Source organism: Opisthocomus hoazin, chromosome 1 (genome assembly GCF_030867145.1).
Source record: "Opisthocomus hoazin isolate bOpiHoa1 chromosome 1, bOpiHoa1.hap1, whole genome shotgun sequence".
Classification (NCBI taxonomy): domain Eukaryota; kingdom Metazoa; phylum Chordata; class Aves; order Opisthocomiformes; family Opisthocomidae; genus Opisthocomus; species Opisthocomus hoazin.
Genome location: NC_134414.1, coordinates 127,346,873 through 127,491,051, shown reverse-complemented (window position 1 = coordinate 127,491,051; position 144,179 = coordinate 127,346,873). Strand labels below are relative to the sequence as shown.

The 144,179-nt window shown below is 40.8% G+C and overlaps 1 protein-coding gene across 2 annotated transcripts; it reads left to right on the top strand.

Moving 5' to 3' along the window:
• Positions 1-44,543: 44,543 nt before the first annotated feature.
• NECTIN3 (nectin cell adhesion molecule 3) lies at positions 44,544-115,477 on the top strand. Of its 2 annotated transcripts, XM_075435203.1 has the most exons (9): positions 44,544-44,828; positions 69,835-70,173; positions 77,080-77,376; positions 79,193-79,310; positions 80,938-81,089; positions 94,810-94,948; positions 96,318-96,399; positions 111,855-111,917; positions 112,459-115,477. In XM_075435203.1, exons 1-9 carry the CDS (start codon positions 44,630-44,632, stop codon positions 112,633-112,635), a joined length of 1,566 nt encoding a protein of 521 aa, XP_075291318.1. In that variant the 5' UTR covers positions 44,544-44,629; the 3' UTR covers positions 112,636-115,477. The 2 variants fall into 2 exon arrangements, with proteins under 2 accessions (XP_075291318.1, XP_075291312.1); XM_075435197.1 differs by lacking the exons at positions 94,810-94,948; positions 96,318-96,399; positions 111,855-111,917; positions 112,459-115,477 and adding an exon at positions 89,815-90,511.
• Positions 115,478-144,179: the final 28,702 nt, after the last annotated feature.

Genomic DNA, 144,179 nt, shown 5'->3' with positions numbered 1-144,179 from the left:
ACACATCATGCAGTATACCACCTGACACTGACAAGTAGAAAATATCAAGGGAAAGAATATAATAAAACGTCTGATATAGTACAATACTATCTCTGTTTGTAGCCTCCTAGATTCAGTCTCTAACCAGAAAACTGCAGTCAGCTATGGTCCCCCAGTGCTCAGCTGTGCAATTTGTTCATCTCAAGGCCTGACTTTCTGTCCAGCAGTTATCCTTCATGACTCTGGCTGTCCTTCTGAGCTCACTTAGATGTACTTTTTTGTCTACAGTATCCTCTACAAATGACTTACATACACCAGTTTTACTATGCCACAAAGTCCTCCCTTTGGACTGCTTTTTAAATGCACTGCCTGATGATTTAAATAGATGGCCTGTAGTACTTGTATTTAACAAATAAATAAGCATCAATTCCCTATTCTTTTTCTCCACTATATCTGTAATTTACAAGGCTGAACTTCCATAGAGATAGGACAGAGACAACTGGTGGAGAACTGCAGAGGAAGAAATCCTTCTTGTGAAGTATAGATGTGTTAGTAAATCACAGTAGTTCTAAAGTTACGTTGATTATGTCCTGCAGCACCAAATTAAACACAGAAATGTAAAATATATCAAATGCTAGTCACTTACAAAAACGATTTTTTTCCGCAGTACAGCTACTGGAAAGATTTGTTTGTCCTTTTCTTGTACGGCAGGTTTTAGACCACTAACCTGATAGCCTTCGTGTGAAAACTAGTTTTTGACATGTACTGGAGAGTAAGATGTCCTCAAAAGAGAGAATGTGTAATTATCTACACTGCCAGGTGACAAAAAAAAAAAAAAAAGAGAACCATTTCAATTTTGGCTTCCCCGAGAAAACAAGTTGCAACAATTGTCTCTAAGCTCATTTATGAAGATGCACTACTGGATTTATTAGTATTTGCTTTTCCTCACAGTGGTATTATCTACTTACAGTCAGACATTTTTCCTTTTTCAAAGTTGCTGATATGGTAGTTGTTAAAATGAAGAGTCACTCCTTTCTTGAAGCCATTGGTTTGGCTCAGGTGCTTGCCACGCAATACATTCCTCGTGTTTAACTTCCTTTACTACTAACAGAAAGTAGTGTGCTCTGTCTGAGTTTTCAGCTCTCAAGGACAAGCTGGCATTTAAGGGCTGGTGACTCCTTTGCATGCTTCTTTGTGCCAGCCCTAGAAAGGCCTGTGAGCAAAGGAAAGCTAAACTGCTACCTAACCAATGATCCTTTAACTTATAGTAAAAGTGTCTTTCATCACATCCAGGAGGACGTCTGTAACTCGTCATAATTTAGTAGGTCCAGCATTTTAATCTGAATATATGAAAGTAATTCAAGGCACTGTTTTATGTTAAGATGCAGTGTAATGTACGGTTCTCTATGCTTGTTTTATTGTGTGGATTTGAACAGATCTTAGGCAGCCACTATCTCTGTCCCCTTTTGTGCCTCAGGGTTTATTAATTGTGAACAATGGGTCACTGTCTCTGAGAATGAAGAGAGGCTAATGCTTCCTAAGTACATTATTGCCTATTCATTTGCCCCTAAAATCATCTGGCTGAATTTCATCTGTTCTTCCATCTGTGAAATCATCATTTAGCTGAATGGTTATTATGCAGAGCTGCTTTTCGGTTCTTCATTACTGTTTAATAGCTGTACTGTCTTTAAAGGATTGGCTTATTTATACTATAGTTCAAATGCTTGAATCAACTGTGGCATCATTTATGATGAACCCTCTCCTTTTCCCATCACTGAGTTGCACTGGTAGGAGCTCTAGAGTAGCTCTAATACTGGAAAGCACTGGAGGTTCTTTTGTCTCTCTGTTTTCTGGCCTGAAACGGGCAAGCGGAATCTTGTCTCTACACCAAAGCTGCCACCACTGTGGGTGTTGAACTGTAAGTGAATCTGAACTAGGGCTGAGCAGGGTTGTACGTGACAACAAGTAAATTTTATGTAATTTCCATGTAATTTACCCTTCATCCTATTTTTTCTTAATCACAGTGACCTTCTCTGGCCATAGAAAGCCTTAGATAAAATGAAATGAACATGAACGTCTATCTAGTACTATGTTTTAATGCTTGCAGAAGTACCAAGACCACACTGAAGTTTATGTCTTTACTACCCATATTAAAACCTCATCTGCACAGAACATTTTATTGTTTTCATACTTGAGATGTATCATCAGATTGCCATGATTTTGTCTTCTGTTGAAGCTAGTTTAAATTTGTATTTTGTATTTTTTTTGCTGAAGCTAGACTTCTGGCAAAGAAATACATTCCTCTATTAATAAAACAAATCTATCTTGCAGTTGATTGCCTAGAAAGAATAAAACTTAAAAACCAAGCAAATGCTTTATTGCCCTGCTAGTCCTAGAAAAGGCAGTGTCAGGTTATTAAGCTGTTAACCATGACCAGCTTATAACAGGTACGTCGCATTCCTAAGCCACAGCCCAACCTGAGCCAATAATCCCTCCCTTATATTTGATCATCATTTGTCTCATGGCTTATTTCCATCAGTAGCTTCAGGGTACCCTTTCTGCATGGACAAAGATGAGTACTGCCTTCTAAATCTCACTGGCCACTGGCAGGCAGATCTCTATTTTCCAGGTATATGTTATTAATAAGTAACAAAAAAGTCAGAAAAGTTTAAGTAAAACTTGTATATATTTTACATTTTACCTTACTACAACTTAACTCTCACGTTTGAGAAGTATGACAAGAAACCAACTGCTTTCAATGTCTTTCAAACAAACGAGCCACAGTCTTCAACTGTGCAAAGAAAAAAAACTGTCTCCATTCAGGGAGGAAGTAAGAATCACTTTATTCCCCACCACAGGCTTTCCTACACAAATGGAATTTAGGTCTACACAGCAAAATCAAACAAAATCTGACTGTAGAAAAGTTAGGCAGATTTTATGCAGCATCGGCTGATGTCGTACGTCAGGCTTATAACTCACCGAGGATCCTGGGAACCTGCTCTGGGAACAGGCTCTGGTGCTCGTATTTCACAGTGAAATTACCATCGAGCTGGCACGGCCAGGTATATATATGACCACAGTCCCTCTTTCTGCTGTTTAGGGAGATTGTTAGGGTTTTTTTTCAAGAATGTATAAATACAGGCATGAACTTAACTAAGGTTTTGCTCAGAGTGGGTATAATCTTAGAGTAAAAAAAAATTAAATTCTTCTTGAATTTTATAGTTGGAAGATTATTAAGCTTTTGGTAGAGAATAATGAGACCTTCTCCTTCAGGTCACCAGTAAACTATCCCAAAATAGTTTTATGATGTTATATTAATGTAGCTATTCATAAACCAATCTTGAGCTAAGCTATGTTTTGAAATTTGTTCTTGAATTTCAGACAGTCATGTCAATGGTCAACTGCATTTAAAAATATTTACATATATCTTATACGACAAACCTGAAAAGGGAATTTTTTTTTTTTTCTTTTTCCACAGTCCTTTGTATGCCTGGGCAAATTAGTTTCTTTTTTAAATGCAAACAGTCATATTTATGGGAATGATGCCTGACTACTGATATATGAGACAGAATTAATTTTAGGGAATTATTAAGGCATGTTACAAGCTTACTAATGAAAGTACATTTGTGTTGCTTACTGATCGTACTCCTAGGATGCATACAGATAAATGCAATATGCCCTTTAGCTTGTAGCGGTATGAGCTTATATTTTCTTGTGTGCAGACATTACAATACTGACTTCCATTTGGCTCTGACCAAGCCAGGTCTCTAAGTAGTCTGTCTTGGTGACTCAACAGCAAAAGGCTAAACAGGTTAAGAATACATTTTATCTTGATCAGCTGCTAGGAGAATTAACATCCAGTTTTACTTTATGGAACCAAAACTTCTGCCCACAGAGAGGGTAAGGAAAAACTGTGGTAAAACTGCATATCTATTAGTCAGTCACAGCAAGAGTCAGTCATTACCAGTGATACCACAGGAGTCCTCTTCATATTTCCAGTGCTAACTGGGTGTAATCAAAGTGTAACCTTAGCTGTTTTCTCTGTAACACATCCTTCCCTTCCACTACCTCCAACAAATGAAATGATAAAGCTTCTCTTGATGATATAAATCTATTTATCTTTACAGAGGTAAAGTTCTATGTTGAAGTTCAAGTTTCCTTAAATTAGCAGGCAGAGGTCCCTGTCTTTTGTGAAGGTTTGTCTCTTCATGAGACCAGGGAACGTAGTGGCACTGTGAACAATCCTACAGGTTCTGTTTTGGTTTTCCATTCAGCTTGGCTTCATCTGTACTACTCTTGGCTAACACCCAAGGTGTTTCTGCTAGCCAGACTTTAATCAAAACTAGCTATCAACATTTTGTATGCTCCAGCTCAGAAATGTGAGCTGAAAGTGACCATTAAAGACATCCATACAAATGTAATTATCTTTGTGTCAAGTATCACTGGGCTAGTTGCTAACTAGGCATGTCACCAGTCTTGTGAAAAGAATGCAGGCAATGATAGTTCAGGTCCCACCACTGAGAAACAAGCTTCCCACCTGCTTCGAAAGAAGAAATGGGGACTTTAAGGAACTTTTTAGGAAGGCGTGTTTACTAATAGTGGAATTTCTTTTGTAGTGGGCTGCAAGATTGTTATAAAGTGTATTCATTCTGCAGTTTGTGTCATATTGCTGCTCAGCAGAAATAGTGATTGGTAAAGTAATTGTTTAGCAAGATCTTTCTTCCAGCCACTGAAAATCAGCCTCTATTTAACCATCAAAACAAGTTTACCAGGGCTCCTTGTCCTTCTGAGAGAGACATAAAATGCTGTTTTGTCCTTCTGACATCTTGCTTAAAACTGCAGCAGGTTGGAAACCACCTGGTTACCCATGTTGTTTCAGAAAGGGTTTGGCAGGCTGTAGTCACCTTCTTTCTGCAGATGCGTTTTTGTCAATTTTTGTCAGTTTATCTGCAGTGCTGTCATCTGTTATCCCATGGGTGAATCAAAGGGATGCATTAGCTAACAGGGACATGGCTTCAATAGTCTTCCAGGTAAGCAGTGCCAGCTGGCATATCCTAATGCCCAGTACCTGCCTGACCACTTTACCTCTATTTTATCTCTTTTGGGGCTTATTCATGACTACGTCTCATACCACTCATTAGCGAGAGCTTGAAAGTATTTAACTCTCATGCTTTGGACAAAACCACTCTTTTCCATTATAGAAGGGAACTATGTTATTTTAGAGTTATCAAGATAATCAAGGACTGGAAAAATACCTGGGTTTGTAAAAGTCATGTGTGTAATATGTGACACTGTGGAGCACTGTGGTACAGATTGGGGAATTTCAAAGAATTCATGTTACCGGAAGTGTGAAAGGGAATCTATTACTAAGAACATTTTTTTTCTAGGATTTGTTAACCTGGAAATTTGTAAATGTCTTCTCATAGTTCACACTTCTCATCAATAATCAAGCAAACAATATCTATTATTGAATACTTATATATTATCAAAAATCTATAGTACATTTTACTTGTAGAAGGCATAAGGACAGGGAGTTTCAAGTAATAATCTCTAGTGTTCAGTGAAATGTCATCTATTACACCAAGTAGTCAACTTTCAAACAAACTAGCATTTTATCAATAATAGTATTGCGATATTTATTTCCAGTCACTTCATGAAAAAGTATTGACATTTGAGGTATTATATCAGCACTTTTAAAACAATGAGCAATTAAATGGCAACAGATAATTCCCTGTCAAAGCCTGAAAAAAATAAACACACAAAATACATGCCTTCCTTTTTCTTTTTTTTCTTTTTCTTTTTCTTTTTTCTTTTTCTTTTTCTTTTTCTTTTTCTTTTTCTTTTTCTTTTTCTTTTTCTTTTTCTTTTTCTTTTTCTTTTTCTTTTTCTTTTTCTTTTTCTTTTTCTTCTTTTTTTTCTTGTTCTTTTTCTTTCTCTTTCTTTTTCTTTCTCTTTCTCTTGTTCTTTTTCTTGTTCTTTTTCTTTTTCTTTTTCTTTTTCTTTTTCTTTTTCTTTTTCTTTTTCTTTTCCTTTTTCTTTTTTCTTTTCTTTTTCTTTTTCTTTTTCTTTTTCTTTTTCTTTTTCTTTTTCTTTTTCTTTTTTTTCTTTTTCTTTTTCTTTTTTCTTTTTCTTTTTCTTTTTCTTTTTCTTCTTTTTTTTCTTGTTCTTTTTCTTTTTCTTTTTCTTGTTTTTTTTCTTGTTCTTTTTCTTTCTCTTTCTTTTTCTTTCTCTTTCTTTTTCTTTCTCTTTCTCTTTCTCTTGTTCTTTTTCTTTTTCTTTTTCTTTTTCTTTTTCTTTTTCTTTTTCTTTTTCTTTTTCTTTTTCTTTTTCTTTTTCTTTTTCTTTTTCTTTTTCTTTTTCTTTTTCTTCTTTTTTTTCTTGTTCTTTTTCTTTCTCTTTCTCTTGTTCTTTTTCTTGTTCTTTTTCTTTCTCTTTTTTCTTTTTCTTTTTCTTTTTCTTTTTCTTTTTCTTTTTCTTTTTCTTTTTCTTTTTCTTTTTCTTTTTCTTTTTTTCCTGTTTCTCTTGCAAACTCATTTTTTGTTCTTATCCCCTCACCTCTGCACAAAATGCACAGCTAACTCTGTAGGTCTGACTCCATACCCCTCTAGCCTTTTCATGGCATGGTGGAACACGAATGACACCAGCTATTGAAGTATAATATACATAGTGGCATTTTACAGTGAAAGTGGGCATCATTTTCCCTTTAGCCCAATGAAGCTGTGTTACTAGCAAAGTATTTGTACAGACAATGTCAGCATGCGTAAGTTATCAGATGAACTCAAGCTGTAAGCTCATTCCTGAGGAACTGCTTGAAGACGTTTGAAAGCTGATAGGACCGGAGTTGCCACACCCTTTCTGTTATCTCAGCAGAGTTCTGAGGCGCACTAGATATGTCTACACATCAGACTCACATTAAGCACCTAATCCCTTATCCCAAAAGAACGACTGCATGCTTTTACATTTTATTAGCATTTGCTTACATGTAGCAATAAAAATGAGCAGAGAAACTATTTCTTCTTTTTCTCACAGAAGCATTTTCACTTCATTCTTTGCGCTATACTGTTAGCGTATGAATAAGAATCTTTGGCTTGCACATCACCCCAGAAAAAGAGAAGATGAAAGAAAAGCACTTTCCATGAAAGGAAAATAAATCACTATCTTTTCATTAGCGAGGCCTGCCACCATGGTCTAACTTTGTAAAATTTACGAGGGTGAAAAATTAAGATTTTGGTGGCCAGGTTACCAAACTTAATGCATCTCATTTTTTTCTGGAGGGAAAATGATAAGAAAAGTAAATGAGCTGTCTTAAATCTTAAGGTCTAGAAAAAAGGAAAAAAAAAAGGATGCAAACCCTGCCAGAGATAGAATAATCCTATCCCAAATCTCTTCACCACAGCTTTAGTTTCAACTTGTAGGCAAGGGGAAAGAAAGAAACAAGTTATTTTTATTAATTTTAAGGAAAGAACAAGAAGTCCTCAGTGTATTTCTGCTGAGCTATATCCAAACAAGCTTTCTGCACCTGTCCTTACTGAAAAAGAGGTGTTCTTTTTGTGTCTGATTTTTAATGATACCAGTTTCCCAGAGTGCATCCTGGGATCTACTTTGTAACTCTAATGTCAGCTGACTTCTAATGAGAATTAGGCAATATTTTCAGAATGAAAAAGCATGCATGCTTTCTGATTCCAGTGGAGGATAATGCTCTTTTTCTTGTTAACTTCTATGTTTGAGCAAACAGCCATCGCACCAGAAGCTTTGTTGTTCTTACAGGAAAATTTACAGAGCATAAGAAAATGTTTTAAACATATTAGAAGGAAATCAATTAAAATGTCTTTGTGACAGTCTTTGAAATACACACACACGCACACACCCAAACACATGCTCAACTTGGGGCAAAAACCTACATATGTTTCTGATTCTTGTAACATTACTGTCTGTTTGAAGGATACATTTCCCAAACTAGCACATACCTTCCAAACAAACTCGGACTGCAAACATAGGTTCTCACCACAAAAATTCAAAATATTTACATCTTGGAAGCCAAACTATGGAGCCAACTAATTCACCTCCAGTTTATGTTACATGCCTGTATATCTAATAGGTGAAGTCAGAAAACTGAGTTACATTCCTGATTAACGCAGCAATTAAAAATAATTCTGCAAATACAGCATCACTGAATTCTCTGCCAGTCATTTATGTTTTAGGTGATTTTTTTTTTTAGCTGGTTTTCTAGAGAAAGCTGAGATTTTGTGTCTGCTCTCTCCCTCACGCGCCTCAGATGTATCAGTTGCTCGCCTGGGCTCAGCCTGGCTGGGTACCCTGTGTGGGGTGCCGTGCTGTAGCACCTCAGGGAGCGTCCCAGCATCGGGTGCCAGTGGGGATGGCAGGCAGCCTGCCTGCCCCAGCCACGGCAGTGTGTGCTTATCGCTGCTGCCCGCACCATTAGCTGGCCAGCTCGGTCCCAAACTCCAGGGGTCTTGATGATACACAGGGGTGTACCTGGCACTTCTGATGCCCTGAATTTTCTGTTTGCTTGTAAAAATGAAATGGTGACTTAAACTTTAGCTGAAATACCTTATAGAGGCATTTTTAATACAGAAAACAGAAATTTATTGGAAATTTTTATAAGTCAGCATCTTAATGATGTACTTTTTGGTACAAATATATCAAAGTGATTCCCAGGAGAAGATAAACCTCTTTATCCCCAGTTACAGGTGGGAAAACTGCACACCAAAACCAACATGGGGTTCCGTGTTTTGCACAGTGAACTAGTAGCATTATGCCAGTGATCTTCAGCTGTGGAAGAAAAAGTCATACACAGTTACCTCTCAAAAGCTAGTATATCCAATAATCAGTAATAAAATACTTCACATATCAAATGTGCTGTACCTTTAATTTTGTTGGACTTAAACACGTGCAACTAGAGGAGAAAGTCACCTGAGCACAAGTATAATAGGCAATATGTCCTTTCAAGGGAATGGGAGAAAAACACAGATCCTTTCAACCAGTGCACACACTACATTCTTTGACAAGACTGAAGGAAAAAAATACAAATATTAAGAAACTGAAAGAGGACTATTCCACCACAAAATAATTCAGAATGGGAGGAGGATACCTTATTCAAACAAAATTGATAACTTTCCTGGAGAATGAGATGAAAGGGTAGTTTAAAACAAGATCTAGAACAGTGGGCAAAACCTCAGTATCTAAAAATTGACCTTATATGTGGGACATTATTTCTAAGCAAGAAAAGTCTTCTGGCTCCCTTTGTAATATTTGGGAGCATAGCATTGTTTTATTTTGCTGTCAGGAAGGACCTTGCCCTACCCTCATGCAAAGCACATGCAGGTTTGCTTTCCCATGTAGTGAGATGTGGCAAGTCCACGTTGCATTACTGAACCCAGTCATATGGTGCGTTTCAGCAAGGCTTAGCTCAAACCACTGGAGAGACTAGGAGAAGGCTCATGCCTGGATGCCCGCATTATGAGCAGAAGAAGGCTGAACCTGTATGCATGGAAATACGGGCTACTTGCACACATATTTAGAGACATATACGTGTATCAAAATCCCCTGTTATGTCTGTGGTAAACCTTTGACTCTGCAGTGAAATTATTCAACACATCTAAAAAGTTATCTTTGCCAAAGCATGGACAGTTTTCCTTTACATTTACAGTGTTTTTCACACATGTGATCCAAAATGACACGTTTGTGCAGAGTAATTTTCCCTTGGGAGTATGAGGCAGTCCTTGGGAAGGAGGAGCTGCACGGTGGCCAGGGGTGGTGGGCAGAGTGGGGAAGGAGACCCAGGCTTGGAGCTGAGAGGCTGAGCAGCTGCTCTGGGGACAGCTACAGCGTGCGGGGTGGGAGGTGAAGGAGAGCGCGGCTTTTCCCGTGGTGTAGCCTTGGAAGCTACCCGAAGGTAGCAAAGCTGCATGGGTGGACCTGCTCCTCAGTAATGTGGTGGGCCCAGGACATCTGTCTCTTTCTTTTCTTTCCATACTGTTTTGCCTCCTCACTTTGGGGTTTTCTGTTTTTCAAATGACATACAGTTTTCTCATTCACGCTCTTGTCTGAGTTCACAAGCCATCCTGGCTCTTCCATGGTGCTAGGAGAAGAAGTATGAGGGAGAGTCCTGTTAAAGCTTTGGTCAGTTTGGCAGGGTGGAAATGGAATTGAGTATCACTGGAAATAACAGGCTTCAGTGTGGCTAACTCTGGCAGCCACCACTGTCAATGCTGCTGGTCTGTTTTCCCTTGTCAAACTGGAGAAATGGGCTTAATCTGAATGAGGAGGAATGTTATTCAACTCCATCCTGAACTGGCTGCAAGCTTTCATCTATGCACAGGTCGTATCATGTTCTTTGTCTGAATACACACCATGTAGAAATCTCCCAGGCAGATTAACAGCCATGTTCTAATGTCCCGGATTGACAACACAAAACGCAAATGTTACACGAATCTCTCTCCCAAATTAGCAGAAGCAGAGCTCCCCAAATTCACAAGACTTACATAGACCAAGTAAGCAACACAAATCAGAAAAAAAGTTTTAATGTCATTTAAGCTGTCAGCAATGTCCGATTCCACTTTGCAAAGATATTGATATATTAAATGGGTCTGTCAGAATGCATTGACAGATGAAAATCTCATGTAATTGAATATCTCCGTGTGGACTGGAGCTCTGTTTGCTCTTATCAGGACTGATATATCAGTTCACATCAGAGAAATCTCCAGTACTCTTGGAATAATGCGTTGTCTTTTATTGTCTGCGTGAGCACATATAGTATCTCACAAAACCCAAGACAAGAAAAGTATTTTACTACTGTATATCACCAATGATCCATCTGTTTGCAGCAAGAGTGTGGCAAAGAGAATACTCCACAAAACCAACTTTTCTAAGTAGACTTCATTTGAAATTTTGTTTAATGAAAAGAACAACCAAACAACGTGTAGAACAGGAAAATGCTTAACATAGTGGTCAGCATCATCACCTGCCACTCAGTGATGAGGTTTATTGACAGAGCATGATACTTTTCTCTGAAGGGGATAAAGACAAGAACTGCTTGTAGGATTACTCACAAGCTCTAGGAAGATTTTTCTTTGTTTCCAGGGGAACATGAAAAGAAAACGTCGGTGCTGGCAGAGCCTCCATTACTGTTTGCTTCCTTCTTCAGACCTCCTCGAGGTGATCCCCAGAGCCAGTGTGAATCTTTATGATTTTTTAGATTTTTTCTGTCTTATGGACTTTTTCTGTCTTATGGACTTCTTATGTCTTATGTCACTTATGAATATTTAGAGCCACTTTATTTAATGATGACTGTGAGAACTTTGGAAAGCCTAACATCACCAGTTTGAGAGCCCTTCAGGTATGCACAGGTTGAAATTTCAAGGAGACCAAAGAACTGCTAAATGATGGAAGGAAAAGCTTCATATAATAAAAAGTAAAAATTAAGCTAAAAAATCAGGAACAACTTCCTGGTCCTTCAGCCAAGTGCAGTTGAGAAATAGATAGTCAAGGGAAACAATGGAAACTCCATTGACTAGAAAAACCTAAAAACAAGCCAAAGAGAACATTGAGTCAATTAAATCCATTCGATGATTATGTTCGTACCCTACATGCATATTTCCTACAGCACTTTAGATCAAGCTAGGTCTACATTCAGAACGTTCTGCTGATACCCTCAGATCAATGTGGAAACCATACATCTTCTGGTAGATGTCATGATGCTAGCAAAACCATTACTGTGGTCAGCTGTTCCAGAAGAAAAGATCTTTATATAACTCAGGGAGCTGCCAGAGAAACTTGGCCAACAGTAAGCATCTCTTATCTGCCTGATCTGGGTCTACATAAAATGCTCTGTCAGAGGAGCTACATGAGCATCTGCAGATCAGGCTTCAGTAGTCAGCCCTTAGGGGTAGCTGAGCTCACAGGCAGTAATGCTGAGCCATGAATAAAACTTGTGAGACTGTAGATCGACTTGCTAGCATGGTACAGTTATTCGTGCACTAAGTTTCTTTTTATTTGTTAACACAATGAAAAAAGTATGCCTTTTTTTATGCAGTCCTGTAATTCATCTTGAGCAGAACTACAGCTTTGCTTTTGCACATGAACGAATGCCAAGCCCTGGCATTTTAACATAATCATTTCTATCTAGTTGTGATTCCAACAAGACGGGTAAATGTGTACACATTTTACACATAAGCAATGAAACACTGGCAAGAGCTTATGAACACAGTGATGAATTTATAATCTAAAGCCAAGCTACGGTGTACTAGTATAACAAGAGTTCATAATTCTTTCTGCAGGCTAAGGAGTGTCAATAGGCTGCTTCATAAAATAATGAATGTGTGTAGTAATAATTTCATGAGTTGACTGCAATTTAATAGCCTTTATTTCCAATATAAGTTCATCAAGGATATCAGTGGTAAACAGGTTCTTATGAAATATGTTCTGTCAGAATTACTATTCAGCTGTTGTTGGTGTGTTTGTTGCAGTTTTTACATGCTGTTATTGTTCATCTGATGAGCCATTTTCATAAAACTTTATGCTCCAATTAAAAGCTGGACATTTGCAGTGGCTTTACTGAATATTCTTATCGATCATTTAGGAGCTGGCATGACTCTGGGTTGCATCAGTTTTATGCTTGTCCAATACAAATTACTTCTGAGTGGCTTTTGATTTACACAGTGCTAATCTATAGACACTTTGCTTTCTTTCCCTCCATCTGCCTGTGTGAATTTGTGGTGTCAGAAGGTGTCACATTCACTACCCAAGGGATTAATTTCCTAGTTATTCAACAGGGACAAAGCAAGCACCAGCATCCTACACACAGACCTGCCAATGTGTTCAGCCTTGACCCGCCTCTAGGGCAGAGCGGGTAATGCATTTCCTCTGCTGTTGCCTCTTTAATAAGAGCACTGAGAAGAGTGAAAATCCATGCTATTAGCACTCTTCCACTAAGAAATGGACCTCAGATCTTTTTCTTGTGATTTGAACTAGTGACCTAAAGATAAAGGCTTTGCATATTTTTATTGAACCTTTGAGACATCCGGGTTCAGCATTTAAAATACATACTTATTTTATATTCAGTATGCCTAGGACACAGCAAATTTGGTGATATATTCATGGATTTTTTTCAGTAGCAAAGCTGGCCAGGGCAGTTCTTATTGCCCATTGCCACTTCGTCCCTACATCCCACTCTCTCCATTGTTTATCAACAACTGTTTGTGCAGTGAACCAGATCTGATAATACAATGACATGAAAAAATTACACAGGAGACCAAAGTGAGAGCTAGGTAAGCCAGCGCTGATGCCAGAAGAAAAATATGTGCTACCATTTCTTTATTCATCCTCTACTAGTTCTGATGAAGGTGGCCCTAAGTATTTACAGATTAACTATACTGGATAGTACAGAAATTATTTTTACATCCCAAAACTTGCAGAATAAATCTATATAATGAAGTAATAAATCACTCGGCAACTGCCGTAAACTTATCCGCTGTAAGCAAACAACAAAAACCAAACAATAAACTATTAAATTGGTAGTGAGGAGGATGCAGCAATGTGTGACAACAACAGCAGGAGACTGACTCAAATTCTGACTCAGCTCTGTGCAAGACATTTACAAGTTCTTCAATTTTTCCTTTAAAATGTAAGTAAAGAAAAAAAATCGCCTTTCACTGTTAAGAAGCTCTGAGCTCTGGAGGAGATGAAAGGAGTTATTTAAGTGCAAATTACTGTGCTTACTAATTTATATTAAGAAAACATCAGTTTTTCATTAAATGTTTTGCTTTGTTCAGAAGAATGAGATCCATATCTTGGATATGAACCATATCAGCCCATTCAAATGACCAGAATGTGTGATTCATTCGCTGTGTGCAGCAGCATTAAGCTTTGCAATAGCTTTGTCTGTGCCCCATAGTGAGATGAGCTGTGATCTCAAAGTCTGGCAGCCTAGGGCATGATCCAAGCTTGGATGGGAGATCTTTACGAATGCACGTTATACACTCTTTTTGCTTCAGCAGGTGTCATATTTCCTGGAGTCAGTATTGAATTGAGACCTTAATTTGGCATTAGGAAGCAGTGTGCTTTTGGAGGTGTCCTCTACCCAATAATAAAGTAATGCCAGGAACGCAGACACATGCGCAGACTTCTTTTTCTGCAGTTGTGTTTTATCAGGGATACATGTAGAGTTCATAACTCTTATTAGCTGCAAAGCAACATCACTTACTTGTTTTCTTTTAGAGAAACACCAGATCTTACAAGGCTTATCTTAACTACTTTATCTTATCTTAATCCCCTCGGGAAAAAATATACAGGGTTTCTACACCCCGTGGCTATACGACCAGCCAGCCTGCTAGTTCTTACACAGTGTGCCTGGGCAGCCTGTTGCTCAGTGTTTCAGAGGTTTTCGCTCGTGTTCTATTCCATTTTTATTGCTGTCTCTCATCTCCATTCCTATCGGCAAACCTTAGATTTGTTCCTCCCTAATCCACTTTGATGTAACACCATCCACTAACTGACTCACCAATCAGCAACCACTGTCAGATAAGGTCCTGTTTTCAGGGCAGCTGTTTCCAGCTGACTGAAGTAGGATTATCTGTAGGGCCAGTCCAGAAGCAGTTATGGACTGTGCATTCCAAGCAGTTGCACGTTACCTACACGTACATATTTTAGTTTACTATTCAGCATCCTCTAACATGTTGAACAGTAATATTGCCAACAGTAAAAATGAGCTGTACTCACTGGCATGGAGTCAAGAGGTTGAAAAATTTCACAGAGAACTCCTCCATGCCAGTTGCAAAGTTCTATATACGGTACAGCAGGAAGGGGAAGATAGTCTCAACCTGCTTGAAGTAGGTTTGAACCTACTTTGTGACCTGCCCCATCCAGATGCTGCTCTTGACCCTGGTACATCAGAATAGCCTCAGACCTGCTGATGTCAGCCGCTTACAGCTGAGAGGAGTGAATCCATCCTCACTGGTGACATCCTGCTGACTAGGCTGGCAACAGAAAACCAGGCTTGAATCAGGGTGGTAGCTCTGGATCGCATAAAGATCCAGCAGTGGAGGGAGATGCTCTGAGGGGACAGACACACCACATATGGGAGTCATGAGTAGAGAGTTGTAAAGCAGTCTGTATCTGGCCTATAAATCTCTAACGCAACAAGTGTTTCAGAAAAAACCTGTATAAATGTACTGTATTGTCAAGTTTCGTGTAGTGTTCCTTATTTTCTCATTTTTGTTATTTATGTTGTAAAAGGCAGTAGATGTGCTCAGTATGCTAAAGAGAGTAATTAATGCCTAATTGTCATTTCCAGTGACTTGCTGTACTTGCATCCAAAAGCACATCCTGTTCCATGAGTTCTAGCAAGTGTATACGTTACCAAAGACTTCCCTATAGAAAGCTTGTTTATCAGGACAACTAACGCTTAGCTGCTTAACTCTTGCTGTGCAAGCTGTTGAGCTCACTAGTTCTTTCAAACCAAGATCAAGAGAGATCTAAAATCCAACCTAACAAGGGCCAAACATCTGCAAAATGTTCGGTGTCTGTTAAACCAGTGATGTTGATGTAGCTTCCTCTGGATACACTAATGAGGCTTTTGCAAAGACGTCAGAAGGATGGGGCTCATTTTCCTTCCTCAGGCTTGCGATGTATTCATATGCTTATGGCCAATGGCTTCCTTGAGGTGGTCAGATGAAAATTAACAAAACCATCCATGACAGGATTTTCTAAATCTTGCATGACTGTACATCTCACTTCTGAGGTTGGAGAGGGGATTTATACTTGAGTTTTGAACGCAATTATGGGGAATTATGTTTGGCTGTGTCAGTGATGATGTATATCAGTGTCATCACAAAGGATTTTGAACATGAATTACATCAGCAGTAGATGTAAACTAATCTTTCAAAAGGATAAATGGAGACAAATATACAAAGGAATATTGCCATGCACCTTAGTTGCATGGAGATCCAAGTCTGGAGTTATAAATGAAGTTGTCTATCAGTTGCCATCTAAAGTGGACTCTGATCTGAGAGAAGGTTTCATCTTGTTCTTTTCCACATCTGCTTTTGTGTCTGAAATTTTGCAAAGTCAGAAAGCAGGCCTCAGCATCACTGAACCCAAGGCTATGTCATGAATGGGCTTCAGACTCGGACTCCTTACCCCAGAACAGCAGAGCTGTGAATGCTGACTCCGTGTGCCAGAAATACCACCAGGCTTTGGAGCAAAGTGGGATTGCTTCTGTCAGCTGTGGGGCTCATTTATGGCAGTTTAAACTGATCATGAAATTACAGCATTTTTCAAAATTTAGTCTTGAGTAGCTGTAAAGTGAAATAATTGTATTGCATGAGTCAGGTAAATGGCTTGGTAATGCTGTAAATAGCTGAGCTTCGGATCAAGACTGTAAGGTTTGTTAAGAAATGGAGTTAGCAAGTTTCAGTTCAGCAGAGCAGAACAGGTATGAATGAAAATACCCAAATGAGATCTAGCAACAGCTCTGTCCCAGAGCAGGAGCTGTAAGTTTTCACAGGTCAAGTGACCCACCAAGCAAGGAGTCTGAAAATCTCCTGTCCATGACTGAAACTGCTGAATACGCTGACAGTTGTTAAGCACAGTTGCAAGTTGTGTAGCTATTAACTCGATGGCCTCTGCCTAACCTTTTGGACACATTCTGGGCTAGAAAAATAGTCATCCTGAGAAGAGAAGCCTGAGGCCATCTGATGTGGTTAAAACATGGTTTGTAAGCACATGCACATGCCACTTTGCTGACTTCTCTTTCATTCTTACTGCCAGCAGCAACTTGTCAAATCAGTATCATTCAAACGTATCAGCCCATAGACTTCTGGGTTTTATATTTTTATTAGGAATACACATGTGTGCTCTTTTGTCGTCTCCTTAGCTTATTTTTTTGACAGTAGGATTCCCCTCAGCGTATTTGGCATGGAGGCGCATTAGCAGAGTACCACCTCCAGTGAGCACCTAGGCCTTCCAACGTGAAGCTGATGAATCGACAGCATAGGGAAAAAAAAATGTGAGAGGGAAAACTTAGTTCTGCTTCATCGTGCTGCTCACATTGAGGATCATTTTCCAGGCAGCTGTTTCCAAGAGTCTGCTTGCCCCATCTCCCCCACCACTGTAGCACCAAGCTGGCTCTGCAGCTCCTGCAGCATGCATCTCCCAACAGGGCACCACGGCAAGCTGCGACAGCAGCCTGGAGCAGTCAGGGGGACAGGGCTGATTACTCATTAGCAGTAAGGGAAATGTCCACGGAGAGACTGCTTTGCAGCAGTTCTTTGCCTTGGGGATGTCCTGTAGCAGCCACTAATTTATTGCCGCCCTTAGGATAAGTATTACTGCCACAGGAATGATGTTTGCTCCCCACAGGTCCCAAGAGAAAACAGAGAAGACAGGCAGCAGCTTCATCTTTAGTCAGTTCTTTCATGTGTCACCACACTCAGTGTGTGTTTCTCTGCCAAAACAGTCCTTGCGCACTTCCGAAAATTCCAGTCAGTCACTCCCCCATGCTTTGCTGGGTCTTTTTGTTTGCAGCCTGGTATTGCCACTTCATTTTTTGTATTGTTTTCCGTGGTGAGTGCAAAAGGCGTGTTAACCGGCAAGCTAAAGGTGGTGCAGGCTGTTCTCAACAGCTTCGCTTTAACATAAACCTATATAGATAGAGGTGTTGTTTTCTTTTGAGCTGCGGGTAACTTTTCTTGTTTTGCTGCTTCTGCTGCTACGAAGCATGTAGCGCTCTGAAATGGCTGTCTGCCTGCTAGAAGCTTCCTTTCTGGAGATGCGAACTGGCATTTAGCATTCATTCCAGTACAAGACTTTAATGGAAAAGGTGCTTTTTACACTCATTTTCACATACAGCTTTTTCCTTGTCCTCCCAGAGTGAATAAAAGGTTAAAATTAGACCACTGCAAGGCAAACATGCCACTTCACTTGCATGAATGCTGTGTTATGCTTCCATCACTTACAACTGACATTGTTCTGTTGACCACCCCACATGAAGACCTACTAGAAAATAAATGACTGGCTTTTTTTTTTGTTTGAAATTGTTGTCTTTTTTTGGTTTTGCTTGTGTTTTTCCCTTAGTAGTGAAAGGAGGATAGAAAGAGGGAAATAAAAATGAGTCAGAAAATGATGAATGCCTGGGAAAGTTAGAAAGTTCCAAAAATAAGGTCACTGAATTAGGATCACATGCGTTAAGAAGTAAGCGTAATAGAAGTAAAGCAAGACGCAGATTAGAAGTTCACATTTCAGGAGTATAACACAAAGGAAATGATAAGTGAAACAGAGATTTGAGGAGGCAGCAATGTACATTAAAGTTAACACAGGTTGAAGAGAATGAAAATGAACAGAAAGCCTGAGTTTGTTTGGACTGAGGTGAAGAAAGAAAGTGGTTTCTGATTATGGCATGCTTTCCACAGGAATGCAGACAATTGAGGATCTGAAAAAGCTGCTACACTGATGACAAGGCTGGAGGATTAAAAAAAATTTGCTGTGTTCTACTTGCGTGTTGTTGCCATTGAGTGCTTAAGATCTGGCTGATGCCTTGACGGCACAGCTTCAACGCTGCTGTGAAAGGTGCAGGAGGAAAACAGGCTTGAGTCTGACAGTGCATGAACTGCTCAGGAGCACATGCAAAACAATGAATCAGATCTTTTTAAGTAAGAAAAAGCAACATTGGTCAGGGCAGGGAATGACTTTCATTTATTCCGTTGCTGGTTGACAGTTCTGTGTAATCTATGGTTAACGCAAAACCTTTAGACAATATTTTCTAATCTGAGGTGCTTAAAAGAAGGCTTTTAAGTCTGTTTTCAGCACAGAAATGAAGGAGGCCTGGTTCTCAAAGGCGATGACTTCAGTGAGGTTTATTGGTGCTCTGTCAGTTCCCAGCTATTTACCAAAATATGGATTTAGGAGCCCAGCTGCAGTCAGCCAAGTACGAAAAGTCTGGCTGCAAAATCTAGTGTTGGAGTCCGGGTAGGTGCCTTTAGAGTTTAGAGTAAAACTTTGGAGAAAAACATGATGCAACAACTTTTTGTTTGCTGTTGAATGGCCTGGGCTGATGTAGATGGTTATTTTATGCGTGTATTACACCACTGTATCAGTACATGGGTGTGTAGCAAAACCTGGACCAAAAACCAAAGCTTTAGACCAGTGCTCCCCAGCACAGGGCTCCAACCCCAACCCAGCCTGCTTCTCACACAGCTCTCATTGCCCAGTCCCCACGTAAAGCCTGTCGCAGTGTGTCAGCAGGAAAGAGATAAAGTCACTTCTAAAATGTAATGTGCTTTCTCCCCTCTCAGATGGTCAAAATACTTCTTCACTGCCCTTGCTCTGTGTGGTGTCTAGCACAGGCAGATATGTTGGGGGGGGGGGGGGCAGGAGAAGGGATCAGGTGAAGCAAAGGGATCTGTGAAGTTTTCACCTGTTTGAAGCTTGTGTCCCAGGGAACAAAATGTGTGACAAATCCTAGAATTGCTTACATTGCTTCTTTTAATACTTTCCCTTAAATATTCCTTTGTTTGTCTATACATAAGTGAGGCACAAACAGCTCAGGGATTAAATTAAATGGTTATTGAATTTCATTGTATTTGCACAGCTCTCTGGAGAATAAAAATTCCTGTAGGCGTCCCTTCCAATCAGAAGGCAAAAGTCTTGTACAATGTTGAATCATTGACAAATTAAGTGAAAATATTTAAAAAAACCCCAAACAGAATAGAGGAAGTATCATTTAGTTCTTCTGAGACAACCACCATTAATTTATTCTATTCCATTAAACTTTGACTTGCTAAAAACCTAGGATGCATTTATTTGTGAGAAAAATTAGATTATCACTCCTTGTTGACTTATGACTTCTTCACATCATTGGCATAAACCCTTCGCTGAAAAAAAAAAGAATCTTTTTTAATAGGTTTTTCTAAGGTTTATCTGAAAGCGGTGTCCAGTTCAACACATTTTAATATTAATCAGTCTGAAAATTATCAAGGAACATTTAGCCAGTTAAAGTCAACAGGAGGTATGTTGAGGGACCAAAGCAAGAAAAGAGAATTTGGCCCTTGGTAGACAAGAAGTGTTGTACGCACTGTTATTCTCTGGCAAATTATGAGATGATACCTTATTTACAGGTTCCTAGCAACACTATAAAGGACCTCATGGGAGGTATGAAGCCAGCTGCAGAACTGCCTTATTGAGCATGATGTATTTGATCAATAAAAAGCCAGCAGTCTTCATACTACAGATTACACTGGTGTTGCTGCATCTGGGCACGTCTTCCACGGTCCTTTAACGGTCCAGATTAGCGTATTGCTTTTACATGTCAGCATTTGAACACATCTTCATGAAAGGGGCTGGAGAAAGTGAAGAGCACCAGAATAACAATAACAAAGAAGTCCATTGAGCAGATATAGTTGTCCTGTAAATAGCTGATACAGGCTTTTGATAGAGACATTGTCCACACAAGTGCATTAAAATCCGCACTAAATATCCTCCAGTGTAACTAGCTGCAGGATGAATCTAAGCACCAGTTGAATAGACGGTTAGCCAGGACGTGATATCCATGTTCGAATCCCTGGATTAGTCCTGCAGTATACATGAAGCAATCTCTGAGGGCCACTTTGCAACTGTTTCTCATCATCCAAGGATATCCTTTGGATTTATTAAAAGATTAATGCCTGGAAATCCTGTGAATCTCCTTTCAGCAGCATAAGGAAGCAGTGAAGTTATTTGCCCAATTAAGCATCTTTGTTTGACTTTCCACCCTTATTTTAAAAGTGGTGATTTGGCAACACGGACAAATGAATAGTAATGACAGTTGTCCACCCTTCCTTGGCTTATCTGTGCTTCAGCCTCAGCTGCTGCTGTTATGATGATTTGGGATTTTGTTTGTACTTAAACTTATGCAAATGGAGGTGCAAATTGGACACCGTGTATCAGTTCCTGACATGCAGCCTATAAAACGCTCAGACCAGAGATGCTTCTTGTTAAAGGCACAAATGTAAACAACTTTCTTTTCACCAAGTCCTCCCTAGACAGCGCACTACTGCTCTCCTTCACAAATTTCTATCAGAGGATCTTTGAAACAGCTGACCGATTTAAAATCCTGCTATTGTCCCTACCTGCTACAAAGAGCTTAGCCAACTCTGAATCAAAACCAGAGTCTTTTCACTGGATTATGCATTGCAAAAGGCTTTGGATTATTTTGTATGACTGGACCCCTTATTTATAACAAGAAGATTATGGTATTAAATAATAAAGAATTTTTGGACTCATGAGGGTTCAGATCTTTTAATTAATTTGCTAAAAACTTCAGCATAAAAGGCTCTTGATAATCTTCTAGTGCAATTGATACCATAGTAATTGGTACATTTCTGAACACTTTAAAAAATACTGCACGCAGCCTGTCTGATACTCTAGGTGGCAAAACAAGCCCCACTCACTTATGCTGTGTACATGCTAACTGCAGCAGTGAGGGTTGCTAACTTGGCTACTAGTTTAAAAAAACATTTGACAACTGATACTTTTTAGCACCAGTTATTATTCTATTGTTATCAGCATTTACATACGGCTGACTGTCTCATAATCTTTCTGCTTATTCATGGTTTTTTACCCATGGGACGGGCAAATCAGGTGACAGTCACAGTGGTAGAAGAGGGTCACCAGTGAGAAATCCATCGTATGGGAGGTTCCACAAGCGCCAGACTGATGAAGCTTCGTTTTCTGTGAAGTGTTGTCTCATGGTTGACTGCCTTTGGCTTTTTCTTTATGAGCTCAAGGTGAAATTTCTGCCATGAAGAGACATTTGCCACACTTTCTGATGTGTGTATTCTCATGTTCATAATTAGATAGGAGCTTAAAATGTAGTATTTAGCATAAAAAGGCACAAAAGGACCTTGTTCTTTGACCACTTATTTTCTTAAAATCTGTAGGAATTGAGCTATCTTTTAAACCTGTATCTCTCTATCAAAAATTATTGAAATTGGTCAACTAGTTCAAGTCTGTTCAATGGAGGCAAAAATGCAGTGGGATATTATCCTGTTCCCATAGGAAACAGAGCTAAAAATTAAGTGGCCTATTTCAGACCACAGACGAAGTATGTTCCAGGACCATGACCCTGATGAGTTGAGGAATAGAAAGTCCTGGAGTCAGACCTGGTGTGAATGAGGGGAGAGGAGGAAACCTGCCACCCCTGCCGACAGCCCGTGCAGCCAGGCGTGCGCCCGCCCGCGTGGCTGGGGATGTGTACAGGGCTCTGAGGCTCAGGTGATCTTTGTGAGCCAACGTTTCTCTCTCTCTTTGCCGCAGCACAAACTGTCAGAAGAGGTGTTAGAGGAAGAATTAACTGAGATCAAACAGGCACATGAGGAATTGTTTGGGAGCGAATGCAGTCAAGTGCTGCTTATACAAAATGTGATGAAACTGGTACCCACAAAGGGAGAAGTACTTGAGTAGTGGCAGGAAAGGATTTTTTCACCAGGGATAAGACAGAATAAGTGCAGATGCCCTCCAAGTAAGACATCTACTTTATTTACACCACCACTGAACTCAGCTCATGACCGCTTGCCCCACAGGAGTTTTGGTCCAGCCTTTACTTTAATGAATTTGGCCCACACAGGACAGTAACTTGGAGAAATGTCTATTTACTTGTAGTAACTTGCTTCTGCACCGTGCAATCTGCATTGACTCATAATGTCTTCTACTGTAATAGCCAGCAACCTTGGAGTGACTTGAACTGTAAATAACTTCTGGACCTTATCAGACAAGGAACAGTGTGGACAATAATAAAACTGTTACTGTACTTGATACTCTGAGAACTCCAGGTTAGGCAACTACCTTCTCATGAAAAACAACAGCAGATCCCTTCCCTGAGACAAGGATCCATGCTTTGAGAACAGATAGTGCTACTTTTTATGCCAAGCATTCTGCACTTCCCTATTTACTAAAATGGCCAGAGAAGACCATAAGATCAGCTGTCAAATAATACACGTGAGCTGTGATGTGTGAAGTGCTCACGCTGAATCCCTGTTTACTCTGAGGACCTTTTATGCTGTTAAGGAGTTGAACATGCATATGACTGGAAATCAGGTCCTCTGTGATTTCTCCTCCAGCTGATTTGTTTTTAACTCTGTTTCGATTTTATCCCTTCATTGCTTTTTATTTAAATAATTTCTAGAAGATCACAACAATTATTTTATTATGCCCCCAGTACAGATGGTGTCGGTGCCTAAAGCTGGTGGAAGGAAACCACAGTTGCTTTGATTTAGTGTCTTTCTGGCACCCGCTTTGCATCCCTCCTGTGACTTGGGTACATATTTCTCCATGATTGGTCTACTTCCTCCTAAAATAAAGTACCAGAACTCCTGTGTCTTCAACACTAGCATGCCCGTAGCTCCCAACAGAATACAAAGCAAACCCTCTAGTTTTCCCTTGACTCCTCTCCCCAATAGTGACCCAATACGCCAGGACACCCCACAAGGGAAACTGATATTTTCTGTTCTTGAGGGAGAAATTGCGATGTTTATATGCTCGGTATTTCTTAGGATTCATCCTAATTGCTACCATATTAATCCTTTCAGTTTCAGCCACCTTGCCAGCACTGTAATATACCACAGTATTATGATCCACAGAGAAAAGGAGGCCAAACTGAGCTAATCTCTGTGAAGCTGCAGTTTCTGGAAAGAACAATTCCTGTTATTGATTTTGGCTATTTGATATTTTTGTGTTTCAGAGATTGCTCTGAAAGGAAAGTACCACCCTGAAACAGAAGTTTAAAGCACTTCACAACAGCCTCAAGTACTTGACAAATGCAGTTATGCATAACCTGTAATCACCGTCTACAGGGGTGCGTACTCTGCCCTCAGCTGTGAACAATCACACACCATGCTTTTTTATGAATGCCTCCAATCACAGTGGCAAGGCTCCTGAGAGAGGCAATATGAACCACAGGCGCTGGAGCTCCGGCCTGTGCCAAAAGATGGAAGTTGTTTAACAGAGCCTATGCCCTCTGACCATTTTCGCGTTCACTGCCTAGGCTTCTCTTCTTCTTTCTTTTTTTCTTTAAATAAAAAAACAATTCTGCCTTGTGTTGCATTAAATACCATGTTTGGGTTTTCAGTTTGAAGGCTGAAAATGGATCTCGCCACAAATAGACATATGTTTCTGGACAACTTAGCTCCTTGTGTAAAGGGATCCCAAGTCTACAAATATCAAAGTGGCTAAGAAAACATTAAGCCGGGGAAGCTGTGTAGTGGCCAAAGTCCTAGATTCACAAGCCAGCAGACACTGCGTAATCAAATCAGCTCTCTTACAGTTGGTTCCAAAGTCACATCGGCAGGCAGGTTGGAGGACCTGCAGGACGGGTTTATTGAAACCCCACCACCTCTGGAAACGCATGCAGCAGTGGGAAGGGAGGGAGAAGGCAACCAGATGAACTAGCAGGGAAGCACTGTAGGAGCTCTGACTTGAGACCATTCATTTTTCTTCCTGTGCATCTTGAAGTCATGCTTATTTCAGATTCGTTAGTCCGTACTAGCCAGAAGACTTCAGGAAATCAGTTCTTTTCTTCTTGATTCAGACCCTGACTAATGTACAGTCAGAGCATTGGACAGTGGGCTTGTACTGGGCTCTTGGCATGGGGTTGGGCTTGCATGGGGAATCAAATCTTCCAAACAGAACAATCAGACACTGCCCCATGGCCATGGGGGTGTCTCTTGCACAGGTCCTTGCAACAGCATCTTCAGCTGGATCAGTAGAGACCCCTGAAACCACTGTTTTGCTCAGTTCTTATAATCCAGTAGGCTGCAGTTCTAGCATACCTGTTATTTCCTCTACTTTGGGAAAAAAACGAATTGAGAGCATGATCCAGACTTCCATTAGGCTGCTTTAATTAAAAATACATTGAATCTTTCAATTCTCAGCAAGGCTGAAAGAAAACTCAAATTCAATCTGATCATTTTTCTACTGGAACTACAATTTATTAGGATGAAGTTAACTTCTTCATACTTGAGAATTACAGTATCCTATATAGTCTATTACTTTTGATACTCGTATTTCATAATGAGTACATTTCTAAAAAGAGCCATCCAGAAAATGGTCTGAAGAGAGGAGGAGAGTGGGGAGGAGAAGGAGAGGGAGAGGGGAGAGGGAGAGGGAGAGGGAGAGGGAGAGGGAGGAGTGAGAGAAGGGAGGGGAGGGAGAAAGGAGGGGAGAGGAGGGGAAAGGAGTGCAGAAGGTATTTTAAGGCTATTTCAATGTAAATTCCAGCAAAATTATGCTGTTTTACAGTGAATGAGAACCTAAATTGACGTGACTAAATCAGTACCTAAACCCCTGACCCAAAAAGCAAAGCACCCACTGATCCCAGCACTTTATCTTTTTATATGCGTGTATATAAAACAATTTCTCAAGGTTTTTATTGTAGTGCATTTACTTCTTCCTCTCCAAATAACGACACTTCCATGGTAATCTTTCTTATCATCAAAGCTTTTATCATAGCTTTACAGGATTTGTACTGTACTACAGCAGTGTTCACCAAAAGCTATCAGCAATGCTTTAACTCATCTGTAGATATTCCAGCAAATATTCTTTCGGACAGCCACCTTCTAACATGAGAGGAAACATGTAGTGAGTGGGAAAATAATATGAACCTCCTCCCTTGGATCTGGATTCTGCAAACACTTAAACACCCTCAGTACTGACCAATTGACACAGGAAGTTACACTATTTGGTTCCCTGGTGGAAATGATCTGCTGCTTGCAGAATCAGATACCTAGTTTTAGTATTAAAGTGGCTCAAGTAATACAGATATAGCCAAATAACATTCCCTATTTCCAAATTATATCATTGTTTTTTATCAAAACAACATCAAATGTTTACTTACAAAGTTTTAACCATAGATACTCAGTCAGCTTTGTCTTTTTACATGAACATTCACTAGAATGTCCAATAGCTTTCCTGAAGATTAGTGGTATTTTACTCTATGGTTAACTAATACAGTATTATAATGAATTGCTGGACTCAAAATAAAAGCAAGAATTATCTAGGGGAACACACTTCAGTGACAAGCATGTCATTTGACTGGATGAAAAGATTGCTGATGCGGTTCTTGGGGAATAACTCCATTTCATTCCTTCTTCCTGCAGCCATCCCCTTCCGTGCAGTACACCAGTCTGTACACTGTGTTACGTTACGATTTCCCAGATCATGACCTCAGCTTCTTGTTTTTACTTATTTGCAACACCAGATGATGGGATCCATGCATTCACTGAAAACACAGTGGAAGTGATTCTTCTCTCAACCATCAGCAGCATAGTCATACAAGAAGAAATCAGTTCAAGCTATATACCTCACCTTCTAAACACATCTGTGTTTGTCCAGCTATGAATTTATTATACTCAGAAATTTATTAAATCACTTCAGGTAACAAGATGAAGTTTGCTGGCATGAAGAAACATGATATCAGTAAAACATAGCAGACTTTAATGTGTATCTGAAAAGACACTTTTAATTATTTTAATGTTTGCATTCTATGAATAAACTTTTTCTTATTTTATGGTTTGTACTCAAGATTGGTATAAGTGAAAGAAATAAGAGTCCTAGCTAGCTAGTTGTCTTAACTAACATTCCTTCACCAAGCTTTTAGTTTCTGCTTTTCTATCCTTGTTACAACAAGCATCTTCACATTTGAAGTAACAAAATACCATGCATTCCCATGGACAAAACCAGAGCTTAAAAAAAGCTCAGAAAAGATTTTGCACAGTTCGCATGTCAGAGAAACTTGTCCAGGCTCAAATTGCAACAGAAGACAAAGATCAGAAATTCCTTGAGGTCTGTACATATGCATTCACTGAAGTTGTCTGTGATTCTTGAGTAATATTGGTACAATGTTGTACAAGCACAGAGGAAACAATGAGCAGTTCATAAAAATCTGCTTTCCTAGGAGTCTGAGAAGACAAAAGCGAGCAAAGACAATGAGAAGCCTGCATGCAGATTCCAAAGCTGTTTCAGTCATGGGGATGCAAACATGGGTCAGTCTTGTTTTTCAGTAAGATGTAATGAAATTACTCATAATACAGAGACCAAGTACAAATTAGCATGGTATTACAATGACATGGATACCGAAAACGTGAGAATTATATACAAAATGTTACTAGGTGAAAGAAATCAGAAACCACCTCAACATTATCCACATAAATAAATGTATGTGCATCGTACGCAGCCTCCTTCCTCCTGACTTCTAGCACAGAAAAGCTTAAACATAATTTATTTTTTCTTATACTCTTTTACTTATACTTTTTCTTCTACTGGGTCACTTTGTGCCCCCCCCCCCCCGATTCCCATAGAAAGGTGGAAAAGGAAGGTCCATCAAGAAAATCCAGTCACATTCAATTAAATGGTGAACAGGAGTGATTTTCATCTAGCAAAGAATTTACCTAAGAGATTTACTTTCTGTAGGCAGCAGTTCTGCAACAAACAACATTCAGATGATAACCTGTATTGGGGGGAGGGGGGGGGGATACTGTGTTGTTGTCTGTGACTATATTAAGTTGTAGGGGTGCTTCAGAAATACAGTTCGTTGTAGGGCTGAAGCCCTAGATCTCCACGCTTTGCTTGGTTCCCAGATTTACAGCTCTTAGGTGAGTGTCCAAGGATGGAGTCTAAAGCTTTGTCTCTGTTCTGGCCCCTGGGTGTCAGCCACCCCCTCCTGCTCGCCAGCACGGCTAGGGGAGGTGACCTGACACAATCTCCCATGCTTCAATGCCAAGGAAATACTGTAAATATTATTGCTGCTGCACGCTGCATGAGCTGCTTTGTACATCTCCTGGGTCTCTGCGAATGGCAAGACAATAAAGTATTTTTCTATAGAGTGGTTGAGTGTTCACTTATATTTCCCACACTTATTCTGAAGTCTTGGACAGAACTGTGGTATAATTGATGGTGACGGCAGTGTAAATTACAGTCTGGATAGAACTTAAAATATCCAAGATAAAGGCTATGTTTATTACTGATATGGCTTCAAAATTATATCCATGTGGTTTCAGAAGTAGGATAAATATCAAGACTCACACTGAAACTCTAATGCCTGCAATGGCTTTTGAAGTCTGGGTTCTTAGCACAAGGACTGCAAAAGGAACATCAACTGAATTCTTGAACCGCACTTCTTTCTCTCACGCGTATGGGCATTAAGCTGTCCTAGGCACTGAATTTTATTTCAAACTGGTTATTTTGTAATTTGGCCACATACTACACCATCATGAGGAACATAAATTAGACTCACAGTTTTGACACAGTTCACCATAATACTTATGATCAAAACACTTTCTTATGTGTTAACATTTACCATCGCTGTGTGGAACTTCACAATTGTGTACAGTCAGTACTTTGAACAGTAAGAAGCCATTTTAATTTTTATTTTTTTAATATCACTTAAATAACGAAGAATTTAGGTGCTATGCATGAGAAGTAATGACCCAAACTGCAATAACAAAAACAAGCATCTGGGGTGATGCACAAAACAGAATGATTTTAATGCACCTCGTCACAATACGGATTTAGCATAAATTCTAGCAGGAATATGGCATCTATTTAAACGTCAGCATTCTTTTTTTTTTTTTCTTTTTCTTTCTAGGCCTGCCTTTTAGGTTCCAGAGTAAGCAGAGACCGTAAGTAGTAATTGGATAAAAAATCTTAGAGTATACTTAAGTAGCTATAAGGAATTCAACCAGGATATCTTTCTGAGCCTAAATTTGATTAATTGTTAATCATGGCAACAGGAGATCTTTTCTGCTTAAGTTGCCGTGCTCTCCAGACAAACTTGTCCGAAGAACTCAAGCTTCTGGTCAACAATGATCACAAAAGTACCTAATAAATTAATTACAAGCATAAATCTCAATATTCTTGTCAAATACTATTTTAGAAAAAAATCGTTTCCATTAAGACTTCTCAAATTTTCTATCAAGTTTTAATATTCACTACTTCTTTTAAAATATCTCAGCCATGAAACCCTTTCCAAAACTGTAGTCTTACCTCTGCTAAGTTGATCTCATAACTTAGAAGACTGCTGAGGTACTAGACATCTGTGAAATGTCACCATGTTTGATTGTACTTTGGCAAGTTTTTTAAATATTATTTTGCTTTCTGCTATTTTCTTTGGTAGTTGGTTCTTCTTCAACAGAAAATGGCTGAACTCTATCAAAATGTCAAGACATAACATTATGCATCTCAATGTAAAACTTAATTGTGGTAAAATGAGGAAAATGTTCCCGTTCGGCAAATCCAGAAAAGATGTTAAAACAGTCAGCGAAATCAGTTGATACTGAATCACTGCTGTTTGATATGGATACAAAATTTTCATAATAACCTGACAAGCATTACATGGCTCAGGTTCAGGAACTACAACTCAAGTGTCATGCCAGAAGTTTCTGTGTATGGCATAAGCTGGAAAAGAAATCACTAGGAGGTCAATAAAAAATTACTGTGATTGTCAGCGTGCATAGGTCTCCAAAATACTAATCTCTTGTGAACTTCATATCCTCTGGTGGAACTAAAGGGTTTGTCATGTGGATTAAAAATGTAGGAGTATGTTTTGTAAATTACTTCCCTAGTGGGGTGCCAGAAAACAGAGGAAACACCATCCAGATTTCACATTTGAGATGGATGCCTCTGAAGGGAGAAAGAGTGGAAAATGGATTTGTAGCACCATTTTATAATCAGTTAAGCGCAAATCTCAGGAAAGAGTGATTTTAGACATGAACTCATGTCAACGTATATACTTATGTCCTCATACACAGGGAGAGAATAGTAACAGCACACACCATTATACCAATATCCAAATAAGCCTGTGTGTCCTTTAGAGCCTGACACCCCCGGTTTCGGCTGGTATAATTTTCCTCTGAATAGCTCCTGTGTTTTGGATTTAGTACAAGAAGAATGTTGACATCACTGATGTTTTCAGTTGTTGCTATAAATCAAGGACTTTTTCCAATCTCCCATATTCAGCTACTGAGCAGGTGAGCTGGAGCTGGGAGGGAGCACAGCCAGGCAGCTAGTTCAAGCCAGCCGATGGAATTATTCCATACCATGGACATCATGCTCAGTTCATAAATGGGGATGGGCTGCGGGGCTGGAGGCTATCTGCTCTTCTCTTTTCCTTGAGTTCAAATCCTCTCTTGTTCAGGAGTTCGAACTTTTTCAGGAATTTCACGAAATTTCTGATTTCAGGGTTCTGTGATCGCTCCTTACTGTGAATCAGTCATCAGGTGGTGAGGAAAATTGTATTGTGTACAGTTTGTTTTGCATATTCATTATTAACATTCTTTTTATAATTATTAGTGTTAGTACTAGGCTATCCTTTGTGGCCTTATTAACTTGTCTTTATCTCCGCCCATGAAATTCCCCTTTTGTTCATGTCTCCTCCCCATCGTGCTGTGGAGGAAAGGGGAGAGGTGAGCAAGCAGCTGTCTGGCGCTTGGTTGCCGGCTGCTGGGTTTAACTGCAACAGTGTGTCATTTTAAAAGATGTATATACAAAAGCTGCATATACACAGTTATGTCTGGGATTCATGTCGGAGGAAACCTTGGCATGGTTGACAGTTATTAGAGCTTCCAAGGTTTCAGCACCAGGCTGTCAGTCACTTCTTGTGTAGTCCATGAAACTGTTGGTCTCAGTCGCTTCCCAGATACCAGTGATGTTTATGCTCTAGCAGGAGAGCAAAATAAGAAAAAAAACCTGACAGGAATCTAACTTCAGTTAAGTGGAAACAAGTAAGCAAATTCAGAGCTTCCAAAAGGCAGAGCTACTGTATTGCTTGTGCATCAGAAAAAAAGGAGTCCCTTCTGGCAATTGGTCACCAAAGAGGGTTGTAACACAGTCAAAGTGTGTGCAATATCTCCTCCCTTTGCCTGGTAAGCTATTGCGCTAGTTTTCAGTTAAAGTATGCTCAAACAGTTTTCGGTTTCCTTTCCACGCCTGTACAGAGGGCACTAAGCTTGTCCCCAGTCACATAAAGTTTGCTCAGGTGCCTATGTTGCTCATTAGAAAAAGATGTAAATTTCACATGTAAATAACTTGCATAAATCATGATGAGTCTTAGTCCAAAATATACTCATCAGGACTGGTTTTCCCTTTCCCTAATTTACATGCCTACAATGCAAACGCCTACAGCTAAGCTAGTTAGTTCAGGCATTCTAATTGTTTAAAGCGAGAAGCAGACACTTTTAAGCGTATGTTCATCTACCCTATTCTAGTTGTCCACTTTAGCATGAGATGAACTGCCCCACAGAAATGCCTTTTCCTCTCTGCCATCTATGAAAAAAATCCAGACTGGTGATAATAATTTTCATCAGATTAATCCCCCTATGCTTTTAAAGCCCAAGAACATCTTGTACAAGACACTTTCTCTAGGTGTCCACGGTGTCACCCCGAGCCTTGGAGTCTTTATGTAGAATCCGTGTGACAATTTAGTGGCCTTAGTTGGGTTTTTCTTATCCTGTTGTGAATTTTTTTTTCCTGAAGGGTTATGCTGGGGGGGCATTCCTTGTTAAATTGCTAAACATTTTAAGAAATTATCACCTGTTACATGACTTCGATGAAGCCACAGAATACACTTCCAAGGGAGGCTGTCATAACCTTCCGAGACGAGGTTAGCCAGAAGCTGCATCCACACTGCCAAGCACCTTTGCAAGGTTTCCTAGTGGCAGCTGGATGTGCAGTAGGGATGCAATCCATAGGTGGGCAAGTGCAGTTTCTCCAGGTCTGTGCTCTGCTTCGCCCCAGGAGGAAGGAGCTGCCTTAGCCATTCAAAGGCTGAAACCAGATCTGTTGTGTTGCTGGGGCTCCATCCATTAATTACCCCGAGGATTATGTCTAAGGCCTTCCAGCTGACTTTGGAAATAGTCTGTAGGCAAAAGCAGGAAAGAGGCATGAAGCTCTTTCATTTGCAAAAGTCTGAAGCTAGTCAGTAGAAGGTGCTACACTTTACAACACACAAATCTGTCATCCTCACCTACAGCTGCAAATTCTGTGAATTACAGTAACCCTACATGGAAGTGAACAGTGCAAAAATCATTGGTTTATGTTATTTTAATTAGTCCAGTGAATTTTACTCACATAAAATATCAGAAAGTTATACACTGGTAACTACAAGGGTATTTTAATATCATTAGTTATCTACTCTGAATGAATCTGATTAACTACCAACTGAATTTTATATGGAAAGCAACAAAGAAGTTCTTTTTGCTAGCAGGAAAGCTGCTTTTGAACGTTCTTACTCTTGTTTGGAGTGATCTATGGGTAGTCTGGAATCCTGCAACAGAAAGGATTTTGTAGAAAATAGCTGGCTGCCTTTTAGAGTCAAAAAGTAGCTGCTGCAGCAGTAAATCTCTGCCACGGCTTTGCATAAAGGCATCTCTAAATGGGGAAACTGAGCATTATATTTTAGAAACACATATGAGAAATGAAAGCGTCACAAGTGACAAAAAGTGGCTATTTCACCTGGGAAGGGATACATATACAATCAAAGTGTGCCACGAAATTGGATTCTGTGATACATTTCAAACTGGGGAAAAACCCAGTAGATTAATGTTGTTTGCATACTTTCGGCAGTCCTGCAGTCACCTTGTACTTTGCATTGGGCATGAAATGATGGCAGAATCAAACTTGGTAAATATTTATTTAGCTCTAAGGTATTAAGACTAATCCCTTCAGTTTTCCCCTCTGTTTTCCTTTCACACAAATGTGAAAAAGTTGGCACGTGCAAACTTTAATTCACTACTGATAACCCAAGAGGATATAAAGCCATTTCAATTTATAGAGGTGCTTGCAAATGCAGTTACAAAATAATTACATTTTTGCTGTACAATAGGAGAAAATGTTTAAACGTTGCAGTGTAGTGGCTCTTAACTGACTGGTGGAGCACAGATCTTCTGTACAAAAGCCTGAGCTCCATCATTTCACAGGAAAAATTTTGTACTGATTTCTGTGCTGCAACCAGGAGCCACCAGATGCTTGGTGGGGTTTCACTGGATCAGCTTTACATCAGTTCAGAAAAAAATAAGCGAAAGAACATGGTCCAAACCCCATTTTCCTTTTACATCAGAACGGCTTCTTTAATAGTTAACACGTGAGCACCCTGGATTTGTGCCATGCATTTTAACTCTTGTTTGCCCAATTTATGAGATATGTGTGTCACTCTTCCAAGCCAGAGCTCTGAAGTGGGGCTCTGGTGTGTTTTAAACATGTCTTCCAGATACTCATTTCGGAGTGCAACAAGCTTTCCGCTCCCATAACTTTTCCATTCTGCTTCTTCAGCAGATCTCCAAGACTTGAGGAAATAAAGCAGGTCCATGCCTTCCCTTATATCTATCCATACAGGATGGCCTTCAGCCAGTCTTTGAATGAACTCTGTGGGCTCTTAATGAGGCCCTTATCATGACAGGATTTTTCCTACAAGCTGCCTCATCATACCCTGTACATCTTTCAAAGGACGGAGTGAATTCAGCCAGGCCTCTTCAGAGCTCTGGCCTCATTTCTTGCTCTAATACACTTCAGTTCTCAGGACCTAGTTAGGCTAATGATGTAGTCACCTTTACTTCATCGTGATACCTGTGAACACTGAAAACCACATTAATTGCATTGTCGCATAGTTATGGTTTTCTTTTTTTCCTTCCAAAATGTAACTGGATCTAAATTGATATGCGTACACTGGGTTATTGACACCTATATTCATTACTATTACAGCAGAGCAAATTATGATTCTTTTTAGTTAAATAATTACAATAAAAAATAAGGGGAAAAAATCTTCTGCTACACTGAAATCAAAATGGACCTTTTGTGTGTATTTTTCATTCAAATGCTGTATTTTGTTCTCAAATTATGTACCTCTAATTATTTTGTCTTTAAAAAATATAGACCACTCGCCAATGAAAAATGTTGTTTGAAAGGAAAAGCCAAAATGATTCATTAAAAAAATGTCAAAATAAGCAGTTGGTGCTTCTGAAATGAAACATTTCAGGTCTTTTTATACTGCTTCCATATTTTTTTAGTTGTAATTATTTGCCAAATTACAATCATTGGTGTGAACGATTTTGGTCACTTTAGAACCGTACTTTTCCAGTAATTGAAAAAAAATTATCTATCCCTGCTGTTATAACAATAAAGGATGCAAAAATATTCACTGTAAAATGGAGCAGGAACAATAGACACATCATAACAGCCAAATAAGAAACAGTATTTCTGTTTCATGAAAGTAATCCAGTAGGCATTTTCCAAGCTGTCTACACTTAACAGTCACGAGTGGTCTATAGCTATATCTAAAAGAAAGCCTTCTAGCACCTCACATAAAACATTCCTTCATCTCCCATTGAAGTTCCTCTCTTGACTGAATTAGATTCTGCATTTGGGTCTCCAATAGCATATCCCTGCATCAGTACTTTAGTGACTTCTTTCTTTATCATTGCTCATGCCGTCTTCTCTGTCTACTGATGATGCCCAATGTAGTAAACATAATTCAGTAAATAGGGTTTTACATGTTTCAGCTAACATTTAATCTTGGAGATTCTCACTTGTGTCAGAAATTCCAGCCATTTTAAAAATGGTCTCTTGTGAGAAAGTCTGATTTAAATTCACCTACATTTTCTGATTAAAAAATAGTTTTGATGAAAGTTCCTAACTCATTGTAATCAAGTCAGATCAGAGCTTCTATACTGCTAAGGTTAGCACACAGACTCAATTCTACATACGTCAGCGACACTGTTTTGGTCACACCAGCCATATAAAATAAAGCATATGCATAAGTCTTTGCAGGATCAGGTCACTCATAAGACAAGTTGCATCCAATATACATATTTAGATAAGTATAGCCATACATAGGTGGATAAATGCTACATATTAGAACAATGACTGAGTTGCAACCATAATTCTATTTTGCTTAGGACACAAGAAATGTTCCTCTAGTAACATATAACTAGAAAACCGTAAATTACTACCTGTCTTCTACCTCTATGCCCTTAACTCTTAAAAGACATACTTATGTATTACTGGTCAGGAATATATAAATATTTAATGGCATAAATCTCTGCTCATAATACACCGAAATTAAGGGCTATAGCATTTTTCCTCCTGGAAAAGAGTTGCACAGTACATAATTTATACTATTTTCCACACATATGAGAAAGAGTGCAATGTCTTCTGTTTATTGACCAAACAGGCAGAGACAGTACTAAAATCACCTTTTCTTCACATACAACCTGCCAGAATACCAATATTCCAGTTCTTACGCAGGGTTCCTATCATTACAACTGAAGTTATTTATTATTGTCTCATGTAAGTCGGTTTCCTTCCTCCTTTCTAAGATTATTAATAAGAATATTATCAATTTTGGAGAAGCTTTTCTACTCATCTGTCTTCCCAAGAGCTTATGACCCTGATGAAGGCTTCTCATGGAAAACTGAAGTGATACAAGCAATAAACGATGTAGCTAAAAAAGGCTGTTAGGGTTTGGACTGACTCTTTTAGATCAGTCTCAGCCAAGGATGCATGGAAAATATCATTACAATTGGTTATACATTTTGTGCTATCGAAGTGTGAATTAGTTCTGTCCTGGTGAAATTGTGCTTGCTTTCTCATTGAAATTCTACATGTTTTGGGGGGCTATTTCTTATGCTGGCATTTATTCTTGAACACGCCCTCTCCCCAACAAGATCTGTTAGAATAACTAAGCTACTCATATAACCACTACTATTTATGCAGTTTATTTAAACCCCATGCTAGTAAAACCTTCCTAAAGCATTGCACTATTCTTCAGCTCGTGGAAAGTCATCAGTTTCTGCAGCGCTCAAAAGAGTCAGACTTCGGGTGGCAGGGGTTAAGGATGATTGGGACTATCTGTTACTTCTCTGTACTTCCTATTTTATTTATTCTGAGTTTCATTCAATTGACTGCAAGCAGAGGAAGAACATAACTGATAAAATTAAAGAAGTTCTAAAACTAACTTAAAATGGCCATTTCAGCTTGAATCGATTAAGATAAATAGCCAGCCCACTCAAGGCTAATGGCAGAAGTCTATAGTGGGAATGTGGAGTCTTCTCTGAAAATGTAGCTCATGAACTGGATGCTGCCCTTCGTGAACCACGTGAAGACATTTATACAACCAAATTGTAAATATTAACAAATTTTTGTGTTCATATAAATATAAACAGGTAACAAATGAAGAGACTAACACAAAAATCATGCAGCTCCACAAACTGGCTTCTAGCCCTGCAGAACGACGAGATAGGCTCTCAGTACCACAAAAGTGCATAGAGCCACTGTTGTGGTGCTTCACAACAGGGTAACTCCAGGAAAAAAATCTGAAAAACAGGATTTGTCAAGTTGGCATTGTTCTTCACGCTCATCAAGTTGTTTAGAGAGCCTAGCTGAAGCAAAAAGTGAAACAGGATAGCAGCTGGTGCAAAAAGATCCTTAAACAACATTTGATAGACAACGTACGTGAGAGAAAGCATGGCTCTTTGTTGAGAGAGGGAGAATTGCAAGAAAGACCACAATTTATTTTTGCCATTCTACCTATTATACCTAGAATTACTGCAGAAAACAAAGAAAAAATGGTGTTGTCCCTTTCAAGTGCAAAGTGTGACTGACTGTGTTTGACTGTGTTTCATTCTGCTCTATTCCTTCCTCAGATTAAAGCCCAAGAGTTATGACTATGTTTTCACACCAAAATATAGATACATGAATAAATCAGTACATAAAAATGATCATCTCCTGCAGGGCAGATGTTAACAAAGTACTTGTGGTACAGAACTGAAATTGATATCAAAAACATTTGCAAACAACTTTAGGACTGGCAATCATCAAAAGCCACGAGATTCATATTTGATGCTGGTACTTTTCTCTAATTCAGATGTATTAAAAAAAGAGACACCATATGCTCAGGGGTGGGAACGGGGTGGATATACCAGAGTAACATTATATAGAATCTATAATAAAATCACTGTTGAAGAATTGATCCCAGATGACATCCTGTTGAATGTACTTGGATGTAAATGTGCTGACAAAAAATAGATAATTAAATATATAATTAGGCCTTGGAACTTGCCATTGAACGATAGTATTGAGGATGCAATTAGTTTAATGAGGCATTAGCAGGCGTGAGTTTGTGGGCAGGAGAAATAGTTTTACAGCTTTTGTTTCTCAAGCTATTTCCACGTACATGCAACTTAGAGCAAGTTTTCTTCCTTTTATTTGTGTTCTTCTCACGCTTAAAGTTACACGTGTGTGTGTTTTACCAGTTAAGCCTACATTCTTCCTTGATTGTGTCTGCTAAAGGATGACATTAGAAGAACATCAGATGTTTCAGTATTGTACACCTCACATAAAATATTCCTTTAAACGGATTTATTTTGTGTAAGCTGAAAAGAGGACTTTTGTATTTCTGTTGCAGGGTGGCCTGTTTTGGATTACATAATCCTTTCTGAGTGGATTACTATAAATTCAGGGAAAAAAATTCTCAGGCCTTGTGAGCTCTTAAACAAGGTGTAGCTGTACCCTTGCTTCCCGCCCCCCCCCTTCACCCGAAAAAAAACAATATTACCCCAAACCGCATTTTTGCAGAGTCTGAAAACACTTGTGAATCTGGGACAGTTTCCAGCAAATGGCAGAATGTCTCATCCTGGAGGACTGAAACAACAAAACAATAAATATTTCCAAAATGAAACATTGATACTTCACATTTAAATGATGCTTTTGTTTAGAAACTGACCTAATTTGAAGGGGTCAGAAATGGTTATAAAAGCCAAAACATTGAGCAATATTTTTTTTGGCACAACTGAAATTACATTTTTCCCATATTTTGGCTGGATGACCAAAGAAAAAATATCCACTATTCACATGCCGTTAATCTACACAGATTTTCTCTTTGTTATGTAACAATTTTGATCATGAGGTGATTGCTAGGTAAAACAGTTACATAATTGCAATTTAAGTGCAGTTATTATCAATAAAGGCATTCTTTTTCCTTACAAGAATAAGGGAATTCACCTCTTTACAAATGCAGTTTTCTCTTGTATATGAGAATAGTTGAAGTGTTGCAAGATATTTATGTAGATGAAGTCATCCACCTCAGTAACACCATCGATGTGCACCTGGGCACTTCTCTTCGTGTAAAGACACACCTTGGGACAGACCAATGAGTGCCCAGGTTAGAGCAGAGCTTTAGAGTTTTTCTGTACGCTTGTAACAGCTTCTACTAAAAAGTTGTGTAGAAATGAAGCACTCTTTGTGCACAGAGACTTGTTTTTAAAGTTTAATAAGGTTCCTTCAGTTTACATTTTTTTTTTCCAAAGATCAAAAGCGTGTAGGTGCATTTTGGGCTACTCTTCTCAGATTGAAAGTAGAAGGGTAAATTCTGAATTCAATTATACATGTAAAGGCTTAAAAATAGCTGTCTAAAATTAATATGCACTCCTCTGCCACCCAAAGTTTTAGAAGACTTGATCTGCAAGTGACTTAAAATGTGCTCAAAAAATCATTCAGAGACTGAAGCCTTCATTTAGGTTCAGGCTGACAGTAAGTTTTGTAGATATTCAAAAATGGTATAATATAAACTGCAATGAACACAGGCTTCATACAGCAGAAACTTACAGGTATCATAAGGTGACTTTTTCTTCGTAAACCACGGCATGTTTCGATCTTACACTGGCTTTTGAATTTGCAGAAGCTAATATGGTTGCAAGTACAAAATGTGGGTGTAAGCAGCAGGAATACAGCATGTTACTGCAGTTACCTTGTGACGGTACCTTGATGCATCTTTTGTATATTACATATCCAAGCTGTATCCCTTGGACACAGGCAGGCACAACCTTTGGTTTTCTGTACTCCACTCATCATACTGTGGAAAACCCGCTGTATTTAACAATCAATCCACAGAGGAAAAGACAGTAGAAAAGAAGAAAAGCAAAGCAGTAAGATTACACCATTTGGAGTAGTTCATATCTCACCAAGATGTGCTCATTTCTAAGAATAAGAATAAGCACTCTCAAGGAAAATGAAAAGACGAAGGGAGGTGCAGTTGAGAAGATGAAGAGAGTAAGTCTAAAAAGAAAAAACAGTAAGTTCCTCCAGGGAATTCTAACCCTGCTTCTTCTCCCATAATTAAGTGAAGCTGGTGTAACAGTGCAGATACTAAAAATGAATAAAGGTTCCCATTAAAATGAATGTTAAAACTCCCTTTTCCTTGAATCAAGAACTAACCTCCTGCTGGGGCTGGGATCATGTCAGTGAATCGGGACAATGAAAATCTCACTGTGAAATGTAGGTATGCAATATAAAATTGTGACCTCATTAGGATATACATTTTTTTTCCAAGAACTCGTATTTGTTCTTTTTGACCCTGTAGAAAAGAAAATTCATTTTGGCTTTCTTTAGTCACGAGAGAAACATCTATGGGGACAGCAAGAATCCTCTCACAGGGCTGAACCAGGACTGTTTTCAGTCATCCTCCCTTCTCCACCACTACACCATGCAGGGGAGGGACCAAACTCAGCCCCACAGAGGCAGGTCAGTGGCTCTCTCTTGTGTAGGGAAATCAGTCAGATCACGGAGGGGTCTTTGTGGCTGCTGGAGAGACCACTGCCGAGGGTAGGGAAGCGGGACTGCAGTGAAGAGATGTCCAACTGGCACCCAAGTGGATGGGCACTCTCCTATCTACCCATTCCCTCCATGATTCTCTCTCTCTCGCCTTCCTGCGCTCTCTTTTTGCTCATCTTAACTATCTAACGCTTGTGCCTCGAAAGAAATGCAGTTTCAGAACAAAATACACAAACCGTGCATTTGTTCACACAGATACACACGAACCAAGGGTCTTTTGTATTTAATAGTATATAATATCACAATTCTGTATCAGTATAGCTAAATAGTTAAAAGAGGAAGAGAGAAAGGCAAGAAAACAGGCATACAGAGGGAGAGCAAGAGACTGCAGTAAAGGGAAGCAGAGCAGAAAGAAAACAGAGGAAGCATTGTCTGACATGCAAATACTCTTCCAAGAGGGATCCTTAAGATCTCTGTCCTCTTTTCCAATGAGTTAAGTGGTAATCAGAGAGATGTAACTGGAAATTGTACCATTTCCTCGCTTACTATTTTTTCTCTGTCAGAAATGCATAAGGAATTTACTTAGTTGGCTGGGAGTCTTAAACCTCTTGGCCGAGACAACAGGAATCTCAGCTGCATTGTAGAGTGGATGGTATATACTCCTGACCATGCGTATGAAATATGATATTGATGGTGATTATTGTCGGTAACTGCATTACTATTTTGTGGAGAAAAAGCCTGACCTTTGGGACTTTACTGAGACACATAAATGTTCTTGCACAAACATGTGAGAGCAGGGTCACTCCGTGTGCAAGAGAACCACGGTTTTCTAACCATAATTTGCAAGAAAGAGGGAGTCAGTCACTCAGATTTCTCCTTAAAGGGATAGTCTTTGATAGAAACAAGAGTTAAGTATGTCATCTTTAATAAGCAAAGTAACGGGCAACTGGATTTTAAAAATATTATATACCATGCAACTGTATGTACGTTATTCTTGGATAAGCTTGCTTAAGATGTACATCAAAATATTATGATAGATTTTTCTGAGAGATGACAGCCCAGACCATTTTGCACTATACTGTATGCAAAGAGCTGGGAAACATGAGAATAATCCAACTTTAAAATATATTCTTAATCTTAGTCATATCTTAGTAACCGTGATGGCTATAGAGCATCCTTCTACCCCAAATTCGTAAGTGTATCCAACACCACGAAAAACATAATGCACCAGCGATAAGCACAACTGTGTGCCTTCTGGGGAGCTGTCTGAGTCTTTCCCAAACATGATCACGGACGATCAGTCCACCGCTGGGTCAGGAGACACACGCACATAAATATGCAGCCCACGTTCTCTGGTCCTGCTGGAACCACTGTCAATCACGCCTGCAGCACAGCCTGCAGAGATGCTTTTCCATGCCTTTCTAGACAACGAATTGGACAGGCACTTTTCTCCATACGGCACCTAACACAGTAACTCCGGCTGCAGTTTTGCTGAGGCATGGCCAGAGGCACAACTATTCCGACTTCAGCTGGAGGAATAATGTAGAAACACAACCACCTGTTAGCAAATCGCAGAAACTCTGTGTAACAACAGGCTAAATATTTCATCCAGCTGGAAGAGCATGGAAAAAAAGGCAGGTTTTGTTTGGGGTTGGTTTGGTGTGTTTTTTTACTTTGAAGGGTCATAACGGGTGGTGGTGCGCAAAGCATCGCTAGTGAGGCCCCATCCCATCCATTCGAATGGAAGCGAGAGTTTTCAGAAAAGCACATTGTTCTGCTACAAATCCATTTGCCGATTCTCACTGAAGTGAATAGCCCTTCATTGCAGCGGGAATTTGTGCCGTCACTTCAAATGTTATGCATATAAGTTAATTTCACACTGAGTCAGGACTTTGTTTTCAAATGACCAACAGGGTTAAGAACTGAGAAGTAAACGCTTGCCAAACACCCCGGTCTATATTAAGGGTAAGGGCTTTTTTTCTTTGGGAGGGGGGAGGTGGGGAAGGGCAGGTGAGTGGACAATGGCCAGAAAGAGAGGGAAATAGCGACTGGAAACCAAGCACAGTCTTTTGTATTGTTACAGCTCATAGATGCTTTTGAACAGGACTGCTGCCAAATGTGGAAAACCATCTTTTTATGGAAAAAGTATGCCAATAAGAACAGATTTACAAGAATTCAGCCAGTGTGTCCTATACACATTTATTCAATATTATGCAAGATTAATTATTTGGAGCATCATGCCTTCAGGATGGTTCTAAGCATTGGGGAGCCAAGTTTAGCCTTGATATCATGAAGTCAAATTTCCTTTTGTGTCACAAAGTCCCCAGGATGCCTGACTACAACAGTGCTGAATCTGGCACTGGAAGATGTTACCTACAGACTGGGCACAGTTCTGTTAAAATATGACAAATTGCATTTGCTTCCTTAGCCTGCATGAATCAATGTACGTATTTTGGTGCTAGACCTTCAAAACATTCTATTTTAAACAGACTTAATGCCTCTGTTGTTTTGGAATGAGAGGAAATGAAAATATTACAGCAGACAACAATTTGATTATAGTTGTCACAAATAGGTTTTTAAGGGTTGCACTCTCAATTACACTATGGCCCCATTATATTTCCTGTCCATCCTACGAATGCTTTAAACTTGGTGTAAATGTAATTATGAGATGTAATTTGCTTTGCCTATAACTATAAAAGGGGATTTATCTATACAGGAGTCATCTATAAAGGGAAATGGAATAATTACTCCCAATTAAAACATCTACCTGGAATGTTACATCAGCAAAGCCATACCAGTATAAATTATTCTGCTAGAATGATTCTCATCAATTTTCCCATGTAAAAAGGCTCTTAAGCATAAAGAAAAGTTGGACTCTAATGATTAATTCAGTATTGTATTTACCCAGGTATATAGGCGTGGTGGAACACACTGGTTTCCATGGAATCAAAATGGCAAAGAATCTAAGAACAGAACAAAAGAACCAAGCTTCAAAAGTATCAGCAGAGTGGGAAAACCTCTTTTTTTTCCTTTAAACAAACTGTCTTACAAATCTGTTTACGCATTTTTGGACGCCATCCTGCGCACCACCTGAGCAATGCTGAGTCTCAGTCAGAGAGCGAATTGGCATGAGAACGGTTTCGTACTAGCTGAGGATCAGACTTAGGGAATTACATTGATTTCGCAAAACTTTTGAGAGTCCTCTCAGTTATGTTGGTTTGCGTAGCAAAATGTTGATGAACATCGAACACCCATCATGGCTAGCAGTTTGCCTCTAGTAATTCTTTGCCCGAATCCTGGTTTGTTTCAGTTACAAATTAATGAGGCCAGTTAATTGGCAAACATTCAGTGCAGCTGAAGACTGGATGAACATACTGTTGTGAGCATCTGACAAACTTAGCCATGCGTAGCTTTGAGAGGAATTGCTGTTCATGCCCACCACTGAAGGAAATTACCGAATATTACACAGCATTGCCAAAAATGTCGGGCTTATACGGAACCTGCTCCCAGCAGATCTCTCGGCAGCAGGTACGGTATATAAAGCTATTCAACATTTTCCTTGAAGTTTTGCAAGGATAGTGCATCTGAAATGAAAAAGCACACTCAGATCGTAAAGCAGCAAAACTCTCAAGCCCATTCATTCGAGCTTCTGCCTTTTGCTGTCGAAAATCTCATTTGGGGATCCGTCCACTGACGCTGCGCCCACAACACCGCTGTTCAGACCAGCGATTCAGAGATGCAGCGAAGAAACCGCGTTCCTTGGAAAAGTCACCTTTAATTTCGTGGCCTGGATACAGCCTGCTCTAATTCCGAGACAGCCCTCAGCTGGACTCCCGGGACCCCGGGCAGAGGCGTGAGCCCCCCCCCACCGACCGCACCGGTCTCTGCCCGCGGCCGGGGGCATCACCGCTCCCCCGGGGCGGCTCTGCCCTCACCCCGCAGCGAAGCCATGTGCCCCGCCGCCTCCCGGGCCCCTCCCGGCGGGCCGCGCAGGGCCGTATTTGGTATTCCTCGGTGGGTCCAGCGCCGGGCTCGCCCCGCTCCCGGTGGCTCCAGACCCCCCCGCCCCGCCGGAGCCCGCAGCCACCTCTGGCGGGCTCAGGACGGGGCCCGCACCTCCTCGGACCCGTGCGCCCGCCGCTCCCCGCACCGACCCCCGCTCCAGCCGGTGCTGGGCGGCCCTGCCCGGCGCCGGGGCGGCGATCGGCCGGCACCCACCCGCCTCGCACCAGGGGTCCGCCGACGGCGGAGTAAGCGGCGATGGGACCCCGGCGGAGAAGCTTCCCGTCGGTAAAACCACGGGGCTGAAGCCGAGCGCCCGCTGCCCAGCCCGGGGAGCCCGGCGGCGGCCCGGGAACGCCCGCGACGGCGCTCAGCGGAGCGGGCTGCAACGACCCCCCGCCGTCCCTCGGGGGGGGACAGGCTGCGCGCTGCCGACCGGTCCCCGGGCAGTCGCCACGGCCCGGCCGGGCCGCGCGGGATCCCTCGGCCCCGCGGCTCCCCCGCTGCCTCGGCGGGGCCGGCGTGCGCCGGACAGCGGCCGGGAGGACGCGTGGCGGAGCCTCCCTCGCCCGCAGGGGCGCAGCGGCCCGTGAGTGGCGGCGGAGGCAGGGCAGGCTGCCGGGGGCCGCGGCGCCCCCGACCACGCTCGGGGCGGGGGCGGGCGGGGCGGGACGTACCAACACCCTCCCGGGGGGAGGACACTGTGGCACACCCTCCCACCAGCAGCCCGCGTTGCCAAGGGGACACCCCCCCCCGCCCCCGGTGCGCGGGCGCGCCTGCGAGTCCACAGAGTGGGCCGGGAGAGGCGGGGGGCGAGGCGACTTACCCCGGGGGGAGGGGGGAGAAGGCGGGCGGAGGCGGTGGTCGAGGTACACGCCTTCCTCTCCCCCCATCCCCGCGGCGGGGTGGTGCGGCCCGTTCTGAAGAGGGTGGGGAGCGGTGCGCAGCGCCTCCCTCCTCAGTGACGTACGCACCCGGCGCGGGGAGGCGGCAGTTGGCTGGGGAGCGGGACCGGGACCAGTCGGGTGTCGTAGCGGCGGCGGTGACTGAGAGCCGAACCCGGAGCATGGCAGGGGCCGAAGGCGCCGCGGAGGCTGCCGCTGGTTTCCCCTCTTCGTCGGCTCCTCCCGCCCGCCGAGAACTTTTTCCAGCGGCTGGCGACGGTGCCTCCCCCCGGTGGTGGCGGCGGCGGCGGCTCCGCTCGGCGGTGCCTCCCGGGCCGGGGCTGGGGCTGCTCGGGCTGGTTTTCTCTCTCTTCTGCTGCAGTAAGTGAAACTTTTTCCCGTTGGCGGCTGGGGCAGGGCGAGGGGGCGTGCGGAGGAGGAGAGAAACCCGAGCCCCGGCAGCGCCGGGGGACTCGGCCGAGTTGGGGAAAACTTTGCGTGCGGGCCCGGCCGGGCGGGGTGGCGATCGGGGGGAGGCGGGTGGGACGCGGCCGGGATCGCGGCAGCTTCCCCCGGGAGCGGCTGGGGAGGAGGGGGGGATCGGAGCTGGAGCCTGCGCCGCGCCGGGGGTACGTTTACCTCCCCGTTCTCCCCGAGAACCACCCCCCCCCCCCCCCCGCCCCGGGCGGCGCCGACCCCTCGGTAGGAGCGGGTCCCGGGAGGCCGCGGGGGGGCGGGCAGGGCCGTTGTGTTCGGTTGCCGCGGCGGGGACCGTTACTCGCGCGAGCGGCCCGCGGGGGGGCGGGGGCGGCGGCCGCCCCGCCGCGCGCCTCCGCCACAAGTTTGTTGGTCGGCCGCAGCCCGGGCAGCCGGTCCGTCCGCCGGCGGCGGGGCTGGGGCTTCCCAGCCCTCCTTCCCGCCCCAAATTCCGCTTGTTTGCGGAAACGGGGGGCCGCTCCCCCCTGCCCCAGCCGGCGGGAAGGGCGGAAGGGTGGGTCTTGGTGCCCCCTCGGGGCGGGGAGAGTGCGCTCTCTGCTTCTGGTGCCGTGCGCTCGCGTCGTTACCCCCTCGTCGTCAGGGTGAAACCGGCGCCGGTTGCTGCGGGTTTGCGGCTTTAGGTCGCTTGTCTCTGCTTGGGAGAGTGGGTTTGTGTACTTCGCGTCGCCCGCATCTGGAGCAGCCGCTGCCGGGGGCCCTGCGGTGCGGGGACCCGGTGTGTCTTGGCGTGACCACTCGTAGGAAAATAGCAGCGCTACCCACCCCCCCCCACCCCGGTGCTTTTTCCTGTGGAAAACAACCAAGCAATGCAGCAGTTGGAAACTAAATCAGAGCAGGATTTTTTTTTTTTTAACTGCATGTAATTTAGTGTGTGTAGTGTCACTTTTACAGCAGTGGAAGATGAGGGGGGAAAAAAAGTGGACTTGGGCATGAGCACATCGAAAACCATCATCCTGCTGTTGTATTCCCAATGCAGTAATAAGTAGTTGGCAAGGGTGTTTTATTATAGGATACACGGTGTCCTTTCCCTCTTGAAGGAATGAGGAACAAGTTCGAGGAGGTAGTCTCTGGAGGTTGCTGTGATAAAAATACCAAAGAACTTGCAAGCCATGCCACCATAAAGCAGTTGTATAGTATCTGAGAAATGCTTTCTCAGGGAGGGATTTGAGGCACTGCTGCTGTAAGATTGAGCTCTTGCATGTAATAGTCTCCCCCCTCTGGCAATGATGTAGCTTTCAGATGAGATGATTATTACTAATTTGAGCTTAAACACGGGCATTTGCTGAAAGAGAAGCCTGTTAAATTGTGTATGTTCTGTATGTGCTTAGAGAAGGGCAGCTATGGGAAAGACAGAAGGGTGGGCCTTCGTGTACATAGGGTTTATTTTGGAGGAGGAAGGGTGGATCACTGTCCTTCCTTGCTCTGATGCTGAACCTGTTACTGTTTCAATTTACTGAGAGCTGATGTGCTCACATAAATTTTGTTGAGAGGACAGATTTGGTCCTAGTCGAGCTGAATAACAGCTGCAGTGGTTGTCACAGCACAAGAGTTCTGCAGGACTAGGTGGCTGTATAAAGAGTACTAGGGTGCTTCTTTAAAGAAGATTAACTGTATGTTAGAGAAGTGATCTAAAAGTTGAATTGCTTATGCAGAAGTTTTTCTGTGTTGCATAGAGTATGTCCTGAGTAAAGGATTAAGTCTCTAAATTGATGGGGTTTTTTTAATAGATCATCCGATGTTAAACTAAGTTGTTATTGAAATAACTGAAACAAGATCTATTGTCTTCTTGTATGTTCTCTAGAGCTGCTTGGCTTAATAATAAGACCTATTTTTCTTCCTCTTTAAAATGCATCCAACAATTTCCCACGCATAAAACTTTGGAGCTCTTAGTTGATGCCAAATACTGTCTAATAAGTGTTTGTTTTTATTTGTGGTAAATCTACTTTTTCAATATTACGAAGGTGCCACATTTCAAAACGTGAAGGCTTGAAGACTTGGTTTTCATATGGTTGGCAAACTTCTTCCACTAGCAGGTGTTTTTCCCCCCTTCTTTTTTCAGGGTGGCTTCTGCTCTTGTGCAATTAAAAAGATGGAGTTGCAGACTTGACGTAACCTTGCTGAGCTATTTTTACGTGTAAATGTGAAGATAATAGTAACAATGAAGTTAAGAGCATCCGTGTGCCCTGTCATGCTGTGGCTTACTATTTTAGTCTTGATGAGTGTAATTCAGATGTCAGTCTTCTCAGGTTCGTTTTGGCTATGTGAACTTGACTGATAATGCTTCAGAACATCTGCCAAAAGTGGGAATGTTGTGTTGAAATAAGGGGTTTTTTAAAGCACAAAGTTTTGAAGTATAATCTATGGATAAAAGGGAAAACTTAATAAGCTACTAGTGACTTTCGGACTGTGAGGTAAGAAGGTGAAGATGTTTTTTTTGTCAATATCTCATTTTTTAGATTACTTTTTTTTGCCCCTGAAATTTCCTGCAATTGTTTTCCTTATCTATGTAACTGTCACAGGTGTGTGTGAAGGAAAAAATAATGTAATGTTTATAGCTTTTAGGAGTGCTTGTAAATACATTTTGAACATGATTAAGTGGTGACAGAACCCGAAACTGCTGACTGCTTTTGGTCACCAGTCTTCCTACTAGTCGGTCAATTCTGGTAATGCTGACAAAAGAAAGGATAGAAAATGGCGCCACAGAAAAAAACCCACAGTAGTAGAAAAACTTCAATTTAAAATCAAATCAGTTTTTATGCAATCATTTTGCCTGGCAGCTAGAAAAGGCAATTTATTTGATCTAGTAATTCCTCAGAGAAATATTACCCCAAAAAACCCCAGCACTCCAGTGAAAAAAATGAAGGGGGAAAGAAGAGAGAAAAACGTGTGTGGTATCTGAAATAAGTGCAACTTTTGGATTGTTGTATAAAAACAAACCTGTGTTAATAATAGTCTTGCTTTCCTAGAAAAAGCAGTATTTATTATAGCAGGTTTATCGGGTTCGGTTTATATGTACAAGTAATGCTTCCACTTCTCAGTTGGCCAATGTGTCGTGTAATGAAGTACATACTAAACTTATATGATCAAATGTAGTGTAGCTTTGAACTAGGGGAGATGTATGGCATCCATAAGAAACATTATCATAACCTTTAATCTATAAAACAGTTTAGTGTACATAGTGGTAAATATTATTCAGCTGTGCTGTGTATGAGGACCTGTGTGCTACTAAATAATTAATTCCTTGTAATTTCAACTCCTCGTTAGTTTGTACACAGGGATAAGTTTTTTGCAAAGTTTTTTGGAGTGTAAGCAGAGTTAAAAACTAAAGCAAAATTGTAGAGAGGTGATAGAAAGGAAAAATGTACAAATGCATTTTTCAGGGACATCACTGAGGCAATGTATTTTTTTCAGTTTGAATTGTTGATTCTGTTAAGCTTCTCGTGAGGCTAGAAACAGGTGTTTGTGGGGCATGTCTCTTAATTCACGTTGATTTTTTTTTTTTTCTTAAAGCAGTCTGGACTACAGAACTCTAGACTGTAGTGGAGCTGGAAGGGTTGGATTATAAAGATTTGGATAAATACAAGTATACAGTGAACCATATACAAAAATGCAGTTGCAAATAAAAAACCAGAGGAATTTCTGAAGTAACTATTGACCAGAATGGTCTATTTGATTAGAAACTTTTTGGATGATTTTTCAGCTTAAGTCATGACAAAAATATGAGGTCAAGCAAACCAGGTTACTACCTTGGAAATGGGAGAGTGTGGTAGAGTGTTCAAAAAGACAACAGATTCTGTTTTCCCCCTCGTTATATATAAAAGGCAATGATGACGGTTTAGAAATTCATGTCTGAATATGCATTTATTTTTTGACAATGTTGTGGAGAGAAATGCACTTTTAAGAAGGTATTAAGTGAACCAATATGACAATAGTAAGAGGAGGAGTGGGAATACTGTAGAGGGTATTTGAGAAGTTCAAGAGAGTGTGTTGATGAGCTATGTAGTAGGTAGGGCAGCGTATGAAACTGCTCTGTGAAGAAACAGAGCAACTACACCAGCAGAAATAACAGAGTAATTTCATATAAGAGAGAGAGTTAAAGCTAGATTGTTTGGTAATTAGCAAAACAAAGCCAGAAGTTTGTCAAGCCCTGTGCTTCAGGTAACTCCATATAATATGTGGTGTGCTGTTCTGGAACAGCTCTTAGCTTCCATTATGGTGAGTCTGTCATGTTCAAGATCACTGTTAAATCGTGGTGCTGAAGTGAAATAAATACAAAATAATAAGATGTAGATGCTAGCTAGCATTTTTAATAACATATTGTATAGGCTTACAATTCTTAAATTCTATTTAAATATTAGACAAGACAGTTTCAATTTATCTGTATCATTGCATGGAAATAGTACAAGTTGGAGCTGCTCTGAAAGAAGTGGTTATAGAACTTGCATGGACAGGGTGCAAGCAGGTTACAGTAATCATAAATTTTAGGGTGAATGAAAAGCAAGGATGCCAACTAACATTTAGGCTTCTGGTTTGCAAGAACTCCCATGTATATGGAAGTGAAATGTAATGTTATTTGTTAAGATCTGAACGCTTTGAGTATTGCAAAAGAATTGTGATGATGTTTTACCCACTGGTGTTGCATAAAGGTTGAACAGTCTCTTGATTTAAACAATGTTTTTCTCTCTTGCCTCCTTAAATAACTTAATCTGATGTCATTGAATATGAAGATTTGTTGGTATTGAACAAAAGAAGGCTCTAGCAGGACTAACTTGACTCCGTAGACTTACAAGAAGTATCCTGTTTAGAAATGTGGTCAAGTCCAGATTGTTCTCTTTCCCACCCCCTTTATGGAGTATTGCTTCCAGGATGATATTGGGAAACAGAGACTGTTCTGTAGCAGGAGAAGCAAAAATATGTTGCCTTTACAGAGCATCTATACCTGCTAATTACCCTTCAGGTGCTGGTGGTAGAGCTTTTAAGGTATACTGTGTCACAGGTGTAAATGCATCTGCTGTAAAAGGGGAAAAGTAATTGGGGGTGTGTTGCTTCAGTCAGCAGTGTGTGGAGCTAGTGGGTAGCATTTGTGGAGCTCAAAGAAAAATTATTCCTTCTTTTTTACTTGCAGTACCACCCATGCTGCATATGATTAAGCTGAAAACTAATTATTGATGGGACAAGCAAGCTTAAGAACAGCCTGTTGGATTAAGGGATGCTGGAGGTAGAATGTGAAAAAGTTGAGGTTATCTTCCAAGTGGGGTAACTAGCTTGACTTCATTTCTTTTCAGTGTACATAATCTGGTACAACAGTAGTCAGTTTAGTCAAGCATGAGTTAAATTACATCAAATGCAAGGAACTTCTCTATAATGACAGAGTAAAAGAGGGGCCAAACCTTTTGACCTGTATTAACTTTGGGTATTTTTTTTCTCCAAAATCCTTCTTTTATTTCTCCTACATCATCTGTTGGCACTTGCCACAATAAAAGTATGCATAGTCAGCTCTGCTAAAGATTATTACTAGAGGTCGGAGAAACAAAGATGAAGAACTGTTAAGCTTAATTCCGTTTTTGAACATATATGTAAAGATTCGTAGTATTTGCATTATAAAAAGCCACTGCTTGGCCCTTTACCAGTGATGCTACTTCTGTGCTTTGAGCACTTTGATGCACTTTTGACTTCAAAAAGTAAACTTTCTTGAAACAGAAGTAATGTTGTTATGGCTTCATTAGGGTACTTTAGATTTATAGTGCCTCTTTAAATGTTAAAGAAATCAGCCATAAGAATTTGCTGGTTGTGACCATACCATTAATCACTTCTTAGGAGATTTAAATGCATCCTGTTGAAAGTTTACAATGTGTTGTTGGTAGCTGAGGTAGCATAAAATAGTCTACCTCTAGTAACTAACAAGTGCAATATACCCATTTATCCAGGATATCCTGTATAGGAAGAAGTATACCAAGTTCTGCGTAGCTGTGTTTCAGAAGTTTTTGGTATTGGAGGTAGTTCAAGCTGCTGCACATTGCTTATATGGCCAGACATTGGATCTAGATGATATTTAAGGTCACTTTCACCCTCAACCATTCTATGACTCTGTAGGTATAAGACAACTGTTAATTTATAAGATGACTGGTAAGTTCAATGGCTGTAAAATAGTAAGGCTTTTGACTGTGACCACAGTAATTATCACAGTTGCTGCAAGAGTGTTTTCACGTGAACATTTAGTAACTTATGTTACCTGCTGACAAATCAGAATGTAAGCTGTTGTTGAGAAATAGTTTTGTGTAAGCTTTATGTAGGAGCTTCTAAAGATTCTGCTGTGAGTGTTCTGCCTTACAGAAGCAGGTGAGGACTATGGGACTCTATGGAACTGTTAGTGAAAATCTCCCTTGGTGATGTATTTTGAGAGCTACTCTACAGCTGTGTTTTCCAAGACTGAAGAGGCATGGCTTAGGTGTGATAAATTGATGTGGCTGCAAATAAGGTGAAAAGTGAAGTGAGGGAAAGGAGTTGTGGTGTCTCCACAGTGTGAGACTGCTCTGCAAGGAGGTCCTGAATTGATTGCTCTAAGTACATAGTGCAGGGCAGTGGACGAGGGAAGAACAGTGAGTGTTATTTACCTCAGGAGGCTTTTAGCAAGGTTTTGTAGAATGTCCTTGTAGCCCAGTTGGTGAGATTTGGTTTAAGTGGATTGTTAAGTGGTTGAAAAATTGCCTGTACTGCTGGACTCAGAAGGTTCTGATAGCTGTATGAAGAATACCTGGAGGCTTGTTACTGGTGGTGTGCCTTTAAGGATCAGTGCCAGGAGAGTTTGTCTCCATTTCAGCCCCTCCTCCAGGTCAGTAATACAAGTTTTCATTTCAGCAAGTTCGTGGATGCTACCAGATTGTGAAGGGACAATTGATGTGCTGGAGACTAGGGCTGATTGAGTTGGGACATCTGCGGGCTGGAGGAATAGCTGGCAGAAATCTCATGAAAGCAAATGCCAAGTCTTTCTGGGGCAGAACAGCCCCATGCAGCAGCATAGATGTGGTGCTCGTTGGTGAACAGCAGCTTTACAGGAAAGAACATAGAGGTCCTTGTGGGGTTGATATGCGCCTTTGTGGTATGAAAGGCGAAGAGCATACTGGGCATGGTCAGCCAGTTGAAGCAAGCAATTGTTTTCTGTTATTTGGAGTTTGTGAGACTGCATCTGGAGTGCTGTGCCCAGTTTTGAGCTCCCAAGTACGAGGCAGGTGCTGAGGTGTCTGTGGAAGGCCACTAAGATAAGGAGTCAGCAGTATGTGATGTATGAAGAGGGGCTGAGAAGTGAGTTTGTTCAGCTTTCAGAGAAGTAAAGTCTGAAGCGGGGATCCTAATTGCTGGCTGTGACTATTTAATAGGAGGTGAGAGAGAAAATGAAGACAGGCTCTCTTTAGGTATGCACAGGGAAAGGTTGAGAGGCAAGTCACAAGCTACAGCAAGGGAAATTCTGATAAAGCATTAGCAATATGTTTCCTCATACTGAAAATGAAGCACTGAAACAGGTTGTGGAATTTCTGTCCTTGAAAATATTCAGAACCTAGCTATAGTATGACCCTGAGCAACCTGATCCAACTTCAAAGTTCAATTGGGAATCAGCTTGGATAACCTCCAGGAGTCCCTTTCAGTCTGCATGAGCCTCATTTTGTGCATGGGTAGGCAGGAGCTAGCATACTATAGAAGAAAAGTAGGAGGGGTCGAAAGTCGCTTTCTCTTAAGATTAAAATGCCCAAGAAAAGCCTGAAACAAGGTTTTCCTATAAAAGAATTTGACGCCTAAAAGCTTACTTTAAAACTGGATCCCGTTGTTAACTCCTAATGTAAGTAATAACTTTTAGAGAATCTCTTAAAGAAAGACTTGTCTGGGTGTCTTCTGTTACTTGAAAAAGTAGCCAGTAAAACCAGCCCTTTACAGCACAGAGCTGAGTGGTAGTGTGACAAATACTGAAAATGTAGTTTGGCAGTAGGTAGAGCAGCTATTATACAGCTTTAATATGCTTGGCTATTGGTAACCTAGGCTTACTGTCCTGATGCAGTTCCTGGACTAAAAGGGTTAACTTGCTGGAATAGCTTGCAGTGGGGGCTGGCCTTCAGAGCTAAAAAAAAATCAGACAGTGTCAGCAATGCAGGGGGCAGCAGGCATCTGCATAACTTTGTAATGTAACTGGTAACTCATCAGATCTTGTCATGGACAGCTGTGATTTAAGCGTTGTATTTTATGACATGCTGCTTCTGACAAAATAGGTCTTTTTGTATTTCATAATAGGGCTGCAGTTGTTAAACGTTGGCAGATAACATTCTAATGTTACAAGTGATTGAAAAAGTAAAGCTAATGTTTAGCTGTCTTCCTGAACTTTATGAGACTTCGCTACTTTATGTGGTGCCAAGTATGACCTCCCTTCTCCTGCAGACCTCAGTTTTTCCTAGAATAGGTGGTATGTGGGAAGACAACACATAAAAAGTAGAGGAGTGCCCTGCTTCAGGGAATAGGGGTTTTCCTAGGGATTGAAGATCTTGTTCCTTCCTCTAGGACATGATGTGTGTTGGTGTTCCCGACCAGCTTTTAATGGTTTACTAATTCCGGTGTCCACGGTGCCGTTGTGGGGGCAGGGCATGCCGAATGCTTACAACTGTTGCTGTGTGCTTAGCAGAATTTCAGGTCATTCCTTAAAATTAATTTCACAAAAAACAAACCCCAAACCCCTCAAAATCCTGATACCTGTCTTATTTTAAGAAATTCAGAGTTTGTTTTTATACGTATTTTTTTGCTAGCTTATTCTTAGCTTTCTGTAAGGACTGTGTACATTTAAAACACCACATGCAGCGGGCAGTCTCTGAGTGTGCCATGTTCCTTCCTGCATTTAAAGTTGGAGCAATGTCTATTTCTGCTTGACTTAAATATTTGTTTTAATCTTCCTATGTGAAAGTAATATCCTATTAAAGACAATTAAACATGTTACATTAACAATATTTTTCCATTTATCTTGTTCTACACCCCACCCCCAAGGGCTGAAGTGCGTTACGTAGGTGTTTTTTTTTAATTGGACTGAGTCAGGAGATGTTATTTGTGCTTACTAATTCATTCTTAGTTAATTTTAATGAGGATTTCATAGACACTGTTTTTGAATATGACACATGGCCATTAGTTCATCTTGTCAATACTAGCCAGCATTTCTGGTAGTGTCTGTTGAAAGTTGTTGGGGTTTTTGTTTGTTGAGTTGTTAAACTATCTTGTATTTGTACTGAATGAACTTACTTGTCTAAGACAAAGGAGAGCGATCTGTATGCTCTTCACTTTGACTTTATTGGTCAGTATTGACTGAACAGTTCAGAAATCCTTCTCCTTCCTACCCCCCTACTTTTGAGTAGATAAAATACAGCTTAGTTCTAGGAAATTTTGTTCAAACAGAAGGTTTAATAAAAAGCGATCATGTTTGACATAGTCAAACAGTAATTGCGAAATCCAGAAATTGGTGGTTAATTGTTTCTCAGAGTCCACTAAGATTAAGGCAAAATTAAGCTATTGTTAATAAGGTATCAAGAAGTGGAGTCTGAGAAGTGCAGTGTAGCATGGGAAGGACAGAAAGTACATGGTGTCGAAAATTAAGTTACTGTATAACAAAATCATTAAGTACTGCTGTAGTACTGCTGATGCTTATAAATATAGGCATGGAAATATACTAATTCTTGATTTGGATCTTGATTGCTTCTCATAGCCAGCTGAGTTGGCTGTCATTCCAACAAGTGTGCTCTGCGTTCTTAGAGCTAATATGTAGATTTTGCCTGACTACTGCAGCTTGCTTGTGCTGGCTGATTTAAATACTGGGAAATGCCTGAAGGATCAGGTTCATGATCATGGAGACATCAGCAGTTATAGCCAAGCTCAGTTACTTTAATACTATGTTACTGGGTTGAAGATACCTGCTGTAGGATTCCCTGAGTTGCAGTGTAGGGTTATGACTTTGCTAGGCACTGAAACCTTTGCTACTTTAAAGGAAACTGAGAAAGAAAACAATTTTTTTTAAATTCTAGACCTATATGTAATATTATAATTGAACTAATGACAGAAGGATTTGCTTATGAAGATGCCTCAGTCAGCTCTTGCTTTTAGTAACATGCAGGATCAAATGTTGGTTTGCTAATTCCATAGGTCATGCATTCAGCAGTATCTGCTAAGCCTATCAGCATTGGTGGTACCTTGACTGCCTTTCAAAAAGGTGTCAACTGAGAGATGTTGTGACAGAGCTTTTTTCAATATAAGAAAGCTTATTGACTTACTGGCTACTAGCTGGTATTTGTATTTCTGGGGGAGTACCTAAAATTGTAGACTTAGTCTTAGCACTTTTAATTATCAGATGGAGGATATTAATACTACTGAGTGGTTTCATCATATGTTTGCACCTAGTTCTGTGCATTTTAGTGGTCTCCTGTTTTGTGTGAAGGACGTAGTATTGTTGGAAAGGAGGGTGATAGTTATCAGAGAGAGTTTCCTATAAGGTTTGGAGGCACCCCATCTGCTGACCTGATTTGATGTCTTGAGATCTTCCCCCTTTCAGGGCGGTTGGATCCAGGGTGTTGAGGAGACACTAAGTCTCGTCTTTTGACTGCAGTGTTTTGCATATATCCGTGTGGTCACTAATGATTCTGACCAGGGTAACCCTGAGCGTTAGCAAGAGTGACTAAAGAATTCTGAGGGCAAAGGGGAAGGACGTGGGTGCTAGCCCACAACCTGGGTGCCTATTCTGGTGAGGAAGAAAGACTTGGATAGGAGTGAATGCATCTGGCATTGGAGTTAAGACTTTGACTTCTCTGACCACTGAGCTGTCCTTGAACAACAAGAACTGCTGAGCCAGAGTCAGGCTCTATCTGACAAAGAAAGATGTGAGTTTCTTTTCCAATAACATTGTTGACTTGTGAGGAGGTCTTTAAAGTAGGGGTGTTTGGATGTCCCCAGATTTTCCTCTCTTCTGAAGAGAAGACATGAGGAACAGTGAAGAAGTGTCTGAGGGGGATATGAGAGAGTTTTTTTTCCCCTCCCATTGTGAAGGCAGCACAAATGAGGACTGTGCACAACTGCAGACTTAGGACCTCATTGGGATTCTGGCAATGTGGTGGGATGGCTTGCATGACTGGAGTAGTGCAATTAGCTGGGAAGGAAAGGCAGACTGGGAAGGTGAGAAATGTAGTGCTCCACAGAAGAATGGATAGAATACATGGAGCTTTGCCCTTGAGCGTGTGACAAGCAGCTAAAAGCTTATGGGTAATGTTTTATGGGTAATGTTAAGAGGACAGACCAAAACAAGTGACATCGTTAAGTGTCTGCTACTGCTAGTCTGATCAAAAAGTACATTAAGCCTTTAGGCACCTGGAGGAAGCCTAATGATTGTAGGCTGTGGTGTTTATGGGAGATTTCAGCCCTATTGCTGATGCCAGGGTGTCTGGACACAAACCATCCAGGAGGTCTCTGGGGTATGGTAAAGACAATTTGTTGATGCAGGTGATTGTAGGCTGACTAGGGAAGATTCTCTACTCAATCTGTTACGCACAAAGAAGAGTTGGTTGAAGATATAACAGTCAGTGGCACTGTTGGCTGAAGTAACTTTGAGACTGGAGTTTGAAATACTGAGAAGAGTGATCAGGCTGATAGTAAAATCATAACCCCGGACTGTAGAAGAAAAGATTTCACCTTATGCAGGGATCTGTTTGTAATGTTCTCAAGGGAAAATGTTCTGGTGGGTAAATGAGCTGACTACAGCTGACTACTGATCTTCAAGAGAAACCTCTTCAAACTGCAATAAATGTCCCCTGCGATATGCAGAGAGTCCAACAGGTCTGGCAGAAAGTCAACATGTAAGAACAGGGAATTCCTCACTGAGCCTCAAATGGCGAAGGAAATCCACAGAAGGTTGAAGCAGGAGTAACATGGAGGTGGTAAGTGAGAGTGTAGGTAAAGAGCTGTGAAAGCTTCAAGCTCAGGTTCATGTTTATTTTGTAGTCAAATATCAATCTTATGATGCCTTCTTCTCATCTATACAGTCAATTGTATAGTCAATCCTGCTCAAGTCAGGTGTGTCTCTGACTTAAGTGTTGCTCTCACCTGGAGGAAAATCCTCCAGTAAACCTTGCCTCCACTGGGTTTTGCTTCACTGGCACAGCTGAGCATCTCACACACGGTTCTGAATGTGGTAGAATGATGATGTTTTATAGTGGCTTGAATGTCTCATGCTGATCTCTGAAGTTTGGATGGTGGACTGGAAGCTGTGTTCTCTTCTCAGTTTTACACTCTTAAGAGGAAAGATAACTGTCTTTGCTAGAGGTTTTGCAGTGCATACAAGGTGTGAACTAGGTAGTTGTATTGTTTTGAAGCATGAAGAATCCTGTGTCATATTATGTTGGCATCTGCTTTGAACTTAAAGCATAATAATGCCAATTTTGGAACTTTTAGACTTGGCTGTGAAGAGTATGCTAGAATTGAAGCCTTTTAAAAATGAACTGATGTCCAGGAAGTGGCAATTTTTGTGTAATGTGTGTAATTTTCTTTGTATTGTGAAAGGCAGTTGGTAGTAGGTGATGGGGCTGACTTAAAGGCAAATGAAGTTCTTTGTACTTGATTTATAGAAGGTGGAAAAGCTGAAGCACTAGCTGACTAAAACTTAAGTGATTAGGTGTTACTCTGTCTCCAAAGTGGAATTTCTGTCATCACCTTGAATTCACAGCCTTGCAAAGAAATTAAGAAATGGAGCTTTTAAAATAATTTTTAAGCAAGCAACACTACACTCACATCTAAACATCAGGTTATAATGTAACTTATTAATGCACTTATTCAGGAGTTACTTTTTTTCAAAGCTGAAGGTTGTCTGTTGTTTCTCCAAATTTTATTTGTTGTTGAGAATGAGAAAACTAGTTTTTAAGGAGTGATTTGAGTATATCACAGTGACTCAGTTGAGGTCAGACTGGTGCTAAGACAGTTTTTGTGTGGATTCATATACACAGCTTTGAAGAGTTAAAAGCTTTTAAAAAAAACATGACAAAAGTTGAATATCTGCTTGTGGGTCAGAATACAATAAAGTAATAGAGAAGACTGATTACCTGCTCTGAGCTGGCTGTCCCTCTGAAGAAGAAAACTTTTATTGAAAAGAGTAGCTGGAAAGGATACAAGTAGAAGCAGCAAATGAGCAGAAACATTTGGTGAGAAAAAAGCTATCTAATTGAACAGGTTGAATATTACATTCAAGTTAAACCCCAAATGCAGTAGACCTGAGGGTGAAAAAAGTAGTTGAAAGTGCTCTGTCTTCATAAGTATAGAATCACAGAATCATTAAGGTTGGAGAAGACCTCTAAGATCATCAAGTCCAACCGTCAACTCAACACCACCAAGCCTACTAAACCAGATCCCGAAGTACAGTATCTACACGTTTTTTTAACACCTCCAGGGATGGTGACTCCACCACCTCCCTGGGAAGCCTATTCCAATGCCTGACCACTCCTTCAGTAAAGAAATTCTTCCTAATATCCAATCTAAACCTCCCCTGATGCAACTTGAGGCCATTGCCTCTTGTCCTATCTAGATGTGCTAGCTAAAAGCATTGGTGCTCTTGAATACAGAACTTTTGGTTTGATAATTTTTTTTAAGTGCTGCTAACTGAATGTTAAAAATGAAGTGAATTTGCCATCCTAGATGTCTTCTGAGTTAATGTCTTCTTTCTGTTTTTGATAATTCTTTCATGTATAACTGTTAGTTCCTTGATTTGCAAAGCAAGTGAGGACAGTCTTAAAACACAGGTAGAAGAAATGTGAATCAGCAGGTTGCTGGTGAGAGGACTGGGAATGAGAAGACTTCTAAAATCAGTGTAGTCTGAAATCTTCTCAGAGCAGTGAGATCTGGGTGAACCAAATGGCTACGAGGGAGCAAGAGGTATAAGCGTATGGAATGGATTGTTGCAAATACGGTCCTGAAAGGAGATCTTGTAACTGAGTCCATCAGCATGTGTGTCATATCAGCTAACAAGAATTAGAAGGAAGACCAGATTATTAATTTACTAAAAATGTCTGTGAATCTTACGGTAATTAGACTGTCAAAATCTTTGAACAACATATCATGTCTCTACCTCAGTGCAGGATCAGGTTAGGTTAGTTTGGGTGTTTGGAGTTTTTTATAGCTAAACATCAAATATTTCTAAAGGTTGTGGAGGTTTACTGTCTAGGCTAGGGTGTTCATTTGAGGAATCTGCTTTCTGTAGCATGAAAGGTTTTCTTGATTTCAGCAGGTTTTGTGGTTGCTTGTTGTTGTGGTGGGGTTTTTTTCTTGGTTATCTCTTTCCTAACCTCCCACAGGCATACTTAGCAGTCCGGACATACTCTTTTTTGCAGTGTGGGTACTTCAGGACCTTGATCAATTTTCCTGCTTCTTCGTTGTAGGTCATGTTTGGAGGCCTTTGAGCACAGTTTGTTTGGTTTCAGATTCTCCAGATGCTTAATGTCTGAAGTATGATGTTCAGGTTGCATCTGGAGCCTCACTGATGTTGGCTAGAGCAGAGCGTTTACTTCTATATTAGCATATTCTAGAGTGGCACTTGCAATTCTTGAAATGTCATCATCTTATACTTACGCTTGCTGTAACTTTCGGAACAGTCTTTGGTCTCTAACCACTTACTTGATACCCTGTATCTGTTACTTAAGACTTGTTCCTGATGACTACTATTCTAATTTGGACCCGTTAGAACTTAAAGCTTTTTTCAGGCTGACTGGGAGAGATTTGTTATGTAGAATTTCACCTGTGATTTTCTGTATGTAATACAGTTAGTTGGCAGCCTCACCAAGATACAGAAGTGTGATGCTCCTTTTGACCTCCCACTATATCTGTTAGATATTTTGGTTATATGTTTCAACTGAATGCCACATAGGGGGACTTTAACCTTTTCCTCCAGGTTGATCTGTTAAAACTATTGACTCACCTTTTGTCTTTCAAAAGATTTTGAAGATTGTGTGGAATTTTTTAACTTTCCAATCAAAGGTTTAAGTTACATGAGTAACTGTTTGTTTGATCTTTTGCTTTTCTTTTAGTGTATTTATACCTATTGCTCTTGTATTTGGGGATCTAAATTTATTTAAATGTGAATGTGAAACACTTTGTGGTGTTTAGGGAGAGGATGTGGTGTATATTTCTGTGTCCTGGGTTTGGCCAGGACAGGGTTAATTTTCACCGGACTCCAGGAAGGGGCACAGCCGGGGGGTGGGGGCTGACCCCACCTGGCCAAACAGAGCCCGGTATTCCATACCATGTGCCGTCACGCTGGGTTCCGGGGGGGTGGGGGGGGGGATGCGGCGCGGCGGGAACGCTCTCGCGGCTCGGGAGCGTGGGGCTCCGGTGCGGTCCGAGAGAGCGGGTCTGTTTTTGTCGTGTTTTTCTCCTTATCTGTATCGTTGTTGTTCCTGTTTCCCTCTGTTTGCTGTTCTGTTAAACTGCCCTTATCCCGACCCACCAGTTTCTGCCTGTTTTCTTTCCATTCTCCTCCGCACCGCGGCAGGGGGAGGGGCGGCCGCGTGGCGCTTTTGTTGCCGGCGGCAGCCGAAACCAAAACACTATGGAAATTTTTTGAACTGCTTATTTACTTTTACTTTTTTTTTTGAGGGAGTGGGACTTAGGATGAGATGTTGTCGTCCAGTCCTGCTTTTGAGATGGACCCACTTGTTGGAAAAGAGAGTACCTCATTGTCTTTCTTGTTTCCTTTTAAAGGGGATGGGATTGGGAGGTTTGTCTGATTAAACAGAGATTGGAATGTTCATTGCAGAAGACCTTCCGGCTGCCTCATAGCTTGCCTCACTTAATAGTTCAACATGTCTTGTAAACATCTGAATGCTTAGTATCAGGATAAACACAAATGTCTTAATTTGCTATGTGTTAACATACATAGAAGATCATAATGTAAGAGTGTGCAAAAGGGATGCTGATGCTAATATATATAGTTTAAGTTGGAATTCCAAAGAAAGTTTTAAAGTCCATGGGGCTTTGTAAACATTCTTGGTGAGTAGTTAGATTTAAAGCTTTAACCTTATGAAATTCCCTTTCTAAGAGTGTCCTTCACAGCTCAATTCGAATCATGAGTCTAACCTTTTTTAAACTTCCCTCTAGTGTCTTAAATTGTATTTAGTTTCCTGCTGCTGGATGCTAAAGGTCTGTGCAGTGTGGTAGGAAGCAGAGTATGCAGTGGCACAGTCTCTGCCCTGTGTGGAGGTACTGAAACTGGAACAGAAGCACCAGTTAATGTGATGAAAACAACATTGTCAAATAAGAATAGTGGGTCACAGCCATGCCTGACTTCAAGTGCAGAGATGTGGAGCTTTTTTGAAGCTCTGATTCATGACTATGAGTTGGGCTCAAGCTATGTTTATGTTAAACTCTTTTCTTTGACTTTGTGTTGCATTGGAGTAAAAATCTTTGTTTCCTTGCTTTGTGATGAAAACATCAATCTTGCTCATAATAAGCGTTTATTGTGGCACCATAGAGGTTTGTGTACTTTATCATCTTGAGTCATTTGTGTTAGGATGAGAGTGTTTTGTCCAGTATTGCATTATCTGGCCTTTTAACAGGCAGTATGAATCTTCTCTGTGTGGGCTCTGGATGCTATCTTGTGAGCGGTAGCTGTAGCCTTCCCCACAAATATCAATATTCCTTACTATGTATATATAGAGGTAGATATACATGTTGATATTAGCAACTAGAGGAAGATAAATTGATTGTTCCATCAGCTGTGGGGAATGAAGGAATTGAGTAACACCAGCCTCTTGGTAGAACGGTGAGATAAGTTGTCAGTGCTACCCTTAGGAGCAGCAGGTGGAGGTTCAAAGTACTTAAATTCTGCAAAACAGCCTATGTTAACACTTAACTGAGAATTTGGTGGTCTTGAGCTTGATGTTTTGAATTAAACCCCTACTTCAGCAACAGTTAACTTCTGATTGAGAAAATACGGAAATTGAGACTGACCTTTTAATACATTCTTAAGCTCAAACAGTTCTTGTGGCTAGTGTCTTCGACTTCTAGATTGCTTGAAAAATTTTGCCTTTGTGCAACGTTTTTTACAATTCTCAACTAGAAATTATATTCCCCTTGTTACAGCGTTTGTAAGCATGTAGGCTGCAGTCACCTAAAGCAGAGCTGCTTACGAGTTAGACTGGAACTTAGTTTTGGTCCATTTGTAGGTATAAAGAGTTAACATTCAGAAGTTAATAGATGCATTTCCAAGTGATAAGTGTGCCTGAGCCACAGTAGTGATATATCAATGGCATGGTAATCTAGGAATATGTCATTATTTAAACAATTGTTGTCATAATATTCCTGGTTTACTTTTGGTATCAGGTAAAGCTGACCTCTGGATTCAAAAGATTGAGTCCCTTGAACATTAATAAAATGAAAAAGCAGCCTGAGATAGCTGAAATGCAGAGAAAGGCGAAAAGGTTTTCAGTAGCCTTGGCTTCAGACTATTAATTGCTATGCCTCAGTTCCCCAAATGTGTTTCCCCTCTGGTAGGCTTTTGTATGCCTGTTATACTGTTGTGGTAAACACTGAAAAAGATTTTTAAGAATTGCTCTTCTAAGATGGAAATAATGCTGGCTCCTGCACTTGAGTCACAACAACCCCATGCAATGCTACAGGCTTGGGGAAGAGTGGCTGGAAGGCTGCCTGGCGGAGAAAGATCTTGGGGTTCTGGCTGACAGCTGGCTGAATGTGAGCTGGCAGTGTGCCCAGGTGGCCAAGAAGGCCAAGGGGCATCTTGGCTTGTATCAGGAATAGTCTGGCCAGCAGGAGCAGGGAGGTGATCCCACTGGTGAGGCCGCACCTGGAGTACTGTGTTCAGTTTTGGGCCGCTCACTACCAGGACGACATTGAGGTGCTGGAGCGTGTCCAGAGAAGGGCAGCGCGAGGCTGGTGAAGGGTCTGGAGAACAAGTCTGATGGTGTGTGGCTGAGGGAGCTGGGGCTGTTTAGTCTGGAGAGAAGGAGGCTGAGGGGGGACCTTATTGCTCTCTACAACTGCAAAGAGAGGAGGTAAAAAGGAGGTTGCAGTGAGGCAGGTGTTGGTCTCTTCTCCCAACTCACTAGCAATTGGACAAGAGGCAATGGCCTCAAGTTGCGTCAGGGGAGGTTTAGATTGGATATTAGGAAAAATTTCTTAGCTGAAAGAGTGGTCAGACATGGGAACAGGCTTCCCAGGGAGGCGGTGGAGCCCCCATCCCTGGAGGCGTTCAAAAACGTGTAGATGTGGCACTTCAGGTTATGGTTAAGTATGCATGGTGGTATTGGGTGGATGGTTGGACTTGATGATCTTAGAGGTCTTTTCCAACCTGTGATTGATTCTGTGATTCTATGCATCTAGTAAATGTAATGCTTATGGAAGCCAACCTCATGCCCCGTTTCTGCTCCCAGCCCACTTCCCCCAAAAAATTTCATTGACAAACTTGCACTTCAAGCAAGGACTGTGGTAAAGCAGATCTTTAGGCATTAGGTTATAATACTATCTCTTTGATGCAAGTGCAGGTTTTTTCCTAAGCACTTGCTTAACACTTCTAATTGGAAGTTAGTGTTGAAGCATCATGTACTCCTTAGTCTTGAATCTCTTCCATTCCTTGGTTCTGATGTTTTTTTTGATGCAGTAATTTGATCATGCTCTGGTACTCAAAAGATGCACACTTACTTCTTCCCAGTAATTTAAGCATATATTTTTATAAAGCCTCAAGTTGAGGTTTCAGGATTGTTTTCTGCAGTGTCCTTAAGTGATATGATTCTCTAGCTAAATAAATCTTAAAATGCCACTAGAATGTGCGGCTGTGCAGTTGTTGCTTCTGTTTCATTGCCACTTGTGATTGACTGAGCATGGAGAGAGCCACTTCAGAAGGCTAAATTGGGAAGAAAACAAGTGAGTTTTTATATGTTGGGCTCTGCTGGGTACCTGATGAGTGCTGATACAAGAGAGGGAGGGCTGAGAGAACGAGTCTGAGGTTTATGATATCAGCTAAAATTAAACTGACCTAACAATAATGCTTAGCCTGACCTTAAGAGTGTTTCATGGGAAGTTCTGCTGACATAGTAACTTGCTGTAACCTAAATGGGATGTTCTTCTTGTTCTGCTCTGCTCTTGATGGGAACTCCTCTTGGTTCACTGTGCACTGTGTGCTAAGGCCGGATACACCAATGAGCTGAATAACTTGCCGATGTAGGGAAAAACTTCATTTCTTCTGCAGTTTGGCCTTATTGTCTTGTGGAAACAGATGACAGCTAGTGCAAAAGAAGTAGCTATGAAGTGTTGGTGTGGTGTCTCTGTCTTGCCAGTAGTGTGCTGTTGAGCAGGCTGTGGTTCTATAGAGGGTAATAAAATGGATTGGTTTTGTAATTAGACATGTGCATGGCTGTTCCATATAGAAAATGTCTAAATGTGCTGTTTATTACAACAAATAACAAGAGTGGATGTGCGGAGACTACTCTCCTTTTGTTGCGTGAGGACTTTGTTGTGTTGAGAAGGTCATTATATTTTCAAGGCCTTGTATTTCCTCGGTATCTTTTTTCAGTTAGTGAGACAAGCTTGACTATGAATTACTAGTGAACAGCTTTTGTTATCGTGGTCAATATTTGATAGCTTCTAGTTCTGTGGTTTTTAATGCTAGAAGTGAGTTTTGGGGATTTTTTTGTTCTGTTTACTCTTCAAACTGTTTTTTGACAAATTAAGTGAGGAATGGTAAGTGCCTTGCTGTTTTGAGTAAGATTCTTGCAATGGTCTGAAACTGGAGAGCGAGTGAACACAATGTAAATCTGGTAAAAACTTTGTTTGAAAAAATTATCAAATCTAGTGTTTATCTGAAATAAAATAATAACTTGTACAATTTGGACGGAGACACATTTGCAGTGCTGGGCTTTGAAATTTGGTCTGTGTAGTGATGTGAAGAATGGGTGGGAAGATGAAGAGATACTGCAGCTCATTTTGGGGAGGGAGTAGAGGGTGTCAGAACTCTAAGGGCCAAAACCATGTTCCTCTCAAAGGTGTTCTACCAAAAATACTAGAACAACAAATTTATGCTTTCCCTCCCTACGCTCTCAACTGAGATAATGCATTGTTCAGCTTTGAAATTTATTTTATTTTAAGACTTTTAGGTTGAGGTAGGGCAATCTCATGATATTAAGTGCTGAGCCATGAATAGTAAATGCCTGCTTTTTTTACAAGTCCTCTGTTAAAATTAGAGAGGAACCGTTGCAATTTGGTAAGCTGAGGTGTGGACTATCGGCGTCTGCATGTAATGAAGTGTTATCTGTGAAATAGGTTGAGAGTCTTATTAGCATGTTTGCAAATAGATTGGAAAATAGGTGTGTCAAGTAGATCAATTTAAGCAGTATCCACCTGCTTAAATTCTCTTAGCTTTAGACACAAGGTAGTTTTGTGATAGACTTGGATGTGAAGTATTACCAGCATGTACTGGATCACTGTGTGATCAAAAAATTAGTGCATAGAGACTCAGCTAAAATTGACACGTCTAAACGGACTGAAGATGACAATACCAGCCTGCATGTGAAACAGTACTGGATAATCTCTTGCTGATGAAAACAAGGTAGATTCCCTGTGTGTTGCCTGTGCCATCTGAACAGTAATATGAGCTGTTTCATTAAAGGAGAAAGTCTGTCTGACTGGTACAGACAAGGACTATTTTATACAGGCTGAATGATACAGTTGGGTACAAAGCTTTGAAATGAATGAGACTGGGTGCCATATCACAAAATGATACTCAAGTGATTATTGTAACCTACCAGTAAGTCATCTGACAGTGTCTTCAGTTAAGCGGCTTATGTGAGAACCTCATTCCATCTTTCAAAGACATGCTGGAATATATGACCTGCCAGAGCACATATGATTGAGGAAATGAGAGGGAAGATACAAGCTATTTTTTTCTGTCTTCCAAGTGAGCAAAAAGAAGAGGTGGAAGAAAGATCCACAAAAACTTCATCAAATCTAAAGAAAAATGTGAGAAAACTTCATGATGCTGTTTTTTTGCCTTGAGGAATTAGAAAATAACATCTTGATTAGTAAGTGAATACAAAGCATTTCCTTAAGGGATACTGAGAATGATAAGCAAGGACTTCAATATTGTGAAAAAGCAAGCAATGAAGGTCGGATTTCAGTATTAGATTTGAAGAGGAGGAGAGATAGGCTTTATTAAAACAGTAAATGTCCTGTGCATCAGTACCTTGGATCAGTTAAGGGAATGAATAATGTGGCCTTGAAATGTCTTGTTCTTCAGAATCTTGTGTATTGTAAGCCTCTGAAGCTTTATCTTGGACTAGACACGTAGCTGTTACTCATTCAAATAGAATCTTTGAGCAAAATTTTGATGCTCGAGTGGAAGTATCTATGTCAAAGGAAATAGCTGTCTTAGAGTCCTGAGTGTTGGATAACCTTGCAGATCAGCTTAGTAACTAACTTGCTAGTTTGAACTGTTAGCTTGATTGCCCAACAACCAAAAGTTAGTTAAATAACTATGACTGAAGATTAAAACCAGGGATGCTATTGCACATTAAAGATGTGGTTGTTCTCACTTGTGCTTTGAACTGTTTTTAAAACTTTAAACACTTTAGAGTATGTATACTATTATATGAACTATATTAAAGTTCAAGTTAAATGATTGGCATAGAGGAGTTAATTTTTTTTTGTCTTTGGAGTCTGAATGTGTGTCAGAAGATGAGATAAACATGTAAAATTTGGTGTAATGATCTATTTACTCTATTTGAGAAGGTGAATGAACAATAAGATGCAACTGATTATGTTCTGTAGCTGCAAGGGTGTGTATGTATATAAATATGAAGTCTGCTCAATTCAATCTGTAAATCTTGAAAGTAGGAGCAATAAAAGTTTGACTTCTGAAAATATTCATGCAATTCATGTGAGAACACAGTGTTATTATGGCACAAATGAGCTGTTACAAGTATTCCTTGTGGAAAAAACAATTCATTTTCATATCTTCGAGAAGGAGATAACTGTTAGTTGAGTACTGACTATGTAAATGTACTCTGGTCATCTTTATGTAGCTAAAGCCTCTAATTATTGGAAGTAGGGTTGTCAAAAAATATTAAAAGGAAACAAAACAGCTTGTGTGTTTCACTAAGTAGGATGACTTTCCAGTCTAGTTTGCTTCCTTCCCAGAGGTCCACAGAATCACAGAATGAATCACAGAACAGTAGGGGTTGGAAGGGACCTCTGTGGGTCATCTAGTCCAACCCTCCTGCCGAAGCAGGGTCACCTACAGCACGCTGCACAGGACCTTGTCCAGGAGGGTCTTGAATATCTCCAGGGAAGGAGACTCCACAACCTCCCTGGGCAGCCTGTTCCAGTGCTCCGTCACCCTCAGAGGGAAGAAGTTCTTCCTCATGTTCAGACGGAACTTCCTATGCTTCGGTTTGTGCCCGTTGCCCCTTGTCCTGTCGCTGGGCACTACTGAAAAGAGTTTGGCCCTATCCTCCTGACACCTACCCTTCAGATATTTATAAGCATTTATTAAGTCCCCTCGCAGCCTTCTCTTCTTCAGGCTGAACAAGCCCAGTTCCCTCAGCCTCTCCTCGTAGGAGAGATGCTCCAGTCCCCTCACCATCCTCGTAGCCCTCCGCTGGACTCTCTCCAGTAGCTCTTCATCTTTCTTGAACTGGGGAGCCCAGAACTGGACACAGTACTCCAGATGAGGCCTCACCACAGCAGTGTAGAGGGGAAGGAGAACCTCCCTCGACCTGCTGGCCACACTCCTCCTAATGCGTCCCAGGATTCCATTGGCCTTCTTGGCAGCCAGGGCACACTGCTGGCTCATGGTCAACCTGTCGTCCACCAACACACCCAGGTCCCTCTCCACAGGGCTGCTCTCCAGCAAGTCCGCCCCAAGTCTGTACTGATGCATGGGGTTGTTCCTGCCCAGGTGCAGGACCCTGCACTTGCCCTTGTTGAACTTCATCAGGTTCCTCTCTGCCCAACTTTCCAGCCTGTCCAGGTCTCGCTGAATGGCAGCACAGCTTTTGTTTGAGATTACTTGTAGGGCTTTTCTATGCTAAGTTTGTTGGAGTTGCATACAGCTGATCACTAGATTAAGGTTCACTACAGGTTAAGATTCAGTAGATTTAAATATTGCAAATTGCTGATTTCTGAACAAAAGTGTGTTTTTGTGTACTTAAAATAGCATTACATAATATGTATATTCTTTAGATTCTGAAATACATTGCAGATATGTTAACCTGTGAGTCTTATTTAGATATAAGGTAGAAAGCAATAGTGAAATACTTTTTTGTATGGAACACTCCACCTTATGCTTAAATGTCGTAATGGCAAGTGGGGACAAAGTTTGGCTAGAGTTCTGCACATTGAAGTGTTCAAATAGTTGCTGTCTTTCCAATGTCTGTCTCAACAGTACATATTAGTTCAAGAGACCTGAGAAGACTAGACAAAATATTATGTCGTCACTCATGGGTTAGTCATGGTAGATATTCTCTATATGAAACTTACTCATTTTTTTTTTTTAGTTTTCTGGCTGTGTGTTTTAGTTTTATTTATGCTCGCAAGTCCCTCTTAGGCATATCAACTATCTTGGCATAAAGTGCTGGCTGAGTTGAATTTATTTGTGCAACTTAATGTTTTCATACTATTGGCATTAACCAGTAGTTTTATACTGAAGAAATCCATAGCTGAATCTTTAAATCACTTGTTTAGGCAACTTCATTGACTTAATTATGGTTTGAACACTGAAAAATCAATTGAAGGGAAATGGAAAGTTTTCAGCAATGGACTAATACATAAAAGCATATAGATAATTTTTTTCCTGAAGATGTGGTTTCTCTTTTTGTGGGAATTTGTTGACTGAAAAGGCAGTTAATATCTCAAGGTGAATGACCTCTTCATGTTGGTAAAAATGGGTCTAATAAAGTATAGAATTGAATCTTGTTCCATGGGTGAACTTTCTTAGTAACAGCTTGAGTACCGATTTGATAACTGAAGAGAAAATCAGAGCAGTTGAAATGGCTCTGTTTAAGACTTAAGCATGGTAAAAAGAAATACAGTGTGGACTAAGACTTTGATTCTTTTTTTATTGTGTTTACTCCAAGAGAATGCATCATTAAAGTTGCTGGAGCATCCATTTGGCAAAAGAAATTGTGAACCAGTGTTTTAATTACCTGCTTTGTCCTGGTGGATTTCCTTGCTTGAGAGGAGATGGTGTAAAATGCTGAGCTCAGAATACCGTTCCTAGAGTGGAAAGGATTTTGTTTTAAACAGAAATATATTGAATCTTAAGCAGACACTTGACTATATCTACTCTTGCGTATTTATTGTGTTAATGCAGAGGGAAGATCTAGTGTGAAGACACCGCACTACAGTGTAGCAGAAAGATTGCATATGTATGGTGGTACATATCTTGATTGGAAACTAGGATACCAAAGTGAAAATTGAATTCTTAAATTGACTATCGTTGTTAATATGGAGCAGTTTGGGTTTTGGTGGTGGAGTGTGGTTTGGTTTTTTTTTTCCCCAGGAAATCTGAAATACACACAATGCTTTTATCTAGTTAAATTACCAAAAGATTGATACACCAGTTAGACCAATATTGGGTCATTTTTATAGAAAATTGTATATTAGTGATAGTGTTGTCTGAACAATGGTTGATCTACACCTAGCTCTGATGTTTCTGCTTAAAGCAAGCTTTTGCAATGTTTCCACACTGCGGTGGATCAGCTAGAATATAGTTATTCAAAAGAAAGTAGGAATTCTCTTTGAAAAAGGCAAGCTAATTACTGAAGAAGGTTTAACATGAAGACTTAGAGGCATAACCTTCTTGTGTTGCAACTAACGATTGCTTTGCTTTTAGGTGCCTTAGCTGGACCAGTTGTTGATCCACGTGTGACAGCAGTTTGGGGGAAGAAGGTTGCACTGAAATGCATAATTGATATAAATGAAACAATAACACAAATTTCTTGGGAGAAGATACATGGTAGAAGTTCACAGACTATTGCTGTTCATCATCCTGTGTATGGAATATCTGTTCAAGGAGAATACCAAGGAAGAGTGTCGTTTAAAAACTACTCGCTCACTGATGCAACAATCATCTTAAAAAATGTAAGCTTTTCTGATACAGGTGAATATATTTGCAAGGCAGTTACATTCCCACTTGGAAATATAGAAGCATCAACAACTGTAACAGTACTAGGTAAGTCAACTTCTTTATGAAAGGAGGTGAAATTAATAGTACAAACTTGTCTGTGAAATTCTGCCAACTTACTAATACGTTGTATTTTACCTTTAAACCCAATGACAATATAAAAATGTATTTGCTAGATTTTCATAACAGGTGTTTTGGTATTCTTACTAACTTCATTGAGGAGATTTTTTTGGGTCTTGCTTCTTTAGAACTTGCTCTCTGATTGTCCAGATATTAAAAATGAATAGGCAGTTTGTATTTAGACATTGTATTAATCTAAGCATTTGGACAGTGCTTCAGAACTTAAACCTGGAAATGCTGATACTAGGGACCTCTGTGTGTGTGTGCTCAGAAGCTGCCAAACCTTGCCACCTTGCCTGAAGTCCCTCATAAATTTGTTACTAATATGGTAAGTTGATGTAGTTGCTTGCAGCTGGTGATGCAGACTGTTCTTTGCACAGTATAAATGTAAAGCAAAACAGCCTAGATTACTACTGGGATTTGTGAGATGAAAGAGGCAATTTAAGCCCTTGACTGGTTGTGGATAGTCATAATGTGAAGCTTATATAAACTCAAGTTTTTCACATAAATGAATTTTGTCTATCTTGTTGAGGGTTCAGTATTGCTGTTGTAAAGGACTAGTACTGAAGCACAGGTAGGCTTAGGTGGGTAGTGCAGTATAAGGTCAAATGATTTCTCTATAGTGAAACTTGAAAACCTATTGACTTGCCCTCTTGTTACAGCATTATAGCCTTTTATAATAGATTACTCCTGTATCCACTGCAAGTAGTCAGATGATATTTTCTACAGCTGAGGTGGTTCTCAATGACTTTTTGTAAGCAAATGTGCTTTTTAGGATCTGCTTGGTCTTTCATCTCTTGCTTTCCACAGTAGTAGAATACTATGAGATCAATCAGCTGGCTGTAGCACAGTATGTGAACTGGGTTTCACCACAAGGTGGGGTAAAATCAAATTTGAAACAAAGAACTTGACCAAAGAAGTTCTATGTGATATACAAAGCATGTAGCCTTATGGCTCTCTTTTTCCACCTGTCTTCTGTCTGTGCTAGAAGTGGCTATGTCTGTGGCTATTGTAGTGATCTTTTCACTTCAGGTTTCGGCTGTTGTGCGTTATCAACATACGGTGGGAGGAGGTTCTTATTGCTTTCCCTTGTTTCTTCTAGTCAGTCCCTGTTTGTATGATATTTTTTCAGATCACATGAGTAGTTGTGTCCATTTTACCTTTCAAATTTTATGTTTATGGAGAATCTGAGGAGGAACTTGGAAAGCATATGTATGGCCTGTGTGTTTATTATTCTACATTTGAAAATGTAGAAGGACAGCAGCTTGCTTAACATACATATTATCAAAAATTGCAGTTGGAATAGGTGAAGTGGTATTTGTCAGGCCTGCAGTGGTTCTGATCATAGTGGTTTTATAGTTAATGATGTAGATGGTTGCTGATAGTTGTAAACCTCTGTGACTTAGTATCAACCTCTGAATTGTAAAAGCCAACTACTGCTTGCAAAGATGCCTTTCTGTCCTAGTTAGCAGCTGCTTGGCTTGCATGTACAGCTGGGTAGCCAGCCCTCTGTTGGACATATCTATGTTCTGTAGCCTCAGCAGAGCATTTTCTGTACTTCTGAAAACTTTTTGCTACACTGACTTCTAGATTTAAACAATAAACATACTGGGGAAGTAAACATTTTCTTAGAATCAATTTTATTCTAACTGTATTCTCCAACTGTTCTAGAAAACCCTCCCTTAAGTGAGGAGAGGAAAATTCATGTCCTAGGGCTGAAAGTGTTTCCTGTCCAAGCAGCATTGCCTTTTTTCCTAATCCTTGTCTGTTCCTGTTTGGCAAAGAATTAGTTTCCTTCCTATTTGTAGTGGACATACTTGACTTAATCATGCAGTAGATGCTTGTACGCTGTAAGGCAGAGACACTGAATGCAAATGGAGGAAAAAATAATGACAGGATAAAATGTCCTCTATTTTGCCACAGTACACTGAAGACCGTATTTAGAATCTCTGTCTTACGCTGCCTCAATTTAACAGACTTATCACATTTGGTGACTTTACTCACTCCGTTTGCTTCGCTTAGTGCTTGAGGTTGTCTTAAGGAAGAGCACTGTAGAAGAAGAAGGGTTGGGACAGTGAAAATATGAAAATGCTTTTTGGGTGAAACAGGTGTATCGATCTTGTCTAAAACTTTTGGTTCTTCAAACTTACCTTATTAAATTAGGGAAAATAAAATCGAAGAATTGTACATCAGGCTATTTTTTCTCAAGATGCTGACTAAACTGGCTGAAATGGTGTTTGAAAGGAGAAGACATGGTGTGCGACAAGGTAGCTTTCAGAGATAACAGAATTTTTATGTTACTAGCTCAAGTGCTGTACATGACTATTTTAAACACTCGGTTCAGTTTGACTCCTACTGTCTTGTTAAGCTAGGTTTCTCAGCATGGGTATTGATAAAGTAGGTTCTGTTCTTCTGCAGGCTAGCTCTTACCAATGTTACAAGTGAAGAATGAGCTGCACAGATGAGAATGTCAAAGGTAGATGTAGGTCTGTCACCATGAATAGATACCGGACACACTAATGTAGAAATTCTTACAATAAGGAGTTAAAGGAAGATCTATGTCAGAAAGTATGGAAAATGGATCCTCTCAGACAGTTTTGATAAAGCAGTGGTGTTTGCGAAGTGCTAGTTGATGAGATGTACGCGTTCTTCTTAAGTACCACACAGTACTCCAGGCTGAAAAAAAAGTATCAAGTAGATAAATTGGTGAACTAATTGGTCTTAAATAACCAAAACAAAACCCCTAAAGTCAATAGTAAAGAATTGATTAGTGGGCAGGGTAAGTTACACAGAAATATACAGCTGCTGGTTCTGAGGGGAGAGAAAATCAGAAGTAAAAATACTGTTTTGGAAAGAATTTTTTCCAATAAATGACAGTTGCGATGAAGAAGGGGCTGACAATTCCCAATGTCATGCTGTTGCCAAGGAATTAGTGAAGTTAATGGTACGTGGAAATAATACTGTTTGTGTTATAATCGTACCAATTGTGTCCAGACCTTCTGTGCACTGTGGTATAAGAAAATTAGTTTTAGAAGTAACAGAAGCAATTGAGAAAGGCTTATGAAGTACTTAAAACCAAGAAGAAACTTTGAAGCCTGGAAACTTAATGCAGTAGGTTAAAAGGCTCTTTCTTTTCTGGATGCTGTATAATGTTTTTCTGTAAAGAAGCATACAGACTTGAGTGATGAGAGATCTCTGTCCATGTGAATGTAAGGTGAAGCTAGACTAAGTAGGGTTAAATAAGGTAGGGGTCATGAATCTATGGAAGTGCTAGCAGAGATGCGCAAATTAGTTGAGACTTTAAATAGCTGCACATCTAGCTTCCATACTTCAGCCACCATTTCTTTTAACTCAAATGTATTTCATACTGTAATATTTTTTTGGATTTGTGTGACTATTCTCCTAAGGTATATGAATGAGTTGATCCATGTGCACTGACCTTCTGATAACCTCTTATCTATTCAGTCAGTGTATCTATTCTGATTATTTAAAGGGGATGGGGGAAGCCGTCACTACCCTTAAACTCTTAAATTGTGGAAGCAGGTCGCTTCTACTTTTGGATCTTTGTAGGATTGGTGGCTTCCTTTCCCAAACGAAGTGTTGTCCTCATCAGTTTTTTCATTTGACCTTAACAGAGTGTAATGCTTCTGCTGAATGGGTGAAGCAGCTTTGCTAATGCTCTTCCAACCTCCTTCATGTGTTGTCTGTCGTGTTCATTCTCCCCTCCCTGTGAGCAGTGAAAGTCTACAGGGCACACTTCCCTACGATTTATGTGGCACACTGAATGGTCCTGGGACAAGAGGACTGCTGCAAGAGTCTGTGTATATAAAAGTTACACTTTGAAAAAATAAAAAAGCCAGCCAAAACCCCTCCAAATACTACACTTTGGGTAGTCTTTTTTTCCAAGTTGAAAACAATAGAGCTGTTTCCCAGTGTGAGGGGTGAGATGCCAATGGCCCTTTGTAACTAGGGATTCATTCACAAGACATTTGTCTAAATCCATGACTGAAACAGCTAGAAAGGCTGTGGAATGAGTAGCTGGGTTTCTGCTGGTTTTGCTTCAGTTGCTGGGACAAAGTAATCCTGAAGGATAGACTACAGAAATGAGTACCATGACAGCAGTTGCTTTCCACTTTTTGTATGTGGCTATTTGCTTATCCTGTAGTTGGTGTGTAGTCCAAGAATCATGATTTATGGGAAGATATGCCTGTAGAAGCCTAACTATTGGTGAAATACAAAAAAACTAAAGCACCAAAACCCATTGGACTGGGGATAAGTGTATTTTATGAAGTTGAGTAGTTCAACTTTGTGTCTTTGCAACAAGTGTACAACAAAGAATTACACAATGAACTGAAACTGGCCAGTCTCAGAGATTTCAAATATCACTTAAAGCAAAGTATGCTTTTTTCCCTTAATAATGACAATCTCAAGAGAAACTAGGCTTTTTAAAGGAGTCTATATCATGTTCCCTAGCTACTGTCACTTGCTACTTGAATGCATTTTTTTCTAAAAGCACAGTAAGTGAAGCAGCATACTGAGTTAGTCTGCTTTGGGTCTGGAGATCTCTGCTACTTTATTTAAGGCTTCTTTTTGACTTGTGTGTCCCTTCACAACGGGCTAGAGGAAAAATTCTGGAGTTGTGTGCTCAGGTTTTTTGAGGAAAGTTCAAAGGAATAGAATATGTGAAACTTTATTTCCAGCTGAAATGATTTGGGTCTATTAATTTCTGACATGAAAACATAAGAATAGCTCCTAATTTAATCAATTTCACTGTGGAGATCTAGGGGGGGTGGGATACAGCAAAACTTAGTATCTATATGCTTGTAAGACACTAAACATAAGTTTGGATGTTTACTTCTGCATTTCAGTAATAATACAGAAGCTGTTAAAAAGTTACTACTAGTGATTTGGTGGGAACAAGGTAGTAATGTTAAATCATGGAAACGAGATTGTGGGTCAAATATCAAAGCTGTATAATGTACATTTTAAAGGCTTTTTTCAGATAATGGAATGCTTCATATGTACATCAGTTCAACTATCCAAGCTTATTGCAGAAAGCTAGTGTTGGAGATCAGGGAATCATATTTGTAAAGAAGGTCTGTTAGAGATGCTTCAGATCTAGAAGAGTGAATTTAGGACTTGCAGAAAACCCTTGCTGTTGGTTTGTTTACAGTAGGGTCACCAGCAGATCACAGAGGGTGGGCATTCAGAGAAACAAAGCAGAAAATAATCCACTCGGTAACCGCCCCAACAACCAACCTTCAATTTGGTAATGAGATATATTCTTTAAGCACTTCTAAGCATAGAACAGAAAACACATATTTTTAAGGTTATCAACGTAGTAGTTGGCTTTCCTTTTACTGTAATTGAGCAAGTAGTAAATGACCTATCTCAGACATGAGCAGTGTTAGAGCAGAAAACAATCAAAAACTGATTCTGGCACTGAATTCACTCAAGGTGAAAATATTTGTTACTCAGTTATCTCTTGAAAGTATAGGTAGTTCGAGAAGTATCTTGGCAGGTATCGTGAACTCTGCTATATTTCCTTTCAAGATGTGTGGGTTGCTTTCAACTTCTTGGAAGGTAATTCTGTGAACTAAACTTCTGCTAGGATATCGAAAGGCACAGAATTTGAGAGTTTTATCTACTTTGGGATTAGGGAGGGCTGCTCGACTGAGGTGGATTCTGAAGCATGACGGTGTGTAGTGGTGACTTCAGAGGACTCCGATAGCCTCATTAGATCAAAAGACAGGATTCTGTAATAGGCTGGTATGCTACTGGGAAACATGAATCATCTAGTACTGATGATAGAAATGGGCCACCCTGGAAAGCAAAACCTTGGTTTGTATCTGAAGCACCAGATGGCATTTCCGACTTAGACTGCAACTGGTGGATGGCTTGTACAGGGCTGAAGCAGGTTTCTTAATGAATAAGGACGGGGTTTTTTAAAGCTTTTCAGTCTATGGCCCTTGGCAGTTGATTTGTACATCAGTAACTCAGTTTCGTTTTAGAAGGAAGTGTGTTCCTAGGCCTCTAAAATTTTGGGGTGATCAGTGGGATTGCAAGGAGGTCAGATCCTTCCACTTGTGGATTTCTTGAGTCTTGGACATAGTATTGAGTTCAAATTTTTTACTTCTATAGGGATTCATTCACAAGAATATATACAGAACTTTATATATAGAAACAATTTATATGTATATCAAACATACAGATGCTATATAAAATTACATACGTAAATTTGTGTGTACATACTAATTTTATATATATGTGTACATATACTAAAAATACTTTTTTAGTGGTTAACTGTCCTTTTCAGAATGGAATCAATTTGTATAGTTGTACTGATCAACAGAAGCTTAAACTCTTAATGTCGGGCGTTAAAATGCTGAATTAAGTAGCTTTGAAATGGCACAAACTGACAGTATAGATTAGTACTGCAAGTATAATGCTTGAAAATGCAACAGAATCCAAGCCTTTTTTAAAAATCACAGTATAGTTTCAACCTAATATCTTAGGCTGCCTGTTATCAGACACTGCAACTGGAGCACTGTAGTTAGCGTTTTGAACTTAACCACGCTGGAATTCTATGCTAATACATTAAATGTAGGGAAGGAAGAACATTAAACATTGAGTGGACACAGGTGGACAGTATCAGCAGGCCTAAGCTTTGTAGAGCTATCATCTCTGATATATGACCTGATTTTATTTCTAGGATATAGCCCATTAGCATAGGATTTTTCAAATGGATTAGATCTTGTCTAACTCTTTTACATAACAACGGTTTCAAAGATATGCAGTCTTTCTTGTTTAAATTAACTTTTTTCCCCTCTGTAGTTGAACCTGTTGTGAGCTTAACAAAAGGACCAAACCCTCTAATAGATGGTGCAAATCGGACAATAGCAGCCACTTGCACAGCAGCCACTGGAAAACCTGCTGCAGAGATTGACTGGGAAGGAGGTCTTGGTGAAATGGAATCCAGCTCTACTTTGTTTCCAAATGAAACGGTGACAGTTGTAAGTCAGTACATGATTGTCCCTACACGATTTGCAAGAGGAAGACGTGTAACATGTATTGTGAGGCACCCGGCTTTGGAGAAGGAGATAAGATACCCTTATGTGTTGGACATACAGTGTAAGTATTCTGTAAGGTAGTTACTAGTTGGTATGTATCTTATAAATCACCCTCTTTATTGGTGTATGCTTTCCACAGAAAGGAGATGAGCACTTACTGCTTCAGGAAAAAGAGAAATTAAAACTGTATAGAAAGTATGTGATAAGAGATAGGTTGGGCAGGAGTAGAAATCTAGGGTCTCTGTACTTAAAAAAAAAAACCAATCTAGTCACAAAGCTAGAATACAATAATGTTTCTACTGTTTGTTTTTGATATTGGCTCATGGGTAAACAGTATTATTCATGTTTATGTTTAACATTGAAAAGATTACAGACAAAATAACAAACTCAGTTGATCTGTAAACTGTTTATAGTGCCTTATCATTTCACCAGTTTTAAAGAATTCTAATGAAGGTTCATGTTTGGGATGACAAGTTGAAAGTAGGTCTTATGGGGGTCAGCAAGTTATTTTCAAATTACACACTAAGCTTTTTCCACTCTTATTTGCATAAGGAAACCGAACATCATCTATACATTTGTAACATTTGTTATTTAGCTTCAGGTCGCTCAGCTGTACCAGACTTGTTCAAGAAATTTGTGACTTTAAAACACATGAATACAAAGTGAGATGGCTTACAAAGCTGCTTAATTAAAACCCATTAAGATAAATAAGCTTTAGGCATTTGATCCATTTTTTTGTTGGACAACGTGTACATGACCAAAACGAGCTATTTTCAAGTTCTTCCTTTGGTATCCTGTCTCAGCTGTGTGCTGCTTTAAAGTTCTGAAATCACAGAAGTCTGTTAATTCAGTTGGTAGAAATGTAGTGGCTGGAAAAAAAACCCCAAAACTTTGCTAATTCAGTTTGACTAGAATCTCATGTGGGTTTTTGTTTTGATTGATAAAGAATCACTTATTTGGGCATGAAGTAGTGATTAGTACTAGTTTATTTTGTCAGTGTTGAAATGAAGTTCTAGATTGAAGTGCCATTGATACAGAAATGGAAGTAAAGATGATTTGTTCCCATTACTTTTTCGAACAGTGAGTAAGAGAATGAGGTTCTGTATTTAAAGTGAAATGAGGGGGCAAGTTGGTCTTAAATTTATTTTTATCTGAAATTAGTGCAAAGGCATGTTTTGAAACTTCTAACCGACATGGATAGTAAGCAACACAGTAGCAAGTGAGAGGCAGAGGTTTTATCTCTGCGTTCTCTAGTCTTCCTTCAGTATTCCCTTATGCTTGCAGCTTTTCCAGCTACTCCATCTCTGCTGTCAGAGCTAGTACCAAATCATACTGGTTCTTCTGTTCTGAGTATTTCAGCTCGGTCTCTCTGGCCTATCTGAAGTGGCCTCCTTGCTTTTTAGAGCCATAACAACATAATTCTACATTTTGATACCAGTGGGTAACTGTTAAACTTTTTAACTGGCATCTGTGTGCTTTTTGATTTCCTAATTGCCTGCCTTCTCAAAATGCTGTTTCTGATCCTTTGCTGTATCTTGTTAGTGAGAAGTAGCTCTAAATTATTATTTGTCACTTCCAAAAAAAACATTAAACTTTTTCTTCGGAAGTCATTTCACTTCCTCGAAGTGCTCTGTTTGCTGAAAACACAGTGGGACAGTTGCACTGATTAAAACAATTTACTGTTCCTGCTCTAATCCACTGCTGCATATTTTACGGTAGCTTGGAGGGGATTGGTGTTCTCTGTGTATTTTGTTGTTGTTAGTTTTTAAATTAAAAAAACAACATAAACCTACTGCTTCACTGAGCTGACCATTACACATAGTTTGTGTTTAAAGAAAATATTGTGATTGTTGATAGGTTAAATCTTTTTTTGTCAGATGCCCCGGAAGTTTCAGTAACTGGCTATGATGGAAACTGGTTCGTTGGAAGAGAGAACGTTCAGCTCAGATGTAATGCTGATGCAAATCCGTTACCTATGGAATTTATGTGGACGAGGTAAATATTTGTAAACAGGGGCTTGCCACATGATCAAAGTGGTATCATCTCTTAGTTCAGCATAAACACCTATTTGTAAATCATGGAGTTCTGTGACTTGTATTAGGTTGTGATGGTATTACCCAGCCTTTCAGAAAGGAGGATACAAGATGTGTGTTTGTATGAATATGAGTGGATATCTTGTAAATTTACAAGCCTGAACAGTTCGTCATTACTCTTAGGATAAAATCCTTTGTGGTTACTTAAAAGACTAAACTGTGTGTTGCAGTATATAAAGCAAAGCCAAATCAATCTATTGGGGATCCAACTATTATTTCATTAGTTCTGTTTTACTGTTACTTAAAGTAATTGTAAACACTTGAACAGACTATTCGGTGTTTGTATTTTGAAATCTGGAAAGTACAGTTGAGATGTTAGATACCGCTTACTGAATTGTAGAATTAGTCATGTTTTTCAAAAGTGCTCAAGTAGTTGCCAAGACAGGTAAATGCAGTGTTTTGCATAGTGATGGAATCTAGGTCTTGAACATGTCTAAGATTTTTATTTTTTACTAGAGACGTAACAGCTGCATTTCGTTAATACATGGAGTGAGTGGGCCCTACTCTAAAATTTACTTTAGTTTAAGGAAGGGGAAACTAGCTGTATGGAGGTTTTTGTATGCTACCTAACTGGCTTCAAGTTATAACAGCTTCTAGAAGTACCACACCAAAAATTCTTTATACCTCGGAAGCAAAGATGATATTGTATTTGTTAGAATAGTAATATTTTCATGATCAATAATATTTAAAAATGTTGCACATAAGAACTTTATTAGAATACAGCTTTCAAATGAATTGACTATTTTATAATGGGTTTTTTGCGATAAATACTTCTGGTACTATGAATTATGAAGTACGTGCTTAATCACTTTTTTCAAATTTATATGGCCGAAGCAATTATGGGCGATAGTCATTGTCAGCAAAGCAGTGGGAATGTTGTCTTGAACCTACATATGTTGGAGATCAAGTTTACTGTTAACTGTGGGTTTTTTCTGTTTAAGTACCCATTTTACAGCGTCGGGTGTTTTTTTTTGTTCAATACTGCTTATAAAATTGTACTTGCTAAATGCTTCCAAGATATTGAGACCTGGTGAGCACGTTTGTATATTGACTTAGTCCAGCTTAGCTGTCTTGAACTCTTGCTCAGAAATCCTAGTCAAAATGTCCTGTAAATTAAGTGTGTACTGACAGAAATGCTTATTGTGATAGCTTAGCTGGATGCAAAAGAACAGGCAGGTAATCCTGACAGTAGCATGTATAAGTGCATTTTCATTTGACTGTTAGTTTTTAGAGCTTGAGTTGGATTGTTCCTCCAAGTTCTTTTGAGATAATGTTTTCTTAGTTGTAGTGGTGGTCATTTGTAGACAGCTTGCTAGTGCCAGCAGCTTTGACATTTGAAGGATTTGGCACAGAAATTAAATAACGTTCAGGTGGACATAGAAAGTATCCAATGAAAGCCCCCTGATAGTGTCAGAACACAGGGAAAAGTTCAGTCTCTAGACTATTGCAAATACTGTTTTAAACTAGTTGCATTAAGATTTTATTGATAAAGGTCGACAGTTGAAATAGAATTAAGTGTTTTGTTTTAGGTTGGATGGACAGTGGCCTGAAGGATTACTCTCTGTCAACAATACTCTGCAGTTCAGCAGCCCATTGACTTACAACTACACTGGGACTTACATCTGTAAGGTGACTAATTCCCTTGGTCAGAGAAGCGATCAGAAGGCTATCTACATATTAGGTAAGTCTTACTTCTCAGCAAAGACAGTGTGTTAACTTGGAATTTATTTGGTCAGTAGTTGAAATAACTGAGGAGCTGTTTGATGTATAAAATACTTAAGCCTTTTAATTGTGTGAAAAGCACTTGGAAGTAGGGAGTTGAGAGCTACAGTATAACTTGGAATTAAATTGACTTTTCAATAACAGCAACATACAGTGGAAATTTTAAAGGTAGTGCTTCCGAGTTTATTACTTTCTCTTGGTAGGTGAACTTTGTCCAGTGTTAACCTGTGCTTTGGCAAGACATACTGACTGCGTTAAACAGTACCTTGTCAGTAATAAATTGAAAAAACAGTTGTTAGTGGGAGGGGAGCAACTATGTTTAGGGAAGTCAAGCATGTGCTGCTTTAAGGAAATTAGGGTTGTGTTCTGAGCATGTGCATTGTACTCCAGTTACTTGTCTCCTGTTCTCGGGATGCAGATACCCAGTAATCATAAAGTATCTGACGCAGAACTCTTGCTGATTTATGTAGTATAATATGGTAAATCTGTGTGTCTGTTCAGCTCCACTGCTGTTGGTAAACATCCTCAAATCTATTTAACACAATGTGATTAATGTTTTACTGTGACGGTTTCTCTGCTGAAAGAACAGCATGACTTAGGGTCTATGTGAATAGTGCTGTACAAGTGTGCAAAAGCTCTCCAAATTTCCATAATGGATTAGCTAATACCTAGCTGAATCAATAAGTGCTCATATATTATAGTTTTTTTAGGGAAAAGAATAACAGACATGAAAATTAGAACTTCATTATGTTGTATGGTATTTCTGCTCTTCAGTAAGTTCTTGACATTAGTTATTCCACAGTGTGAAATAAGCATCAGAGTGCATGTTGGCTAGTTACAGACTAAATGAAAAGAAACAGAGACAACTTCTTTGTAATAACTTAAAACTTAATATGAACACTTAAGGGTAGAGGTGACAATGAAAACTTAAGACTGAAACTGAAGGTACAGGACATCTGAAGCCACATCTATCACAATTTGTATTTGGTAGTTATCTGCCCCCTTAGAAAAGGGGATGGTGTTGCAGTCTGACATAACCAGTCTGCAGCCAATTGTGGAAAACTAGTAAGTTCTAAATAACTGACTAGTTTATGAGCTAGTTAACTGGGAACTTCTAAGTACTTGGAGACTGTGGAATTATTTGTAAACAGAACTTTAAAAATTATATAGAATTCTAGCTATTAAAAGACTTAAGTGCTGTAAATTATTATGAAAGTCACTTCTGAGAAGTTACTTTTGGGTTCTTGGTTCTAATGCTTCCTTCATGGGAAGAACTCACGGCTCTAACAGTCTCAAAATAGTTATGAACACTCACATTGCAAGAAGTATCAAGTCATACAAAAATTCGAATAGTGTCATTAAATAGGACGTCGCATTGTCCTGGAATGTAACTTTCAAATAGACTTTAACAGTACTCTTATTTTCTTATAGCTCTGTCTTGAGACCTATTCTAACTGTAAGGAGGGGGAAAGTTGTTTTTCAAGTCCACCACTTCTCAAGTTGTTACTTCTATGAATGTGATCTGTTTTAAGTAGACTCTTGCTTTTTAAGATGACTGTCATGCATGAAATACAAGGCTATTATTCAAATTATGAATGCGGCTAACAGAGTAAAATGGCTAACTATGAATTCTTCTATGATGCTTCCTAAAATTAATAAATTTTTTTGAAAAAGCAGACTAGATATACATGCTAGTTGAACTATAGCGATGGCTTATGTTCTAGCCCATGGCAAATGCAGCTTAAACTAGATTATTACAGCAGAAATAGTTAAGCTGCAGCACTTGGTCTTTGGGGTGGACTGTTTGATACCATTTACATGTGTGCTGCTCTTCAGCTTTGTTCAGCAACTTTGCTGCTGTACCTTCATTGCAAACAGCAAAACTTAGCTGTTTTTAGGGAATGCCAAAACTGAACCTTAACTACATAGAGATTGTACAGGGTCATGGTTCTAACAAGTTATGTGCACCAAAAGACCCAAATACTTTAGATGACATTAATTTCGGTTTTTAAACACTTCATGTTAATCTTGGAGTGTGTAGTGTGACCAACAGCTAAGAAAATACAGATGATTTTTAGGCAGCTTAGAATAAATCTGGTGTCATGTCACTACAACGAATGCTCAGGCAAGTCGTACTCCTCAGTTTAACGCTGACAGAAGTATCCAGCACTCTGCTGTAGATACCTTAGAGAAGATTATACCAAACTGATTAAAAGCACTGTGTATTAACTTCTAGTATATAGGAGACTTGATTAAAATGAGGGATGAGGCAATCATTAAGTATAGTACCTGTATTGTTTTCAGAAAATAATGTTAAGCCAGATTTATTGTAACTCTAAGAATAACTTCACAGTGTGACTGGCTCTTTAAATAACTGAAATGCCCTTAAAATGATGCAGAATGGGTGAGTCTGAAATAGCAAAAGTGTCCGTCTTAAAGAACAGTCATTTGGGTTACTCTGCAGAGGAAATAGACTGATGTCAAGACTACAGAAGGTAAGACTGGAGTCGTAAACTTCAAGCCAAACTGCTTACCACATTAATACTTGACTTAACTGAGCAGATACCTAGTAATGGTGAAGATGGCACTGCTGTGCTGTAGTAGATAGTAGAGCAATTGTTTAATTAAGTTATTTTTTGATCTTGGCTGTTTTCCACTGTATAAAACTTGGCAAAAAACTTAGTGAAATTTTAAAAACAGCAGACAAAGCTGCTGTTTTTCAAATTTTGATTATGAAGCTGTTGAAAAGGATTTATGAAGTTAGTGTTTCTGAACTGTCATGATGCTGGTAGTTGTAAGGCTTTTTAACTGCTAGAAAAAATAACTATTGAGTTCAAAAGCTGTGCAAAAAATGCACTACTTTGTTGTTGGCTTTGAGGCGCAGATTATCTTCACTGTTTCTTAATTGTTCAGTGATGCAAAGTTAAACTTTACATAGTTGTCCAGCAAAAGCAAGTCATGCCTTCTCATGGTGTTGAGAGGTGATCATATGTTGTTGAAGTTCCTGACTTGGTCCTACAGCAACAGGTTTTCCAGACCAAGCTGTCAGCTTGATGTGTTAAGTACCTGAGCTTGTAATGTAGATTTACTGGTTTTTACATAAAGAATTGAACTTGATTTTCTTGGCTTGGTCCCTTCACCTTCACACTGTTTACTGAGGCTTTCGCTCCCTCCGTTTGCAAGAGAGAGGTGACCTACAACACTCAAGTTCACACAGGAACATATTTGCTTCCTCTGTCATGTTTTGAAATGACTGTCTTTGGAAGAGACTACTTTTAGTTAGAAGGAAAGCTAGCCTTTATTAGCCAGCAATCTTAGCAATTCTAGGAACATGTGACTTATTAGTACAGAGTCACCTTCTTGTAGAGTGAGTATTGTCGGGGTTAGCATACCAGAGGCTGATCATCGTTTTTGCTTTTGTTCCTATATAGACTCTTTCCTGAGAAAGCATTGTGAATGCAGACTGTATTCGGTTTGCGTGGCAGGGTTTTGGTAGCAAGGGGGCTACAGGGGTGGCTTCTGAGAAGCTGCCAAAAGCTTCCCCCATGGCTGATTGAGCCAATGCCAGCTGGCTCCAAGATGGACCCCGCTGCTGGCTAAGGCCAAGCCCATCAGTGATGGCAGTAGCACCTCTGTGGGTGGTAGTGCCTCTGTGATAACATATTTAAGAACGAGAAAAAACTGCTGCCCAACAGCAGCCAAAGGAGAGGAGTGAGAGTATGCAAGAGAAACAACTCTGCAGATGCCAAGGTTAGTGAAGAAGGGAGGAAGAGGAGGTGGTCCAGGTGCCAGAGCAGAGATTCCCCTGCAGCCCATGGAGAAGACCATGGTGAGGCGGGCTGTCCCCTTGCAGCCCATAGCCCATGGAGGACCCCACGCCAGAGCAGTTGGATGCCCAAAGAAGGCCATGACCTCACGGGAAGCCTGTGCTGGAGCAGGCTCCTGGCAGGACCTGTGACCCTGTGAATAAAGGAGTCCACGCTGTAGCAGGTTTGCTGGCAGTTCTTGTGACCCCATGGAGAGGGGGACCCATGCTAAAGAAGCCTGTTCCTGAAGGACTTCGCCCTGTGGAAAGGGTACATGGAAAGGACCCACGCTGGAGCAGTTTGTGAAGAACTGCAGCCTTTGTGAAGGACTCACATTGGAGAAGTTCGTTGGAGGACTGTCTCCTGTGAGTGGGACCCCACACTGGAGTAGGGGAAGAGTGTGAGGATGAAGGAGTGGCAGAGATAACGTGTGATGAACTGATCACAGCCCCCATTCCCTGTCACCCTGCACTGCTTGGGGCCAAAGAAGATGGAGAAATTGGAGTGAAGTTCAGCCTGGGAAGACGGGAGGCATGAAGGGAAGGAAGATTTAGTTTTTGTTTCTCATTACCCTACTCTGATGTGATTGGTGATAAATTAATTTCCGCAAATCGAGTCTGTTTTGCCCAGGTTGGCAATTGCTGAGTGATCTCCCTGTCCTTCTCTCAACCCATGAGCCTTTCATCATGTTTCTGCTCTTCCCTGCTCCCCCCCCCCCAACTGTGGAGCGGGAGTGATAGAACAGTTTGGGCATGTGGTGTCCACCCAAGGTCAACCCACCACACAGATGCTCTTGTATTTTCTAAAGTATATATTAGAAGGGATGTTGGGGAGGGGGAAGAGGGGACAAGTTGCTTTTTTCTGCTGTATAGAAAGAGAGGTCCCAGGATATCAAAACTGCTAACTTGCGTGCTGCCTCGTAAAGCAGGCTTTGAACTTTCAACATTGTTCCTAAATATTACTTGCAAGTTTGGTTATGTTAATGATAATAGTTGTCCCATTGTGTCTTAAAGAGGTGCCAAAATGTTCAATTATCTGTATTCATGCACAACAACTAGCCAAGGTACCTTTCCTTCCAAAGCTATGTTTCTGTAATGCTTAAGTGACAAATTTTAGTCAAAGGAGATGTGTTCCAGTATCGAATTTTCTTCTTCTATATTATATAGAGCTGGTTGTTCCTGAAAGACTTCATAGTAGGCTACATCCAAAATGGTTTGTAATTTAAAAATAGTGTGTTCTCTAGTTGACTTTTACAACTGTGTGCTTGTTGATACCAAGACAGGATTTAACCTAAGATGTTGAAGCCTAATGGTCTGGTTCTAAGGGTAACCTATCCATCTCTTTGCCCGTTCAACTTTCTGACGCTTGGCTTCTGTTGACTTTGAATTTCCACAGAAATGAAGGTGGGTCCTGGACACTTAAACAAAGATGCACTGCAGGGAGATTGAGGGGAGAAAGTGTAGTGTTTGGGGATATGAGACATATCATGTAGTTAGATGTTTCTACTAAACTTAGTAGTAGAAATGCATCTGTCCAAGGTAGGTTGCTTGTATTGCAAAAGCTTGGAGAAGTGTGTCAAGAGTAGTTATTTAAGGAAAAAATAAAAATAGTAGACTGAAGCTGTTCAAAGTTGGTACCAACTTTCATGGGAAACATCTGGAAAATAAGTAACAGAGGGAAAACTAAGCATACTGTATAAGGACCACGGTGCTTTGTTTGAGAAGGTGTTAGAGCTTCATCTGAAGTAAAGAACAAATCTTGTTTTTCTTTGTAGAAAACTATCAAAAGCTTTGAAGCAAACTAGGAAAACTTGACTTCTACTTATGTGTGGACAGAACTGATGGGTTTACTCTTTCATACCAGAAAATAGGCTTTTCCTTTCTTCAGTTATGTCTCCTATTCTATTTTAATGAAGATAGTAGCTATGTAATAGTAGAAGAAATTGTCTGTGGGTCTTCGCTTATCCTTACTGCAAGGTGTATGTAATAAAGGACTGGAACAGGGCCCAGAATATACTGAGACAAAAACGTAAATCAAGATGCATTTAAACTAAACCCAAATTTTTTCAGAATTTCTGCCTCTTGCAGCTCCCTGGCCAGCAGGAATAGTTTGGTATGTTGTGGTTTGTGCAACACAAGCCTACATCAGTGAAAGAGAGGAGAACTGTTAAACATTGGTTCATGAGTAAAATGGTAAAGAAAATAACCAGTAGGAAATTGATGCTTTTGAATAAAGTGCAATTTGAAACAACATCAGATTAAACTGATGTGCTTAATGTTTTGTGGAAAGCATTAAGAACTCGAACAGGTATCGGTGATGGTGTGAAATGTAATTAAACAGCTTTGGTCATACCAACAGACAAGACTGGCATTTTCTAATTTGGAGATAACATTTGAGATGTGATTTCCAAGCAAAATGTTATGGAGTAGAGGTAAGGAATTCTGGCATTCCTGGTCTTAATGTGGTTTTCTAGTTGGGAAACTTGCTTGGTGCAGGAAGCGGGGATGGATGGAACCAAAAACCAAAACCAATCTAGTTTTACATTCAGAAAGCTCTGGGTGACATCAGAAGTTAACTTCACATGTTCTTCTTAGTTGTAGTCGACTTCATAAACAAGGAGGGATGATTTTAATGTTGTCGTTCTTCAATAGTGAAAGGTACTGATGGAAATCTGCAGTAGAAGTATTCCTAGTTATGTGTTCTAGGAATACATATAAACAAATGCTGAATTGATACTACATTTGCAGTGTATTCAAAATTAATGTTAACTAGTGCTTGTAGATAATGCAGCTGGGCAACCTGACAACTGATGGATGAGACAAAAATTTTGAGATTGTAAGACACTAGTATTTTAATACATTAATATTAAGGTGTAATTGCCACTTTATTTCACATGTGATGGTTAAACTCGCCATAATGCAAATATTATGTACTTGTGAATGTGTATTTTATATTGTGGATGCAGAGGATGAGACTTAAGATCGCTGTATCAGAGGGAAATATATAAACAAATAGAAAGACAGTTTAATAAGTATATATAGCCTTGAAGATATTGCTGGTAATGTCTGAAATTGTATTTTAAGCTATCAAATCTTGTGTCTAAAGCAAATATATTTTCAAGGAAGAGGGGTTTGAATTCTTGACCTATGGATTTGTGGGACGTGGGAACCCTGGTAAACTTGGATTCCTTAATCTCTACTACTTTGTTAAACTATTAAACTCACTTTAAATCAGTTTTTACTAAAATCATGATCTGAATACTGCTTGTTCATTTTGGTAGTGCATCTTCCTTGTTCAGTTTCCTGTCTTTTGTCAAATTCATTTCATGTATAGATAGCTCCCTAACAAATCACTGCTTCTACATAGTCAAGTAATATGATTACATGCTTTGAAAATCTGGGTGAAACTTTACTTATGTCGAGCTTAAAATGTTGCGTTCAGGAGTGAGGTGCAGTCTGAAATATGATTTGTTGTGATCATGACAAATGTGGCAATTCTGTCTAGTGTGAGAGAATTGTATGACTGTCTTTGAGTAGTAAGATGAAGTCCTTTATGAATCGTCAGAGTTATGATATATCAGATAACTGGAAGCTTGACAAATCTCCGGTTCTATCTCATCTTACTTTTTGTGGTGGTAAATTTAGGGTGCCTTAGTAATATGTAGTAGTAGTTCCATGAGTCTTGCTTATGGGCTTTAACTAAATAACATGACATAATGAGCTACTTGGCTGTCCATGTAATATTCTTTCTAAAAGATTCAAGATATAATAATGCGTTTAGTGTTTGCTTTACTGATTTTGAAATTACCTTGCATTGGGCAAGGCAAACAGCCGGTTTTATTCAGTGTGGCACAGAAGTACAAATTGGAGTTGCATGTAACATTGTAATTGACTGGGATAATCTCAGGAGGCTTTCTCAGTGTCATCAGCCCATCACTTGCAACCTTGTCTTCAATACAGATGCATACATCTCCAGTAGACCTAAAGAACAAAGGAAAAAGCTGAGTGCTGGAGAACCTTGGTATCTGGCTATCTGTTGTTTACTTGTATAACATGACATGAAATCAGCTGTTATTTTATACTGTGGAATGAATATGGGAATTTCTTCGTTCATGAAGGACCAAATTGCTTTTAGGAGGAATGCATAGAAATCCTTTCATTTCAAATGTTTCAGGTTTTTTATTTTAAAATCCTGAAAGCTCCTTGCTCAACGTAAGTGTTATTATGAGATTAATACATACCATTTTTAACTATGCTTCTTTCACTAATCCCAAGGTGAAGCTGAGTAATTTGTATTAATGCAGCAAATGTTTTTGGAGAGAACAGCTTGAAAATCAGTAGTTCTTGTGCTTCTGACTGAGCACACAACTCATAGTTTTTCATTCTTATACTCAGTGCCCTGAACAATTTCAGAAGTGGGGAATTTAATGTGGAATAATTGACTCCATGGCGTAATTAATGAATTTGATACAGTATTCCTAACTGCTGGCTGGAAAGACAGAGGAATGCCTGAGTTTTTCCTAATAGACAACATGCTTCCATGGGGGAGGTAAATAATGAACTATGAGCAGTGAACATCTGAGCAGAAAAGCTGCATCTCCTTACTTTGAGAATGGCAAGATGTCTACTTAAAATTTATTTTTATCTTATTTTCTCCTCATACTTCCTGTCCTGCTGCAGCGTAGCTCAAAATCACGCTTAATGAAGCTAGTTCAAAGCTGTGAAAAGCATAAGACTTTTATGAACTTGAGAATGAAAAACTATTCTTGTAGAACATATCCATCAACTTTGCTTTCTTATAAACCCTTAACTGATTTAGCTTGCATTGACATTCTGTGCCTTTTCTGTGTCTTGTCTACTTCTTTGCTCTTTCCATTAGATCCTCCTACTACTACCACTCGACTGCCCACGGTTCCCTGGCATTCTTCGACTGATGGCATCGCAGGTTTAGCAACAGAACCTAGAATAATAGATTTCCCAACATCAACCTTGCCAGCAATGCAGGAAGACACTTGGGGTACCGTCATCAGTAGTGCAGTGGGTGGGGCGTTCTTCCTCATACTTGGCACTGTTCTGGTTGGAATTATCTGCTATAGGAGAAGACGGACGTTCCGTGGTGACTACTTTGCTAAGAGCTACATTCCACCATCAGATATGCAAAAGGAGTCTCAAATAGATGTTCTTCAGTCAGATGATGTGGATTCTTACCCTGACAGTATAAAAAAAGAAATAAAGCATCCAATGAACAGCTTAATATCTAAAGATTATTTAGAAGACCCTGAAAAACAAGAGTGGAACAATATAGACAATATTAACATGTACCAGGAACGTTATGAAAGACCAATGGATTACTATGAAGGTGGAACACTGGGAATGAAGTATATGCGTGATGAATGTTATGATGACAATGAAGAAGACTTTGTTTCTCACATAGATGGCTCGGTAATATCTCGGAGGGAGTGGTATGTGTAGTAACAACCAGAAACTAAACATGTACCTACAGTTCATTTCACTGGTTGATCACTTGCAGATTGTTTATACTTATACAAGAAGAAGAATAAACTATTTGAAACTGATTTTTTTTCAAGGGTTTTTATTATGACTTGACAAATGGAAATACTGAATCTGGGAAAATGTATTTGAGCTGCTTTTTTTTCCCAATGCTGTACTACTGTTTAAGATTTGAGTTTTGATGCAGAGTGCTTATATTGGTCTATGTCAGAGGTAAAAAAGGCTAAATTAAAGTTGCCATTCAAAATTGTTAAAGAATAAAAAGTGGCTGTCTTAGCTTTCTGATTTGAGAACTTGTTTATCTAAAGCAATGATCAAATATAATCTCTTGAGGCATTCACTTTGCAAATTAAGTGAATTACTCCAACCTAGATAGCATCCATGGTAAACTTAATGCTTCTGTATAGCAAATACTTTACCAGTTAAAATGAGTTACAGCAGAATCAAAGCTTTATTTTTAGTTTTTTTTCTGCACAAAAATGAATACCTCTTAGCGTTTTAATGAGCCTTCTTGTAACTATGTACTTAAGAAGTCATTGCACTGAAAGTAACTTATAAACAAGATGTTGAGGAGTAACTGTGTAAACAGGTCAAAGGCTTGTCTTTGAATAAGATGAGAAATTGTTTTTTAGTCATGAATTTCTAAAGCTTATGCTAGTGTGTGTATACATACATACAGTAAGATACTTTGTTAGGCTTGTAATTGGCAGGATGTCAGAACTAATTAATGAATACAAGCTTCTTTTTGCAAGTACACAGGGTGCAATTTGAGACCCGTTTTTGAGTCTTTGGGAATCTTGACATTGAATTTGAAAGTTAGAGAATTGGACACAACTAGGAAAAAAATTGTAATAGATTTTGAAGCTGGAGGCTAAAGCGAACTTGCTTCTTTTCCTGGGTGCCAATAAACATTAAGCTTGCTAAGAGGTGTCAAAGCATTTGCTAGAATTTTTATGACCAGAAGTTAAAACAGCGGTTTTACGCTGCTTCTGAATAAGTTACAATGCTTGCTTTGAAGAGAGTAACTAGGATTTCAGGTTATTAGTAGGGAAGTGGACACTTGCATTGCTACTTCATGTAGTGAAAACACACTCTCCGATGGTGAAACTACAGAATCTATGAAACAGGAGTTTAGATAAAATGTGCAGTCTTTATACCGCAGTGGATTCATTTTTCCTGCAAATAATTGTTACTGATTTAACAACACGTTCATGTTCTTGTTCTTAAAAATGACATTGTATGTAGAACATCTCATTTGACATCTGAAGTACTTCTACTTTGTCTTGAGCAGGCTTACCACACTAATTCTGCTGATCATGTAGGGAGGAATGAAATTGCAGAACAATGATAAATTAATCATTTAAATAGTATATTCTTTGAAGTGCTATTTAAGTGTTTAGCTCAAGAAAATGAAACTGATGAGGCTATTAGGATTTGAAACGTGAAAAGGGAAAAATCTCTGCTACCTTTAAAATGAAATAGGCTGTGTGATTATAGCTGCTTCATGAGCATTCGTGCTGGAAGTTCTTTTCTATCCTCATGATCTTTGGTAGCTTACAGCATTTAGAGCTTCACAAAAATAGTTATGTGGAGCGCTGTAGACAATACACTGATGGCATATGACTGCATGTCTTGAAGAAAGATTAGGACAACAGCTTTATTTGAAATACAAATGAAAATCATCCCTAAAAAACTTAAGTTCATGTTTGGGTTAATGGAGTACTGATACGTAATTGACCAAAGTCTCAAGAACAGCAAATGATATTGTGTGTATCTGTAGTTTGAGTGCAAAGGCAAAGAAAGAAGTTGAATTTCTAGCAGAAGGTTCTGGTCCAAATTATTTCTGGAATAGAGATCATACCTCTCTTCAAATAAAAAATACTTGATAGATCATCTTTAAAAGATGGTGTTACTTGGAAATAAACAGAACCATAAACCTGTTCTCCACATGGGATATCTTGCTTGTGTCTCTGTGGGTTTTTGGTTTTGATTTTTAGAAAAATATATATTTAATTCCTTATGGGTTAAGAAGTTGAAATGTTTTGGTTTTGAAGTTGATAATAGGGATAGGGCTTACGCGTGTTGCAATGTTTTGTACGTTATGTCTATTGTAAAAAGAATTGATTGTAAGTACAAATGGCTGTTGTGTGAATAAACTTTTTGTTAATGTTCTGAAACATAGGTAGTGTTCAAAAATGTTTGACAAATATATACTTAAAATAGAAGATGGAAAAGCAAAATAAAACCAGAGGCTGGGTAGAAGGAAACAAAGTATTTAGGTTAAGATGGGTGTTTTGGCATTTCCTCTTGAAGACCCTAAGCTTATAAAACAAGTATCTCTAGGATCTACTTTACAATGTATGAACCTTGAGAATGATAAATAAGGGAGAGCTGCTGTCCGAACAGTTGCACTTCAAGCACAGCTGACGCTGTCTAAGATTCACATTCTTTAAAAAAAACACCAAAAACCCCACAACTTCTCTTATTTTTTTCTGCTTTTAGTTGCTGTAGCTCTGCTTTAACCATATTTCTCAGAGTAAATTATTTCCCATCTATTTCTGACCAACTGATGGTTAAAATGCTGTGTAGCTGGCACCATCCATACTGTGCCATCCATCTGGCTTGTTCAGCTTGGCACAGTAGTCTGGATTTCTGATCATTCCTCTGGTTAGAATGAGAGAGTTTTTGTGCTTGCTTTTTTGCCAAAGCAATTTAAAAAACCAAATTAAGTGAGCTCTGTGGTAATCGCACTTCAGTTCCTGTATGTTGTTTCATTTGCTGGGATATTGCTATTTTTTCCTGGTGTTCAGAGGTAAATGGTGGCTGTTGTCATCTCACCCAAAACGGGATTCAGTAGCTCAACTTTCATTGGAAGTATAATACTTGTGATGTTTCAACATTATAGCACATTTTACCAGAAAATAAAAAGTCACTGTAAAATTAGTACAGTAAGAAATAATCAAGAAACTCTTCTAGCGAGGTCGTAATCACAAGACCGGAGCTTCATCATGAATTCTGGACCTAACAGTCTATTTTAGTTACCTGCAACTTTTCCATGTAAACAAGAGGGCATCCAGTGTAAACTAAACTGAAGCCAATTAAAGTGCAGTGGTTAAGTGGACTTTCCACTGATTCAAGTGCACATTCTTCAGGAGAAAATGGCAATTATGGTGCTTCTGTATATAGGCTAGTATCTGACAGACCAATGGAGCTTATGCCAAGACAATTGTTTTGTAAAATAGAACAATGATCAATTAAGGTGATATGTTACATTAATCTTCTGGAGTGAATTAGCTTCCTGCAAGTTGTTAATGTATGACTTTATCCCTTAACTTTAAGGAAGTCACAAAATTGTTATTTCTGTTTTGTTCAAGCTATTTAAAAGTAGCTGTGAGTGATCCCAGGGGAGTATTGCTGTTAGGTCTTTCGTATACAGTGAGAGGACAGGAATTCCTTTATCAGGTTGAAAATAAGGTGGTTTGGTTTGTTGTTTGTTTTTCCTTTGAAAAGGAGGGATGAGAATGATTGATTACTTTGTCCAGCTTTCTAGCATATAGGCAGAACAACATGAGAATTATGAATAATCAATAAAACACATGTCATAGTTTTGAGGTTTTGACTTGTGAACAGAATATATAGCTGAAAGGGCTCCTAAAATTTCCCCTGGTGAGAGATTAAATAGAGGATGGTTGTGTGGTGTTTGGAGAAGTTCAGTGTATGATTATTTCTGAAGGAAAACACCTGAAGTAAAATGGACTAGAAATATGTTACAAGTATAGAGGTGTGTTATTTTTAAACTTTGCTATTATCGTTCTGGTCCAGTAATCGATGTAGATTAGAGCATTATTTCTGTATGCTACTCACGTTTTACAGGTAGAAGTTTTAATGAAGCTAATGTAAATTATTCCAATGGTGCAACTTCTTGATAAGCCTGTTGGTGCAAGTTTGAGACCTTGAGATTCATCATATTGAATTGTTGCAGCCTTCAGTGGCATTAAAGATGGCCAATAAAGCCATAGTTGTCTAGCTCTTTGAATTAACACCTCATTTGCTCTTGTAAGTGCAAAGCATGTGTTCTGTAACTTCATCTTGCCTTGAAATTGAAAATGAAAGCATGCAGCTAGTATGTATTAAAAGTAGTTCATGAAATTTTGGAAATCACATTAATGATTCATGATCTACCTCAACCAGTTTTTTGATTGGATGACCAGAGCCAGTACTGCAAGAATGCTAGTGCATCCCAAGGCTTTCTGTTTGGTCATGGAAAGAAGAAAGATTTCTAATGGCAGTGCCGGAATAGCTTATCTGAGTATTGAAAGCGTGTGAACTTCTGAAAGGTGTAATCTGTGCTATCACATTGCAGATGTGCCATTTAAGCAGACATCTTCTGTTGCTGTAGCAGGGGCTGTGATTGGAGCAGTCCTTGCTCTTTTTATCATTACCATCTTTGTGACAGTGCTGCTGACCCCAAGGAAAAAAAGGCCCTCCTACCTTGACAAAGTGTGAGTATGTGCTGGATTTTTTAATTTAGTTGAAAGCAATATTCAGAAAGCGATTGTTCTATACAGGAATTTAGATGTCTAAGTTGCCTTAGCAGCTGTTCAGTTATTGTAATTTCAGGGCTATATTTTCAGAGTAGACAAATGTAAAATCACTTGCATTTCTAAAAAAGAAATGAAGAAGCTAAGAATGACTTCAGAGGTAATATAGTTCCTTGTCTCTTCAGAAGTTTTGGGTGTTTTTTAAATAAAATGGCTCACTGGTTGAACTGGAGGGCAGGGGAGAGGTCCATATTGACTGATGCCACAGACTACTAGTTTATCATAACTGTAGCTCTAAACAAGAGCAAATCATAGTGTGGATAAGTGAAGGTCCACTAAGATTTGTGTAAAATGAAGCAAGCACCCACAGGTGTGTGCTTAGAAATGACTGATCTAATGTGCTCTCTGGAATCTTAGTTATTTCTTCAAGTCTCTGGTGCATGCATGTGGTTTACATTTTAAGCATCGAATATGGTTAAACAAAAACAAGCAAACAAAAGTCTGAAAAGATATTGCCGATTTTAAGTGGATGGTATCTAGAGCCTGTTTGGATCGTGCCTAAAATGAGATGATGACTTTGAATATCTCTAAATACAAGTCTTTTCACACATACAATATTCAGTTAACACTTCAAACTGAATGAGAAGTAAAAATGAAGTAAAAATGTCTGTCATGTCTGTATATACTTACTGAGGAGTAAAATAAGTGTTTAGCATAAAACAATTTCAGCATTTGAATCTCTTGAGCTAGCAAGATGGGTCAAGTGTTTTCCTACAACTGACTAATTTCTAATATGGTTAGAAATACTGTTTTCTTGTTGTTTTTTCTCTTAAATGCTGTAGCTGAGGCATATTTATATGAGTAGTCTTAAACATTTTAATTCCTCTATAACAATTTGCTTTCACTGAGAAAGTTACAATAGAGAAGTCTTGCATGGAATAATTGATTGTAAGGCTTTCTCAAAGGCTTTTAAAAGACAGGCTGTGGTAGTAAATGTTGCTCAAGCTATATCGCGTAACATAGAAATGATGATAGATGCCAATAGTCTCTAATGCTTAGTTTGGGTGGGGGAGTGAGGGAGAGTTCAGTCTACTTAGCACCTTATAGAATAAATAGCAAATAATACGTGGTGCTTTTCTACATTAAGTGTGTGGCTGAACTATTGCCAGTGATAGATGTGTTAACTTTATAGTATTTCATATGTGGGTCATTGCTGACTGAAAGGTGTGTGTCCCTGGATGTTGGGTGGTTTGGCAGCTAAAATAAATAAAATCTGACCATTCATTTGGATTTTACAAGCATGGTATGTTTCATTCTTTCTTTACTACAGGATTGATCTTCCACCCACTCACAAACCATCCTCATGCGAGGAGAGAGCGTTCCCTGGGCCACAGAAAGAAGCTATGCTTCAGGTGAGTAAGTGGTTATATACATCTTAAATTGAGGTAGGAAAAGTGTTAACTTTCCTTTATTGTCTTAATATAGTCTGATTTTGCTTTCCTAGTAATGTATGCAGTCTTTTGATTGGTGGCTCACAAGCAAGAGGTTTCCCTACATAGGTGATACCTGAATGTTATGTCCTTGATGTTAGTCATCCTTAAAGGCCAGGAAACTGATAGACAGATCTTTTTTGTGTCTTAGTAGTGTTTGACAGACTCTGCTGCACTTAAAGTAGAAAAAGCTATTGTTGAAATTCTGTGGTGGTCAAGAGAATATACATAGCTTTATAAAACAATCTTCATATGGGGGAACAAATATAATTGGTAAACTTAACAAGTGACATCATCATCATCCTCCTTATTAGTGACAACTGTCATTCTTTTAAGCTGCTGAGGTTTGAGTGGTGGGGATATACTGGAATTTGGGCTTTGGCATGGCTAGTTTACCAAAGTATGGTTTTGATTCCCGGTGAAGATCACTAAATCACTTTTAAATGCTTGCAAATATGTAACTTCTAATTTTATCTTTTTTCTTGAATTTATCAGTAACAAAAGACTCTGTACTAATGCTGTGACAAATACTTGAATTTTTAGTATGCTTTCAGGGGTCTAAAATAATGCTGTCCAAACAAGACATCAATAGGCAATGAAGTTCCTTTCCAGTATTTAGTGTTTGTGTGGGTATAGTCTGATACAACGGGATCATACAGGTGATACACTGGAAAGCGAGTTCTGGTAAATGAGACAGTTAAAGTAAGTGGGGAGCAAGGAAGGATAGGGCTGCTCTTCTTAGCTACGTCATGGCTTTGTACAGGATTGGGCTGCTTGTGAAACTCCACGTGAATTCAGAAGGCTTCTTTTGCACCAGGCAACACAGAAAGGACCTCTTCATGGGACACGGCTTGATTATTACACTTTGTATAATAAAGCAGTCTGTCTGTGAAAACTATGGATCCTGACTACAGCCCCTAAAGTGTGGGGTGGGGGTGGTTTTTTTGGTATTTATTAAATCAGTCTGATTTTTAGATTTCTGCTTACATTGAAAATTTTAATCACTTCTCAGTATTAGTGAGAATTAGATTGTAATCTGTCACTACAGTACTCAACAAGTGCAATATTCATGAATCATGTTTCTGCCAATACATTCCTGTGCTTTAAGTATTATGATAAAATATCATCTTGCTTACTGAATCAGAAATTATGGACTATTGTGTTGTTTGTGCATCTGTAGTGCTGCAAGGTAGCAAAATGACAACAAAAGGAAATGCGATTATCCTTTACAGGGCTATTCATAAAGTATATGTGTTACTGTTTTCCTTTTCTGAACTCTGCTGTCGTTGAATTCTTTCTGGGTTTTGCTTACTGTGGCTTCTGTTAGTGCATACTTAAGAACTAAGAAAAGCTGAAGCTGACTGTAGTTTTTGAACATATAATAAAATGTTTTGTCTAAACAGATTTTGTAAATAAAGACCTTAAGAAGACAATTGAATACTCATTTCCCTCAAGCTGGATAAATACAGTTTTAAGTTGTTTTGGGAAAGGGAGGAGAGAGGTCTAGTTCTTTTTCAGGCTAGATGTTAACTATGCTTTATTTAAAAGTAATGGATGTTGGCATAACATTGGTAGTGTACCTGCTCCTTTTCTTCTCTGTGGAACTCCAAAACCGAAAAGAACTGGAGCTGGAGGCTGAGTCTGTCTAGATTACGTATAATCAACATGTACTTTCTGTTGTGCTTGAGGCAAGAGCTTCTGCTTGATCTTACAGAAGCCAGTGTCAAAAGTACGAGCTTTAGCCAGGAAGTGCTTGGTTGCATTGTTTTAGTGTAGTAACCCAACACTTCAATAACTGTGAAGAGGTAGAGGCAGCAAGTTAGCAGCCTGTTACTATGTCTTGTCCTGTTTGACTAAAAGTCTCTACCAGCCACGTAAATGGTGTTCCAAGTTTGAAGTGCATTGTCTAGTCATGAATGACAAGTATGCTGGTGAGCCGCTGTCTAGGTAGTTCAGATGTAAGCTTCTTGTTACACTGAAAAGAACGACAGGTGAAATGTCACTGCATTGTCAACAGCAATAGATAATCAAATTCAGTCCGAATGGAAATAATAGGCTGCGTGAAGGTGCAAAGTAAAGTTAAAGGAGAATGAACTTAAATCGTGTCTTCTGCATACTCAGAATAGCAGGGCTGAAGGCAGATTGGTTCAATTTAAACTGGTTCTGTTAAGTTGTTAAAAGTAATGTGCAAATTTTCCAATCATCTGTACGGTTATTGTTCAAGTCATGCACAGTAGCTTTTTTCTGGATCTTGTGAAGTATTACAGATGCAGTTGAATAAGCTGAAATTCTCTTGTTTGTGTCCCAGTGGTCAATATTTAACTGGATTTTACCCATATCCGAGTAGATGGGTGTTGGCCTTACAATGAAAGGGGATATTGTAGACAACTAATAATACTGGATAGTCAATGTCTTTCATAGTTACTCCTTCAGACTTGGAAGCCTGTATGCTTTACGTATACATTAGCATTTATGTGCTAATGTTAAATAATAAGCTACATGCATGTAAAAGTACTATGTAACAGAGTACTCATAATAACTTCTCTATCCTGGTATTTGCAGATACGAATTTATATATTCATGTGAATCACTTAAGAATTGAAAAGAACTGGTTCACTGATGACCCGAAAAGAGTGAGGCAGAAGTCTGAAACATAGGAATATTAAGTGGAACAAAGGAAAAATGGTAGCATAAATAGTTTTATTTACTGTAAAGACTGTAGGTTCATCTTTATCAGCTTTTTTAGCAACTGCTTTTGTCTGGATAGTTTTTTTTAATAATCGTTGTCATGGAAACACTGTTCTGTTACTCAGAACTATTTTTCGCATGCATTCTGAAAGAGCAGTGCTTGGTGGGAGAGGGGTCTCTGCTTGGCAACTGAGTTTTGAGGCGAATCAAGAGGAAGTTGAGCAGTGGCAGAATTCCGGTGGCTTCAAGAGGAATTCCTCTGTTGCATGATGTTCATAAAAGGAGTGGGAGAGGGGGCTCTTAATGCAGGCAGTCCTTTGAGTCATTAGAGTTCGATTCACCATACTTCAAAGAATATATTGCTAAGGAGCAAAACTACTTGCCTAGAAACACACCTGAGATGGACAGTCTGTGGCACTGTGAAAGAGCTGAAGCTATGTCTAGTTTGACAGGTGTTTCTGAAGGAAAGAGGGAAAAGTGTTGCTTTGTATAACGCAGTGCATGAATATTCAGAGTTTTGAAACAATCAGAAATCAGTAGGGTTTTTGTAGCAACAGAAATAAGTGGAGAAGGGATATACAGTCCAGTAGGCAATTCTAGCCATGGGAAAACTGATGTTAAACTTGCAGCGTGTAAGAATACCTCATGTATTTGGCCAAGCAAGCCGGTCAAATGCTAAAGCTCTTTAATTGTAGTATTTGTATTCCCATTCAAGACAGGAAGATGATGGTGAAACTGTATTAGCACAGTTAAAAGCATATAACACCATTTACTGAGTGACGATATTTCTGGATCAAATTTGAAAAGATTACCCTCAGTACTCTTAAACCTCACATAATATTGATTCATTTATAGATTACAGCGCTCTTGAACTCTTCTAGTTCTTTTCCTAATGGACTTAATACATGTAAGGATGTCCCTTGATGAAAAAGGAAGCATTATTGTTATAATTTGCCTTAGACTGAAGAGCTGTTTAGGCAACAAAGATTGAGAGGAAGGAAGCACAAAATGTGCGTAGATAAACTCATCTACAATGATAAAGGATCTTACGATTGGGAAAAAAAAACATTCTAAGTACGGACTGGGATGAGGTACAAGCTTTTTATTAGTGGACGTTTGCGTAATGGAATCTCTAGACTGGAAAGGATGAGAAAACGTTAAGATGAAGATGATGGTGAGGTAATTGGTTTAGGCTTTTAAAGGACTCTTTAAGAAGGAGTGTGTTCAGATAAAACTCAATGCTTTTATGAAACTCTGTGAAATGTAAAGGTAAGACAATGCAAGCTCTTGTAAGTATGAAATCACAAAGCCCTGGGTATCCGCCTGCATAGAAACACTGATCCGCCTGTATCCGCCTGCACAGAAACACTGTGGCTCGGCACCAGTTTTCTTTGACAAAACCTGATGATTTTCGTTCTGTCGCTTGTTCTGTGGCAGCAAAAGGTACAACTCCTTTCTCTAGCAAAGATGTTGTGTTTTCATGCCATGTGAGATTATTTCATCTCTAGTTTTAACTGAGCAAATGAATCCACTGGAATTTCTTATTCTGCATTTCCAGTGTATGTCTAAATCATGTCTAAATCCGTTGTTGGTAGAATTTCTTAAGCAGGCAGATTTTGTTGCGCACAAAACATTAGCCTTTTAATGATGATGTGGGGTTCTTGTTCTCCACCTGTGTTTTGTCTTCTGTGATGAATTGGTGCTCTTAGCTCAGGTATGAAAAAGCAGTGTTTCCTGGGTAAGCAGTAAATCACATATCCTCAGAACTGGTCTGCAGATTGTTGTCCTGGGTTTGGCCAGAACAGGGTTAATTTTCACCGGAATCCAGGAAGGGGCACAGCCGGGGGGTGGGGGCTGACCCCACCTGGCCAAACAGAGCCCGGTATTCCATACCATGTGACGTCACGCTGGGTTCCGGGGGGGGGGGGGGCAGCGCGGCGGGAACGCTCTCGCGGCTTGGGGGGGCGCAGCGCCGGTCCTGTTTCGGGAGAGCGGCTGTCTGGGTCGTTACGGTTCGTGGTTGTGTTTTTTCCTTATTTGTATCGTTGTTGTTCCTGTTTCCCTCTGTTTGTTGTTCTGTTAAACTGCCCTTATCCCGACCCACCAGTTTCTGCCTCTTTCTTTCCATTCTCCTCCGCACGCCGGCGGGGGGAGGGGCGGCCGCGTGGAGCTTTTGTTACCGGCGGCAGCCGAAACCAAAACATTAATTGGCGCCCAAGCGTGGGGCGGGGATAACGGCAGGGCTGAGCAGCGGGTGTTAAAACTGTTTTCTTAGATTTGCTTAAATTTTGTTATACGCATTTACTGTGTTAAAGTCGCCGGCAAAAATGTTTCTGACTTTGATCAAATATCTCTGCTACGTAAATCCTTACTTGCTGTATGTGTTTGCGGCCGTGCTGTTTGTTACCTCGGGAAAAAAGATCAGGATGATGATTTTGCTGTACTGTACGATATCGACTTATGATATAACATCACTGTGCATGAAATTAGGCTTGTATTTGCATGCGGCACTGCTGTCATTTCCGTACCTCGGATCCTATGTCTTAGATTTTGTTAATAATCAAACCCAGTCTGTGGGGAAATCCGAAGGGGATACCTTCCCCCACCCTTTCGCCCCCCCTCTTTGCCTCAGGCTGGTCCTAATGGCTTTTGAGAATTTCGAGTACCCGTGGGATGCTCAGGCCAGCACTCTCCTTTTGTTCTGCCTCCTGAATGGGTTGCAGGTTTTGTTTAGGGTTAAACAAGTCGTTAAGAACATGGTGCAGAGACCTGCCCCGGGGCCGGATAGCTGTGAGTGGCTGGGTGTGTGGGACAGCATGGGCAGATGTCTAGAGCAGTGGGCACCACCGGTGTGTTTTAAACTCACCCCTGAACAAATACAGAATCCGGACAATCTGGTAAAATATCTTTAAAAAGTGTGCTGCCACCCTGGGAACTCCAGAGAGACACAGATCACCACAATGTGCTGGGGTCTGGCCCATGCCTACCGAGCCATGTTCAACACTGTTCAGTGCCTTAAAGGGGAAAGGGGGGGAAGCGAAGCGGTAGGCGCTGCAACTGGCGCTGCCCCCCCAGCCGGCCCTGCAGCCCCCCAGCCCAGCAGGCAGTCACAGCCCGCCAGACTGGCACCGCCGCTGCCACCGCTGCAGAGTCTGCCTCGGTTTCCCTGGCAGGCACAGCAGCTGCTCCAGCCCCAGCTCCAGCTGCAGGCAGCGTGGCTGAGCCCAATGACCAACCTGTGCCAGTAGCAGTCACCCCTGTAAAACTAAAGAAAGACGCAAAGAGAGCAGATCGCTCTGGGAGGGATGACGATGAGCCAGGGTCATCGCAGGAGATAGAGACAGAGATCATCACCCGGTCCCTGTCCCTGGGCGAGCTGTGAGACATGCGAAAAGATTTCAGCCGCCACCCAGGCGAGCACATTGCCACCTGGCTGCTGCGGTGCTGGGATAATAGGGCCAGCAGCTTGGAATTAGAGGGCAAGGAAGCCAAGCAGCTGGGATCCCTGGCCAGGGATGGGGGCATTGACAAGGCCATTGGGAAAAAGGAACAAATCCTCAGCCTCTGGAGGAGACTTCTCTCAGGGGTGAGGGAGAGGTAACCCTTCAGTGACGATTTTGTATGCTATCCTGGCAAGTGGACCAATATGGAAAGGGGTGTTCAGTACTTGAGGGAATTGGCTGTGCGGGAGCTGGTTTACTGTGACACAGACGATGAGCAGGTACCCACAGACCCAGATGAACTCCAGTGCTCACAATCCATGTGGAGGAAGTTTGTGCGGAGCGCACCCTCCTCACATGCCAACTCACTGGCAGTTGTAAACTGGAAAGGTAAAGACGCACCAACAGTGGATGAGGTGGCTGTCAGACTCCGCCAATATGAGGAAAGTCTCTCTTCCTCCCTTGTCTCAGCTGTGAATAAACTGTCCCGACAGTTCCAGCAATTCAAAGAGGATATGTCCTACTCCCCACCTGTGCGGGCCCGCATCTCGGCTATTAGGGGCAAGCGTTTCTCTGCTCAGGAGAGAGAGTACAGAGGCTACACACCACGGGGCACCCTGTGGTTTTACCTGCGTGACCACGGAGAGGACATGAGGAAGTGGGATGGAAAACCCACCTCAAGTCTAGAGGCACGAGTCCGTGAGTTGCAAGGTAAAACAATCACCAAAGGGGATTCTGTTAGGAAAAGTGCCGCTCCAGTTTCCAGCAGCCAGCTCTCCAGACCAGGTAGACAGTTTGACCTTGATTCTGATCCTCTGGAGGGGACCTCCAAGTCATTTTTACAGCAGGTGAGCAGCAAATTCTCTGACGAGGATTAGAGGGGCCCTGCCTCCAGCCAGGTGGAGGAAAGGGACAACCGTGTTTATTGGACGGTGTGGATTCGGTGGCCTGGCACGTCAGATCCACAAGAGTATAAAGCTCTAGTGGACACTGGTGCACAGTGTACTTTAATGCCATCAGAGTTCAAAGGGTCAGAGTCCATTTGCATTTCCGGAGTGACAGGGGGGTCCCAAGAGCTGAGTGTACTGGAGGCTGAAGTGAGCCTCACTGGGCAGGAGTGGCAGAAGCACCCCATTGTAACTGGCCCCGAGGCTCCGTGCATCCTTGGGATAGACTATCTTAGGAGAGGCTATTTCAAGGACCCAAAGGGGTATCGGTGGGCTTTTGGCATAGCTGCTGTGGAGACGGAAGAAATTAAACAGCTGTCCATCTTGCCTGGTCTCTCAGAGGATCCTTCCGTTGTGGGGTTGCTGAGGGTGGAAGAACAACAGGTGCCAATCGCGACCACAACGGTGCACCGGCGACAGTATCGTACCAACCAAGACTCCCTTCTCCCCATTCATCAGCTGATCCGCCAGCTGGAGAGTCAAGGAGTGATCAGCAAAACTCGCTCACCCTTTAATAGTCCCATATGGCCAGTGAGAAAATCTACTGGAGAGTGGAGACTGACAATAGACTACCGTGGCCTGAATGAAGTCACACCACCGCTGAGTGCTGCAGTGCCAGACATGCTAGAACTTCAATATCAGCTGGAGTCAAAGGCAGCCAAGTGGTATGCTACAACTGACATTGCTAATGCATTCTTCTCCATCCCTTTGGCAGCAGAGTGCAGGCCACAGTTTGCTTTCACCTGGAGGGGCATCCAGTACACCTGGAATCGACTGCCCCAGGGGTGGAAACACAGTCCCACCATTTGCCATGGACTAATCCAGACTGCACTGGAAAAGGGTGAAGCCCCAGAACATCTGCAGTACATCGATGACATCATTATATGGGGCGACACAGCGGAGGAGTTTTTCGAGAAAGGGGAGAAAATAGTTCAGATCCTTCTGAAAGCCAGTTTCGCCATTAAGCGAAGTGAAGTCAAGGGACCTGTGCAAGAGACCCAGTTTTTGGGAATAAAATGGCAGGATGGGCGCCGTCAAATCCCAGTGGATGTCATCAACAAAATAGCAGCTATGTCTCCACCAACCAGCAAAAAGGAAGCACAGACCTTCCTGGGTGTTGTGGGTTTTTGGAGGATGCACATCCCAAATTACAGCCAGATTGTAAGTCCTCTGTACCATGTGACCCGGAAGAAGAATGATTTTGAATGGGGCCCTGAGCAACGACAGGCATTTGAACAGATTAAACAGGAGATAGTTCATGCCGTAGCCCTTGGTCCAGTCCGGTCAGGGCAAGATGTTAAAAACGTGCTCTGCACCGCAGCCGGGGAGAATGGCCCAACCTGGAGTCTCTGGCAGAAAGCACCAGGGGAGACTCAAGGTCGACCCCTGGGGTTCTGGAGCCGGGGATACAAAGGATCCGAGGCCCGCTATACTCCCACTGAAAAAGAGATTCTGGCAGCATATGAAGGCGTTCGAGCTGCTTCAGAAGTGGTCGGCACTGAAGCACAGCTCCTCCTAGCACCACGATTGCCCGTCCTGGGCTGGATGTAGTCCTGCCTCGGGCAAAGGCAAGCCCGTCCGCGGGATTGCTTTTGCTCAAGGACCTGGGTGTACCTGGTGGGTAAAGCGGAAGGATGGGGAAGTCCTGGGCTGGATGTTCAAAGAGAGGGTCCCCTCTACGCATCATGCCACCGGTGCTACGTGGAGTAAGTGGGTCGCTCTGATCACCCAGCGCGCCCGAATGGGAAACCCCAGTCGCCCAGGAATTCTGGAGGTCATCATGGACTGGCCAGAAGGCAAAGATTTCGGAGCATCGCCAGAGGAGGAGGTGACACGTGCTGAAGAGGCCCCACTGTATAACCAGCTGCCAGAAGATAAGAAACAATATGCCCTGTTCACGGATGGGTCCTGTCGCATTGTGGGGAAGCAGCGGAGGTGGAAGGCTGCTGTATGGAGCCCTACACGACAAGTCGCAGAAACTGCTGAGGGAGAAGGTGAGTCCAGCCAGTTTGCAGAGGTGAAAGCCATCCAGCTGGCTTTAGACATTGCCAGTCGAGAGAAGTGGCCAGTGCTCTATCTTTACACTGACTCTTGGATGGTGGCCAATGCCTTGTGGGGGTGGCTGCAGCAATGGAAGAAGAACAACTGGCAGCGCAGAGGCAAACCTATCTGGGCTGCCCCATTGTGGCAAGATATTGCTGCCCGGCTAGAGCAGTTGGCTGTAAAAGTCCGTCACGTGGACGCCCACGTCCCTAAGAGTCGGGCCACTGAAGAACATCAAAACAACCACCAGGTAGATCAGGCTGCTAAGATTGAAGTGGCTCAGGTGGATCTGGACTGGCAACATAAGGGTGAACTCTTTATAGCTCGGTGGGCCCATGACACCTCGGGCCACCAAGGAAGAGACGCGACATACAGATGGGCTTGTGACCGAGGGGTGGATTTGACCATGGACACTATTGCACAGGTTGTACATGAATGTGAGACATGCGCTGCAATCAAGCAAGCCAAGCGGGTAAAGCCTCAGTGATATGGAGGACGATGGCTAAAATATAAATATGGGGAGGTTTGGCAGATTGACTACATCACACTGCCACAAACCCGCCAAGGCAAGCGCTATGTGCTCACAATGGTGGAGGCCACCACTGGATGGCTGGAAACCTACCCTGTGCCCCATGCCACCGCCCGGAATACCATCCTGGGCCTGGAAAAACAAGTCCTGTGGCGACATGGCACTCCCGAAAGAATCGAGTCAGACAACGGGACTCACTTTCGCAACAGCCTCATAGACACCTGGGCCAAAGAACACGGTATCGAGTGGGTGTATCATATCCCCTACCATGCACCAGCCTCGGGAAAGATCGAACGTTACAATGGGCTGCTAAAAACCACTTTGAGGGCAATGGGGGGTGGGACTTTCAAAAACTGGGATACCCATTTAGCAAAGGCCACCTGGTTGGTTAACACCAGAGGGTCCACCAACCGGGCTGGTCCTGCCCAGTCAAAACCTCAGCGCCCCGTGGAAGGGGATAAAGTTCCTGTAGTGCACATGCGGAACATGTTAGGGAAGACAGTTTGGGTTAGTCCTGCCTCGGGCAAAGGCAAGCCCGTCCGCGGGATTGCTTTTGCTCAAGGACCTGGGTGTACCTGGTGGGTAATGCGGAAGGATGGGGAAGTCCGATGTGTACCTCATGGGGATTTAATTTTGGGCGAGAATAGTCCATAAATAAATTGTATAAAATTAATTGTTAAATAACCCTGTCACTGTCTGTTATCACTGTTATAATTGTTATATTTTATATCAGTAGTAGCATAGTAAGAATTGTCCAGATTAAAGAAGGATGGACTTTTTCGATGAAAACCTAGCAGAGCACAGCGATGATGGAACTGGACCTGGTTTTCAACAACTGGCATCCAGCAACTTCATCAAGATCAACATCTCCTGCAGACTGTGGGCACGGGCCGCACCAGATATATCAGCCGTGAGCTCCGGATGCAGCAAGTGACCGCCCATCACCACACATCACCTCCCCTGCCACGGAAGACCATTATGACAGATGGAGCCTGAAGTCATGGATTAAATGAACTCAATGGACACTTTAGAGTGATGATCCATGGACTAAGGGAATGATATCTGGAGACAGGAGAAGTGGTGGTGATCAACTTGGACAATGGGGGACCTGGGCATGACGTAGATGGTATGGAATAAGGGGTGGATAATGTCCTGGGTTTGGCCAGAACAGGGTTAATTTTCACCGGACTCCAGGAAGGGGCACAGCCGGGGGGTGGGGGCTGACCCCACCTGGCCAAACAGAGCCCGGTATTCCATACCATGTGACGTCACGCTGGGTTCTGGTGGGGGGGGCAGCGCGGCGGGAACGCTCTCGCGGCTTGGGGGGGCGCAGCGCCGGTCCTGTTTCGGGAGAGCGGCTGTCTGGGTCGTTACGGTTCGTGGTTGTGTTTTCTCCTTATTTGTATCGTTGTTGTTCCTGTTTCCCTCTGTTTGCTGTTCTGTTAAACTGCCCTTATCCCGACCCACCAGTTTCTGCCTCTTTCTTTCCATTCTCCTCCGCACGCCGGCGGGGGGAGGGGCGGCCGCGTGGTGCTTTTGTTGCTGGCGGCAGCCGAAACCAAAACAATTGTGTTCTAGGACTTGAGAAGCAAAAGCAGTATGACTTTAAGGGTGCCGGAAAAAAAAAGCTTTTAAATGGAATTATAAGGCGGAAAACATAACAAACAAAAATTGGAAAAATAGGCCTGTGAAGATAGTGGAAAACAATGGCTGGAGGAGTGGAGAAAGTAGAAAACACTAGATGATTTTTTTTTTACTTGCTTCACAATGCGTTTGCAGGTTGTTACAAGTTAAATAACTCAAAATTGCTTCAAAACTTGAACTAAATAATGAATGTGGAAAAGTAAAAAGGGGAAGGAAGCAGGAGCTATAAAACAAAGATGCAATTGTGCAAAAGCTGTTGCCTTAGCCTATTGTGCCCTTATACTGTTAGCTAATTGTGGCATAGAGGGAAGAACTTAATTACGAGTGATGTTACCATTGTGTAAGCTGTATCCTAAATCATAATTCTCAAGTAGTGTTGCTTGGTATGATTAAAATTGGCCATTGTTTAGTTCAGGCAGTTGGTGATTAACTGCATGTTTGGAAATAGCCCGTTTAACTAACAAAGTTACTCCATCGTAATGGTGAAAAAATTTTTTTTTTTTTAAAAGGGAGGTTTTGAATCTTCTGTGTTAAGTAACTGTGATTATAATCAATGTATTATATAGCTCTGTCTTAACTAAATATCGTGGTGTTATAGTAACTTTTTAGATGTAAGCTACTGCTCAGGTAGAATTATTGTTGAAAGTTAAACAGATTTTTAGAAATTGAATTATTGTCCAAAATTCATGCAAGTACATCTGAAATGGAATATCAATGTATCACTAGTATGCTTCTATAGGTCTCAAAGCCGCTTGAGGTATGAAGGGATAAGTGAGCTGCTCTTAATGCAGTGCAATTGTTCTCTCTTTTTGGAGACAATTACAGGCACCTTATGTTCGTCAGCTTTTTGTCATATAATCTTACAACCATTGAGGCTGTGTTCTGCTTGTCCGTAAAGCTGCACCTTTCAAGTCATCTCTCTGATATCGTAGATGGGTGACTACATAATCTCAATGTATATGTTTGTTCCTTTTGGCTATACCTGTTGTCTTCAACAGCTGTGATGTTATTTCAGCTTTTTGCCTGCTTGGTCGTTTGAGGTTGGTAATGGCAAAGCTGTGAAATTAGCTAGTGACAGACTCGAGCTAAAACAAGTGGTATTAAGCTGTGGAGTTGTCTGGTTTCTGACAAGTGTGATCCCTAGTCACCAAAAACTCCCTATACTTGACCCAGATATGCTTAGTTGTATGTTACTATTAAGAAAACTTACTTTACCTTCTTCACACAGCATGTATGGGAATTACTTATTTTCCAGGCATTTTGCTCTTTTCCAAAACAATCCTGGAGGCTGGTAGAGGGTTGATTCTTTGTTTATAAGGAAGGTGACTGAGGGAGAACAGATTGGAGATCTTGAGCTTTACAGAGTAAGCTTTAAGTTGGTGGGAAAACAAACAACTATTTAGTTGAGAAATGCTGCTCATGGATCAGGAGTCAAGCAGTAGAAGTCCCAAGATCTCACTAGGGAGAGACATGGGCAAAATCTAGATGCCTCATGTCTCCCATTGGATCAGTGTGGCGAATTACTCAGATAAACATCTATTCTTGTCTTCCAGCAGCTGCCAAATTTCGCAGTAGTCTGGCTTTTGAGATGGGACTGAATTTCCGCTTTAGGCACTAAGAATTTCAGAAGGTGTGCAGGGCGCTTTAACAATGTCTATCATGATTGGTACATGAGTAATGACTGAAGGAAAGAATTGGCTATTCTGAAAGAAATACTGAAGGACATGATGTTCTTCCTACCAAGTGAAGGACCACTACAAAGAACAGAAATCTACTTGCTCTCCTTTGGCTAAGACGAAAAAAAACCCCACCCCCCAAAAAAAAACAACCAACAAAAAAACCCACCACCAAATCACCCCAAAACTCCAAAAAACTTATTTGCAGAAATGAGGTTTCTGTCTTAGATATTAGAAAAGCTTGCTAACAGAAGAACAGAGAAGATATTAGGCTGCCTGGGAAAATTAGTTGTGGTCCAAGCATCTCCAAACACTGTTCAGGCAAGGCATAGATGTGGGTGACTGTACTTCACCAAAACATCTGGATGAACTCTGGCAGAGGTTCCTTGTTTTTTTAACTTGCTTCCAAGAGCACAGCAAGGGTGCAGATTTATATGCCAGTAGTGCTGATTTTCTAACAATAGCAAATACCAATAAATGTTACTTCTATATGTGTGTGTTAACCATGTGTTGTTAATTATAGATAAGCTGCATGTCACTCATTTTTCTTCAGGTGTGTACAACAAGCAAGATTTCCATCTGGTATTATGTCTTAAATGATTTTAGCCTAGCTGGTTATGAAGTGTTTGTATACTTGAATATGATTTTGGTTGCCATTAAGTAAAGTGTATACAAAATAGGCCACAACTATGGCCACCTTACAGTATCAGGAGTACTAATAACAACCAAATGTTGCAGAAGTAATATAGTTGACAAGATAGAGAAGCTTTCTAAGTTTATTTTCTATGTAGAAATTATGTCTCTTTGGTATTTAACCTGTATGTATTCTAGTGGACAGGAGTAACAGCTGCATTATGTACTTGTAATTTTATTGGTATGTGTTCTCTCAAACTGAGGGCTAATGCAAGCACTTCTGTCAGGCCAAAGCATAGTCACACTGTCGGGAATGTTGGTGTTTGCTTGTGTATGGTGAGGCTCAGTGCATTAGCTTATAAAGCTGCCACAGAGCCCCGGTACACACAGGAAGAGTTTTGTTACGATGTGTAAGTGGTGTAGGTAGGGCAGAGAGTCATAACCATTTACTGCCTCAGAACCTCTGCCTTGATTATGGAGTTTCTGTGACACCTGACTGAAGAGCTAAGTGATAGAGACACCTCTCAAATGCTTTGATTACTAGATCACTGTGAGCTTCAAGACTTTGTTGTTACTGTAATAGCTATGTGGCGCTAATGAGTTTTGAAACTTGGTGTTAAGCAGTCTGTAGAACTATTGATCTTGGTGGTGGGACTGTTCTTTGGGTACCAACAAAGGGAAAATAACTGCACAATAAACTGACTTTCTAAGACTGCTTTTGTAAGTAGGAGAGAGAATCAGGTAGCAGGACTCAGCCAGAAGGTAAGTTGTTCTTTTTATATTCTAGCGTAGCCAATGTTCCAAAGGATTAATGGGCTTAATGACTCAAGCAATGGACTCCTGTTTGAGTTGCAGAAGAACTTATTGTTGTATGTGGCTGTGTTTTTATTAGAAAGCTGTGCTCAACACTAGGAGCAGACCTGCAGTTGACATTGAAATGTGGGGTGTTCATATGGTACATGTTTGGGAGGATTTTGGTTGCTGTTAGCTCTTGTCCTGTCCTGTGAATAGAATGCCAGTTAGTTCCTGATGTATCTCTGGCTATTAGGCCTTGCTAGACTTCTGAAACAATATTTTGGAGAGGTACAATCTAGGCCTCAGAAAAAGTTAGTGGTAGAACATCTAGGCAGTGTGGACTGTCAGTTGGAGAATCAGCTAATGAAACAAATGAGTAGATAAGTTGTGAATATATCTATGCTGCTTTGTTTAATAAGGGAAAAATAAAATTAGTTTAATTGTACTGAAAAGCTGTTTCTTTTGTTTGGTTTGGGTAGTCTCGCTAGAATTTTTTAATTTTTCTGTAGGAAACACTTTAATTTGATCAATTTACAAAATAAACATGTACTCCCTCTTGCTCTCAGTAATTTTGAAGTAAATTCCTTCTCAGTTAAATACTTTTGTGTAGTGTCAGACTCAGCATTTATCCATATGATGCTTGTGAAAACTTTGTAACTGATTTTGGATTTTACTTTGTTTTTAACCTGTGGCTGATCTCAAATCAATATCATGTTAAAATAAAGCTTTTTAATCTTTTGCAAACATGCTTATGCTTAAATAAAAAAGTTGAAGTTAAAAGTGTAAATAATGCTTCTTAAATTGACAATAGCATCTTTTTTTCTGCTGGAGGTTGGGTGGTAAGAAGTATTCTAAATGGTAGTCCGTTAAGACACTTTGCAAGGCAGAGTGGATTTTGTGATGACTAGCATTTTAGTATAAATCAAATCTGTTCTGCAGTGTTGAATTTTGACTTGTTTCTACTGTAACTTTTTTCTTTCAGAAAGAACATTTTGCTTTGCAAAGCCAGTACAGAGAGAAAGACACTGGAAACTTGCAGCACATGGTAAATAATAAGATGGCTTGAATTCCTGAGTGAAGCTTTAATTTCATCTTGTTCCTTAGAATAAGCTTATAAGGATGTTTTTCGTGAAGAACAAAATATTTGCTCATCCTAGTCAATAACTGTTGGATGTGTGGGTTTGCTATCCATGAAGTGGGAAGTGTCAATATCATTTTAATATCCTGTATTTCCTAGGTAGTTTTGCTGACTAATTTAAACACATAATCACTACAGCTTTTGTTGAAAAAATAGCAAAGCACAGGATTGCTGATGGACACTGTCATAGTTTTTTATTTGCTTTTTAGATTTATTGACCGTTAAAATCTAACTTCCTGTGAAACAAAAGTTTGAGATTATCTTTGGGTAGTTACTAACACTTCTGTCGTGTCTGTTAGTGATAGGAATTTTTAACTTCATGTTTCTTGATTCATAGGAGTGTTTTGGAGATCACGCACCTTTTATTTTGCTTAGAACTTTAACAGGAGTAGGAATTGCAGATTCTATACATGAACTACTAAGCTAATTACTTCTTGTGTGTGTTTAGAAAGCTGTGAATGGAAGGCAACGTACCTGTGAGGCTGAAGAGACACAGGAACAAGAAGGTCTTGAGCATATGTATCCTGTTTACCAGCAAACATATTACAAGAATTGGAGCAGCAGATACCCACTGAACTCAGGACCTGGAAGAGTCTACATCAATCCAAGAGAGCATTATGTATGATTCTGTAGCCAGATGCCTTAACTTTTGAGATATGAGAGTTTTAATACCCGTTGACTGTGTGACCAATATGTCTCATTGGCTTTCATTTCTACAATAATTGGTCTTTTTCCTGTGGGAAGAAATTGCATGGAGAATTTTATGTAGGGAAACCCTATGGAATTTGAGATTTAACTTCTAGTCTTTGGTATGTATATTTGCATTTATATAAACTTGCCAAAAGGAGAGCTGTTTAGCTTTATTAACCTTCGTAGTCATAAGATGTATAAATTCCATTAATTGGTTGACACATGCCAAAATGTAGTTAAACTGTTTCCATAGTTACTTGTGGGAGCATTCTCTCCCTGAATGGATGTTTTACAATAACCTTACCTATGTAAAAGTGAGTAAATATGAGCAAGACAACTGAATGCCCAGTGACATAAGCAATCTCAGGCTGAGTGTCATTTTTTTTCTTTGCAGCTTGGAAAACTTGGCATAATTTTCATTTTGACTGGCCTTAGCTATTGATTTCTCAACTAGCTCTACCTCTCCCAGTCAAATGAGCAACTAGACTACCTCTCAAATACTGACTTGCTGTTTCCTAACATATGTTGTCTGTCTTCCCACCTTCTAAAAAAGTGAAGCAGTTGCCTTACATCAGAAACTTTGTTTTATATTGATCCTGGCTGTCAGTTGATATTCTTACTGGTTGTAGTTTTGCAGTAGATTGTATGAAACTTAGTTGCAGGAAATAGATGACTAGACAGACAAAGCTTCCTGATAATTGTCTTATGTGTAGCTGCATCTTACCTACCAACTACTGTTCAGCCATTTTTCCAAATATGACTCCCGTGTTAAGTGTTGCAGAGTTTGTCTTGCTTGGTAATAAATACATTTCACATTCTTTGTTTCTTCTCAGTTTGCAGTAAAACTGCCCATGATGTGTTCTTACATCTTAGCAAGAAAAGGAAAGCTTCGGTAGACTTCAGGTAGTGTTCAGCACTGTCCTTTAATCTTAACCAGTAGTGTGGAGTAACTGGAGAATGTCCTGATGTTATCAGTGCTAACAGTGTCCCAAATGAAATTGAGTGTGGGTTGATGGTAGAAAAATATGCTTGGGATCTTTCTGGAAAAAATAAGTTTTCATTTGGAGTCAAAAAACAAATATTTAGCAAGTAAAAAAAGAAGTATATAATGTATTAGTGCTCACATGAGCTCACAGGACAATCTTAAAATATTTTAAGACAGCAGGAAATAAGACAATGACTAAAATTTGCTGGAGAAACTTCAATGACTTATGTGTATTCTATACAAATAAGTACAGAATAATGATTTTTCAGTCAGATGGCCTGAAGACAAAATGTTGCGAAGAATGGCTATGTCACACTGAACTAGCTGTTCTTACAGATTTAAATGTTACTTCTCTGATATATAACACTAACTATAGTTAGTGTTTTCTCTGTAGGTGATTGAGTTTTCAGAGGGAAAAGTCAGAGGTGTAGAAGCAATAGAATTGAAAGCTAGTATAGTTAAGTGTGCTGCAGGCAGGATGCTGTTATAAAACCTGTGTTCAACCTGCATTCGTCTCCATCATAGTAAAAGTTAATGAGATCCCTATCCACGATAGGGCTAGGTAAATATTTCCAGTTTGTTACAGGTAGCAGCTAGAAGATTATAGCTTAGGTGCCCATGTTTTGTACACTGTACAAGTAGACATTAACTGTTCTCTTGCCAAGCAGCTTGCTGTTACATGAAGTGGATGAAGTTGACAGCTGAAAGAATGGCAAAGAAAAAGACTGGAGAGATCCTGTTTCTCGGGAGCTTTCTTGGCACTACTGTCAACTTGTTTTTTTTTCTTAGGGACTGAACACAGTCATGTAAAATGAGGAACTGTTTTCAACTTTAAAGCCTTCTGCTGTATTTGAGACCTAAAGAAGGGCTCTTGTGCCCCAAAAATACATTTTCCAATAATGTCAGTTTAAGCAGCTACCTCTTTCCCCAAGCATTGCCTTACCTATCCTTAAATTACTCAAGCTCAGAAAAACATCTCCTGCTGGAATGTGAAAACTGTCTTGGACAAATGTTAAAGCAAATAGAATGACAGAATGTTGAGATGAACTGTACTGCTCAAGGTCATTTGATCAATACCACTGAGCAGAACTTGGCCCAAAAAATATTTGGGTGATTCAAAACAGTGTTATTGTGATAATGCTTCCATTACATTGATTAGTGCAGTGTTATACTGAGCAGGTGATCATTTCAGTTCCTATTGTGTTGGCAGATGATGTAAAAAAAAATTATTTTGGATTCAGACCTCTTCTACTGGTTTGTATTCTTATTTGCAGATAGATTTTTGTTTGAAGAGTTGAAACTTTCAGAGAAGGGGACAGGAAGGAAGAATGTCATTGACAAAGCTATAATTGCTATTTTGAGTTTGTACGAACAGCTTAAAAAAAATGGGGTCCAAGTTATGTGTCAGTAAACTACAGAAAGCTGGAATTGTAAACTACCCATTGGCCCATAGTTTACCCTGAAGTTATTAGGGAAATATATTGTCATGTTTATTACCTGTGAGAAATGGTTACTTTGTTATCTGTTCAGGGATGTTTAGTGTGTCAGGTTTTTTGAAGTGTTGCTTGTAGTCTGAAGTTGTGGCTGGAGTTGGGTGGAGGGAATTTGGCATAGAATGCTCTGAATAGAACAAAAAACATCTGCTGATTGGGATTTCCCACAGAAAGGACTGCACATGTAGAAGTATGTTTGATCTGCTTTTTTAAGATGTAGAAAATGTCCTTTTTATTTTTGTACATTTTCAAATGTTTGTATTTTGATTTGAATAAAAACTGTCAAAATAGAAACTTTTCATATGTTGTTCAGAATTAAGATTGGTTAAGGTGTAGAAAATGCATCTACTTTCTTGGTGATGTTTCTTCCTCTCTGGTTGTATATGCAGAGCAAGTAGTGTTTTCCTAACAGTAACACTTTGTTGAATATCGGTGGTGCTGGATGCTGAAATGAGGTGTCCTTTCAACATTTTTTTTTTTTTATTTAGCAGAGGGCATATAGTACTTTGTGAAAATCCAGTGCGTAAGTAAACTGAACACCCAAAAATCACTGAGGGAGGTAGGGATGGAGGGGAAGAGTTGTATTTCATGTGTCTCACTTTGGTAGATGTAAATTGTCCTCTGCTGAAGTATTTTTAAATTCCACAAGGTAGTCTAATTATAGAAAATACAAGACTTAAGGTTTGGCGTATGTCCAAAATGTTTGTGGATGTAATACAAGGAAAACTAAGAAAATGTAGTAACTAAAAGAAGGGAAATGCTTAATGAGATTATTAAAGGACTACTGCTGTTAGGTCACAAAGTGATCTAAAGTATTGGGTATCTAACTCATGGAAAGCCCAATAAAAATGTGTGCTAGTTCGTGAGGAGTGGAGGGAAGGTTTTCTCCTTCAGAATTCCTAAGTTTTGCTGCTTTCTGACATTGTCACTGCTATTTCCTTCTCCGAGTGATACAAATTTGGGTGCAGAATGCTGTATTTGTTGATATGAAGTGCTTAAAGGCTCTGCATGTGAGTGCTGTAGTAACAGGTAGTTACAGAGCAGATTAAATGTTTTGACGACTTGGGTCACTTCAGAGATTACTGACTTGGAGAGCTAAATCTCCAGGCAAAAAACCAAAAAGGGCCTTGGTAGTTTTTAACTGCTCAGTTGCCTGGTGGGAGGTGGTCTGGGTTTTTATGTCCACTTATGGTACATGTCCAGGATATTGGTAGACTGGGTTTGGCTTTTGGAAACACGTTTCTTTGATAGCAAAACTAATGCTTCATTGCTGCTTATACGTGGAACATATCTTACCAATGTCATCAAAACATGAAGTCTGAGATTAATCAAGCTACCCTGCATTTTCAGCGGTGTTTCAAGGATATGTTACCTGGTTTTATGCAACTGGTTATGTAGATCTCTGGAATACTGGGAAAAAGTAGAACAACCTGATTGGTATGGAAAGACATAAATGACCTGGCCAGGTGTTGTGAAGGTGGTTGGAGATAGTTATGTTCTAATGAGGTGCTAAAAAGATATGTACAAGTTATGGTAAACTGTTAAGGTGATGAGAAATAGTAAAAAGCAAAAGCTGAGGAGTGGTTGAATCTCAGCAGGATAACAAATAGTAAAATTTTTGGTTTATTCTCCTGTGGAGGTAAATGGCTTAGAAAATTCAGAGGCATTAAAACCTACCAACCTTTGTTCTTTTTTGTTGCTGTTTTTGTCTTGCTGTGTAACTAAGTTAATCTATTTTGAAAATATATGAAGCAGTGAAAAACTGCTAGGCAGGAGTGACTTTGCTACGAAAGCATCCTGTGAAAGGACCAAGCCGTGGAGAGTGCTTAGATTATGCTGTGTAGCTCTCTGCTTCTAGCATCACCGGCTGCGTTGTAGAGGTCTATGATTTGATCCTTAGCAAAAAACTGGGTTTGTGAAGGAGCTGACCTGTCAAAGTACTGGTTCAAAGTTCTAATAAACCTCAGAGTTCCTTTCTGATAAAGTAAAGATTTGATGTTTCTGTATTAGTTGAAAAGTATGACATTGTTCTTGGTAATTAGCTTAATACCTTTAGCTGAATGATACTGAATGAAAATGCACAAAAAATAGATTGTGACTATTGGTAATAATTATTCAAACAAAGTGAAACCCAGGTAGAGATGTGTTAGGCATTTTAATCTGCACTGACAACCCCTCACTGCGGCTTGTCCTAGTCTTCCTTTTTGATCTTCACAGAATCACAGAATAACAGAATCACAGAATGGTAGGGGTTGGAAGGGACCTCTGTGGGTCATCTAGTCCAACCCCCCTGCCGAAGCAGGGTCACCTACAGCAGGCTGCACAGGACCTTGTCCAGGCAGGTCTTGAATATCTCCAGAGAAGGCGACTTCACAAACTCCCTGGAAAAAAGCAGTTCTTCCTCATGTTCAGCTGGAACTTCCTGTGCTTCAGTTTGTGCCCATTGTCCCTTGTCCTGTCGCTGGGCACTACTGAAAAGAGTTTGGCCCCATCCTCCTGACACCCACCCTTCAGATATTTATAAGCATTTATTAAGTCCCCTCGCAGCCTTCTCTTCTTCAGGCTGAACAAGCCCAGATCCCTCAGCCTCTCCTTGTAGGAGAGATGCTCCAGTCCCCTCACCATCCTTGTAGCCCTCCGCTGGACTCTCTCCAGTAGCTCCTCGTCTTTCTTGAACTGGGGAGCCCAGAACTGGACACAGTACTCCAGATGGGGCCTCACTAGGGCAGAGCAGAGGGGAAGGAGAACCTCCCTTGACCTGCTGGCCACACTCCTCCTAATGCATCCCAGGATCCCATTAGCTTTCTTGGCAGCCAGGGCACACTGCTGGCTCATGATCAACCTGTCATCCACCAGGACACCCAGGTCCCTCTCCGCAGAGCTGCTCTCCAGCAGGTCTGCCCCAAGCCTGTACTGATGCATGGGGTTGTTCCTGCCCAGGTGCAGGACCCTGCATTTGCCCTTGTTGAACTTCATCAGGTTCCTCTCTGCCCAACTTTCCAGCCAGTCCAGGTGACGCTGAATGGCAGCACAGCCTTCTGGTGTATCTACCACTCCTCTCAGTTTGGTGTCATCAGCAAACTTGCGGAGGGTACATTCTAACTCTTCATCCAGGTCATTGATGAAGTTGTTAAACAAGACTGGGCCCAGTACTGACCCCTGGGGGACACCACTAGTTACTGGCCTCCAACTAGACTCAGCGCTGCTGACGACAACCCTCTGAGTTCTGCCATTCAGCCAGTTCTCAATCCACTTCACTGACTACCTATCTAGCCCATGCTTCCTGAGCTTGCCTAGGAGGATGTTATGGGAGACCGTATCAAAAGCCTTGCTTGAGTTGATTTTGTGCTAGATGTAAATCTAGATCCTTCAGTTTCCAGTAGACAATAAATTCTACGTAGGAGCCTGCAAGTCAAGCTGTGAATCTTCTACCCTTTGTGTGACTAGTAATCAAGGCTGTACAACTGGAATTTAGCTCACTATTTTCAGGTCAAGTTGGAGACAAAGTAGACTCCAGCTTGCTCACCAGTTTAGATGAATTTGAATTTACTGTGCAGGGTTACACGCAGAATGTATACAATGTGCTAAATATATTAAAAAGTCATTTTAATTTGACTGAGTTTAGCCACAAATTTAGTGTATTCCAACTTGAAGTGTACTCTTTCGCTGGGATAAATCAGAATTATAATCTAACACAGATTTACAGGAAATAACTTTTTTCTATGCTGATTGCCAGAGGAAGAAGTTTAAATATTTGCTGTTGCACCACATCTGAGTTGGTTTGTGTTCTAGTAAAACCTTACCTGAGTGGGTTCTGAGTTTTTATGATGCCTATGACAGTATATCAGATACTGTTACTGCTCTTAGTGTAACTTGATAATTTAGATATCTTTGACTAAATCCTTGTCTGCCACTTTTGCCTCTGATTCTGATCCAGTGCTGTGTGACTTTGGTCTAAATGCTGGGAATTAACTTCATTTTCGCATCTATGTGCTGTATCACTTAAGGATTGCAAGCAAAGGATTCAACTGTCTCTTTTCGCTTGTCCTTTTCCCGATGTTCAATTTTATTTGTTTGTTACTGTCTTGGCTCTCTGAAATCTTGGTCCTAGTGGTCTTGCTGCATTAGATCCTGTCTCTAGGGATGCCGTGTCTGCAGTTTCAATCTTCCTGACACTTTACCTTGTGTGTCTTTATGAAGAAGTTTCTTATAGTTCTCTATATGACTTAAGATATACAGCCTCTTAATTGACAGCAAAGTATTTTTGGCCAATCTTTTTTTTTCCACACCATTCAGCTCATAACACACTTCAGTAAGTGCAGTTTTTCTTGCTGATGTGTGGCTACACACAGTATTAGGCCATGTGCAGTGCAACAGCATACCAGCCAAAGGTGCTTCAGTCCCACGAGTTGCCTGCTGGCGGGTCAGGGGAGAGGCAGGCACCTATTAAATGATTAAGTGTACCCTCTCCTGTCACCAGAGTATACTGTACTCATAAGAAAAAAAGAGTCCGCAGATGTACAGAACTTTTCTGAACTGTTGGAATAATCGGAATGTATAATAATATTGGAATAAATTCCAATAATAATTGGAATAATTACTTTTAGGTACTGTTTGTGACAAAAGCTGTATTCCTTGTCAAGTGTGGTAGACAGAAACAGAGGAGTTGGATTTCTGTCTTTTGTTCTATTGAATTGGCTCTTTCAAGACCAGACTTCAGCTACTGATGTGACTGCTCCTATTAAGCATAAAAACTGAAGCTGCCTGAGTTTAATCCCACAACTATTACAGGTTTTTCCTCCTTTCATGTGAATTGAGAGGAGAGAGAGAAATTGCTATGGGCAAATAAAGCCTTTGTATTGATCAAGGTACCTTTAAAATCCAGATTGACTGGAGAGCATCACTTCTAGATTGGTTCATCTAGGTAGGCTAAGCAAATGGACCAAAGGCTTAAGGTTGCCAGAGGAAGACTTGCACCATTTCTGGGTACAGTGCGTTGTTACTAATGCTTGTGACTTGACTGAATGTGTTGCTTACTGTCAGCTGGATCAGGTTCCTGTGGTCAGGAATATTGCTAGGAGCCCTGAATTAGTAACAAATAACAAATACTGGGTAAGGCAGAAAGTCTCATGTGTTTGGATGTGTTTTATGTTGGCTTTTCAAGCACTTTTAAAATTCTCTACTAAAAAATTGGGTCCTAAAAGTCCCACTACCTTTAACTAAAAAGTCAGGTCATCTGCTTCACACCTCCTCCTGCCCTGAAGATCAGGAACTCTCCCTGGCTGGACTTGATGCCGTAAGCCACATGGCACAGACGTATCTACATGCAACCAAGCTGAGCTGTCTCTACTTTTTTCTGGCATTGCTGTGGCTGTTATCAAGGTTTGTGTCTGGACAGACATGACTTTCCAGAATCTCTCGTCGTGGGAATGTGCATTTGGTCAGGCAGCAAAGCCCCTGGTGTCCTCTGACTTTGTACACTGGAAGGACTAGCCTTTACATAAACCAGAACTAGCAGGTTCTCCTGCCTGCCCCCTGCAATGTGTATCTGCCTCACTTCTGTTCTTTGAAAGGGAGCTTTACAGATTCAGAGTGTGTTTCGTTCAGTTCCATTCAGGGTTGTTAAAGTGATTCAGATTGAAAAGGTCTTGGACACCTGAAAAAAACCTACTTTGTTAATTCTGCAGCTTGGCTGTCTCCAGACCCTTTCCTACACCTTTTCTCCTTCTACATCTGTTGCGTTCTTTGCCCAGTCAACTCATTTTTTTTCCAGCAGGGAGAGGCCACAGTCTTTCCCTTAGGATTTACCCTCTCTTTATATTCTTGGCTAAATATTTCCCACTAATATACCTAGGTAGGGCTTTATTAAGGAGAAAATATCTAATGTGTTTGTAGGATGGAGAATAGGTTCTATGTTGCACCAGATTTGTGTCGTATCCTTCTGCTCTGGCTTCTCAAGACGGTGTTAACTAATTTTCTCTATATGGAAATGGTCAAGATTCAATGTTGCATACATTTTTTTTCTCTTTCATATTCTATAATGACACGAGGGATGTGGTATATATGTGTATGTATGTGCACATATGTTTAACTGAGAAATTTTCAAAGTGGAAAATGGGAAACTTTTCAACATCAGCAGTCCTCTTTATAGCTGGAAAAATGAAGAAGATGCAGCACTGCAGATGGTTAAATCACCTTACTTTCAGGTGATAGATGGCATATAGTAAGCAAGAAAAAAAAGACAAAGGTGGTATGGACCGTAATAGCTTGGAGGAAATGGTCCTCTGCTTATACAAGAAGGTGGTGTCATTGTAGACTACTTGCCTATTTACTGCTTGCTTGAGGCATGGTAGCTAGTAAGGAAACATGTTCAGTAGTGGGATCTCATGACAAAATATCTTGACCTCCTGATGGTAGAAATGAGCTCTACGCCTGTAGCATAATAAAGCAGTGTTGCTAATCAACAACAGCAAAAAAATATTCTCTGCCAAAGGAGTGACTGACTTATCAGTTTTCTGAAACTGTTTTAAATAAATCAAAGGTAACAATTGTCTAGAAAGCTCCTTGGTTTCTGGTGTGTCCTAATAGCAGGGGGAATCTGGTTCGTTTGGATGTTGATGCTACTTAGCTGCGTGTTGTAGGGTATAGTATGGTATCCGAAAGCCACAGTTTTGAGACAGTGAGAGATAGATAATTGACACTTTTGGATGTGTTACTATGAAATCACATCCAAGTTTCACCATCTGTTTAAGACTGGATCTGTGTACAGATTAAATAGCTGCATAGCTGTCCTCTAGTCCATCAAAAGATTCATCTAGAAAGCTGAAGATAACTGAATATCTAGTGTCACTGATCAGTTTTGAGTGCATGATTTGCACGGCAAGTGTAATTGACCCTGTGAACATCTATGTGAAATAAAATACCTAGTGGGTACTTGTATATAAGTGTTGATTATGCAGTAAGTAGTTATGTTATTGTATTGGGAAATAACTCAATAATTTTGACTTGACTAAGAAAATTGCTTCTCTTTAAAAAGACTGGGGGTGGGGGAAGAAACTGCTGTCAAGATCCCAGAACATGAAGTGGCAGCTTCAAGTAGAAAAGTTAAACTACGACTGAATAGCTGTAGCAAGTAGTGACATTGCTGTCTCTTGTGACGGAAGCAGCAGGTTTCAGATTGTATTCTTGCAAGAGAAAGACTTTTAACAATCTTGTCTGAAGACGATTCAGTTTTTTGCAAGCCTTTTTTCAAAAAGTCATCAACCTTTTTTGTCTAAAGACAAAGCTATAGCAGTGGAGCAATTGTAGTTGGTACCAAATTTGGTTCTGGACTTTTCTCTGCCTGTTCCCTTACCTTTTTCCACCTCCCCATCTCACCCCTGACATTTTTAGCAGTATTTGGGGAATTGTTTTTTAAATGCTAGTGTACTAGAGATTTAAAGGCACCAATGTTGGTGCACTTCTGAGACACTGATATCAAGCAGCTAGTAGACAGTGTAATGGATGCCTGAACGTGTTCAGAGCTGCTTTGGACCTACTCCAGCACCACTAGACAACTGTCATAGAAAACAGTCCTGAGAAGACTTGCATTAGGAGGAAGAGCTTCCTTATGAAACCACAGAAAGTCATAGAGGTATTGGTGGTTTTTTCTGCTGTTGATACTTTATTACAGTTCACAGCATAATGTTAGTTGTCAGATAGCATCTTAATTTGAAAACATCTAATTCATGCTTTCCCATTCCTGAGAAGACTTTCTGTAAACAGGAAAAAAAAAAACAAACCTAGGTGTTATGCAAATAAACTTGAATCTGAGATGATCACTTTCAATGCTATACTTCATTAATGCAGTTTATGTGGGAGCTTACTGTGTTACTCTCTTGACATTTTAGACAATAGTCTGGGAAGCTGGGCACTTAACATGTGCCCAGGTGTAGATAAAACAAACTTTGCAAAAAATGGGAGGACTTTTTTTTTTTAAGTTGCATAGCATAAAGTTGCCCTAACTCCAGCTGGCCAAGTTGTTGCTAATCTGGATATAATGTTTCATAGCATCTATTTATACCACACAGTTATAAACCTTTTAGAAAAAGATGAATGGAAATAAATGAAAGAAAACTCTTCTAAGGTTCCTACACACAATTTGCATCTGATGAGATTCTCTGCCCTGTTGTGTGTTGGTTAATGGAAGTCAGGAAACCATCCATTCCGTGTCACAAATGCCATCTTTGCATTTCTTGCAAGTTTAATTGTATCAATATTAGCACACTCCAACATGAAATATTTTTTGACTTCTGTAGCTGGAATTTTTGAATCCTCTAGGAAAGGTAAATATTTTTATTTGCCCTGAAACTTACTTACTACTTCCTCTTACAAAGGTAGGCTTGCTGCTCCTCTGAATTAACTAAGCATTGTTTTCTTTTGTTGGAGATGGAAATTTTTTTGTTTGAAAGATCAGACATTGTTGTCCATGTTTGACTGACATTACAAGTCCTAACCAAGAGCCTTCTATTTAGGGATTTTTAATAACCCCTCCCTTTCCCTTTACGTCTTTGAGCCTGCAGTCTGTTTACTGAACTTTGTATTTTCCATATATCTGTACATTTAACAAGTGTATTTGTTATATACATAGAAGTGAGATAACATCTGAGCACAACTCACTGATTCTTGGTGAGATGCACAGTAACCAGTAATTTTGGGATGACAGTTGACTTAAACTTATTGGCATACCTGATATTTTCTGAAGATACTGTAATATTTTATGCAAACTGAAAAGAAAATAAAAACAAAACTAACCAAGTAGGAAGCTGGTGTGTGCTTCTACACAAGTGTCCAAAGCCCATTTTAAAGGCTGTTGCTCAAATCCCGCTGTTACTGGAGTAGAAACAAGTGAGGCTCAAGAGAATGGTGGTTGAGGACTACTGTGCCTCTGGACAGCACTCAGTCTTATCTCAGGATTGCTTCAGTTCGGTTAAAGAGCTTGTATCTCCCTCTAATTAGTATCAGGAAATAAAATTACTTGACACTCTAAATCAGAGGTGTGCTTGAATCCTTTGAAAGATGTCGAATAACTGTCTTCAGTATTGAACGTTCCCATAAATAAAGTAACAGAATAATATAGCATCTTAGGTATTTTTTTTCATGCATGTTGGACTCTTAATACCAGCGTAAGCACACACTTGTTTCCTAAATGCAGATGAATGAAGAGTTCTGGATGTTTACACAGACTCGCAGAGCAAGGCCAGCTCTTATGTAAGGCTGGAATTCCAGAAAGTCACCATTTGAAGTCAGCTGGTAAAGGGGTAAAAGGTGAAATTCAGCTGAAGCGTAAAATGTATTTAACTCTGAATAGTCAGTACATTAATAAAGATGAGCTGTTTTCCCTGCTGTTTGGGCTTCCTATACCAATGGTTTTATCCCCTACCTAGTCCCCAGAGTTAAGTCTGTTAGGTAAAAAGCAGCAAAAGTAGCTTTTGGTGTGTTTTCCTCTGACTTGTTTTGCTGTTACTGAAACTCTCTTTGTTCACAAAATATGCTAAAATGTGTTACGTGGGACTTATCGCTGTAACTACCTACAATAAGTCTTACTTGTCATCAGTTAAAACAATAAATATAATGGCAAATATTGTATCTTTCCAGTAGAACTGTACGGGTAGTTACAAAAGCAAGCTGGCATTTGTTGCCAGGTATGTGGTCACTGCTCATACTCTCATTAGGTCTGCAATTGTCTGGCATAATTATTCAGTAGTTTTCAATTTTTGTGGTCAGTTATAAGGTATAGAGGAATAGAAAATGTGACTGTTGTGATATCCTGATAGCTGCAGCCTTTCAAGTGATTTTTGCCTCTCTCAGAGTAGCTTTTCTATGCTGTTTCCTTACTAGCTACTCTGAGAGGACACTGCACAGACTGTGAAATTGCTTAGACCGAAGTGAAACACCGTTTTGTTTCCCCAAACTGCAAACCTTTGAGAAAACACAGACGAAATTCTAATTTGAGCAGATGTTAATTTTTTTCAAGAGAACCTGGGGTTCCTTTTAGCTTTTGCAAAATCTGAAGACGCACGATTTCATTGTGAAGTGAAGCGTTGTTGCATCTTAGGGTCTTGTGCAATTTCTGCATATCAGATTACAGGGAAAAATGTCCTGGAGGGGAAAGAAGTTTCAGTTTTATTTCTGTACTGTTTCAAGTTTTTGTTCTTGGTCAGTGTTCTCCCTGACTCATGTGTTTGGCTTCAATAGCTGTGTCTCAGAAATGGATTCAGCTGTGACATTTCGTAGTCAGAAATTTGTCTGACTTCATTTTAATAGATTTTTTTTTTTGCTGATAAATGAAAATAATGGTTTAGCCAGAGAGTAGATTTCTCTTTACTTATACATCTGTTGATAATGCTGCTTCTTTCTGTTTATTCTTGTGTGAGTGCATCTTAGGATGCAAGGGTGAACCAAGGAAAGAACGTGAGCCTTTTGCATCATGATGGGACACCTTCAGGAGCTGAAAATGATATTGCAATGCACTTTGTGCACTGAAACATCTGTGTGATGTAGTCTGTCACAGGTGTAGTAGCTGTGAGACAGCTGATAAGTGTGTGTGTATGCAGCTGATAGGATAGCTGGTGGTTTTGGTTAGTATGTCACCAGTGTGTGCCTTCCTGAATGCGTATCATCCATCCCACGAGTCCCTGCTGATCACTGAGTTGGGTTGTCAGTCCTGAATCTGCTCCTGTGCTTTTGAAGCTAACCATATGGGATGTGAATGTAATTAAAGGACAACTACAGTTTCCTGCAGTGACTAAAAATGCCCTGAATGCCTAAGGAATTGCTTAAAAAAGAATTAATACCACCTTGGTCAACACAGGAAGAAGTGATAAGAAGCTCTTCACATAAGCATAGAATGGTAGGGTTTGGAAGGGACCTCTAGGGACCATCTAGTCCAGCCCCCCTGCCAAAGCAGGGTCCCCTAGAGCAGGCTGCACAGGACCTTGTCCAGGCAGGGTTTGAAGATCTCCAGAGAAGGAGACTCCACAACCCCTCTAGGCAGCCTGTTCCAGTGCTCTGTCACCCTCAAAGTGAAGCAGTTCTTCCTCATGTTCAGACAGAACTTCCTATGCTTCAGATTGTGCCTGTTGCCCCTTGTCCTATTGCTGGGCACCACTGAAAAGAGTCTGGCCCCATCCTCTTGACACCCACCCTTCAGATATTTATAAGATCCCCTCTCGGCCTTCTTCAGGCTAAACAAGCCCAGCTCCCTCAGCCTTTCTTCATGGGAGAGATGCTCCAGTCCCCTTATCTTTATAGCCCTCTGCTGGACTCTCTCCAGTAGCTCCTCATCTTTTTTGAACTGGGGAGCCCAGGAAATGGGCACAGTACTCCAGATGGGGCCTCACTAGGGCAGAGCAGAGGGGGAGGAGAACCTCCCTTGACCTGCTGGCCACACTCCTCCTAATGCATCCCAGGATCCCATTAGCTTTCTTGGCAGCCAGGGCACACTGCTGGCTCATGGTCAACCTGTTGTCCACCAGGACACCCAGGTCCCTCTCCGCAGAGCTGCTCTCCAGCAGGTCTGCCCTGTGCCTTTACTGGTGCACAGGGTTGTTCCACCCCGGGTGCAGGACCCTGCACTTATGCTTGTTGAACTTCATGAGGTTCCTCTCCCCTCCACTGTCCAGCCAGTCCAGGTCTTGCTGAATGGCAGCACAGTCCTCTGGTATATCAGCTACTCCTCCCATTTTTGTATCTTCTCGGATGGAATTATGTATGGTGCTAGAATAGCATCTAGAGACTGTACTGATGGACTGAATTTACGGATGGGGAGAAGGTTTTCTGAACGGTGTCCTACTTCAGCTTCAACTGTATGCTTGCTTCATTTTGCAAGTCTGGAATTGTCACCCCTAGCCACTGCAAAGAACTTGGCAACCACTGTCTTGTATTGGGAGAGCCAAGACTAGATGGAGTACTCCACATGGGGCTCCACAAATACAGGGGAAAGTAATCATTTCCCTTGACCTGCTGACGACACTCTTATTAACACAGCCCAGTAGGTAGTTGGCCTTTGTTGCTGCAAGGGCACGCTGCTGACTCATGTCCAAGTTGTTATTCATCAGGCCCCCCAGAGACTTTTCTGCGGAGGTCAACATGTGCTCTCTGCTTTCTCAGTTCCCATGTTTTTTAATGTATGGATCGATTTAAGCCTCTGTAACTGAGGAATTGAATCCTGCCATATGTGTACTGTGCATATAGTTACGATGGGTAGTGGCCACTGAACTTTGACCTTGATAAAAATGTTGATTCTCATAGGGTGGAAATTTACTCTGTGTGTTTGGCCACGCTGTGGGTTTGTGGTTTATTTGTCATGCTGCAGGGGCATGGATCGCACTTTGCTGCTGTGGTAATGAATCACAGGTTATATGCAAGACAGTTATGGTAGGTGCAGCTTAAGAGGGGGTCAGTCTCTTAATAGTGCCTTTGATACTACTTCTTTCTCTCTAGAGATCTGCTCCAGCTAAAATATTTTATTTAAAAACCCCTCAAGCTTCATATGAAGCTTTGTAGATTTATAACAGCAGAATGTCTAGTAAAGACAATTGATTTACGAATCTAACTGGTCTTTTGCCTTTATCACAGGCTTTTGTTGGGTAATTAATTTGTAACTGAGACTGCTTATGAAACTTTTTCCAGTTTTCAGGAAGTTGTCCCTAACTTGATAGGCATATAAAACTCCTTGTACAATAAAATGATTTTTCACGCTGCTATACCGGAATCTGCTTGATTATTGTGTTCAGATCTGGAAGGGGGAGGTATCTGAAAGACAAAGCAGCCTGACACAGTGAACTCTGTCTGCCATCCTGCAGGCATCTTTCCCTGCTGGCAGACCTTGAATGTAACCTGTTTTTGCTTTAGACACAGGTGGATTTTGCTCTTGGAGTCACTAGAGCAGCCACATTCAGGGTTTACGGAGAAGTCAGTCACGTGGAGGGTCAAGGATTAGGAGTGAGAAAGGATGTGGCTTGCTATTTGTCACAATAAAGGCTGAATGTACCTCTGTGTGTGCCAAGGCTTAAGTGGGGAAAAAAGGAAGCAGTGTGCTATACGTGCACACACTTACACATATCCCTCTCCTTGAAAACAACCCCAAAGCAGCATGGTGGGTTAGGGTAACAAATAGTGAATTATTTGGCTTTGGAAATAATTAAGTCAAGGGGGAGGCTGGTCTACCTCAGAACAGTGTGATTTTACGTAGTGCTCTTCTTTCTTCTCTTAGCTGTTGATCCGCTTTGCAGTTTCTGAAAACAAGATTTGATGTTGTGCTGTCTTGACCAGCAAGGAAAGAGAAAGTTCAAAAGTGCTGTTTGCTACTTCAGGTTAGTGGCTCAGTCTGAAGTAGACACTTTCATCCCATTTGGAATGCTAGCAGTGGAAGATGGCTGTTCCCAGACTTTACTAAGGCTGCCTGAAACTGACAGTGCAAACAAGCTTGGAAACGATATGATGAACAGTGAAAGAGGGATAAGGATTAGTTTGAGATTGATAATTAAACACCCTAATGTCCGAGCAGACTTCTGTTGGAAACTCAGTTATGTACCATTTATGGACCTGGGGAAAAATACTGTCTGAATTGACAGCGGCAAATTAAAGCATGTCTGCTGAACTACCCAAGCTATAAATGAAATCAGACAGAACACAGGCTACTTGTTGCTTTAGGTGTAACAGATCTTACACTAGGTACCTCTCAAGTGTTACAAAATGCTTACTGCAACTTTGAATTTTTTGTGTGCTTCTAGATATTTTATCTGTAGAAAACGTTAGTATTGGCCATGCTTCCCAGAGAGCTGAAATGCTTTCATCTTCCCATTTTAAGTGATGGGTAGATCGAAAGCCTAGAAGGTGAACCATTTCTGTGTTTTAACAAATGCTTGAGCTCTGAGACATTGGTGACTGAGGGAGGTGGCTATGTGAAAAACTTCCCAGGGAAATCTGCTGGGACATATGGAGCACTTGAGAACTTCAATGTGAAACTAAAAGCATGTCTCAGGCTGTGAAAGTAACCTTCCCTGCTGTCACATCTAGTTACTCTTATATTCACTTTCACAGACTGGCATTGCTTCATCTGTAAAGCTGTTGTTTTGTGAAAGACTGCTAAAATAGTCCTTCAAAATAGCTCTGCTGGCTAGGGAACTCCTGATTTCCAGCTTACAGGTATATTTGGCAAATCCATACTATTTACTCTTAAGATGAATTGTCTTCAGTTTGCATTTTTCCTTTCTGGTGTTATAGTTAGTGCTTCTTGGTGCATCTTTACACAGCAGCTGTGTTTTCTGCATTGCCCTTCAGTGGGCTGAGCTAAAAAAGTTGAGCTCTGTTGGTAATGCCAAACTATTGGGTGTAACAAGAGACAAACAGTTCCTGAGCATTCCCCCCCTGCCCTGCTTTGTTGTGAATGCTTGTTACTTAGGCTTCCAAATCTCATACCAAATACCCAATCAAATCTCACACGATATCCATGTTTTATTTAGTAGTGTTTATTAAAATGTAGAAGAGGGTTTATTCCCCCCATTTCAACACATGGGAAACAGAATGGGGTTCCTTAGCTGCATGTGGTTCCTTTGCCACATGTGGTGGCATTGTAAGTGCTCCCAGTGGCTGGTGGAGTAATTAACCTGGCTTTAATTATTTGAAATGCTATTTTTGTAGGAGGAGGATACACAATATGAACTTTGAGGCATTAGGATGAAATTAATTCCATCAGAGTTGCCAGGAAGTCCTGCAGAGCAGACTTCTAGTGCATGTGAAATCCTACCAAATAGCACCATGAACCCTTCGGTCACTGCTAGTGCTACTGGCTGGTGTGCTGGTGGTTGAACAGAGGGCCTGAAACACCTCAGGCACTGCTGGAACTGTCTGTCTGCGCCCACCCGACACTCGTCTGTGGCCTGCGCAAGGGATTTGCTGTCGGGGGCGTAGTTAAGGATTTGTGCTGCTTTTAAAGCCTCATGATTTTTGCATCTGAAATAAATACTTTGTGCTCACTAACACCAGGGATGGCAAGCTGGTAGCTGTAACAGCAAGGATGTCTTTGGATGAGGTGTTACTCCAACCAGCATGCAGCAGACCCTGAAACCCTGTTGTTTTACGGTATCTCATTGAGAGCTCTGCTGTTAGCAGCACGCAGGCCGACCAAATGAGCTTCCCCCCCAGCATTTTGCACAGTAGAGGTACATCCCACGAAGAGCCAGGGGTTAACCTGTGCGGAGGGGGTCCGTAGGGTTTGTGGGGCTCCCCCTGCCAGGGGCAGGAGAGGAGGCACAAGGCCAAGGACCACTCTGAAATGGGAAGGTTGATCCTGGTGGAGAGGTGTTGCCACATACAAATAATGAGATATTTACTGGACAGGAGGGAGAATCCACTACCCTCTTTAAGCTCTCTGGTAGGCAGAAAGTAAGGTTTCTGTCCCTGCTCTGGTTAATTTTTCAAAGCAGAAAAGCACATCTCGCTCTGCAGCTCCGAGCTGTCAGTATTTCACTGCTGATAAGTTATTAAATGTCTTGAATGTGCTTCGCCAAATGTACAGACCTTCCAACATAGAAAACAGTCTAAAGCCTAGGTGCTATTTCTTATTATTACTGTGAAGCAGTAGGTATCAGAGGCATGGTCGAACCAGGCAATGGGGAAAATATAGAGCAAGTCATGCTGTAACGTGGCAAGAAATATGTGGCACCTCCCCAGCAGCCCAGCTCTGTTTAGATGAGGATGGAACCTGAAATGCTACAAAGCCCATGGCATTCCTTTTGCCTGGTTTTCTAGCATGCCTGAAATAACGAGTCAACACATGGCTAATCAGCTGCCAGCCCCATAGCAGAGGGCCCCTAAACACTGGTCGGTGCTGAACTTGCCAATCGCTAAAGCGCAGCAGAAGTTAGGCAAACAGCTACTGTCTCGTAGGATTTGCAGCCTGAGCGCTCTGGCTGCTGGTGTTGCCAGCTATGCTGAAATCTGAGGGTTTCTGGGTTTCTTCTCTTTCTGAAACTGAACTCCACAGATCAATGTTGCCGTGGAGAAGTGCTATGTAATCATCAAGGGTAGATGATGAACTAATTAATTGTAGAAATCTGACTGCAGTAGTGATAATACCCCTGGGATATAAAAGCATTACCATTAAATTCAAATAGCCATTTGCAGGGAAGCAGTATTTCCTTCAGTCTAACATAGTCCTGGCTGATCAACTATCACGTACGAAAGCTTAGGCAGTGATGGATGTGTAACTGAGGATGTGGGTGCTCAGCTAGCTATGTGAGTGAACAGACACATCCGATTTCTACCTTCTTTTGTATAGATGTAGGCATAGGGAAGTGCAGACGGGACCTCTGTTTTACCAGCCAAGTTGTAGACTGCTTACTCAGAAAAAACAATTTGAACAGCCTGTCCCTGACGAACAGGAGGCAATCCAACAATCAGAGAAGACAACGATACAGGAGGTAGTCTTGCCCACAAACATGCATGTGCTTGGGTTGCAAACTTGTCAACTGAAGATATGTAAAAACTTTTTTTGTTGTTTTCCATTTTATTATTGGTCTAAACATGATACTCTGATAAAAGGAACTTGCTGATTGCCATGGGATTTCTATGTAACTGTTTTCCCTCTCTATTTTCTTGTTCAGCCTATTCAGTTTTGGCTAGGAAAATCCTCTGTCCTGTATTCCTGTCCTAAGCTGCTTGCTGAAGAGCATTATTAACGAGCAGCATGTAATATGTTTAAAGAGAGGTGTCAGTTTACTAGCAGTAGTGAAAAATAGGTAGTTCACAAAATGCCTAAAGGAGTTAAATTAGTTTGGGGAACTGCACATAACGTATGAATTCTAAGGATTTTGAATCGTGCTAGCATGAAGACACTGACGAGTCTCATATCAAGGGCACAGCAAAAATCTCAAAAAGCCTGGAGAAACAGGTAAGAGATCAAGTTGTTTGCAGTCTGAAAAGGAATTTTTAGTTGTTAAGAAAGCAGTTAGGCACAGGAGGCAGCCTGCCTTGCTTTGTGATGGCTGAGGGAAGAGGAAAAGGAGAGATGCCAGAAGCAGCGTATGGTTGGCATGTCAGAGGGGAGCTGGGATGCCCTTTTGGTGTGCTCTTTGCAGCTCAGTACACGTAAGCTCATCAGTCAGTGCAGAAAAGGGCAGAGAGCGTTTCTGACCTGATGTTCAGAAATGCTCTTGAAGCAAAGACCTGGGCTTTTTCAGAAGGATGCAGGGTTGTGTCCTTTCTGGATATACATCTAAAGTGGCGCATGTTGTGGCTGTCCAGGCCTGGTTATATTCCCTGCATCTCTACTCCAGCACCTCAGTAAGAAACGTCAGCGTGTAGTTACAGTGGAGCCGGGATTGGCAGTATGCAAGAATCTGGAAAACAACTGTCCAAACCCATTACTGAGCAATAAAGAAAACTTCCACTAGTCAGAAAATCTGCAAGAAATCCTTCACGGTGCCATGGCACATTCAGCAGGACGCTTGTAAAGCTCTTCCAAGTGCTGGATGAGTGAGACTTTACCGAGACTGGGCACAGATGCATTTCTGCAGCCGCTTCAGTGTTCGAGCTTCATTTTCAATTCTAAAGGCGGATTTGTAAATGCCTAATGAGATCTGTCTGGTCTCCAGCTGCGTGTGCCGTTACAAACAGTGCTGACCTGGCCTGGCCTTCTGGCTGCAGCAGGGAAAGCAGAGCACTCGTGAGGGGGCCTGGCTCTGCGTCCTGCCCCCCTTCAGCAAGCTGCAGGCTGCCTGGCTCGGCGAGGAGGGGTGCAGGGGGAGAAGTTGGGTGCTGTGAGGTGGTGTTTCCTGTAAGCATAGGGAGAAGGGTGCTGTGGGCAGAACTTGGATCTTCGGGAGGAGGATGTTCCCCTGACTAACATCTGTAGCAGCTGCCTTGATTAGACTATTGGTTTTGGGAAGTATGTTCAACAGGGAGGGCAAATCTGCTGTGTGTGGACACTCTGGGCTGCAGTTGTGAGCCCAGGACTGAGTGCCCACAGACTTCAGGGAGCAAATGCATTGTGCTTCTGCACATACCTGCGGTGGGGAGACTTGGCTGTTGTTGCAGGGAAGTTGCTGGACTGAATTAACCAGCAGTTTGAACTGGTGAGGCAAATGCTGCTTTGTCAAAAGTGTTCGTCATACCAGTGAATTTGTAGTGAAGTAGAGCTAAGGGGGCATGTGAGGAGAGCTGGCATTTGCAGAGCAGCAGACCTTCGTATTTGTAGGTTATCTTCTAATAAATTGCTTTGACATTGAAAAAAAAGAATAGCAGATGCCTCTTTCTCATAGTTGCCTGGGTTTTTTGCCCTGTTGTTGCAGCAGTGCTGAAGTGAACCCTGCCAAAGGCAGTTCATTTACATGAGATTCTTGTTCCTTATCTTCAGTAGCAATGAGCTCGGATATTAGAGTATCCATCACTGATACAACACTGAGAAGGATGATGCTTGAGAACAAGTGAAAAACTGATGGAGTCATTGAAACACTTTGGGGGTATTTTGGCCACAGACAACACTTGAATGCAGATGAGTAAATAATAGAACAAGAAATCTGCAAGAGGCTGCTGCTTGTGGTTAAAGAACAGTGAAAAGTCACTTTAACATAGAAATGAAAATGAATAGATATGAGGAAACTGAAGTTGCACCTGTGCTAAACTGAATTGGTGGGGTTGAGCGTTTGCATTGACTGTGAAATAAATTCGAGTTCCAGCTAAGGTGGTGTTGGAAAGCGTGTGCCTAGGGGCTCACACAGCCTTTGTGCTGCCGGAACAGCTCTGTTGGGTAGCTAGGAATTAGCTGCCCTAGGTGAGCTCCATATAGAGAACAGCAATAGAAATGGTGGACGCAATCTCGCCCTCAAACAAGTCGTGATATTACAGTAACACAGGGAGGTTACAGTCACTGCTGTTGTCTTGCCCAACAAGACTGGAAGGTTTGTATTAGTCTGACTTCTTGAAGTTAAAACAAGTCCTTCACCCTCTTGCTGCATACCAGAGAGCTCTCCTGGAGATCTTCCCTCTCCTGTCCTGTGTCACACTGTGTCTCAAAGCAGTCCAGGCAGCTACCAGGCTCACAGTCTTCCATGGGAACCGAAAGTATGCTTTAGAACTGGCCTTACATAGGTTCTTCAAAGACTGTTCTCTGCACAGAGTAGACTTGCACCAGCAGGCAGAAAAACCTGAAGAGAGTCCTGAGCTAGTCTGTATTAGCAGAAAGCAGTTCTTCACAGGAAGAGATGAAGTCATAAAGACGTTAAGGTAAAGATTGGTTTCTTTCCGCCTGTTAACAGATGATTTATTTTGATTCTTGGCATAATTTTCATAGTCAAGTAATATTTTTAATTCAAGTATAATCAAATTCTCACTGCTTTTCATGAAAAGCAAAAAATGCTGCTTTAATAGAGAGGAGAAGGATACCGAGGTGGTGTGTGAATAATCTTGAATCTGAAGCACTAATGCGTGTCTGATGAAGTAGGGGTTTCCGAGTTCTGATGCTCACCCATTAATACATCTATACTGTTTCCAAATTCTGCATATTTGTGACAAGATACCCTCATCTCATTTGACTGTGGCATACAGAAGTTGTTATTTTTTTAATTTTAAAAAATGCTGTTTTTTCCTATACATAACTTCTCATGTAGGTGACCCTGCTTCGGCAGGAGGGTTGGACTAGATGACCCACAGAGGTCCCTTCCAACCCCTACTATTCTGTTATTCTGTGATATGTCAAGTGCAATTGTGATCATCTCCATGGGAATACTCAGGACTTAGGTGTATTCTCCAATGTTTTTTCTTCATGTAAACAGCTTAGACCAAAATTAAATCTATCAAGTTCATCTATCCCTTTAGCTAACCAGCTTGTTATAGATTCTTTCATCCTAGTGCTCCACTTCCTTCCTGCCACTTTCCCTGTCCCAGCAAAAAAAACCCACCAAGTTAATTCATCAGGTTGTAGTTTTGCCACTCCTACTGCTAGGCCTCAATCCCTTGCCCCAACAAGCTGGAAATATCTTCCCTTTCCTCTCCATTTGGTAACTTAGCACAATATGAAATCACAGTTTTAACTCAACTGTGTAATGGCTGATTTTTGGAAAGAGGCTGTACCAGTCTCCCAGCTGCTTGCTTCCACTGTGCATCAAGTCCAACTCTTCATCTTATCTTGCTGTCAGGAAACTGACGGATGGGTCAGTTCCAAGCTAACCATGGTTAGTTGTTTGGTTTTTTTTCTTTTTTTGGAGGGGGGGTAATGCTTATTGACTGCATCAAAGATATGCACTGTAGCCACCTGACTACTCAACTACTCAATCCAGTCAATGGGAAAAAATCGGAGTATTTAGGTAGGAATCTGTATAGTGGGGGAGCCAGACCACTCCTTTGGCAGTAGCCTCCTGTGTGGCTGGATTAGGCATGTTCAGTCTGAAAGATCTAACCACTGAAATTTAATGCCTTCTATTCACCTGAAAATTTAAAGATAGGACTGTAACCAGGGTGATAGAATCTGTTGACCATAAACATGAACAGTGCTGCTATGTTCCTGGTACAGCCCGACCCACCTGGACATTAGGTCTTGGAACAGAGCGTCTAGTCTCTAGGTAACCATTAACGCTAAACATAGCGGGCAATTGTGTTTTTGTCAAGAGAAATGATGGAGTGTGGTTCTGTGAAATGGACTGAAGAAACTGACCAGGTTTGCCAAGATTGTGAGCCTAGTAGGTAAAAGGTAATTCCAGCAGGGGGAGATCACAACCACCGACTCACTGGCCCCCTACTCAAGTGATACCACCTACTCAAAGAGTAACAATAGAAGAGGGTAACTGAGTCTGCGCGACATTCTATGTAAGAAGCAAGAAAAGTTTACACCAATCACCGAAGAGAATAATATTGAATATGCATGAATAAAATAAATGTGTATATTTTTGATCTATATAAACTGCATGGAAAAAGGTATGAGATATGCACGTTTGGTGGAATTATCCCCCATGCATCCAGCGCTGCAATAAAGAATGCCTGCCTTTTAACACTGCATTGGTGTTATGAGGTTTTATTCCCAGATTTTCAGTGACAGGACTAGTAAAATCATTTTAATAGGATAAATGCAGAGACTTCATTGCTGCTTCTTGACAAAGACCAGACACAAATTAATTTGCCCTCATTGGAAAGACCGGCCCTCAAAGTCTTTGTCTGGGGAGACCAATAATTACTGAAAGAAGGAGACAGAGTTTGAGGTAGGGCAATAAACGTCTACAGAGTTAATCTGGTTAGTTCATCTAGTTAAGCTTTCAGGAATTAAGCTCTGTCTCTGTTAAAATTTAAAAATACTCCATACTTTGGCCACTCTTTAGAGGGCTGTAAGTGGAACTGCCTCTCAAAGCAAAGCAACTTTGTTGATATAATAGTTTATTTGGATTTGTCTTGCTGTACCCAGGATGAGAATCTGTCCAGGAAACACAATGCCTTGTACTAAGTGCAATCAGAAGAGACTGCACAATGCACAGGCAGGTGGAAACCAGACTATGAAATGGGGAGAAAAAGAAAGTTACCATGGGCAGCTATGAACCCTTTCAAAAGTTCTGGTTCATTTCCTCGCAGGGAGTCAGAGGCAGAACAGCTAAGTATGTGTCAGTGGCTGAGATTTATTCCCCATGAAGATGTGAAAAGATCACTGGAAATTACAGGAAAGCTCTTTAGAGGACAACAGTGTCATGAGCTGATGTATTCTGCTGCATAGATGTGAGGTTTGAACATAAGCCTGCTCCCTGAATAAGTCTGATTTAAAATCTCCTTCCCTACCAAGGAAACAAATCTGTTAACTTGATTTGTTTAGGCCTGAATCTGTAACAGTTATTATCTCTCCCGATGTTTAGCAGAATGATCTCCAAACTTAAGGGAACCCAGTATGTGATTGCTGTTGTACAGGACATGGTGGACCCCATGGGTGGTGCTCATGGCAACAGTGCAGCATTTTAGAAATGTGAACATGCAGCTGTGCATGTAAAGAGCTGCTTCTTGTTGACAGACCCGAAATACAAATTAACCCATGCAGTCCTTGCACAAATCATTGGCTGGTAGAAAACCTGTCCTCTAAATTTAAAGTTTTGCCATAATCTCCAGTGAGCCTTTTTCTTTCCTAATAAAATAAATCTTAGCTGAATGGCACACTTGCCATCCCTCCTACTGAATTATTTATTCACTTCCAGCACTTACTTGCTCATTTAAAATCCTGTGCTGTCATGTATTCATCAAGGAAGCTGTCTTTGGTTAATCTGAGCAACTGCTCAGACTGTCTGTATCCAAGCAGCTTACTCTTCCTTGGAAATAGGATGTTTTGGAAGAGGTGGTCTTTCCCCTTTCCACCTCCTTTGGCCTCTTAATTAGATTTGGAACCAATGAGTAAAGCAAGTGCAAAATACGGTGTGGAAAAATGATGGACTTGGGCTCAGAATGGAAACAGCAACTATGTGAGTGTTGGATCCTGCCAAAGGCTGAGGCACTGGTAGATCCGTGTGCGTGAAGATTCTCGTGAAGTGGTTATGATGGTTGTATGAAATGCTAAGGAAGGACTGTCTATGAAAGATCAAGCCCGACACATGAGAACTCACCCTGATGTCACACTTTGAAATCATGGCTTGAGATTTCAAGGGCTGGGAAAACTGGAAAATCATGACTGATGCTGGTGGTAAATAAGTAACAGGAAAGCCTTTCAGGATAAAATTGATGCTGCTGGTGTGAATCCTGCTGTCCAGTGCTATTACTGTGAGGTCCCAACAATTTTTGGACTAAGGCCTGAACCCGCTTTCTAGTTTTCTTCTTGTTTATGACTTGATAAATGTCCGTTTTCTGCCATTCTGGCTGTATTTTTTTTTTTGTTCATTTAAACACTATTTTAACAGTGCCTGTTCCAGAATCTGCTACTTGTGAAGACTAATGTGATATATTTTCCCTGCATATCAACCGTATCCATTCCATTTCCTCTCCCTAGATCAGCATGTGGGAAGGAGGGACAATTTTTACATAGTGTAATGGTATGAGCCAGAGGACAGTGAGTGTCTCAAAATAGGAAGATACTCAATCTCTCGCAGGAGTGACATTGCAGTGTGAGACCAGCAAGATGTCCTGATGATCTAACGCGTAGCGTGGCATGCTCTGTGCTCCTGCGTTTTGCAGCAAGTTAGGTCCAGGATGGAGCTGTACCTTTTTTCATCACCCTGTTGCCAAGTTCTGTAGTACCATCAAAGGCTACAGTAGAAAAGAGAAAAAAAAAAAAAAGCTTAAATGACATAGTTTGGAGGGGGGAGGGGGGGGAAAAATAAGCAATAGGCTTCTGTGTTCTTTTTATTGTTTCTGTGCTGTCATCTGAGTGTGACTGACCATCACAGGCATTTAAAACTCATGTGGCCTCAGGACGCTGATCTGGGGAGGCTGATCTGCAGACTGACCACCCGTGCTGATGTGGAGATGATAGATAGCCCTGGGTTGTCGTGGTATCAGGGGGTGCCAGGGATGCTTGTAGATGAAGCTAATGCCATGTGAGCAGTCAAGCAACAGATTCTGCTACATGAGTAGGAGTTAAAAGGAGGGCATTAATAATCAACGCTGTCGAATATGAACTGTTGAAGCATGAGATATTTCAGACTTCCTACAGCTTTTTTTTAAGGTTTTCTGCCTTGTCAAGAAAGATGATGCCATCAATTCACTGGCACTCTGAAGGTACTGCTTGGTATGCTGGGCTTGAAAACAAAGATTTCTTTGTAAAGATACTGATTTGATTCCCATTTGAATAATCTTATTCTGGAAAGATAGTAGAGGGATATATTTTTTCTTTTCACTGAGCTAAAAATTATTCCCTGGTAGAAATGGAAATCAAGAAAGATTGTACTGGCATAAAAGCATCTTAAAATAACTTCTATCTGGAGTTAGTAACATTTCTGGTGTGCCAGGTAAAAATTTGCCTTGCCAAATTATAGGTGAAGCATACCCCTAAACAATGCTGGAAGCTGGAAGATTGCCTTTCGGAGACAAAAGGCCACTCAGCAGCTGAAGAGCAGTGTGTTGCCTCTAAAAGAAGACAGGGCTCCTGGCTAACCTGAATTCAGAGCGTGCCCAAAACTGGGGGATGCTACATCTCCGCAAATGCCACCGGTGTAGTGTGTCACTCCAGTCTTCTCACAGGCTATGTTGGGCAGAGGCGCCGGAGGTGGCAAGGTCCAGAGATTGCTTTGGCTGATCTCTGTTATGAAGCTATATCAAGTACAAATTGCAGCTTGGGGGAACTTGCCAAAAATGCAGATATTGGAGCTCATATGTGTAGCTGCGTGTGTGGTTGCTAAGTCAAATAGGTCTGGACACTTAAAGAAACTACTTGGAGTACTGTTGCTCAGGCTGGGGTGAGTTTTCCTGTTAAACCTTAAAATTAATTTTTTGGGACAAAGGTAAGCTCTTCAGTTAGTGTAAATAATGATCTGGAAATAACAACAGGTAATTCTAAAGTCCAGGCACATGTTAAAAGGGATGAATGATTGTGTCTGGCTTCTTAAAAATTATTGTGTTAATACTCAGCGTGTATTGACGTAATCTCCAGGAAGTTTTCCAGCAGTGTTTTATCTCTAGCATTCTTGGATCAACAACACAAAATTAGAAATGGTAAAGGTTTTTCTCTGATATCTACTGCTGACTGGCTCACAAAGGATTCCAGTCAACTGATTTTATTCAGAAGACATTGTCTCTAATTGTAAGATGCTGATTATTTATAACAGTATTCTACCAACAATTGGTGAGTCATGCCAATAGTTAGATCAAGAGGTTTGAACAACAGATCTAAATATAGCAGATACAAAAAAATTGGGGAGTCTAAAGTCTATTATGGTAGAGCATTGCTAGCACAGCTGTTGGAATACATGAGGGAATATAATAAAAAATGTATGGAATAGGAAAAAGTGAGTAAAACCCTGTTGTTGCCTCTTGCAGTGACTGATCTGACAAATAACTTGGAAACTTCTTATTCAAGCATGCCTTTATCTGTGCAATGCATGCTAGTGCCAGGGTACTTCTTGCACATGAAGTTTTATTTTTGCTGAGGAAGGTCAGATTGGATTCTTAAAAAACCTATTGTCATATTCCCCTTTTCTGTCTTTTTTTCCATGAGTAGAAAGGGGCATGAAGGCTTCTTCCTGAGACTTTTCAACCTCAGAGTATCATGGTATCTGGTGTAGAGCCACGAGCAGTTTGTAGGAGTACTCATTGTTTAGATGTTCAAAAGGGGCGCTGCGTCTGGACAGTAGCTCTCTGGAGTGGCAGAGGAACAAGGCCCAGGTATACGGATGTCTTAGCTGCTTAGGTCACACTCAGATGATGGAGGGTGCTGATGGATCTGTCTCACACCACCTGATGGCATCTGCCTGTAGAGGAAGAAAGAAGTGCCAGCTGCAAAAATTCAAGCAAAAACCCTGGAAGAAACAAAATCCAAATGTAAGTTAAGAGGAGGAGCAGCTGAGCTGCTGGGCCAGCTGGCAAATACAGGGGTGGGGTGGAGGTGGGGAGGGGTGTCTGGAAGGGCTCTGACTGGTGTTAGTGACGTACCTCTGGGTGGAAAAGGCTGGAACATGAAAATGCACAGCTTCCTTTAAAAAAAACCATTTGTCAACCTGACCAAACATTAGGGGAATCAATATGTGTAAAAGTGCTGCATCTATTCACTTTGCTTTATCTACTGATATTTTAAGTGAGGGGACTGCATGGATCCAGATGATGCCTTTGGTGCCATGTCTTTTCTATGTTTCACAGAAAAGCTAAGGACTTCATATGGAAACCTTTTTCTCGAAACTTGGAGTGAATAAGTGTCCCTCAAATTTAATTGCAGAGTTCCTTTGGATGTTATTGTCTATCAATCCTCAGCATCCCTGCAACAGAGACAGTATTTTAGGTGCTATATGAATAGTGAAGATAAACCTCATTTTCAGAAATTCTTTTTCTTTTCAAGAGAATATCTGCTTCTGATTTATTTGATGAGTTACCAGCTCTCAGTGTGTGAGTATGATCATCTGGGCTTTTTGTACCCATACTTTTTAAAATTAAAATTAAAAAATCACAACTATTCAAATCTTAATGTATTCTCTACCTCATTTACCTGAGTTTGCACCATCTATAAATTACTGCATCTTGTTGCTTTGACATGTTAGGAGTCCTCTTTTCAGATCCTTATCTACAAAAGATGTCAGATGGTTTACAGCTCTGTTCTGGAGTCATGCCTTTAACTCTCAAGTTCCCTCCTTTATTCCTTGTGCAAGCTACCTTGCTGACAGTTCTGTCGGTGTTATATTGGGGGGGGGAAGGATAAGGTGTACCCTGGGTCCCCTGCAGCTGTAGTGAATTTCACAAGAGACATAGCCATGTAAATACTTCCATTTCATATTCTTGAATGGGGTGCCTATATCAACAGCTTTGTAGAGGACAATAAAGTAATAATGCAGAAGGTTAGTTTTCACATAAATTTATGATTTTAAAATGTATGAGAAGTGCAGGCTAAAAAGTATTAAAAACTTTGCAAAATATGATAATGTTCCTTGAAAGAGTCTGTATTTGAAACTGTCTCGCAAAGTGAAAATGTTGCCAAACAGTAGCTTCACACTTTTACTTATATGGTGGCAAGAGAAATATGTGGCTGTGGAATAACTTTGCTGTGAGCATGTGCTAGCTCAGGTTATCTAGCACGGGCCCAGGGTTTGTTCAGCCTGTCTCAGAGGACCAAAACAAGCCCCTCTGCTTTAAAGAAATATTCCAAGATCAGCATTTGACAGAACAATGATTCTTCCAGCTCTAGGAGAAAGTGTTGAACCCGTCTAGGCTTCATCTAGAGAATGGGATGTGCCTGAATTTGTGCCTCCATTTTTACTGCTGAAGAGTGGTATTTCCAAGCCTTTCTTCCTTCAGTTATAGCAGCTGAAGAATTTGGGCAGGATCCCAGAAGTATCAGAAGTCTGAAAGGAGCCTGACTCTGGAAAGAGTGTGTCTGTATGCACTGACCGCTGCACTGGAGCATGACTCAGTTGTATGAACGTGGGCGCTCTGGAAGGTATCATGGAGTACAGTTATCTGGCTGGTGCTCAGAGGTTGCCACTCCTGAAAGGCAGAGCAGATTCTCTGAAGAACTTGTAGCCCAGTATAGACAATGACTGATGTATTGAAAAACTTCTACGTATGTCTGCAGACAGCAGATGAAGCAGGGTTCTGGACACTAAAGCAATGTGAGGTTTCCTTGCTCAGCCCGCTGGTTACATTCCAAGTGGGTCAATGGTTTATTGTAGCTATTTCATAGCATGTTGTTCAAACCACTGGGTTATATGAGGGAGATGAGGAATGATGACAGCTTTTACCAAATTGTTTTAGACCATACTTTGGATGTCATATGAAGATAAATGTTCAAAGGACTTGTGGGTGGAAAGTGTGATAATTTTGACATGAGAACTCCACAGAAGGAAGAGAAAACATGGTCATTGGATAGCCAGCCGCATGCCTCAGTAGGTCAGAAACACATTTGTTTGATGTAGATGAAGTTTACCTTTGTAGATAGAGGAAGAAAAACCTGTACTAAGATACTTTCTTTAAATGTGACATTAATCACACACATCACCTTGTGTAAAGAAAAAAGGAAGATGTTAAGGCAAGAAGACAAGTGTTAATCATAATTTTCTTTCTTGGATCACTGTTAAGCAGCTGTCTTATTCATTGCTTCATTTCCACTGGGGGCCAATGAATTGGAATTACAGTACTTTTATAGCTGCATCTGCCTGAGCCCACTTTGGAAATGTTAGCTCATTAGCGGGAAGCCAGTCTAAAATGCTCCACCTTGCTTGTCTCTGGCTCAGCACAAACAGTATGCAGAGAAACCACAGATTTTTCTCTCAGATAAGCTGAAAAAAGAACTGCTGCTGAGTATTGTGCACGTAGGGCAAGCAGTGTGGACTCAGGACCTCATGGCATGTCGTAGATTGCAAGCAGTCCTGGAGGGTGCGTATTGATTGTGTGTGGGAGGGTCCGCACAGCTCGACTGGAAACTTAAGGTCAAACTGTTTCATAAGGTTTCTGTTGTTTGCTTTTTCCAGCTGGGCTGTTTACACCAAGATTGCTTCTTTACTATTGTGACGTGTGTTTCCCTCACTACTTTCCTCCTCCACCTCTGTGAATCAGCAATGACTTGTATGAAAATGAAAAGAGAATTCACCTGGCAAGCATTCAAAGGCTCCTGAGGTTGAAGTGATGGAAGTGTGTGTTCAAATGTGAGTAACCCTGCTTTTTGTCCTTTGTCAGCAGTGGATATTGTCAGCCTGGTGTTGTATCTGAGCCCGAAGCATGGGAAATAAACATTAGTGTAGGCATAAGGCCATACCAGCCAGGGAAGTTATTGGCTGAAATGCAGGCCCTTGGGGGTTCCTGGGTCAAGATGCAAGGTGGTTTCCATTGCTGCTGGAAATTTCAAGACAGCTTCTGGATCAAGAGGCTACATTATTGCACGTAAACCAGTCCTGCAGGCAGCCAGATATCCTCAGGCTCACTGCAAATAGTAGTTTATACGGAAGACTATGGGAATAATGTGTCAGGTATAAGAGAAGCTTAGGCAGATAGTTGTGCTGAAGAGCTCTCCAGCTGCTCCCTGTCACTCTTTGGAGGAAAGTAAATGATGCAGAACATCTCAAGAACAATCAATGAATGTCTGCTGTAGCACAGCGTACTTGCTAAACCAGCCATGGTGTGCCATTGGCCCTATGGGACATTCATGAATCTTCTGGACATAGATGATCACTGCAAGTGCTTGCAGAAATGAGGACTTACTTTCCTGCATTTGATGGGGGGAGTAAAGAAGGCGGAGCCAAACTTCAGTGGTGCCTAGTGGCAGGACAACAGGCAGTAGGCACAAACTGAAACACAGAAAATTCCATCAAATTCTACAAGAAAACACTTTTTTATTGTGTAGGTGACTAGAGCACTGGCACAGGC

Bases quoted from the DNA above. Each gene is read 5' to 3' on its own strand.
- NECTIN3 (XM_075435197.1), top strand. From the start codon at position 44,630: ATGGCAGGGGCCGAAGGCGCCGCGGAGGCTGCCGCTGGTTTCCCCTCT. The intron at 44,829-69,834 runs GTAAGTGAAACT...CTTTGCTTTTAG, and splicing joins TTTCTCTCTCTTCTGCTGCA to GTGCCTTAGCTGGACCAGTT. The intron at 77,377-79,192 runs GTAAGTATTCTG...TTTTTTTGTCAG, and splicing joins TTATGTGTTGGACATACAGT to ATGCCCCGGAAGTTTCAGTA.